Here is a 120,550-nt window from a genome sequence, read left to right as displayed (position 1 = left end):
GATCTAGTCTTTTAGGTCTGATTGAGGTTTTAAACAATCATCCTCGAAGAAACAGTGATATTATTACAAATTAAAATTGAAATTAATCACACCCAACTAGAAATCAAGGAGACAGTGAAAAATTTGGTTGTTATATTTGACTCGTCATTAAGATTTGGCAGACATGTATCATACTGTACCGAACGAGCCTATATCAGATTGAAGTTACTGTATTCTCATAGACATTAACTAGCATTACAAATTAAAAAAATGTTCTGCGACTCCCTTGTGCTTTCGACGTTCAGCCATGGAGATGTCGTTTGTAACAAACTGCATCTGCAAAGAACCGAATCCAAAAAATCCAAATCTTGTCTTCTTTTCTTCTATGGGATAAAAAAATATCAACAAATTTCCCATAAGTTATCTGAGGCGCAGTGGTCGAATATGGAAGCAGGAAGGGGATGTATTCAGCATGTCTTTACCACCGAATAATTACCCATAAAGCTCCTTCCTATCTATTCAAAAAAATGTCCACAACTTAAACATCAGGCATAAATCTACCATAACTATACATAGTATAGCCCTGTACATAGTAAAGCCAGCTTTCAAAGAAGTCTTAGTTTCAACATAGCGAACGTTTATAATTCGCTGCCCCCAAGAATTTAATCTATGAAACCCAGCATTTAAAAAAAAAACATAATCTGAAATCGTTTTGAAAGGTAAGTTGCTTGCTGCTTTTAGCTTACTAAGCAAAACCCCATGACTTACTTACCCCATTGACCATTGTTCATCAATTACTGCTATACTTGATACACCAGTACCTATACATAAACAGCTTTGGTGGCCATACACACGAATAGTATGTATTCTTTAATAACATGAACTTTTCGAAGTCTTGAGGTTTTGAGGAAAAAGGAACCACCAAAGTCTACACTAACTTTTTGAAAGGGTCTTAAAATTGTAATTCTTTCGTTTGGGAGACAAGCCATAATTTGCTAATTTGTCTGGGCATTAAAGCGAAATCTGAGTCTGAAATTGGAGAGTACGTTTTGCCCAGACACTTTGGATACTTGATAAATCTTAAATATGAGGCGACAATATATTCAAATAATTTTGGGATAGAGCTGATTACTGATTGACAGATTTAAAAATTGGGGTAAGGTAGCTTAGTTTCCAAGATTTTGGAAAAAAACGAAAGGAGAGTAATAAGGAGAGTGACATAATTTGAAGACAGAAGGTGGCACACCGTCTGGACCAGAACTCTTGTTTATATCCATATCTATGATTTCTTTATAAATTGTGGATATCAGAATAGAGAACTCAGAAACACAAATATGGTTCAATGAAAATTATTTTGGGGTATAACATATTAATTTGAATAAACTGTCCGAAAATATTTAGCAAAGAGTTCAAGCAGATCGGATATTAAAAAATATTAAAGGAGGCAAGTAATTTTTTCTTACTTTTGACCAAATTCCAGAATTTTTTTATGTAATTATATTTAGTTAAAAAAACTTGTGAACTTTCAACTAACTTCTGATAGCATATTTTTGTTAAGATTTTCCACTGTGAGCTACAATTATTTAATTTTGAAGTCATTTTTGCAGGACATTTCTTCAAAGTAGTTATGGAGGAGGGTAGATTTTTGAAAAAATATTACAACTACTGGAGTGACATAACGAATGCAATTTTCTTAAAAAGAGCTTCCTTAGTAACATTAGTGCGTTAATGATCTCTTTTTCGTTTGACATGTGGTTGACTACATGTATATTATGTTACTATTGTATTTTGTTATACACAACTGGCAAATTTCTATCTTGGGTACGAAATACATATGGAACAGAAATTTATAGACAAAATCTTAAGTCGAAAAGACAAATACAATGATTCATTGATTCTCTTTGCACTCTAGTTCAAACTAGGGGAAACAATATCGTTTATTTTTTCACTTGTAACAAATTGATTTCCGCACCCAAGACCTTAATGGGCCTGACGTGTATATATAGTTACTTAAAAAAAACAATAATTTATTACTTCCAATAATTTGTAAGCCCTCCCTTTAGATATTAAGGGTTCCTATGGGTTCTTGACTTTTTATTTCAAGTTGAAAGTTGTTATTCCATTTTCTCATCGACCTGCCTGGAAGAAAGAAAATCATGATTTCTTAAAAGCAGTTGAGGTCATTGTAACAAGACATTTTTGGACTTTTTATGGCTTCCAGGGAAATTCATCATTTATTCGAGTCAGATTTAATAAACACAATTCCAGATGTGTGATATCACAAAATGTCCTGTCCTTACTCTTCATAATTTATGTCAAGGTGGCAATATATTCCGTGATGTAACTGCCTGAAAGAATGGAACTCTTTAGAATGGAATAAAAACCAAATTTTTTTAGGTCTTCCGTGTCATCCTGTCATCAAGATGATATGTTACCACTATATATAATGTCATGTTCAAAGTAAATTTTTCTGCCTCAAATTATGACCGATAACTTAAACACTCTCATTATTCAAAACTATACAGGGCTGAAAAATTTCCTGCTGCTTCATCGCTTTCCCATTTGGCCTTATCGACTTGGCCTACCTTCAATTTAGGTCAGACTGTAATTAGTAGGGACTAGGAGAATACTATTGTTCTCTTTTCAACTTATGACTTGGTCCATTGAAAGAAGAATTATGTCCATGTCAGGATTCGAACCTGAGACCACACGCTCACATCGAGAAAATTTTCCCACGGGACCACCAGGGTCGGCATGACTTATTTTGCAAGTTAATACAATGATTTCCGCACTAAAGACCTTCGTCTTCCAGGGGTGTATATAAATATGTAATTTAAATAATAATACAAGCAAAAAATTAAAACCTTAAACACAATGGAATTATCGAGTGTGAAATAACATATCGAGAGAAAAAAATTATAATAAATCGCAGTTTTGTTCTACCACTCTGACGACATTCCTTTTTTTTCTTAATTCAAACAAGCGGCGCCTCTGTTGATAGACATCCAAAAATCGGTGCCCAATGACCCCCCACTAAATTCAAATCGCTCCATACAATCCAGAGATGGCCCGTGTAAATTGGGACTTTCAGCTTAACCTTTTACCTGTCCAGGCCACATTTATTTTTTTTTTTAGGATGCCATATGGTTTATTTAAAAATTATTTCACCACCGTGTTTAAAATGCCGAAAGTACAAATTTTGCGGTTTTTTTTTTCATTCGGAAAAATTTAATTTACTATACGGCCGCGGGCGGAATCGCGTCAATAAGTATTTTCGGCAACAATTACAAATATTTATTTTCGGCATTTTTTTCATTTGGTAACCCGGTCGGGATTTGGCGAGTGGTGATTTGATCTTATGAATTAATTTTGTTATATTCGCCAACATTTTTTTTTATACTTTAATAGATTTTCCGTTAATAAATAAAAATAAAATATTTTTCCAAAAATATATTATACAAGTAGTATACTATAAAAAAATAGTATTAATGGCTCGGAAAAAAATTTTTTTTTGTTTAAAAATTTAAGAAGTGTTAGCTTTTCTGGCCTGAAAGATTTTTATTATTTATTTTCAAGAAAGAATAAAACTGAGTTAGTATCTTGTTTGATCCAGAGAAATATTTTTTAGAATATGCTTTTACGGATTTATAAATCAAAATTTGGCAAAAAAAATCTCCTTTTTATGTGTTACTATATCACTTTGCTGATAATAAAATGCTTAATATGGTAAATAGTTAAATAACTAAAATTTTCAATAGAGGTTTGGTTTATATAATATTGGTAATTGCTAGTGCAGTAATTTTTTAAAAAATCAAGGAAGTATAAAAATTAGTCATTGCAGTAAAATACAGAATTACTTAAAAATATGAAAGAATTATAAATTTACATGTCTTTAACTCCTCACTCTGAATATTCTGTTCTGAGTTAAAATTAAACTTATTTTATTGACGATGAGTATAGCGACTTGGTTACGCTTTCTCCCTATTGTCGAAGTGACAGCTCCATTTTTGGGCAGTTTTCACATTTTTGTCTAATTTTTTTTTTGTATATTTATTTTGTTAATTATTTTTCGTCAGTAACTAATTTACTTGTTTTTAGACGTCGCAAAGACGTAATAAAAATGTTTAAACAGTTGTATTTTAATGACTTACTGATGTTTATTTCTCATCATAATTGACTTATTAAAAAATTACTCACGTGATCCACTGATTACTTTTAGTCATCAAGACTAACATTTTAGAAACATTAATTTGGAAGTCCTCTTTTTTATTATCATTTAATAACGTTATTTTATCGTTACAGAAAGGGCATTTTGCTGGCTACCTCATTAAATGGCCATATTTTGACGTCATACGTCATTCTGTGGTTGCCTGGGATACCATCAGAAGCTTACTATTATTATAATAGAGATTCCATTCCAAAACTTGCCTTGTCCACATTGAGTAAAATTTCACAATTGCGAAAAAAAGTTTTATAAGAGCTACAAGCAATTTTTGTATCTATAGAATTGCTATAATAATGCAACGATATTGTAAACAGCGAGAAACCAGCTGATTCTCCGTCATTACGGAATGACACAAGTGGTACACCGCACGACGTCTCGAAGGTTAGCGAGAGTCTTCCGGAAGAGCGTTTTGCCGAGTATATAAGCATCGCCGATAGTTGTCAGTTCAGTGAAATAAAGTTCGGAATATTGGCGCGAAACTTAAATAGTTGTAAATAAATACAATTAAAATAAATATCTCTAGTAGTCGTGAGTAATTGTGTTTTCGTTTTAATTCACGGACCGGAAAAAGGCTACAATAACTACGGTGGTAATTTTAACATTAACTTAAATTTCAAAATTGAATAAAATAAAGTAGACAAGACAAGTTTGGCATGAAAAAATACAGCAGTTAAAGCTTTTTCAGCATTTCGAAAAAAATACTATATCCCTTAGAGATTAAGAAACTTGATATATCTCCATTGATTCCTTCTTCACAAAACTCATTGATTTCACTCTCTTCATCCATTCTCCCAATACTTTCCAAGTCAATAAAAAAAATTATAAAATCCCAAGTGGTTTCTCTCTTCCCAGGTGTCGCCGAAATGAGAGATTAATAATTTTCTGACGTCCTGGATTGTTTTTCGTAAACAGCCAGTCCACTTTTATTTAATTAAATTGTTTTCCACATTGACAATTGACTTTGATTATCCTATATCACTGTTGTATTATTTGATCAGGATTATCTTTCAGAAAGAATTGGCTTGACTTGCTCTGGGTCTTGATGGAACCCCAACAGACGTGAATTTTAAGAGAAAATCGTCTCGTTTGGTCTTTGTTTTTAAGAAATAAAATAGTCATGAAACTTCTTAATGCCTCACATTATAAGCAACGAAGAGATGTTAAATTTTAATGTAACATTTAGCACCCACTGTTTCAAATGGCATAACAATATTAAATCACGCTGCAACGAGCATGTCTATAAAATTCTGCGTTCCTAGAGATTTTTGAAATGATACAGGCGATAGATTAGGCAAGTGAAATAATATTTGATTTTTCCCATGCTTTTAGCATAGGCTAAGGCAAGCTTTGGCATGTTTCAATTCGTTTAACGTATAGATGGCTATTAACAAATGCTATAGAAATCATAAACTAAAATATCATTTATTTTACAAACGTTTATTAATCAAATTTAACAATCACATATAAAATTATAAAAAAAATGCCTGAGCTTCGCGTGGACTAGCAAACCTTAAATTGAAGCTAAAAAACTATAGTAATATACAAAATAACAAAAAATAAAAGGTAACCCGTAAGAAAAATACATTTAGTAAGCACAACCTGCAGCCTTAATTAGGTTCAAACATAAGTACATAGTTTATTATAAAATAAATCATATTTTTAAAAACATATCAACAAAATATAATATTTATTTAAGCTAAAGCCAAAATTACTTGAATGGTAATAAGTAAGTTGTTTCTAAAATACTATTTACTTATTGACTTAACAGTAAGTTTTTGAAAAATCTAAATTACTTGAGCAATTTTCTCACATTCTGATGTATGTATCCACAAATTGTTAAACTTTTTTAGACTTTTTAAAGACACTATGTAGAGTGGCAAAAAAGTATCGAATAATGCCTGTAATTTTTTAATTATTTGGTATACGAAAAAGTGGCGACCAAACCAGAAATCCATTTAGATAGAAATGTGGGGAATCATTTACTGAACGGCTTTTATTGAGGTCACTTTTTCAGGTACCTAATTAAAAAGTTAGAGATGTGATTAGCGTTGTTTTGCCACACTCTATAGTCCCTAATTGTAAATTCTTAAGTGTGATGTTTTAAGAAGTTTTCAATATACATTTATAATCTTAATCATAAAAATAAAAATTAGTAAAAAATCTCTTTAAAAAGCACAACCAAATGTTAACTAATACCGCAAGCTTATTGAGTATTACAAATTTTAAAGGCGTTTTAAGAGCCCTAGGCCAAGAAATGGCGGGTCATTTTTAGTCTTAATCATAAAAACAAAAGTTAGTAAAAAATCCCTTTAAAAAAACACAACCAAAATGTTAACGAATACCTCAAGCTTAATGAGTATTAAATGTTGCAAAAGCGTAATAAACCCTAATTCTAAAAAAAGAATAAAAACTAATGACGACTTTATTCCTGTTCTGTTCCAGGCTTTTAGCGTATTTTTTAATATTTTTCTATTTAAAAGTTGTTTTTTAGGGGCATTTTTATAAGAAAAATAAATTAAATTCGGATAGGAATCAAAATAGGTCCCGTCTTTTGGAATTTAAGAAAAAAATCTTAAAACGTATAAATTAGCCCTGCAAATTGAAAGACTTCAACATCTCTAAGCCCAAGAAAGCTAAATTATTGAAAATTGAAATACATATTCTCCCTGGTACCTACTTTTTTTAATTCTTTAAAATGAAGAGATTCACCTTGCATTTGACCTATAAGCCCCTCATAGGCCATCAAAAAAAGCGACAAATTATTAAGACTGATCTTAATAACCATTTTTAGAGCATACAATATGCTTTAACTAAAAATACCTTAAATCAGACACTGTTAGACTCCCCCACTCCCTTGATCACTGACTAAAATCCATATTTAAAAAATCCCATTAGGTTTATATATATAGCTTTCAAAAACCACATTATTCTTACTAGGTAAACTCGTTAATACCCCTATTGGAATATTGATCAAAAGTAACATTATGATCCAACATATATTGAGCAACATCTCGGTCGAATTCTCTATATTGTGGGTTGAAAGTAAACCAAATTGCCAAAGCACATCTTTTGCCTTTTGTGACTGCTTTAACTCCATGCAGATTCTCGATTCCAGATGAAAACGCAATCATTCTACCACATTTTGGTGATATAGTACTCTACAAACCAACTATTTGTAACTAATTCGTTCATTGTAATAGCACCTTACCTGTATGGTATCGCCCTTAGCGTCCTGAGAAAATATAAATTCACCGCCCTCAAAATCCTCATTCAGATAAAGTATGGCACTATAATCCCTCCAATAAAAAGCTGGATCCTCTTTGTCACATACTGTGTCACTACGCAGTAAACAATTGTCTGCGTGGACTTTGTGACTTAAGTCTTTGCGCAGCTCTATACCTAAGTAAAAGAATCGATTTTTATTCCTAGGCAATTTCAAATATTTTCTTGTATCTTCTGACCTGTTAGGGCTGACCTGCACACCAAATGGGTATAAGAAAAATGTAAGTACTTCTCAATTTTAAATTCCTCTGATACTCGTCTTTTTATCTCGTAAGTCAAGTCCAGCACAAGTGTGAGATAGTCAGGTCTTAACATTCCTATATAAGTCAAAAATGTCATTCTGCTTAAAGAAATCCCTTCAAATAGCTCATGTTTGGTATGGGGTGACATGGTGGTGATATTTCCGTCTGTATAACCATCATTCATTGATAAAAAGGCATTTGCAATGTACAAAAGTTTTTTGCAGTCTTCTGTTGTTGCTATGCCATCAGAAGAAAATCTTTCAGTGCCTCCTAGTTCTGATGCGTTTTGTAATTTGTGGAAGTGTCTTTTTGGGTTCTGCTAAGAAAGGAAAGAATAGATGTGATGATGTAAAGTAAAACAATGAGCAGAGTAACGAATCAGTCATTTATTTTTATCTGTAAACATTAAAAAAAGTACATGGCACGTAACTATAAACAAGTAGTCTTAGGAGGTTTCGAAGTCTATAAATATTTAAAATGTTAACGAAGATAAATTATTCCGGGGTGATAGTTCAAGGTCGATTATAAAATACCCCAGGATATATAAACATCATTTAGGCTGAACATGAAGATCAATTTCAAACTGGGCGGAATCGTTACCAGAAGCAGTATCACCCTAAAAGTTAAGGAAAATTGTTAATGTTATGTTGCGCATGCTTTCATGCTTTGTAGTTTGTTAGATGGTCATGTTAGTATTAGAGTAGCTTAAAATAGCATATTGTAACGATCTTAACCTCCGCGTATACACCAGCTGATTTCCGTCATTTGGGAATCATATTGATCGATGCGCCCATCGATCGCGCGACATCTATGGAAGCACGTGGAAGGTTAGCGAATCTTCCGGAACAATGGTCTAGCCCTCGCCGCTAGGAGGCCAATTTAAGTCGGAATATTGGCGCGACTTTTAAATCGACATAAATATAGTTATAAATTAATACAGTGTAAAAAAATTTTTCTATGTTATAGTAGTCTGTTCGTGTTTTAATAATTTTGATGCATCGAGTGTTTTAATTTACACCTTAGCGAACGGTAAAAACGCTACAACAATAATATAGAATTATTATAAAACATGTTTTTTTTTTAATCTACTAGAACGGTAGAAAAAAACATGAAATGCCTTTGAGACTTAAAAATGAATCTGAACGCTTGAGAAATACGAATAATTATTTAAAAGCCTTAGAAAACATAAAACAAATTATTTTAATAGGATTTTATTTCAAATAGGACAGAAATTTTAATTCCTGGATAAACAGCAAAAATTATGTTAAATTCCTGAAAGATATGAAAAATTTTCTACTGTCAACAACATCAATAAACTACAAATTACTTAGAATGCCTAAAAGATTTCTAAAACTACCCCACAACCTGAAATGAAACAAAAAATTAATTCAATTGCCTGGGAGAATAAAAAAACACTCCAAAAGTCTAGAATAAAATCAAATCATTTCTTAAAAGACATTTCAGAAGTTGTTGAATTTTTTTCAGAAGTTGTTTCCAATGCCTGGAATAGAATTACAACTTATTTAGAATGTCTAAAAAATTTTAAAAAATTACCCCAAAAACCCAGTACGAAATAAAAAAATATTTCAAATGTTTGGGAAATTAGAAAGCCTGGAATAAGATCAATTTTTTTTTTCAAATACTTTAATTTCCTAAAAGACAAAAAGTTGATTCCAAATGCCAGAACAGAATTACAAATCACTTAAAATGTCTGAAAGATTTTAAAAAATCACCGTAAAATCCTGGAATAAATTAAAAAAATTTTTTTAATGCCGGCAAGGTTAGAAAAAATACTCCAAAGGCCTAAAGTAAAATAAAAAATAATTTCAAATACTTTAGTTCTCTAAAAGACATAAAAAGTGGCTTCCGATGCCTGGAATAGAATTACGAATTATTCCAAGTGTCTGAAAGATTTTAAAAAAAATAGCTCAAAAAGCTGGAATGAATTAAAAAAAAAATATTTCAAATGGCTAGAAGATTACAAAAAATACTTTAAAAGCCTGAAATAAAATTAAAAATGACTTCTAATATTTTAATTTCCTAAAAGACACGAAAAGTGATATGCAACCCCAAAAACCTGGAATGAAATAAAACAAATATTTTAAATGCCTGGAAGATTAGGAAAAATACTGCGAAAGCCGGAATAGAATTACAAATTACTTAGCAAACCTGAAAGATTTTTAAAAAATTACCCCAAAAACCTGAAATGAAATAAAAATATTTTAAATGCTTGAAATAAAATAAAAAATTATTTGAAATACTTTAATTTCTTAAAGGACATTAAATATTATTTTCAATAGTGGGAATAGATTAACAGAAAAATCGAAATTTCTTGAACGGCATTAAAAACTAGTTTAAATGCTAAGAGACATACAAAATGACTATAAAAGCCTAAAAATAATTTCAAAAATTTTCTAAAAGACATGAACAGTTGCTTTCAATATCTAGAATAAAATTACAAATTACTTAAAAGGCTGAAAGACTTTAAAAAATTACCCAAAATATCTGGAATAAAATGAAAAAAAATTTCAAATGTTTGGGAGATAAATCTCAAAAAAAATTAAATAAATGCAAGGAAATTGAAATGCTTGGAATAAAATAGAAAATTATTAGTCCAAATTTCTGAAGTAAAAGAATTAAATGCCTGAAGGATATAAAAAACATTTTTAAAATATTTCACGCATTTATAGCATCTAGAAATAAATTTATTAAAAAGCTTGAAATTGAAATTAAGGCGAATTTGAAGGTAGTCATCCATATTTCTACAAGTTTGCTCAAAAGTCTTAAAGTTATATTTAGATTGAAAACAGGTTTCACGTGTTTATCCCCTAAAGGCATCATCAGACCTGATCCACAGCTTTTAAGAATCACATTTTTAAAAACCAGCAACTTAAGACGTGCATATTATGAATAGATTACGGATACTCCGGAAAGCAAATTGCCTGAATGAAGTAAGAAGAAGAGGACTTCTTCTAATAAAATTACTGGACACCTAATTAAAGTTAAAAGACAACAAATTTATAATAAAGAATTTAACCTAAAAATAGATTTAAAGAAATAGTGTTCCTAGAAAGATTGAAATCAATATAGCTATAGATTTGAAATACAAGTTCTTATAACGAAATCATATTAGACGTACACGAAGTTAAGGTTTTCTTAAAAAAACCTTAAATTCGTGTACTAAGAAGCTCTTCTGATAAAAATCACATTTGAAAGAATCTCAGTATATGGTGGACCGTCACTTTGGGCATAATTAGTGTGTTAGTAAAGGCAAAAAATCACCAAATAGTTTCGTCTTAAGAAGAGTATTCAACTAAGATTCATCCATTACCTTAATTTTGACTTCAGGCCTCTCGGGTAGCTTAAACTCGTCTTTGATAAATTCAAGAATTTTTCTTTCATAGGTGTCTCTTTGCGTATAATGGACCGCTTCCTTAAAATTAATAAAAATTACTTTTTACGTATAAGTAATTAGAACGCGTGCACTGACTTCTCTGGGTTGGAAGTATTCATCTAAAACTTTTGGAAGTTTAGCATAGTATTTCATGTTTTCCAACATAGTGATGTCATCAGGAATTAAGAGAAGGTAACTGGAAACCGCTTGGCAAGCTGCTGGCATATTTCCCTCTGAAATTAATGGAATAATAATCACATGTCATAATCAAATGTCATTATTTGGCCTACTCTTAAAATAAGCATACTGCAAGTAATGATAATGACTGGCCAATAGATCATCGTATTTTTCTCCATTAAGAGTACCAAGTAGACTGGCACATTTCCTCTTGCATTTCAACACAAAAGAGAAATGATCTGCAAAGTAATTCACCATAACAAATTAAATAATTCGATTCATCAAAACTGACTTGCAATGGCAGGGATAAAATCTGGATGCCATCCAGGGTTAAATGGACCTTCACAATGGGCCCTACATTCATCTTCGGCTTGTAGATAGGACACCAAACTTTCTTCCATATGATTTATAACAGAGTTCCAGTCTTTCTTTTCATATGCATCAGCACCATATGCATACAGGTATACGTAATCCTAAGAATTCATAAATCGCGTTGAATAAATATTGCAACAAAAAGTTTTAACAGTTTTTACCTCAGCTTCGAAGTTGATAATATCTTTCATATCGACCTCGGGCATCTGCGAATATTGGTCCAAATTTTTCGACATAACTGGGTGGTTCGGATGGGCCACCAAGAAGGTGAAAGCTGCCGATGCAGCTTTTTGTTTGTCATTTATCTTTAATATTGAAAATACGTACTTTTACAAATGTTGAATATCGTAAAGTTTTCAACGACATTAAAGTGCTAAAATTAGAAGCTATATATATTTTATGACCCTATTAAAGCTATACATTGTTGCTCTGTACGAAACTGATATTGTATGTGTACAAATTAACATACAATTTTTGTGTTTATCTCAGAATACTTAGGGTCAACGCATTACATATTTGTTAGTCTTATCTTTATTTAGGCTAAAATTATAAACAAGACTTCCTTAAAGATGTTGCTAAATTTTGATGCAAACATTAAAACAAACTTTGCAAAGTAGGTCAGCCTTAACTATATTTAGGAGAAATCTGGTATAATGTTAATTGATTTTTTTTTTTGCTTTTTTGTGATAACACCGTTAATCTGGCATCCAAAATGATTTGTCGTATTTTTTAATTTGATATTATGGCTACAGAAAAATTTATGTATAGAGGTAATTACATTATCTACAATTTATCTTTTGAGAGTAATACTGTATAACCAAAGGGAATAAAATTAAACGGCGTCAAAGTCACCAAAATGATTTTGGTTATTCCTTTGTAGGTTTAAAAGTTACTCGATGGCGGTTTAAACCATTATATAGCGTATGAGTCGAGTCGCCATTGAAGTGAGAAGTTTTAATCCTCCCTTTAAGAACCTTTATTCCCTTTACTCTTTAAACCCTTGATGACCAATTACTCGTCCAAGAGTTGCATTACACAGTCAAGATTGTCGGAGAAAGCGTTAAGTCGAGTAGCGGTCACAGTTTACACAAAGTTTACACGTGGCATTAATGCGAATTAGCGGCTAATACGAATTAGAGCAAAAACGCTTTGGCAGGTATTTACACATGGGTTTTAAGAAGAGGTTTTCATTGCCAACCTAAATAATTTATTGATAAGACACTTAGGTTGAGAGATTGAGTAAGAATATTTCTAATAAATGAATATATTACTCTAAATTTTGTGAAAACATTATAAAGCACAACACAACAAAATCAATGTGCAAATTTTTTCTCGCTGTCCGGTTTGTTAGTTGGCAGCACTAAAAATTAATGTGAATTTGGATCTTTTTCCGTATACACGGAACCTTAATAAGCATTACAGTGAATTCATCCACATATTTAAAACGTGTTAAGATAATGCGAATTAGGAACGCAAAAACGGTTTAAGGGTGTCTACACATACGTTTTATCTTAATTCGCATTTCGATAATGAGCATTAGCGGTTGCGTGTAAACATGGTAAGTGAGAAGTTGCTCACGGAGTTTTCCCTACTTCCCGTATAACCACTAATGCCCAAGACGAGTTTCTCTCTCTTTTTCCAACTAAATTTAGATCAATAATCCCTAATAACTCAAAAAAGAGTGTCTCTGATCGAGATCCGTAAATATTTTTTTTACTCTGAACCTAGTTAAAACCTACAACTAAGAAAGCAAAAATATTTAAACAAAGCAAATTTTTTCAATATTGGCCAATCCACAGTTAAATATATCACATTGATCCTGTATAGAACTGTACGTATTTCAAGCTCCTCATAAAGGCGAAAATTGTAGATCTCCTGAATCCCTTCTGTCTTGTAAAGATCTTAACTGCAATCTTCTCAGCAAACGATCATATGAAAAGCCGACTTCCGGGTTAAAGAAATTTACGGTGTATATTTTTAAGGGTTTGAATATGTCTCTGATAGTATTCCGACCATACTTGACAAAATTATTCTAAAATTGAATGAACATATGAAAAATATAAAAGTTTAATTCCACAGATATTGTCAAAGATTTGAGAGTTCCTAAAATTGAAGCCTACCATTTTATAACTGCTTTTTAAGTGATCTTCGATATGCAAATTAAACGTAAAAATCCAAATAACTTCCCTTAAGGTGAGCTGATCTAGGTAGGATCTCATCTTCAATTTTATACTGATAATATAGTTCTTTTTAAAGCATAGAAAACTACCCTTCATTTAAAAGTAAATTGTTTTTCTTGCACCAATTGTTAATTTAATTAATAGCCGCCTGGAGTTTAAAGCAGTCTTCAATAGTGCCAATTCTGTAGTATAACTTTTTGTCATTGCAGTATAACAAGCTCTTTACTTTTAGCTCGTTAGAAATACTATTTATAAACGTGTTGAAGAGTAGAGGTCCCAATACACGGCCCTGTGGGCTGTGGTTCACCTGAAGGAGCTAATATTTCACGTAAGCTGTATCCAAAGTATTTAACGTATTGAGAACGATTTGTAAGCTAGAAAGAGATAAGAGCAGTTAAGCAAAATGAAACCCCAAACTAAGAATACAATGGTCAAGGCGGTCGTAAGCTTTCGAAAAGTCTGTATAGACTACATCAACTTAAGAATTATGATTTATAGATTTGAGAATAAATCCTGTAATCGTTATCAGATTAGAAGTAATGGAGCTGCCCTTTATAAATTCATGCTCTCGACAAGATCTTTCATATGAAAGTACACTGATAAATGAAGGATCTGCTCAAATTTTTTTTTATGAATAGGAGTAATTTAAGCATATACAAAATATGAGAGATCCTACTCAGAATATCAGCGTAAAATTATTGAGTGTTAATTTGGAAGGTTAAGGTTCTACGATGGGACATACTTATTTAGGAAATGGCTGGAAGGTTAATCCCTGCCTTGTTTGCCTTACGATCCTTATCAACATGCTCAAGGTCTATCTTAAAAACAACATAGTATGGACTTATATGGAAAGCCCATTAACACAGCATTGGTATAAACAAAAAATAATCTATCCCGTGATGACTCACTTATCAGTTTTCCATCAGGACTATCTTGAACTCTCTTATATTCCCTCTTCAGTTAGGCCAAGTATCTCCTATAATATAATGTATATGCATGTTCTTCTGGTTCTGATAAAGCCATGGCACGTTCTTCAGGGAATTTCAAAAAAACTTTCCGGTTCATATTTTTTCCGAGGTTACGGCCAATCACCTTCACTATGACAACACTGCATACTATAACACTAAATTTTGGTCTAAGATAGACATTTAGAGTCTTAATTTATTGAATATGAAGATTTGAGTCAGTTGTCAAAGATCTTTGCCATTACCACGATATCATCCTACTTAAAGCAATAAAATGCAAATTTGCCACGTCTATCCATACCAAACGACAAACTTCCTCTTAATTGCCTTCTATATGGCAATTTGCCAATGTTTCCGAAATTTTCGATAATATACCGAAACGTACTTCTAGAGACATGTAGCAAAAGACTATTCAATAACTCGGGTCATTTAAAGATTTTGAATTATCTCAGCTCTAGTTCCCTGAATCTTAATCAACAGCATCTTCAAAGACATAATCCAACTCTCCTCCAGGATTAATTGTGATGGGAATAGTTCTTTGGTTTTAATTATATTTGTTCTTGTATAAGAATTCTCAATATCTCCCTTTTTTCTTACTCTTCTTTTTATGATCGCTCTTCCTCATTTATTATTTAACATTTTATTTATGCCTTTGATGTCTTCCTTCTTATGTTTGTTTCTCTTTTCTTAGGCGTTCTTCTAATTTCTGTCACTATTCTTCATCCTGTCATATGCCATATTAACCTGGAGGCCTGAGACCTCAAGAAATCAAAAGGGCCATCTAGTGTCTTAAGAGCTTTTAAATAGGGACTGTATGTAGGAAAGCTTACAGAGCTCTTGGTATACTGACTATCCCTTCTCTGTACTGTAATGGGATTTTTAGTCCCGGGGGTTCGTAGGTCAAAGAAACCACTAATGTCGGGAAATCTCAGTTTATTCACCTCAGTTTCAGGTTTAGTTTTAACACCTTTTAATAATAAAATAGATAATATAAACTGCTAGCCAAGAAACAGGACAGTTGTAACCTTACCTTTTAATAATAAAAGCGCTGACCCGGATTAAAACCTTTTAACGGAATCACGGAGTCAAAGGCGCCACACTTCTTTATTAAATGGTGACAAACGAAGTAATAATCATAAGAATACTACGAGCAGAAATGTAGGGTTTAAAGAATGTCATACATTTCCACAAATAAAGAAAATATTTAAGACGCCCGATATTCTAATAGAACAAGCTATAGCAAAGGTAGAGGTTCCGCTACAGTACATTTTTAAAAATTTATTTTAAGTGAAAAAAATAGACGTGACTACGAAATTCATCCTACATATTCCCACCTACCAACGCTTAGCGAGGTGTTAAAATGAGGAACAATTATCAAGAGGTCTTCGAGAATTCGAAGGTTTTGTCGAATTAGAAGCGACGGATGCACACACAATCGCCTTTGCACTTGATAGCTTTATAATAGAAGCAGAACTGGACCCAATGAAACTCAATGGACAAGGATATGATAGATGTTCGACCATGTCAGGGAAACACAACAGCATACAGGCCATTCATTATAAGAATTTAGTTGTTAACGATTTAAATGAAGTACCGCAAAATCGCATTACTGTAGCGACAATCAAAGACGTCATCAGTTTTTATCGACATTCAAGACAAATATGTCTCTTCCAGATGTATTCAGCAGTAAGTCAAATAACCTTTATCATCGGTCTAATATCAAAATATTTCTTTTCTATTATTAAAGAGGTTCTTGGTTGCACATTATAAAATTATTAGATTGGCAAAAGATCATCGAGAAAATGTAGACATTGGAATTGAAAGAACTTTTGACCGATTACAAGTTAATTACAAATAAGCTAGGATTGGAACTGCGAATACCCCGAACTGTCAATCGTCAAAAACATCACTCGAATCATCCCGCATCTAATGTCACGTTCAATTTTGGAAAAGGTCGCTTCTGATTCCTTACTTAGATTCACTCATATCTTCACTAGAGAGAAGATTTTCCGAAGAGATCTTGCCAGCATATTCCTTATTTCACTGACATCCAGCGAATGTAAATGAAGATTCAAGACTTATTAAAAATTTCAAGTTCTACGGTCTTGAAAGCTTCACAGGAGAGGCTGAATTGTGGTATTATCATCATTGGAAAGACAAAAATGGAAAACTGAAGATTTTCAGAAGTTGTGCCATATTGTCTGGAAAGCAACAGTATTTTTTCTAGCTACGAGGTTAGCTCTACACATTGCCATCACATTACGTTGTACAACGAGTTCGAGGGAAAGAACATTCACTATAATTGAGAATGGTAGAGACTTGTCGATCAACGATGGTGGAAAGTTGAATGGTAATGAATTATGGATCATTTTCATCGACTATATGCTTTATTGATTCATATCATATTCTTTTTTGCAGAATTATGCTTATTGAGTGTACACAGAGGAATGGTTAAAGAAAATGATAAAGATTTAGTGAGAAGAGTATTAAACAGATTTGCTGAAAACCCATGTCATTTGGCATTTGCATAAATACACTGTGTGTTTGGTACAATAAGGTTGATTAAAAAAAATCATAATCGATTTAAAACGAATTCCTTCCTACGCCCCTTTTTGTGCAAGAACATTAATAAAAATTCTCGAATTTTTTGGGGGCGTTTTTTCTCTTAAAACTATTGTTTTTAAAATGGTCTTGATCTTGATCTTCAGGCAAAATAAGGATAACAATCAACGTAATAAGTATTACATTTATAATTTCAATTTTGAAATTAAAAACATCCAACCATAATTTTTGGAAATTGATCTTAAGGTAAAAGAGTTGATGGGGGATGAGTGGCAAGATGTATTTTTAATTATGTTAATATGTTACCCATTATATTTTTCAAGGACGATTTTTTCATCGGTTTGAATGCAATATAGAGATTTTAGTTTGGTGATAGACAATTCGCCTTTCGATTCCCGTTCATCTAAATTTGGAAAAAAAATAATTTTCTTATAAATAATAAAAATAATCACAATATCAATATATTTATATATACTTCCTTTAAAACGCCAAATTTACATGGACCAATATTGACGCCTCCAAGACCTTCTTTTACAGCCTAAGTACTTTATCACACAAGATTCAATTTAACATTTGTTACCTACCTACATACATAGTTATTATTCCTATTATAAACGGAAAACATATTTTCTAGTCTTTGTGTAGGATGAAAGAAGGAAGAATCTGCTATATAGTAAATATTTTTCAAAGATAACATGTTTTGTAATATATGTTGTAAGAGATAATTGCTAAAGGATTTTGAAACTAGTGGTTCAATGAACGCATAATTTACAATATACAAGTGAATTTTTCTCTCCTGTTGAAGGGCACCTACCTTGTAATAACATAAATTCAGGTACTCATATGGTTTTCTCTCCTCAAAAATTTTCTCCAGCTCTCCTCCGAGGTACTCCGAGTTATCACTATTTCTCGCCTTACATCGTAATATACAAAGAGTTATTTTTAAATTTTTTTCGAAAAATTGTAAATCATCAATATTTTCCGGATAGAAGGGCGCTTCATTTTCATGATCGTGTTTACACTTCAACCTGCAATGTTGAGTGGACTTGGTTAAGTACCGGTATCTTTTAAGGGCTGCCTCAAGTTTTTCCACGCACTGAGGGTACCTCTCTTCTAAATAAGCTTCTACACCCTTTTCATAAAAATACGCAACTGTTTCCGGCTCATTAGCACTAATTAAACCAACGTATAAAACTAAACTTATCAAAAGTGCAAGCGTGGTATAATACATGATAGAGTAACACTGAACTTTATAACACAGCTTTCGGTTTCTTTCCCGGCACTTTACTAAGTCACCAGGCTACCACGATAAACATTTAGTACAAGTGCATATGGTAAAACAAGTTTTATGACCTCAACAAGTATCACGTGCCATTATAATTATCGAAGTTCACTTGATAACACATGTTATTCATTAGAAATCCCATCAAAGCATATATTCCAAACCTTGAGAGAATGTTCTTGTAGTGTTTAAAACGAAAAAATGGAAACATATTGGCCTTATCGGATTGTTCATTGGATTCTTTCGTGGCAGTTGTTAGTTTTTGGGTGGTTAGTTTTTAATATTCTTACAAGAATATTCATCCTTATTTTGAATATTACTTCTGGCCTGCGTAACTGTACCCTAGATTAACCCACTCGACAACATGCCTCACTTTAGCGGGAGAGATTCAGCCAGTGAGCTTCACAGGTTAGGTACTATTAAAGGATCCATTTGATCTAACTGTCAGCCTAACTAAAGGAATAAAAATATCTGATATTATATCCCTTAATCAAGCTTATTAATAATGTTAGTTTAGTCAAATGTTTTCCTTATATAATATATTAAAAACTGCCATTCTTGCTCCTATAAATAAGATAGAAGGATTTGCGCAATGCCTGTCACTGCATATACCATAAAATTCTTATTGCTAAGTATAACTTTACAGAGTACTCAAATAACTCCTTGATAAAGACCACTACCAAATAATGAGACCTGCAGGTGTTGATTCAGAACAAGGGTGTTTGCGCATTAGACTTTCTCAAGGTTCTGGCTTGGGATCCGTACTATTCTTGATTTACATCAATGATTTACCACTTTCATGCTAATCAGCACAATTTACTTTATTTGCTGCTGATACAACAATCTCATCTGTAAGATCTAATGACAGCTATGGGAGGTACATCGTGCTTTTCCTGTTCTTTAATACAACCAAAGCCGTACTGACTCTTTTCCACCAGAAATATTCCTGGAGAACTCGACAATCCGCCCTGTGCCACTTTTCTTGGCATGCTTGATTCTCATCTGGGATTCATATACTGTCTCATTGAAGGAAAAGCTTTTCTTGAATACCGTCTAGCTCCGTGGACTAGCTTCACGTGCCTCCCTTTCAATATTAAGAAGTATATATTTTTCACTCTGTCACATGGTACAACCTGGTAAACAAAAGTCAATTAGATTTTCAACTTTATAAGAAATCCAACTATTTCTCTGGATCAACGACAAGAGAGATCTCAAAAAAATTCTCTGAAGCACTATTCTAGGATCTATGAAAAGCATCAGATTGTGTTACAGTTTGGCTTTCAGAAAGTTTTTATATTTTGCTAGAAGTAATATTTAAAATTAATTTTTTAAAATATATTATTTTGGCTTAGTACAATTGGAGGCATTGTCAAATTTGTTACATATATCCAGGATGGTTATGAGCAGGGTATAATTATGTGTCATCTAAGATTTGATCAAAGCCTTTGCGTATCCCATGATATTCTTATTACTAAGTATAACTTTACAGACTTAAGTATATTCTTGATAAGGACCGCTACCAAAGGGTGAGACTTGCAAATGCTAATTTAGGGAGATAGTGTTTGCACATTGGAGCTCCTCAAGGCTCTAGCTTTAGGACCCTTATTATTCTTGATTTACATAAATGATTTACCACTTTTATACTAATCAGTACATTTTACTCTATTTCCTGCCGACACAACAATCTCAAGAGGTTTACAACATCAGATGCTGTCTTCACTTTATAAAAAATCTAATTAGTTTTCTAGATCGACGAGAAGAATGATCTCCTGCAGTAGTATTCTGGGATCTGTCAAAAGCATAAAATTGTCTCACGGAATATTGTTGTTGATATCTAATAAGTATGGCTTCTATTCGGAGAATTGCTGCCTGGTTTCTTCCCCAAATAGAGAGGTGCACAATTGTTTAATTGTGGCACTGGAGAGTACTAGTGAATTGTATTTATTTACTTTTTATCTTTATCGAAGGACCACAGCTTATATGGCGCTGAACTAATTTTAATAAATGAAACAAGTTTGTGCAAAATAAAATGTGCTCATTTATTAGATCGAAAGATAGGAAAATGGAACAGTTGTTTAGTAGGGCAGGTGTAAACTATGGATTATTTTTTCTGTCTTTACATATACTTAATTTAACCTTATTTACCTATATCACTTTTGCTTCTTAGCAGTTAACTTCACTCACTTCTTACTAACTAGGAACAATGGTGCTTATACTCTAATCACAATGAGTCATTTCACCTATTGCATCAACACACGACGAACTAGAGAAATTAATATGCATAAAGTTAGGTTTTATCTGGGTTTAGAGGATAAAGGTATTTAAGATCCTAAACTGGGTCACTAAAGCTATAAAGAGAGAGAGAGAGTTGGGTATTAGGGGAAATAAGGGAAACTCAGTGACTCAGTGGCGACTCACGACTCGACTTACACACATTCTCTGAAAATGACTCAACTCGACTGTGTACTGCAACTCTTGGACTAGTAATTGGCCATCAAGAGAAAGACCCATATTAGGGTTTAAAGAGAATAGGGGTGGCTCGTAAGCAACTTCTCAATTAGATCGTGACCTCGATTCAGGACAGTGTCTCAATCTGGCTGTAAGCCACTGAGAGCGACTGTAACAACTAAACTTTGGCCGTGTGGCTTTTTACCAGCTTGTTTTACTTAGTGGGTATAAAAGTGCATTTTTCATCAAAATGAGATGTGAGAAAGGGCCTAAGGCCTAAGTTCCTGATAGTTTTATGAGAATTTATGGGTTATACTTATAGTCTTAACATTTAAAAGTGACCACTTAAAATTCATTGTCTTATGACCTGTGGGAACCTTCTAGGGATCGATGATGTCCTTAAAATATGGACATAAACCAAATAAGAATAAATACATCTTAACGACAGAAAAGGGTAGTGTTGTTGGGCTATTTCCAAACAGCTTTCTTTGGTGCCGAGCTTGAATGAATTGAGTCACATTTATCTGGAAGCAGTCAGTATATCAATAGATATCAAATCATATTTAATGGCGTGCCTCAACACTTTTCATCATTGACCACTTGATCTGTACTCTGGACTTTCTCTCGCTTTCGTGCGACGTGACCCTGACTATCTCTGTCGTGCGTGTCTCTGTAAATCTTAATTTTTCAGAAGAGATTGGAAAGTTTGGTGACGCCTGCACAGCTTCAATGGTCACATTAGAATAGCATTTGTAACCACTATTGCAAGAACTACTTGTCTGCTTTGCATCGAGTTACGCTTATCTTAAGCGTATTTTATTCGAGATTTTCTGTTCTTAAAATCGTTTTCAATCGCTTTTAGGATCTTTTGAGCTCCATATTGGATATCCCTGGTGTTTACTTTACGTCCCATCAAATTTGTAAAGGATATATATTTGTGCTACCTGCAATCCTGGAAAAGACTATTGAATGAAAAGTTTTAAAAGAAAACCTTTTAATATCATATTGATTCAGAATCAATAAAAATCTCTCTCTGAGAAATTCTGCAGATACGCAGATTCTGCAAATGGCCGAAGTTAAAAGCGAGATAGATTCAATTCTTATTTGAAGAGTAATATTTTCTAGTATCGACCCACGGACTACAAAACTTAAGTATCTTCGGCGTAAATTGAAAAAGCAGACAACAGAGACCCCCAGATGTAAAAAAAGCTCGTGGCCGGCTGTGTTATAATATTACTTTACGTCTCTCATTGGTGGGCTTCTGACCTGTTAGCCGCGATGCCTCAATATATCTTACTCTCTTTCTCTCTCTTGATTGGTCTTTTTCTATGATGTTTTTAAGTCTTAGTAACGCTTGGATTAGGAATTACCAACGTTTAACCAGAAGTTTTTCAAATAAAACTTAAAATTAGCGTTGCGCTAACGAGTAATAATAAAGAAAATTATAGTTGTCGCCGCCGTTTAGTATCTATAAATAATGTTTATAGTCAAATGTTTCAAGACATAAATGATTTTATACACTCAGCGAGGAAGTTTGACTTTTAGGATTCTTTAGGGATTACTTATAAGCTTAATATTGATGTTGCACCAAATAAGAGAAATCATGAACGTAAAGACTCTTAAAAAATTACTTCGGAATTCTGAAAATATAAAATAATATTTTCACCTCTTGAAAGATATAAAAATTATGTCAAACTGGAGTATGATAAACATTAAAAAACCAAGGTTTAAAAAATACAACATATGTAGTAATAAAACTACTCCTAATAATTTATTTGACCTCTCTATAAAAAAAACACGAGCTGTATAACCTTTTCATCCTTATTCCAAGGATGGAAAGGGAGATGAATTAGAGGGTCCTCTTTAATGCGTGAAAGTGGTGAACGTGCAAGGAAAGCATTATGGACTAAATGGGAAATAAATACTACAACCGGGTGGGGGCTAATTTATACCGGGACTAATTTATACCGGGTGTTATTTTAATATTGCGTCAAAATTCAGGAGCAGATTCCTTGGGCGAAATCAAGCAGAAAAGTTCCCATGAACATATGTCCTAAACCTTTTAGATTTTACACTATAGGGTGGTAAACTATTAACAAAAAAAAATCCGTTTTTACTGCAGATCAGATATATCAACAGTAATTATTAATCTTGTGATAATCAGTTTTAGGCGTTATGGTTATCCACAATAATGTACCTTTTCCTTTTCAGTAGCGTACCTTTTCCTTTAAGAAAAATATTTAGTTCAAAGCCAGCATGAAAGCCAAATATAAAAATTTAAATTGTGTATAGAAAAAACACTATGGATGCTTACAAACTGCGTACCAATTTTCAGAGAAATATCTACAGGTATCAAATTTATCGAAAGAAGTAAGTTTTTTTTCTTTCAACTTTACCACCCTGTAGTGTAAAATTTAAGACGTTTAGGACATAGGTTCATAGAAACCTTTCTTGCTTGAAGCTTGATTTCGTCCAAGCAACACGCGCCTGGATATTGTCGCAATATTTATATATATTGTTTTATCTCGAGGAAACATGATTCTACATTTGGATTATAAAAAACAAATGTATGCAGGCCTGCATCGATCCCATAATAAAATGCGGTGTTTTTTCTCGAATGAATTTCTCCACTCCTTTCTTTCTCTACTTTACTGCTTATATTACGTAGAAATGTTTATATCTTTGTTGATAACCAATGAATTATAACATTTTATCGTGCAATAACGAAAAAGTATAAGTTCTGCTCTATTTTCAAAGTAACTTTTGTTCCCTTTCATTAATATTCTTCAAGGGTCAGATAATTCATTGGTAATGATCATGATAATACCGATGTACAGTCATTCAAAGCCGAAAACGCTTGTTTTCTTAATCACACAAACAATTTATTTCTTACTTCCTACCTTAACATTCAAGAAGTAATAAATACAGTATGACTAAGCATTCTTAGGACCCGAGACAGTCTTCCGCTCTATTCTCGTTCCCTTCCATCTCTTTTTAACTCGTTCCTTCTTTTGTGGGTTAATGACTTCTCGCAGGCGGGGTAAAATACCTTTAAATTTAACTAGGAGCGCCAATCCAGTCGAACGGCATGATAATGTATTAAAAATACTATGCAGATATTTTGGTGGCGGAGCAAGAACAAATCTGAATCTATTTTATTTTAAATTTTAGTGCTACAAATGAGGGGAGTTACTTACATTGTTTTGTAAGTCATTTACAGGTTTTTTTCGTAGATTAGGCCGGTTCAGTTCGTGACCTTTATATGAATTAATATTAAATTATGAAACTGGTTTCATAACAATTTATTTGTAAATAAATAATGGTTTTTTAAGCAGAAAAATTCCACTAAATTGATTATAGGTAACCTGTTATAAATTACGTAATAAGTTCAGGAGATTTCCAGAAAAGTTCTTCAACGTTATATTAGTTATGCTTAAGCTGATTAAACAAGGCCGGAACCTACAAAAACATCGTAATAAACATTCTATTAACACTTTTTGAGGACGTTAATAGCAGCCGAGCACTTAATTGAGTAAATCTAATTTAGGCACTAAGTGCTTTTTTAAGCGCTCCATTTCCACTGAAAACAGTTAATAATTTATTCAAAAAGTATCGCCAATGCAAATATTGCTGTTTGGTTTCAACTAAACCGTTAAGTGGGGCTTACTAATTGTTTATTTATTAAATAATTTGCCTTTTAAAGGATAGATGGTAGAAAATAAAACTAAATATCAAATACCCATAATATTAAAATATATTTTTTAGGGTCTACAATAAAAATCTTGAAAGCTAACGTGATGAAATATTCATGTAAGGACTTCAAATAATTATTATATATAACCAAATATACATATTGATTAAAATCAATCCTGGGTGATAGGGTAACGAATGAATGCAGAGGGATCCTGTAAATAATATTACATGTTCAAAAATGTCACTGGATGCAGTCAAACAATATAACTAAGAATTCTATCAGAGGGATAATAATTATAAATAGTTATTACATAAGTCAGAAGTCCCTTAATAGTAAAGAAAAAGAACTAGTATGTACTCGTCAAAAAAAAATCACTGAATAAAAAAAAATACAAAATAATCGTTAACATTTACATTCATTAAAATATAACGTGAGTTTTGTATATCTTTAATATAAAAGCAGTATTAAAGATAAAAACCGAAATAATAATTATAATAGAACTTAAAATTTACTGCTGAGTTTTACGCACATTTACATCACTACCGTTTTAAAATTTAAGAACATATCTTTTACAGCCGAAACCAATCAACAAGTATACATATTTATCCTAATGTCATTAATCTCTTTAATTCTAAGACATGTTCCACATCAATTGAAAATAATTTTTGATTTTTTTTTAACCAAATAGAGAAAGCGGTTTTAATTTTTACGTATATTTCACACATATTTTTAAGACATATCTATAGGAGTGTCCTGTATATTTTTTTAAAGAGATGAACACATATATTAAGTATATCATAAATTCTATGTGGAGATTTTTTACTTATTGAACGCAGCAGGAATTGTGTCGTCCGTTTTTGGGTTTTAGGCGTGATTTCGGACGGTACTTTTCCAGGAACGCCAATTGCTTTGCATTTATTGCACCTCGCCTTTTCCTGAAAACAAAAACAAAAACACATTAAAATTGTTACATAAATTAATAAAACAGGAAATTTTAGATGTACATATGTATATACAAATTAGTAGGTAAATTTTTTTAAAGGAAAATTTTAGATTCTATAATAAAAAAATCTGTAAATCCTTTATTTTGTGACAAAGTTAAGTGGTTTAGGACCTCAGAAATTTAATGAAATATTTTCCTTTTTTTCGCAGAAATAACGAAAATTAATAAGAAATGAAACATGATATATTATTTTGACATGGGCACCTAAACGGTAATACGTATGTAAAGCTTCTCAATTTCTCGTGTTAGGAGAGAGCAGATGAGACACTTATTCGTAACTACTTTTTGAAGGCGTAAGTATTTTCTTATCAGCGCACGTGGCTTTACACATCGTGTGGTGGTTATAACACTACTGAACTAAAACGTGGTTTAATGCGATTAGGCGTATGATTCAATTGTATAAGATTTTTTTTAAATGGCATTTGTATAAATCCTACTCATTATTTTATTATTGGTTTTTCTTTTTACTTCTTCGATGCAATAAGGAATGTGGGCTGAGGAACATAAAGTAATTATATAACAGGAATTTCAATGCGTACGAGGTTGATAAAATTAATCCTAAAATGTATGAAATGCACGCAAGAACATAAGCTTAATTAATTAAATGTTACAATTTAAATAAAATTATTCCTGAAAATCATTCTGGCTTTAATAGAAACTTCAACACTAGCATTGCATTAGTTACAGTCACTGATGACATAATAACTTTAATTGATAAAAAACTATCCATAGCATTGGCCTTTAGAAATTGCTCTAAGACATTCGGCAATCTATTAGCGAAACTTAAATATATATTTTTACTTTTAAATTTAATACAATCACTTTTTGGGCTAAACTTCTTCATATTAATAAAATAATAATTTCTTGCAAATCCACCGTCTAATAAAGCAGAAAAACATTTTTGCATAAAGTAGAAAATGTGACATTAAAACGTTTCATTATTTTTTTAATTGAGAAATAAAAGTCAATATCAAAAATTCTAAATCCGGACCTACTAAACACCTTTATAACAAATAAGCGGAGAAAGTTTAAATATTAGTCCAGTAAGGATTTTTACAAGTGTATTATGTATTTGCGAACTGCTTATTTTCCAGAAATGAAAAAAACTCTGTTATACTTCCTGTCCCAAAAAAAAAAAACAGTAAGCCAACCAATTTAACTGACCTTCGTCCCATCATCGTCCCAACTCATCAATCAGGCTTCAGATCCGGACATACTACTACAGCTCTACTAAACCTGACAGATAATATAATTAGAGCATTAGATAAAGGCATGGCGATCGTGTCTGTATCTTTGGACTACTCTAAGGCTTGTTACATGATTGACCATGACTTACTTTGTGCGAAGCTGATGCATCTTGGTTTCTCTGGGCTCCTTTTTTAAAAGCTATGTGTCAGTTAAACAGCAGTGTGTTCGAATTGACAACTATTTTTCTGCTAGAACTATAATATCTGGAGTTCTACAGGAATCCATAATTGGACCATTGCTATTTCATATTTACCACTTTGACATTTGTGAAGTTATTGCAAATTTATACATTTAATCTAATGCTGACTCAGCTGCTGCATTGCTTTGATCCTAATGAGCTGACAGAAACTAAATAATTTCTTAATAAAGATCTTGTCATCTTAATAAAGTCAGTGTCTTGATTATTCGAATTTCGCCGAAAGAAGCTTTGAGAACTTTAATTTTGTCAACGCTTAATTATTGTAATATAGTTTTTATCTGTGTTTAGAGGTATTTATTAAGAATCGCTTGCAGATTGTACAGAATAAGTATTGTGGCTTTATATTTGGTCTACGGAGGTAGACCATTTTTCAGCCAAAATTAAGCAGCTGAAATGTCTTAACATTTTAAATTTAGTAAAGCAGCACAAGTAATATTTTTGGTCAAACTCTTATCTTCTAATAAAGCCTCACATATCTAAAAATTGGTATTTCGTCCGATCATTCAGTACTGTAAGCTAAGATGTCGAGATCATCTCACCATGCCTCAACATTATACAGCATTAATTCAATGATGTTTTACTTATAATTCTGTTATATTGTATAATTACTGCTTTTTCTTGATGTTCGACATTCTTAATGTTTCTTTCTCTTTTTTGTTTATTTTCTTTCTTTCTTGTATTAAAAGTTCTGTTTTTATTTACATACTAGCTGGTAGAATTTAACGATTAAGCGTAAGAGTAGCCTAAGCTAAACTTCGACACTTTCTTCTGCATTATTATTATTATTATTATTTGTTATAGTTTATTGAATTATGTTATTAAATTATTAATAAAAAATCTTAAACGTTCGGACTATGCCGCTCAGATCAATGAAAATAGATTATTGTTGGCGGCAACTATATGCTCTTAAATGAGTAATGAAATAATGAATTAAGATGATGCTATAAGCCATTTAAAGACCTTAGTTTATGCTTTTTCAGAGGAATATTCAGGAAATCGAATAACTCCAATAACCCTGGAAGTGAATAACAAAAAGGATTTTGGCATGAATATATTCATGTTACATGCGTTTTTGTAGAGAATATTGTGTTTTTTTAAGAAATTTACACAAAACATGAGGTTTTTGATATGAAAGTCATTAAATACGACCTTTGTTCATACAACACAAAGATACAATATTAAAGAGATGAAAAACTATTTAATTATTCTAAATATGCAGGGCTGACAAAGTCTAGCGAATGAATGCTATTCTTTTTAACCAGCCATACATATGCCTATAATGTAAAATAAAATAAAACAAAATAGTATAATATAATGGTGCAAATGTAATTATAATAATTGCCTAAAGAAAGTTATTAGTTTTTATAGTTGGAGCAGCAAGCAGCAATAGTCAAGTATATTGAGTTTAAAATAACTGCAGATCACACATACCAGCATTACCAGCTTAGTCTTATGTCTAATGTTGACAGAATGTATGGAATAATGGGCTTTAAAGATATTAAAAATGCATTCATGATTAGCTAAAAGATTATGGATAAAATTGTATGAATAATGATATTTCCATTTATTTTCTATAGGAAGCTATTTCAGATCAATAATCCTTTGAGATATATTATCATGTTTTTAGGTCAAAAAGTAAAAGAGCACAAGCAGTCTGCATGATCTGTATTATATTTTTATGAAGCATATCAAGGCAAGAATGGTAAACTGATAAAATTACGGTAGCTAAAAGACTTAAAGTCTTTAAAATTGGAAAAATGCCTATTTGAAACGATTTTTAACCTAGAAAATGCCCTCCACCTTAACTGCTCTACATGCTCACTAAATTGTAGTAATGAATCAACACAAACATCCACATTGCAAGTGATATTGACAAATTGCAGCTTTGTATTATGTAATGGATATATATGGATGTTCATGCTTGATTTAACCAGCTCAACTCCATTTTTATTTTCAAAAGCCATTAGGTTCGATTTTTTTTTAATTTCAGTTTAAATTATGTTCATTAACTCGTATAATAGTTTAAGCTCGTCAACTAATGAGTCAGAGGCCCCATCAAGTAAATTAAGTTTAAAAAATATGTACAGTTGAGTGTCACCAGCATAAGACATGATATGGCATTTTTTAAAGGACGTTAGAATATTGGAAGTGTAAATTATAAAAAGCAATGCCCAAGAGCGCCATTCTCTGTGGTACACCGGATAGAATATCGAGTTTTTCAGATAATTTATCTTTATAGCAAATCTTTTGATATCTCAAATATAATCAAAGAAGCTGACTCCTCCAGAAGCCCAAGATATCTAAGCTTGATTAATCGTATCAAAGGCCTTTGAGTAATCACACAGCGCAAGTACTGTAATGTTGCCTTGACCTGAGCTTTCAAAAATATCACTGGTTACTTCAGCAAGCGCTGTAGCTGTACTTAGACCAGCCTTAAATCCACAATAAGTATTGGGTAATAGATTTTAGACGCTGCTGGCAAAATACTTATGACATGCATGTTAGAAAAATCTTTAGGATCAACAACTTTAGCAAGTGGAGTTCCAATAGCGCTCTTCAAGAACGAAACAACTCAAGTTTTCAAAACCATTTATTAAATGGACTAAAAAAAATAGCAATCAACTAACTATAGAATTTAAGCATTTTAAATGTCATGATCACTTCCTGAAATCCTTTTTTCAGCTTGTGCAAAATTGTATGAACTTTCTCAGGGTCACGAGACCTAACAATGCGTTAGTGTTTATTGATTAAGCGCACTTTTCCATTAATAGCACGTACTATTTTGCTTCAGTGATTGGATATGAATCCTTGAAAGTGGTGTATTTTATATACAATTAAATAAAAAAAAACCATAATCAAAATAATGAAAAACTTACTCTCTAATAAGCTCGACAGCCTCCTCATACTTAAGGCCAAGTTCGATAAGCGCAAGCGCGACCATTACCGGCGCACGACCGAGGCCAGCGACGCAATGGACTGCAACACAACCATCTGGATGTGCCTTGAACTGTTTCTTCAGGACCTTGAACCATTGCTCGACTATATCGTTGGGCGGGAATGTGCCGTCGTCGTACATCAAGTCAAATACCTCAATGTTCACTTGGTTTAACTCGTCGGTCTTGTAGGATGGCTCGCACACCCGCACCACCGCTGTAACCTTGTGTTTTTGTAATTCCTAAGAAACAAATACTATGTTAGAGTTAAATATTCATCGATTTGACTAAGTGTCTAGTTATAAATCATTTTTTTCTCGGGTACCGAAATACCTATACATAATAACATGACACAAGTATTTTTACATAATTCTTTCCTATTTAGTACATTTTTTCATTGCTTGGTACATTATAAGAATAGTCTGCTTGCGATCACATCCCAACAGTCCTCTGCCGCTATCGTTCTTTTTCTAACACATAACAACAAGTTAATACAATAATTTCTGCACTCAAGAGCTGAGTTGGCCAAACCTGTATAGTGTATCACGATTTATTAATTATATTTTGGTGATTAAAGAGTAATTGCATTTGTAAAAGTATAATATGAACTACATAAAAAAAACACAGATTTTATAATTAACAAATAAATTGTATTGTATCAGTATAACTAAAACACACTCAAAAAAAAACAATTTCCATTATTTAAGCAATTATTAAAAAATAAACATAAAGGAAGGTTTATGTATTTATTTAAATGTGAGGTGATATGATTATATTCCAGGGAATACATAAATACAAGTTATTTTATAACCTGATGCGGTTTTAGTTTATTTATACGCTATTACTCAGAAGGTCAATGTATAATGATAAATATTCTTAAAAGAAAAAATATATATTATATTTTCAAGCATGCGTGTGAAATTCAACACTAGAGAATTACCACATGAATTGTTTTAATAATAATATTTACTTTTATTAAATAAACACATTATTATTAACAAATTTGTTACTAACGGCATTTTATTAACCTTCTAGGACACTAAGCTGTATTTTAATATTATCTCAATATCTAACAAATATTCCTAAGAGAGCGAATTTGTAACCGCTCCCTTTTCTAGGCCTGGCATAATGCCATGCCATTTCAGATAAGTTTATTATAGTCGAGTCAATATCTTTCAGACCCTAATATTAAAAAACAACCATTGACCTATTTTAACAGATGCAAAGAAAATTAAGGTTGTCAGGATTTTTTTTTCTTGAAAGGGTGGCATATTCAAAGTAGTAACCAGGCCAAAGGGGTGGAAAATTATCATTTACAACACTAAAACTGAACATTTTGATAGGCATTTAAATAAACACTAAAAATAGCCATTTAACTTATTAAGAGATATGAGTCTCACCATTTTTCTCACTCAAAAAGTTTTTTCAGTGAAAAAATACTTGAGGTCACATGCATTTCAAAACAATTAATATTATCCATCAATCTCCGCCTCAAGAGTCAATGACTACTGTAATGAAATGATATGAAAATATAAATAGAGGATAGGTTTGTTGGTTGGAACGACATACAAACTTAGGTTTTTCACCGATATATTCAAAACAACTGCATTTCCAAATCCATTAATACTGTTGGAAATCCATTAATACTGTTTTTTGTTGTTTTGTGATGTTGCAATCCGATAGAAACACACTACGAATTTTTATCATTTATACGTGAATAAATAAATAAAGCTGTAATTAACGCCAAGATCGTTAGTGACAGCTTCAAATGCAGAACAGATTACGTTCCAACCTACACATTACCAAACTACTTGCATATAGATAAAAAAACATTCATATCGAAACATTGTAACAATTCAGTAAAGGCACAAAACAAAAAATAAAAACCAACATTATAAGCTAAAAATCATTGACACGTGAAATATATGACTTCAGACGTATAGGGGGGGAGAGGTCTGGCCTCACCTTACAAAATCTTACGCACGAAATTATAAAAGTCGAACAAATTTATATTTTTATTTTACCAAATATTAAAAATTTAATTATTTGATTACATAGATAAATTATTGTTCGTTTAACAAACAGAAATAAGCTCGGTTAAAAATCTTTCAATCTCCGATTAAGGGTTTTTAATGTTCTTGTGTGACTAAACATTTATAAATGTCTAGTCTGATTATTCGAGACGGATATACGACACATAGGTAATATCAAAAAAGTCCGTGTATTTAATAAAGTCTAATAGGCATAACAGAATAATTGAGCACAAAAAGATATTACACGTAGATACTTAATACATCAACAGTACACACATTCCAGTATCCATATATCCAATATTTTTTTTAAATAACAATTATTTCATTCGTATTCAAAATCAATTGATACAAGTCATGATTATGATACTATCGAATAGTTTACACGTGTTTCGCCTTTAAAGGCATCATCAGACCTGATCAATAGGTTCTAAAAATTACATTCTTAAAAAAGGTAACTTTCAGATGTGCATACTATGGATACAGACTATTCTAATCTACCTAGTTGATGACGAAGGTTTGGAAAATGACGATGAGGCGAAAAAAAATCAATTTAAAAAATTATAATTTTTGCAAAATCTTAATCAGAAACAGAACCTCGATGAAACACTCCATTTAATGAAACAAAACTCAAAAAGATGGCATTAGCGGTTTTGATGGTGATAAATAAAATTAAGGAAGTTGATAAAAATGAAAGAAAATCTATATAGTTATTTGAAATTCAAACAATTTTCCAGGCACTGACATTTTTTCCCAGTAAATCAATTTTCTTGCTTTCACTCAATGAAACTAAATCTAAAGGAGATGATGTTGATTGTCTTGTTCTTGTGACTCTCAGGATCCCTAAGAATGTCACCTTGTAAGACTTTTTATAAGTTGTAAGGGAGAAACAAAAGAGTTAGAAACAATGATGCATCAGAAGATGATGAAGGTTTGGAAAATGATGACGAGTCGAACAAATTTAAGAATTAAGGGTAGTTTTTGCTTGCGAAGATGTTTGATTCAAATCGGCCGGAGAAATTTAAGATCTTTTTGTTGCCAGTGATGAATCAGAAGATGAAGGAGTTGATAATACTGGAACAAAATTAAAAGATCAAAGGGTAGACTTTTTAATTACTGGTAGCGCGTAGTACTGTAAAGCGAGCCAAGTCGCGGCAAGCTATATAAAGCTTAGGCTCAAGCGTTTGATAAGGTTGTTTTATGACTATAGGATGATAAATCACCAATTTCTATCGGAAAACAGTGATGCACTTAGTACCGAGTACATGTATCGAGTGCGATTGCCTAATGAAAGACACAAATTGATTCCCTCTGTGTACGCAGGTGTTCAAACAAATTACAGATGAAAAAATAAGCAATCTCGAAGCGGTGACATATAGTGCAACCAACCCAACCCAACTCATATCGGAATTCGTTCTGGAAAGAATTCATCTCCTTCTGCAGGTTCCCATGGTAATGATTTCAAGAGATTACTAGAATTTAAAACCCTAGCGAAAACTATAGAAGGCTTGTTAAAACCTATTGTAATTACGACTGTCGAAGGAGGGCCAGATGAAAACCCACGATTCTCTCCAGTCATTGAGCAAGCTATTTCTCATTTCAAATCCTATGAGCTTGACGTCATCTTTATCGTTACAAATGCTCCTGGTCGAAGCTGTTTCAACCGAGTTGAACGATGCATCGCCCCACTTAACTACCAGCTGTCCAGGCTGGCTTTTTCCACATGATTCTTTTGGAAATCATCTCGATAATAGTCGCAAAACTATTAACGAAGAACTCGAGTTGCAGAATTTCACCCAAGCCAGAAATATTCTTGCTGACATTTGGAATTCTCTTATTTGAGACGGTAATCCAGATATTGCCGAATACATTGATCCACATCGATAGTGAAGAAAATAACGACCTTCCAAAATGGACTCCGGCATGGTATTGTATTCACGTGCGGGATTTACAATACCAGTGAGTGTGTAAATATAATACCACAGTAGTCATTTACGAATGGCTCTACCAAACGGCTTTTTTTTTTAAATCCTTCCTCCAAAAAACATCGTACAATCAGAATTTTGTCCACTCTTTATAAAATTATCACTAGATATTTACAAACTTAGAAACGATGTAATTATAAATTGATGCAATATGATATTTACTGCCCAAGGGTTCGATACAGCATCGAAGAACGTACTAGCGATATATGCGGTGTCTATTTTGCGTCAAAGAAAAATCGATTAAATCACAAGAGCCATTTATAGCACTAAAAATTCAACCTTTGACAATATGGCAGTGTAAATATGGTATAAATCATCCACGTGACTATGCAAAGTGGCTTGATGATGAAGTTACAAATGTTGAATCTGTTAAGGAATATGAAAAATCAGAAAGATTTTCTAAATCAGAAGTACCTATTATTTCATCCATTACTCAATGGATGTGTTTGGACCAAAGATGTTTGGTTGTCAGTGATGAACGCTTTACAGTTTTTAGTAATATGCTAATATGTATAGCTACACATCGGATTATATCACGTTAAAACGACATTTAAGATATTAGCCTAAACGTTGGTGCAATAATATTTTTAAATGTACACAGCTTTCTCTCTGCATTGTATCAATAATCAGGATGGAATTTTATCTCCATCACATGAACAGCAAGGAATCGAGCGTGTTAATCTTATGAGAGTAAAAGTGAAATGTCCTTCTTAAAAACACATATAAAACACCAGAAAATTTAGGATTTTTTTAATGGCAGTGGTAATGACACGTCAAAGCAATATGAAAAGAATGAAAAATTTCACTGTTCCAACCTACAAACCTTTCATTGATTAAAAAAGGAAATGATTCTGTGGATAAACAGAAAATTACTTTATTGTACTGCTTGCAAAATCGGGCATGACGTAAATAAAGTTCATGGTCCCCATTTTTGCTGCCATAACAACATCTATGCCCGGCCTTCTAAAATATGTTTAGTGTTTTAATGCCGTGTCAATAAATTTTATTTAAGTTGCATCTGGGTGTTCATCATCATCATCGGGTTTCTATTGTTATTATTATAAGCGCAAGTGAAATCGCTTGTGTAGACGCAAATTCTTTTATGTGTAAAACTTGACTTAATTTTTTTTTAAAGTTGACGACAAAAGGTTGTTTAACAAGCGCAAACAATTAACAACTGTCACTTTAAAAACATATTGACTTCACCGGAAGGATATGACGTCTATAGCAACTCATTCAATGAACAATTTAATTAAAACCAGACGTATTATTTGGTTCGTTTGTAATGCATCCGCCTTAGATTGGATCTAAACCATGATAAAAAATTAGTTGATTTAATTTTGGGACAAGTAAAGTGGAAAATGTGCATATTGAAAAAGTGTATCATAAAATTAATCTGACATGAAACTAAATTTCCTTGGATCACTAGATAGTTTGATATTTAATGCATAATTCCCAACAAGATCCTCGGATAAGGTGTAGAAATTGACGCAGAATCCACTACTGAACTTTTATAAATTTTACTTTTAATGATATGTTTACTGCATCGAAGCCGTGTAACGTAAGTGTTCATATATAAGAGATAACAATTTCACAAAACACATACAAAAAGCCCTTATTATTATCAGTTTTAATAGCAGCCACGCCTTTTGCAAAATAAATCATGTTATAAAAGGAGCGCTGAGCTAAACATACAACAAACAACTAAAGCAAACAAAACAAAGAATAAAAGAGCATACAGCCGCGTTTCGGGATTTGCAGCTCTTAATTGAATTTAAAGTTTATTATGAAAGCTGATCAGATTTACATGCTTCTGGCGCTCACGATATTAGAAAGCTAAGCGCCTTCTAGTCATATAATTATTAATAAATTGGCGACTCCTTTATCAACATTGCAATAATTAAAATCCCGAGATAATTGATAAAAATTACGTTTTACTTTTGCTTATGTTACGTGCCCTTTATTACGCTTTGAAAGTAGGTTAGTAGGCTCCCAGGCAAGGCGACGTCTATACCCGTTTTTAAGATATCGTTAGATATGCAGTAACAGGCGATATCAGGTGTATTTTTGGATCTAGGACGAGAAAGTAAAAATGCCTAAAATAGGCATCTTTTTTGCGCATTAACCATTGATTCAACAGTTAGCTAATCTTATGATATATGGCTTGTTTTATTTTTAGTTTATGGCTAGATTCTGAGATATTTTATAAAAATTTAATCATAAATCAATTTAAAAATGTGTAACATTTTTCATATTGGTGAAAAATGGCATATTTATCACGGAATATATGAAAATTGGGATAATGTTCCAAAGGTAAAATTTCACAAGGCCAAAAGTAAGATGGCAGTGTGTACTCAACTCTTTGGAGATACATAATCTAAAGAGTTTCATTACAAAAACCCACGTAAACTTTCTTAATTCCATTTAAGGGAGATACGACCGTCTGTAATTTTAAGTACGATCCTGTTGCATTATAATTCATATAAAAAACCAGTCGCTTTATAAGGGTAAGGCGCGCGCAGCATAATATAATATGTAAGACGGAACGACAGGACCGTAGTTACATTCTTGTTTAATGCATTTTTTTTTCGAAAATAAACGTCGCTTTTAATTAAATTTTTTATACATTTATTTTTATTGCAAATTTGTTCGTGGACTTCGGAACCTACGAAAAGAATTCTCGGAGGAATGACTATATAGGATTTTTGTGTCTCTAATGAAGGATTCAAGTTTTGATTTCACCGGAGAAGGATAGTATAATAATCTTACGCCCATAGAATTTTTGAATGAATGAATGAGTAATGAAAACATCTTACATTCCTCTTTAAAAGTTAATTATCCCGAATCTATTTAAATTTAAAGCAATGTCAGTATCAAACACCCTACAGTCAGAAACCATATTATCATCTAAATAAATAACTTTCACATGAAGATATTCCTACTGATAAAGTTATTTGTTATTAATGTTGGTTTAATGACAACCATTAATCTAAAACCCCATTTACAACAGATAAATTAAATAAACTTATTAAAGGTTGCGTGCAACAAAACGATTGAATAATTTCTTTGTTTGTAAGTAATGTAGTAATCATAAAATATGTCGATAAATTGAGTCCCATCCTGTGTCGTCTGTGCCAAAATTCAGCCTTTACAACAGGTAAAAATAACCGGCCATTAAAGACATACCCTTATTAGAAAATACCATTTACGAATTTTGACCTTAATGGGCGCAATAACCTCTTGGTATACCTGCATGGGTGATGGTCTGTTTCCGTTTTTAAGACTGGTCGTTTTTTTTTGAGGAAGGTTATGGTTTAGTTTTTTTTGTAAAATACATTTTATTTATAAACAAGCGGTTTGTATAAGACTCGAATGACCAAAAAAAACCAACAGCTATTAACTATAATAACAAACTAGGATGGTAAATTAACTTTCGATTGCCTGCAGATTAAATGGAAGCTTTTAATATATAAACCAATTACAAAATAATGCACATTTAGTATTCAGAATTTAGTGAAAATATTAATTTTGGATGTTGATCGTTTGATTGATCTTCCTTACAAGCTACAGTCTTCCAAACACCTGATGATGGAAGAGTGATATTTTTTTGGTGAAAATATTGCACATAGGTAAAATCCCGCCAAAAATACATTGTTTATAAAACTGGTGTTTTTTATCTAATACGCGAGAATATGGCTAAAGCTCGGATCATTGGTATATTGTGAATAAAGTTGTTGACGCAATAAGGGTGGTTTTGTGCCATTCAACGATTTTGTTGCTTTTATGAAGCTATAAATGGCAACCGCTTAAGATTTATGCCTTTCGAAAAGTGGAATCAAGAGAAGTTATATTTGTGTTTGAGGTGTTGAGGTTTATATTGTATTAGAGGGGCCAAAAAAAAATGACCGGAGAAAAAATGCGAGAATATTGACAACTAATAACCTACAACAGACCAATAATACTCGGGAGCAGCACAGAAAAATAACGCCTGAAAATGCAAAGACCATAGACTAATAACCCTGATTAGCCACTTCTTAAACATATTTCTCAAAATAATACATAGAAGAATAAAACAGAAGTGTGAGAGAAATATCCCAATCAGTTTGGCTTCAACTCGAGTATATATGGCATATCCCTTTATTACGTAGTTATACGTAGATTGCGAGAAAGCGTTCGACCGCGTTTAATACTCAAAACTCATCCAGATTCAAACTGACATAGATGACAGTTTGATAAGATGCATCGAAAACTGATACTGGTGGCCATCATACAGTATTGAAAGATTGAAGATATTAATATTCGTAGAGGAGTCGTACAAGGATGCGTTTTCTCTGCACTGCTTTTTAATCTATACTCCCAAGTCATATTTATGGAAACTTTTGAAGATCAAGAAATGGCAGTGAATGTAAATGGGTCAACGAATCAAACATACGCTTTGCAAATGATTCGGCCCTTATTGCTAATGATACCGTAAAACTCCAACAGCGAATTGTTATGTCTGATCGGTACTTCTATACGGAGTGGAATCTTGGACTATGAAGAAAAACATGATCAATACAATAGAGGCCTTCGAGATCTCCAATGTCGAGACGTCCGATGTGTGTGACCGACATAGTAAGAAATAAAGAAATATTGAAAAGAGTTCATAAGAACAGAGAATTACTTACAAGAATTAAATACAGAAAAACGGCTTACCTTAGTCACATCTTCAGATATGACAGATACCAGTTGCTTCAACTGATTCTGGAGGAAAAGATAGAAGGGAGAAAACAGTTATCGTGGTCATCATTAGACAGAGGACCGGACTAAGGACGATAGAAAACAGAAATCAATTCCAACAAGTAGTTGCTCACATCCATTAAGGATGATTGATTCGTCATATCCTCATTTCAAGAGTTTATAAAATTTATATTTAGGTATTAAAATATTTCTAAGTTTTTAAAATTTGGATTCTGCCCAGGTTTCTTATGATGCCATAGATCTTTTAAACATTGCAGATTATATGACTCGAGTTTCTTTTAAAAACATTTAATGAGTGCCTAGAAAGACTTACCTGAATGTAAAGAAGGATGTTTTGGTCAGATGGTCTATCAGTGATTAAAAAGTTGAGCCCTTTGTATTCGATTTCAGAGGGTGCTGGTCGGATATCCTTTTGCCTCATGATCCCGGTAGACATTCCAAAATGTTTCAAAATGAATTCAGTCACTAATTTTAAATTTATTGGCTTATATATAGGCTGCTACACCCTCGATTAGAAAATCAGTCTCTCGAAAGGAAACGGAAATTAATTGAATAACTTAAGTAACTTGCTTCAGGTAGTTATTTACACTAGTTGATATGCTTCAGCAATGTAAAAAAACTCGACAATTAGAATAAGCTCATTAGAATATTGTTACGACGCACAGCTTATTTGGCTTTTTGAGGTAAATCCAATAAACTATGGCAACGTTGCAAAATGACTAAGTTCAGTGATTTAGTTATTTGCTCTCGTGACTAGTTTATTTGTGTTGAGCCTGGCAATATTCCGCACTGTCCAACTGGAACTCCATGTATGCGAAAACAGGTTCACCAAAATACTGAAAAAGAAAAAGAAAATTATTAGAAAATGAAAAGCCAAACGTTGTTTGTAGTATTTCTTATATTTGTGTAGATCTGTCAAAAGCTTTTGATACAGTCAATCATAGTAGTCAGAAAACTTGAAGCTGAGTTGCTTCTCACTACTACTGCCTGATATTAGACTATAAACGTAGATGCCATGTAAAACTCTTGTTTGTGATATCTATACATATAAATAAATTTAGCTTGAGAAATAATTAGTTACTTAATGCACAAAAGATTAAATATACGATGAGTTTCGAAACGAATTGATTTGCTCCAGAAAACAAATGGACAGACCTGGCACAATATAATAAATAATAACTAAAACGAAAAATGAATTTAAAAAAAAAAAACTATATTTTCCAAGATACTAGATGTGATTCCTCAATATTGAAATGTACTCAAGTTAGATATTACTATATACTATATACTTATAATAAGCTCTACCTATTTTTAGTATACATGTGGGATTAGAGAAATCTTAGAATTTTTAATACTACAAAGGTTCGATCAAATAATATTGCATGTTATACAAAAAAAATCTCGAGAAAACGGATAATAAAGCATAGAGCGTAATATTTCGTCATTAAGTGGGTGTCACCATGGGGATGCCCTTATTGAATCCTTAAACAAACCTGTTGACATAAATTTACGAGAAATACCTAGATGCTTTTACGTATATACGACGTTTGGAAATACGAGATTCAATTTTCTCCTATAAATCGACCTCCCACGGCGCCGTGCAATGATCCATATATTAGTAAATGTTATTGCACTAATTCTATGATTTGGGTTAAGTCAGCGTAAAACAATAAAAGAAAGAAAGCTTGATAAGGAGCATGACGCATAACCTGGTTTTTAAGTCAAGTTAATAACAACTTTGTTTACCTAAATTTTAATAATAAAACCAAAATACACATTTAACGTTGCAACTAATGGGATTTTATTATAAAACCTGTAGAGGAGCATGAATCTTTGTATGAATATTTATTACGCTTGAATCATCATTAACTGGTTCAGTAATGGTAATAATGCGAGTGAGTATATAAACTATTTATCTAGTTAATAAGAAGAATGTAGGCTTACTGAACGTAACTATTTTTAATTATTCTGCGCAATAATTACTTGTATTTCCATGGCTTAATGTACAAATTTGGAACCATAGCTGAAGCTCCTGGATAATATCAATTAAAATTTAGTTGATATTTTTTCATTACCATTAAACGTCGTTTGCTTAATAAACTAAAACTTTGTTTTTATTTTACGAATAGAATAAAAAAGCCACTGTCAAATTATATTTAACATTTTTACCGGTTTTGCACCGTATGGCTGCTTCATCAGGCAAGGATAAATTAAATAATATGTAAATGTTTTTTTTTTCAGCAAGAAATTTTTTACCCGCTGTTTGGAATAGCCGTATTTCTCTATTTCAGGTATTTGAAGCCATTTTTGTTTCAGGCCTATAGAGTTTTTTTTACGCATCTGAACTAATGTCAATTCTATTGCCGGCCTATGACGTCATTTTTATTCCAGAATTTTTTTATTTTATTCCAGGCATTTGAAAAGATTTTTGTTCCAGGATTTTACGACCATTTTATTTTTCAGGTAATGAGCTAATTTTTTATTTTATTCCGAGTAACTGAAGGCATTTTTTGTTGCAAGCAATTTAAGTAATTTTAAACTATTTTACACATTTGAAGTCAATTTTGTTGTATTTTTTTTCAGTGATTTAAAAAAAATCAATTCTAAATCACAAATCTTAGGTCATTTTAGGCTTTTTTTTACAGGTATTTAAAGTAATTTTTATTCCAGGTTTTAGAACTTTTTATTTTTGCAGGCATACTTTGAACCAACTTTTAAGTCTAATCCAGGCATTTTAAATTATTTTAGGCTTTTTCGAGGTTTTCGTTTTTTCAGGCATACTTTAATCTAACTCTCAATTATATTCCAGGCATTTGAAGTGATTTTTAATTTTATTCCAGGTATTTTTGTTCTAGGCTTATAGTAATTTTTTCTGAAGTATATAATTTTTAATTTTATTTCAGATATTTGTATAAATTATAAAGATAAGTTCTTTCTGCTTCAGACATAAAGTTTCTTTTGCGCATTGAACTAATTATCAATTCTATTCTAGGCATTTTAATATTCTTACACATTTGAAGTGAATTTTGTTCCAGGCCATTTTATTTTTCGGGTAATAATTAATAATTTTTAATTTTATTCTAGGCAACGAAACTAATTTTTGTTCAATCTATTCTAGGCATTTTTTAATCAATTTAGGCTCTTTCAGGTATTTGTACTAATTTTTAATTATATTCCAGGCATTTGAAGTCATTTTTCTCTAATGTTTATAGTCATTTTTTTCAGGTATTTTAAATAATTTTCTATTTTATCCCAGATATTTAAAATCATTTTTATTTCAGGCTTTTAGGGCCAGACTATTGTTTGGTTATTTATACTAACTTTAAATTTCGTCCTGGACATTTAAAATTATTTTTGATCTAGGCTTTTGCAGTCTTTTACGGTCATTTTACCTAATTCTCAATCTTATTCCAGGCATTTTCAATCAATTCAGGCTTTTTCCAGTTATTTAAAGTAATTCTTCATCCAGGGTTTCAGAACATTTTTTTCAGCTATTTGTATTAATTTTCAATTTTATTCCAGATATTTGAAGTTATTTCTGTTTTAGGCATATAGTTTTTTTGACTCAATTAGTTCCAATGATTATGTTAAGTCATTTTAATTTTTTTACACATCTGAAGTCAATTTATTTACAGGCTTTTAAAGTAATTTTTTTAATCAATTAACTTTCAATTCTATTTTAGCCTTTTTAAATCATTTAGGTCTTTTCCACGTTTTTTTCAAGTCATTTTTCTTCAAGGCTTATAGTCATTTTGTTCCAGATATTTGAAGTTATTTGTGTCTTAAGCATATAGTTTTTTTTTACACATTTGAAGTCAATTTTCTTTCAGGGTTTTAAAGACATTTTTTCAGCTAATTGAACTAATTTTCAATTCTATTTGAGGAATTTTAAATTATGTTAGGCTTTTTCCAGATAGTTTAAATAATTTTTATTCCAAGTCTTCTTCAGCTATTTGAACTAATTCTCAATTGTATTACAGGTATTTTATATCATTTTAGGATTTTTCCAGGTATTTAAAGCCATTTTTATTATAAGCTTTTAGAGTCAATTTTTATCTTTTCAGACATACTTTGAAATTACTTTCAATTCTATTCCAGGTATTTAAAGTCCTTTTTATTTCAGGCAATTGAATTAAATAATTTTATGCTTTAAATACCTGGAAGTCACTTCTATCGCAGGCTTTTAAAGCCACTTTTTATCCCAGGCATTTTAAGTTGCTTTTAGTTATTTAGAGAAATTTTTTTTCAATGTTTATCTTTCAGGGATTTGTAATCATTTTCCAAAAAGTCATCTCAAGTTAAAAAAAGACAGAATGATCAATATAAAAAATGATCTAAGAACCAATTTTCATGAGACTATAATAAGCATTTTCACCAAAACTCGAATCGCATTGGCTAAATATTGCGCAATAATGCAACGAAAATTAAAACTTATAATCAATCAATCAAACGGTCAATATTGCGCAACTCTTTGCAATAATAATGATCCAGGGCCGACCTAAGGCTTCATCAACGTAACCGATATATAAAAATAAAAACTATTGACTTAGCCTAGCCGATGATGTTAAAACGTCGTATCGCTACAACCATCTAAAAAATTGCATATATTACATACCGGCTTATTTTGCATCTGTGATATGCTAAAATTTAATTAATGATTTTTATATTATGATGTTGTTCTTATGAATCACAACTGTTGCATATTATTTCATCCAAATACGCAAAAAAAAACATTTTAGACTCATTAACAATAACAATGAAAGCAAATGTTTTTGAATATCGCTTGTGTTAAATTGAATTTCGTTTATTTTTAGAGGATAACTTTCTGTTGACCTGAGTGTGAGTCATATGCCTATGATGAAACCATTTAGTCAAAAAAAAATTGAAAATTGCTATTTTAAGACAAGTAAAATAAATATTGATTCGGCATTTTATATAACGTTTTTAGCCCTTAAATCAGCAAAGTGATGGGCATGTTTTAATTAAGATTTCTATTCTCCTCAATCTTTTACCGCATTTTTATTACGTCTTTTGATCAGATCTAATGTCCCATCAAATTCATATAAAATGACAATAACGACATTACAGGGGATCAGTAAGATTGACTAAATTTAATCGATATTTTAATTTTAATTGATCTGAAATGGATGAAAAAGGTCTAATAATACAAATAATAATAATATAATTAAATTGGTAAAAACAGTACAGCTTTAACTTCAAACGACTGCGGTTTAATTTTTTTCTGAAGTATTATTTCGCACAATCATAATATATCCTTCTAGATTGATATCGTTCAATGCCAGTCATGAGAATATTAAATTTATCCTTAATAAAATGCTCGTGGATCATTTCATTTTGCCTTCAACCGTTATATTTGTGTAAAAAATTACAACAAATCTTAGTGTCAATAAAATCGTTATCTGCTTAATTTTTAAAGTGATCAGTAATCTTATTTACGTCAGTTAGTCTTGAGTGCCGTAATCTTTTCCCACCTTATCTCTGCATATTTGCAGGTTGGCTGTTTCTAGAAAAAAAAAAATGTTTTCAAGGATGATATCATTGTATGTTAGGGCGTTCACTTAAAACTTCCACAGTACTTTAAGCAGTTTTCTTTGAACCGAAGGAAATTTAATAAACTTTGCAACCTTTTTAGAAAATTGCCCTGGAAAGCGGAAGTTCACTTCCTTTTATAACGCTCTTACTGATTACATGTATAAGTTGAAACATGTGGCTCCAGTTACATAAATAATAACTTAAAATTGATATGGTGAGAAAACCTAATCAAACCGTTATTATAGTAATAAATATCTTCAGATTTATAGTGTTATTTAACATCTTAACAACTAACCCAAACAAAGATAGGGCGGCGATAAAGAAACACTGAATATGAATTACATATCCTGGGAGTTTTAATTTTAAATCAATAAAGAGGTTGATAACATTACAAGCAGTTGTGAAATCAGCCATATTACAGCTATTTGCCAAAATTCGCTGTAAAATATACGACATGAGTATTGGCGCCATTTTAAATTAGAACTTCGCTCGGCACAATTTTATTTGGCGAACAACAATAAACGCATTTATTTAGTTTTTTACTCCTATATACAAATGATGGTCTATTTCCACGTAGTTTTAATAAATTATTCAATTTTTAATGAAAGGGTTAAGCTTTCGCGTTATGTAACAGCAATACCCAGTGTATCATAATCGATAAAAGCAAAATAGGGCTATTAAATACAAAATTAATTAAACAAGAGTAATTACATTGTTGGGTTTCCCCACACCTTTACTTTATGTGACCTTCGTTCTTGACCGGAGTAAATGATAGAGTGGGTGCAGCATTTTAAGCATGATGCTTTTATCGGTTATTTATTAATTTTTATAGGAAAATTTAAGGACCTGAATATTTTATTAATAAAGTTAATTAAATAAAGTAGCGTCATTATTCAGTATAGTCAGACTGCATCCACACGAGTACGTGATGATGAATTAAGGACATGGCTGTCAAACGTGAATTTTATTGCATCCAAATCGGAAACTTTGTGTTACGGATACGTGGTTTTGTATTGCCACACTATAGTCTATTTCGAATATGTAGAGAGTAACAAAATCTTATTAAGTGTGCAAAAGGGATACAGGGTGATCCTCAAATAATGTATGCTACTTCCATAGTTTCCATTGAGACATTAATTCTTTTACAAAGTATAGGTAGTACCACACGGGTTTTCCCCAGTTTATGGGCTTTTTCTATTGTAATCCATTGAATAAACACTGAGAATGGTAAGACAAAGGGGTGCAGGCAAGGTACCATAATAGAAATTAAACCAATTATTATTTTATTGAAAGTTTTGAAAAAATATAAATAATAATACATATTATGTTTTTAGTCATAAAAAAATTCATTTGTCGTAATTTGATTTAAATAAACATTAATGTCATGTCACTCTCACTTTTATTACATTTTAAACAGTAATTTGATTAACCGTTCTGTCTCTGTATATATAGTCTTTTAACTGATGGTTATTGTTTTCTATGTTTGAACTCTTAAATTATATAAGCTTTGCTAATTTTAAATTGTGACGTACGTTTGTTTAAATAGTGTGTTTTGTCATGATATTTTACATTTTGACCCCTTTAGGGAGAGGGGTTTCTCGCATTTTATTACGATTAAAGTTGTCTGTATTTAGCTACTAATCTAAACAATGTTGTTTCCTAACAACGATTTATTTATTTATTTATATCCGAAAAATAGTTTACATCAATTTATATAAAAGTACAAAATAAGCATCTAAGTAACTTAATACTTTTATATGCCTATCTATAAATGTATTATTAAAAAAATCCGTCAATATTAGCATAATAATAATAAAAGGACAAGACATAAAAAATTCAATATAATGTAGAACAGAGAAACAATTCAGAAATCAGTAGGTAATTTGCACTATAACTTAATGTTTTTTGAACAATAAAATTAACGTAATAATGAGCTAAATCTGTTAAAATTTTCATGAATATAATTCTTGAACTTCCCATTGAACGTTTTTTGATTTTTTACATTCTTAATATCAGAGGAAATTAAGTTATAAAATTTCGTTCCTAAATAAACTATAAAATGAAGGTTAATTTGCGTATGATTATGTGGCAAAGTAAGATTGTTATGCATATTACTCCTGATACCTTGCGAATGCGTGATTTGCTTTTTTGAAATATCAGTTATTATTGTACAAAAGAACATTTTGTATATACAGATGATTTATATCGCTAATATTAGAGTTGTATTGTAACTCAGTTGAGTAAAGTCTATTTTGTATGAATTACTTTAAGAATGTAATTTTGGACAACTTTTAACGGTTGAAGTACCATCCCATACTATTATGCAATAAGAGATTTAAAACTCCACAAAAGAGAAAAAACCCATAATATGTATTTTTGCTGCGGATGTTGTGATGGAAATATGGAACCAGCAGTTCGTGAATATCGTAGACGTTCCTAGAAGAACTCCAGATGCTCGCGTTTTTATTAAAACTCATCAAATTTTTCGGAACTTTGGCCTGCGTGGTAATAATGAACAAAATAGAAACCATTAAAATAATAACCTAAATAACTGTATACTTCGTACTTTTAATAATATTGCAAGGCTTAGCTCTTGCAAAGCAGCTCAGCATCTTTAGATATTTAGGTCTAAAATACTACAAAAATTATGATAATATCGATATTTGGGCATATCAAAATCCCAGATTTCCAGAAGAGAAATTTGGCCAAGAACATTTCAAAATTAATATTCGATAAATGTGTAGTTGGGCGCTATTAATGTTTGTGGTCCACATTTCCTGCCTCCAAGATTGAACTCGGCAGTATTTGTGGAATTTCTTTAATAACTATCTGCAGGATTACCTAGACGATTTACCGATTAATTAATGGCATGGAAGTCGGATTCAGTTGGATGAAGTTACTCCGCATTTTGGATTAGGAGTAAGAGGAGGAGTTTAGGAGTAAGTTGCTTAAATAATGAACTTGTTAATGGTATTTGACCAGTGGTATGGCCACCCAGGTCACCGGATCTTAATCCGCTAGACTATTAAGTATGAGGTACTATTAAATATAAAAACGCAAATTCTGTATTTACAAAGGAAGATTCAATTCTAAGGATTCGGCAATTAAATGTCAACAATATATGGAGCCATTTTTGTAATTTTACGTTTAATTTTCTTTCATTTTATTATTGTTGTTGAAAGTCCTTTTTTTATTTTCATATTTGTTCAATATTTTTGTTTTTGAGTCAGTATGTGTTTTAATTTTTTTGTGGCAAACGATAAGTCAAACAAAAAAAACTTAAAGGCGATTTTTTGTTAGAAGAAATTTTTTTACTAGAAAAACCAGCGGCGCACCATTTTTCTCATTAAAATTGTATGAAGATGTGCCTGTCCGTACGCTACTGGTTGAAGTTAAATAATAATTTTTTTCATAAAAGGATGTATCTTTGCTACTTACAAACGTATTTCAATTAAATATCTGAAGTGGTTTTGAAAGTATAATCAAATGTTAATATTGTAACTAAAAGTTTGACACCCTGTATCTTTGTTCTTTTCAATTTCTTCAAATGCGTCGTTTGTCGAATGTAGTTATTTATTTATTTACATCCATCATATTACCTGGCGAAAGCACTATGAAGTTTATATTACTTGCCAAATTAGTATAGGAAATAATATGCTAATTTGTATCACATTTAAAAATCGCACTTACCTGTACCCTTCTTTAAGCGTTTGAATCTTTCGTTTCTACCTTATTTTCTTGCTTTATTCATTAACTAGGTACTAAATTTACCTACGCCCATGGATAACCAGAAAACTCTCGGAAATTTACATTTTATTACTCTCTACCTATTTGAAATGCAGTATAACTTTTAATTAGAAAACCACAATGACCCTATTTCTATGGAGTTAAGGCTAATTTTAAAAACACAATAAGTGAATTTTTCATTCGATATTTTTTTAGGTAGTCCAGGGAAGATACCCACAATGTTCTGCCAATGTCCGAACCAAAAAAAATACGATTTTAAAGATTCAAATTTTATATAATAGAACCTATACATAAATCCACTTGAAACAAATAAGGACTTCATTTAATAATTTTTTTTTTATTTTATTTGATTCATTATAATTTAAATACATGAAATATTTTTTTCCAATTAAAAAAAATCACAATTTTACTACAATCCCATTATGATTTTTCATTTGTCGGGTACATGGATTTTTTTTACCAATTTTTTTTTTCGAAATCAGGAAATTACGGAATCATCGGGTTTTAATGGCATCTGAGAAGACGACAGCTCTTCTCTAACTTTGAAAATTGCTGAACCTGCCATTTTTGACGATTTTTTTAACCCAAAATTTAAATATTATGATTCTTAACGAATACTTTTTTTGTTTATTTTATTATTTTTCTTTAATAGATGAAATGCGAATGAGTTAAATGGACCATGCATTTTATTATTATAAGGAGAGGATTATGCCTAAAAAGGAAAGTTATTCAAAAACCTAGAACGTTATATAATTTGATGCAAAACTAAACCCTTAATATTCCTTGGAGTGTGAATGCCGCAAGAATTAATGAGAAATCTGGTCGCCCTTACTATGCAAATTTCCTTATTTAAATTAGAATTGTTTCTTGGATCAGTAAAACAATCCCTCAATTCCTGAATAAGTTATTAATTTAATCGGCACAATATTTTATAAAATATTCATAATTTTTCGGCAATAAAAACTAAACTTACTATGACTATAAATCAGTGGAATCCAAATAACCTTCCGAGAGAACGATAATTCACATTAAGCTAATCCAGATGCTCGAATAAAACTAATTAAGAAAACCGAACTGTAAACAAACACATTAGACGGTTAATAATCACTTTATAGCACAGATCGTGAAATGGCACTAATAATAATAGAAACAATTTGCGACGGGCAAAAACTAAAAAAATCACGTGAATTTTTTCTTAACACGCATATAGTATAATGAGCTGTTGTTGCCAAATGACAGTCTATTTCGGTTTACTCAAACAGCTCAAAAATTTTTCGTTCCTATATGCGTGGGAGTTTGTTTAGCTTGTGCTGTCGTTCATGGCATGACGTGAAAAACGGCTTAATTCAATGCGTATTTTTTTTGTTTTCTTAAACAATAAGGTTTCTTATCAATGTGTTAATTAAATATTATGGGATAGATTTAACATTGTTTATTGTGGACTCAGTAAAGGAAATTGAAAGTTTAAAAACAATAAATGTCTAAAATTAGTTATTTAGTTGTAATAATTGTCAGTTATATACTATAAAAGATAAAACAAGTGCGCCCTTAGATATTTCCTAGTAAATGAAAACAATAATTTTCCACTTAATAACTTAATACGTACTTGTTTACTGAGACGTTTTATAATCCAGAAAGTTCTAACAGTTTCAGGGAATATCAGGAAAAATCAAAAATGGCTTTTAATTTGTTTTTCAAGCTAATAAAGATATTTTTGGTGGCCTAGTTGTATTACTTTCGTTTTCGGGCCAACATTATCAAATTATATATTCAAATTCCGACCTGATTTTAAGTACAATATGATCTAAATTAATGAACCTAATAGAGCTTAAATTAACTTAATGGCGAATGCCAGGGCCTGTCTGAGGAAATAAATAATGAAAATTGATTAAAAATGTTTCAAAAAAATCAGCACGACTTGGAACTTGGAAAAATGATAAACGGTTTTACCAACAATATAATTTTCTACGTGGATGATATTTGCATCATGTGGGATGGAGGGGAAAACAAATTGAATAATTTCATGACTTATGTTAACGAGCTACAGCCCCAAATAGAGCTTACGTTAAAAAAGAAAATCAGAAGAAACTAGCCTTCCTAGACTCCTAGAAAAAAGTTCTTTCGAAATTTACACAAAACCTTTATGCACAGATAATGTTATACAATTCTCCTCAAAAACTTTTCAAAATTTCACTTTTAAAAACAGCATATCAGAAGGAACTATACTGTATTTCAAATAGGTAGAGAGTAATAAAATGTAAATTTCCGAAATGTTTGTGGTCATCCATGGGCGTAGGTAAACTTAGTGCCTAGTTAATGAATAAAGCGAGAAAAAAAGGTAGGGTTCGAACGCGATACGAAGGATACAGAGTAAATAAAACACAGATTAGCATAATATTCATAATGTAAATAAATAAATAGAGCTGATAATAAAAACACCGAGTATAAATATTACTTAAACAGGATAGTATTTGCTGTTACCCCGTACTGTTATACATAACATACAGATATATAGTGTATAAAAATATAAAAAATAATAAATTTTATACTCTTACTACTGTATTGTCAGTCAATCAAAAAGTTAATGTTTAAAATGTGCGGGATTCTTTAAAATACGACCATCCCAGTTTTGCTGTAAGTGAAGTTGTATAGGAATGTTCCCGAATGACTGGAATAGGAAAATCTGTGATTTATAGACTATTGCGGAAAAAAAGGCAAGACAAGTAGAACCTCCAAAACAAAGTACCGGAAGACCAGCCAGATTCCTTGAGAAAGACATTAAACGTCCAGTTATAATCAACGTTCCATTTTTTTTATTTCAAAAAAGAAACAACTATGGACAAAATTTTAATGGAGCTTGGCCGATACGATAGCATTGGTTTTATGAGTAAAAAACTCTTATGGATCACTTTAAAAGATATGGATTTTTGCATGGGAAGAGCATAATCGCAAATCAGTTCTACTGGAAAGCGATGAAATTGTTTGCTGGCGAAGGATATTCCTAAGAACCACCAAGCAGTACCACGGAGAGCAAAATATTTTTTTTTCTTGATGAAACCTGGCTTAACGAAGGCCTATCAACGGGTATTCAAGTGCCATCGGGAAAAGACTCATAATTATACTATACTACACTACATAATACTTGGTTCAATTTATATTATAATGTCCTGCCTGCACGCCTTTGTCGTACCATTTTCAATTTTTATCCGATGGGTAACAATAAAAAAGCTCATAAATAGACCCAAAACGCGGGTGGTTTTCCCTGCACTCTGGTAGTAGGTCATCCTATACCCTTTTTGCATACTTATTAAGGTTTTATTACTCTCTACTTATTTGAAATAGACTATAGTTATACTCTATTTCAGAAGTGTATAGAGCAATAAACTGGGGAATTCCGTTCTGTTTGGCTACATTTCGTGGTGGTTCATAGGCGCAGGTACTTATAATATTTATGAATTTAATTTTCACGGATTAAATGCCTTTATTTTGAAAGAGATTAAATACTAAATAAATACTTTTAATCCTTTTGTATAGGTACCTATCTTTTAACGCTTTGTAACATGCAAAAATGGGGTCAGGTAATATATACAGACTATAAATACTTTTAAATCATATTTTAAACGTTAGTAGTCACTGCTACGCTGTAGTGTAATCACAATATTATTATCCCAATATTTAAAAAATGGAGGTATTCAGTCCAACGAAAAGATGTACTAAAAATTCTCCACTATCGCTGAGTGAAAAAGTTATTATTTTAAATGTACATGATTGCATAAAACACGATTACCCTAGTTTTACTGTGCAAGAAATTGTTGAAAAATGTTCTCGAATGAGTGGAATTGGAAAGTCCACCATTTTCAAATTGTTGCGGGAAAGAAAAGTAGCAGGTCAAGTGGAATCTCCCAAGCAAAAGCCAGGACGACCTACAAAAGTCCTTGATGAAAATGCTAAATGTATAATTCGAAGAAAAGTTCACTCTTTTTATTTTAAAAAGGAAATACCCACCCTAGACAAAATTTTAATGGAGCTTGGCCGAGATGACAGTATTCCGTTGATAAGTAGAAAACTTTTATGGAAAACTTTAAAAAATATGGATTTTGCCTGGGAAAAGCATAACCGCAAAGCACTTTTACTGGAGAGCGACGAAATTGTTTGTTGGAGACGACAATACTTGAGAAATATCAAGCAGTACCGCAGGGAGCAAAAGAAAGTTTTTTATCTTGATGAGACGTGGATTAACGAAGGTTATATAGTCCAAAAAATGTGGCAAGACAAAAATATAACCAGTGCTCGCCAAGTTTTCATAGAAGGCCTGTCTACGGGTATTAAAGTACCTTCGGGAAAAGGAAAAAGACTTATAATCACACATATTGGAAGCGAAGAGGGATTTTTAAAAGAAGGTCTGCTAACCTTTGAGTCGACTCGCACAGGAGATTACCATGAAGACATGAACTCAGACGTTTTCGAGGACTATTTTGGTGAAATGATAAAATTTCTTCCGGCTAATTCGGTGGTGGTTATGGATAACGCAAGCTATCATTCACGGCGAATAGAGAAGACGCCAACTTCAAGTTGGAGAAAGCAAGAAATTATCGATTGGCTGACTGCAAAAGGTATTGCGTTTGAAGCAAATTTCATTAAAAAAGTACTGCTGGCAATAGCAAACTTACACAAAACTCGTTTCATGAAATACGCCGTGGAAGATATAGCCGAAAAATATAATATAACTGTACTGCGCTTACCGCCATATCATTGCGAACTAAATCCTATAGAACTGATATGGGCGCAGGTAAAAGGATTTGTAGCAAGACAAAACACGACTTTTAAAATGAAAGATGTTAAGCTACTGTTTGATCAAGCCATTACGGAAGCGACACCAGAGAATTGGCGAAAAGCAGTCCAGCATGTAATTAAGCAAGAGGACAAAATGTGGGATCTTGACAACCTCATCGATCAGACAGTCGATCCTTTAATTATAATGTCAAGAGGTGATGACAGTTCGTCAGATGACGAAGAAGACTACAATCTATTATAATCTAAAATTGTTATACACTGTTCAAAAAGTGCCAGATCCAAAAGTGACATTTTCAACTGTTTTACTCTACATATTATGTTCAATAAATTTGTGAAAAAAATATATTATTCCATTTAAACAAAAGTAACTTTCTAAAATAAAATAGCATTTAAGTACATTAATTATAAGTTAAAAAACAAGTCCCAGTTGCACGCCTTTGGCGAACCGTTTTCAATGTTTATCAGTGGGTAACAATGGGCAAAACTCATAAATTGACCCAAAACCGGGTGGCACTACCTGCAATCAACGAAAAGAAAGAATTTTACATTGAAACTAATACCCAACTAAGGTAGTGGCATAAAATATTGGTGGATCACCAGGTACCACTTTTGCATACCTAATGAGGTTTTATTGCTCTACACACTTCTGAAATAGAGTATAGTCATTATATAGAAAGTGAAAATTTTACATTATCAAATTCGTTTATAAATTCGACAAACAAACAGAAAAAAATTTGATGATTTTGAGATTTAGCGCCAGACTTAATCAATGCATTTTACTGCTCTATAGCACAAGACCTTACAAAAGATATCATTGAAAATTCATTTCCTATTGAACATTTAAAAAGCATTTCAAGGGTTGATAATTGTTTTTTCTTTGCATTTACAAGTCTGACTGAATTAAAAGAGGTCATGTCATTTATTAAAAATAAAAACAGTTCTGAGGATGACGGTTTAGCATTAAAAGTTAGTTTAAAAATTAACTAATATAGTTCTTAAAATTTTGGTATTTGTCATAAATTACTCTTGAAAATCAAAAAATTTTCCTGATTATCTAAAGCTGGCGACCTAAAGGATGCATCGAATTTTAGGCCAATTTCACTATTATCCAGTCTCTAAAATTATTGAGAAATTAGTAAAAGAAACATGTATTCTTTCATGGTTCTTTCATAAACACAAGGTGTTATGTACCCAATATCAATGACAATTTTGGGTTTTTGGGGGAGCTTATATTTAGATATTAATAATGGTGAGGCTGCTGCAGCAGCTTTCCGTGACCTTTCAAAGGCATTTGATTGTGTAAATCAGAGAATCCTGCTCCAGAAACTTTCTCATTGTATGGTTTGGAGAGTAGCCTTAGAATGGTTGGAGTCGTATTTATCAAATCAGTCATATTTATTAATTCCACTGAATCTTAAGTCTTGGTAAATTCCTGGAGTGTCCCTGAGGGCTCTGTTCTGGGCCCATCACAGGTGATTTTTGTTTGCTGATGATTGCAGCAGATAATTATCTTTCGTAACCTTCTTTGTAACCTTTAGGTCAGACTGGCCTTTTAATATTTCTTTTAACAATATTATTATTATGTAATCTATAAGATGAGATATGCCATTAGTAACTATTTATTAGTACGTAAAGATTTATGTGCAATGAATTACATATTTAATATGTTCCTATTGATTATTTTGCTTTATCGACGAGTTTTATATCTTTTGATAATAAAGCCATTCTTGATCTTGACTTTTCTTTTTCTTTTCTATTATTGGATACACAAAATATGAAATTTTAATAACTGTTCATAAAGCTTATTATTTCTGTTTCTTTCTTCCAGAAGATCTGATGATATCGATTACAGGAGAAACACGTGTTCCAACTTGACTCAATATATTTGAAACCTGTGACTTGGAGTTTAATTTATTACAAATTAAAAAAAAATATAATATTGCTCAGAGGACAAAGTCGTGAATTAAAAATTGCTCAGCAGCAGCAAATCAGTATAAACTTTGAAAGAAAATGAAAATGATTGAATCTCATCCCCTCATCCATTGGCCTTGATAGTTTTTGCCGATTTTTATTGATAAAAAGTGGACACATCTACGAGCTTACACCTTCCTAATGTTTAAATATAACATATAATACACATCTGGCATTAACCACATTATCAAAAAACGGCTTTTATTACTCCATGATTTGGTTTATCTGATAATTTTTAGAGAGTACCGCGAATTTTATTGATTTGTTTAATCATGACTCATTTATTGCACGTAAAAGGGGCGTTTAAAAAAATAATGCACTGCTTTGGTGTAACTCTTAGACTTTCTGTTAATTATATAAAGGGTAGAAGACGAAGCAAGTGCAAAACTTTTTAATATTTCTATCGAATCAATCTATTTCACGAATTCAGTATCTAATCACGATGTTTGTTCATGCCAATGCGATTTATTACACTTCGACCCTCAACGGGTTAAAGGATAACTAAAGTAGGTAGGAAAATATAAATACAGTTAATTAATACAGGGGCCTATCATATTTTTCCTTCAGAGACATCATTTTAAAATTTAAATTCACCAAATATAATTTCATTGCTAACCAAAAAGACACAAATATAGCGATTTGCCATCAACTTGTACGTTAAACGACTATTTTTAACCTCGTCACCAACACCAAAACGCAAATTAAGATTATAAAGCTCTATAAAAAAAATTCCTGACCCTGTACAGATTAAGATGTTTATTCAAACGATAACCGACGATTCTAAATGTTATACGTATATATGCGCTCGGAATTACAAATTCCACTTGGCTTGGGAACTATGAGGGTAACTTTTCTCAATTTTCACCCCATGAGATATATACTACTTTTTCATGCGGGGTATAAAAATAGATTTGAAATTTAACCTAACTAGAAAGGTCAAAAATCAGCTGATATTTGTTTGGCTCGTTATATCCTAGCCTGGTTATTATTATTTAAATCTGCATGTTTCAGCATTTTTGCTTCAAGCTCTATTCTCACATTTTGCTTTCACCCAGCCTATAAATGAAGGTGTTCTTATACCCTTTTTCCATCCAGCGATTAATGTATGTTGTCCTCCATTTTTGCCATGTAAATAATATATGCAATTTATTATTCACCCTGCAAATGATTAATATTACCAAGAACTCAATCAATATATAGGTATTCATTCCAATTTCGGTCTCCAAAAAGATCCGAATCAACCAAATCGATTTCCATACCCGTTTTCGTGGTGGAAAATAGGAAATACCATATTTTTATTCTAAATGTCACTGGGAATTTTTAGAATACTGACATGTTACACTTTATCAAATGAGTGTGACGGATCCGTGGTTTTGTTTAAAATTTTTGCACTAGCTACTAATTAAAAAATCATCATAGCCACATTTATATAGTACTACATAAATCTATAAATGCTACACATTGCAACAAACCCACTTTCTTCTGTGATGACCTAAGTAAATACCATTTAGCTGCAACGTGCCTAAAACTACATCACGTTTTTATGCAAGTTTGTTTATTTCAACTTCAACCCTCTGCTGTTACTAGAAAATATCAACGGGCACAACATATTATTTTTCATGTAAGTATCCCTATTTCTGGGGTATTATTAACAGGAAATCAAAAAATGGATTGTGGAGACGAATATTTGAAGCAAACAAAAGTGCAATCATGTATCACATAAATGTTTCGGAAATATTTAGCAGGCGATTTAAAAATAGCGTAAAAATAAACATTCCGAAACTGTTTCGAGGATGATGAATAAATATTAAATATAAATGAACCCTATTAAATGTATATAAAAGGCCAATTTAATATTATTGAAAAAATTTAGTATTTTGCAATGGTATCACTGACAATACTTGAAATTATATAAAATTTTCAGTGCAAATATCTCTGAAATTAAAAAGTTAGATAAACCAAATTTGGTACGAATGTTTTATAGGTCGGGGGAAGAAAAACTAGCATATTTAAGTAGTATTCATCTGCACTTTTTTCTTAATTTAAGATTAAAAAAAAAATTCATTTCATTTTGGACTAAACAACAAAAGTACAATCTATGTTGAAACTCATTTCTAACATTTTGAAATACAGTTCTTGAAATAGATACACAATTCGTCGGTAAAACAAATATTATTAAGCAACTCAGGAGTAATCCTCAACTTTTATGACATTTCTTCGCAAAATTGAATTCTTCAGTATTGCATTTTGTACGAATGAAAATGATTTAATTTAAGTTACATAAATTCATAAGAAATTTCTGATGACTTACATTTTTTTCAGGATTTTACTCTTTAAATACAGCAGCAGTGCTAAAGATGCAACGATTTTCAGACCCATAAATAACAACGAATTCAATTCTTTTATCTAAACTGTACACCATGTCTGATAACGGATTAATAAAAGAAATAAAACGATAAACTTCGTTTGACATTATGTTAAATTAACCATTTATAGTATCTTTGAACTAGAATTCAACAAACTGAAATAGGTAATGTTTATTTAAGGTAATGCAATTTGAGCATCAAATAGCGAATAGCGTTTTAGATAAAAATGTTTCATTTATTTAATATAGCGTATTTGATTTAAATTGTACTTTTTTTTACTTTGTATTAAATTTAAAAAAATTACTACTCAAAAAGACCTTAACTTAGGGCATCACAAAAAGGGGTGTTGCCATTTAGGGGTTGAGGTGCATAGAGCCCAAGTGGTTTCTCACTCCATGACTTAAATATGCTAGTTCTTCTTCCCAAAAAATTAAAAATTTAGTTTTTCTAACTTCTTTGCTTTTAAAGATATTCGCATGAAAGTTTTTAAATTGACACCCTGTATAATTAATTACCTGTCCCTTGATGCAGAAATCTCAAACCTTATAATTCACTTATCAAAAAAACATTTTCTAAAAATGCTCTTGAATTACTTAAGATGAACTTGAACTTGTTGATGTCGCAAATACGGGCACTGAATGAATCTAAGGATAAAATTTGACGTGGGTATTGCACCGAAGTCCCTCCCTCCCTCTGCATTTCTTTAAAAATGTGGGCAAGGCTTATTAAAAGTAAATAATATTTTGAGGTAAAAATCCCTTCCAATTATTATAATTTGCACGAAGGCAAAGGAAATTCGGATAAGGAAAAAAACCGGATAAGGTAAAATTTAAAGAAGTCTTGAAGATTTGACCAAAAAAAATGTATATTGACATGTTTTCCAAAATACAGTGAAACCTCTCTTGAGCGGACACTCATGGACACACACCTTCAAAAAGTGTCCGCTCAACGGAGGTGTCCGTCCAAGGGAAAAAAGCCACACAGAAGCAAAATTAAACAGCAAGTTATTTTTTTAAACAAGTTTAATATTAATTATTTAATGACAATAAGTATATAATTAGGGTTACAAAATAATTATAATTATGCAAAAAAAATAAACTTAAAAAACAGACCAAAACAAAAACTTATGAAATAACAAACCGAAAATAAACTAAACTAGTACATACATACATATAAAGATTTTTGTAAGAAATAATATGTAAATATTTTGGAACACATGTACAAATTAAGATCATTGTTTATGTTTAAAATATTCTAATAAAGACGTTTGTCGATTTTTTTGTTGAGCAAAGTATCTTGGAAATGAAGATCAAGCTTAGATAGTAAATCTAGAGCAGATAGGTCACCCCTAGCCTGAGTGAAGCGTTTTAAGTGTTGCGTCATATTAAAAGCCGGTTGATAGGTAGTCAATTCCTCTTCTGACTCATCGGATGGTACCACTACTTCCTCTTGATTCGAAACCTCCAGAGGAAGGTCATCAATTTTCTCCAATATTAAATCATTGTCTACATTAAAAAATTCGTTGATATCATTATTGTTTATCATTCCAAAATTATCCTTATTCCTCAACATTTGAGCTGAAAGTGACAATGGAATGTCGTCTTCATTTTCCCAGATTTTCTGGTTTTCTGCTCTATTTTCTGAACTATTAGAGTGTGTAATGCCAGACTTAATAAAGCAATTTTGAACCGTTTTCTTCACTTGGTCCCATGCAATGTTTATAAAGTAAATTGCACCTAGGACGTGTATTTTTCTGGCTAATTCTTGGACTGATTCAGCAGTATTCATGGCTAATAAAAGTTTTTTAATAATGATTGTCCTATAAAATGTTTTAAAACTCTTAATAATGCCCTGATCTAAAGGCTGTACAATAGAATTGCAGTTTGGAGGCAAAAAAATCAATTTAATATTTTTCAATGTTATATCCTTTGGGCGACAACATGCATTGTCGAGAAATAATAAAATTTCTTGTTTTTCACGCATCATTTTTTTATCAAATTGATTTAACCATTCGGCCATTAGTTCACCGGTCATCCAAGTTTTTTTATTCCACCTATAAGTAACTGGCAATTCTTTCACAATAATATTTTTAAATGCTCTTGGTTTGGCCGTTTTTCCGATCACTAGAGGTTTTTCTTTTTGTCCCTTTATATTTACACAAAAAAGTACAGGCAGTCTCTCTTTTGAAAATTTACCTCCAATACATCTTTCTCGCTTCAAATGTAGAGTCCTGTTTGGCACTGCTCGGAAAAATAGCCCAGTGTCATCAGCATTATAGATCTTTTTGGGAGCATAGTTCTTAATTACAGATGGTACTTTCTCCCAAAATGTCGTGACATCGGCAGAGTTCACACTTGCGGCCTCCCTACTGATAGTTCTAAAAGCAATGTTGTGCCGGGTACGAAACTTTTACAGCCAACCTTCTAATGCACTGAAAGTTCTATACCCAATTCTATACCCAAACCATCAGCGATTTCTTTGGATTTCGTTTTAACAATTGTACCTAAAAAGATAATAGGCACATGTAAAATATACAGTAATATGTGTAATAATTGAAGTATGTTACCTGATAATGGAATATTTTTGCTTCGAGCTCTAATGAACCACTCATAGCACTGTCTGTCAATATTTCTGCCCTCTTCTCTTAGGAAGCTTCTTTTTTCATTCACATTTATATTTGAATGGAACTTACTTAATAAAACATCCTTATTTTTAATAATCTTAGCTGCCTGTGTTTTTCCTATTCCAAACCGTTTTGCTAAGTCGCGTACGCTTAGTTTGTCTTTATTAAAAATCTCAATTACGTCAACTTTTTCTTTAAGAGTTAGCACTTTACGTTTCGACGACATATCGGTTGTTACGCTAATAACCTCCCGATTGCGTGTTTAAATTTTTTCTGTGTCCGCTCGAGAGAAGGTTTAGCGGTTTGGTTTAGAGCTTCGGACCACTGTTAGGAGTCCGCGTCCGCCCGAGAGAGTGTCCGTTAAATCATTTGGGAATTTAGTGTATTTTCAATGGGACCAAAAAAAATGTCCGCTCAAGGGAGCTGTCCGTCTATTGGAGGTGTCCGTATCGGGAGGTTTCACTGTACCAGCTTACATATAATAACCAAAAAAATTTTATCCTTGGGCTTAGCTTCATCAGACTCCAGATACCGTGTTATAAAAAATAATGATTTTTTTATAAAGAAACTAATCACACAAATAGAATACAAATTAAAATAATGATAAGCAATAAACATAAAATTTAACGCGTTCACGCGTCACCTTATACGTTTGTTTACAATTGTTTAAATGCCTTCTATGATAAAGTCGGCTAGTAGTTCATTTGATCTACTTGTGGAATGACTATTGTAAAAATTAATGAAAGTCTTTTAAGTCTCAATATAAGCCGATAAATCTGGAAAGAAATGTCTTAGTAGATTAAGACTTTACTTAATTGAGTTTTGGCTAAGCCTTCAAATGATTGTTATAATGTAGCATAAAAAGGATTTGAGAATTTCAGGTATCAAGTTAGCAAGTTAGACACAAAGGGTCCCATTAATAATATAGTGCAGCCCTTGGAATTAGATTTAAACTAGATAGAAGTAATTTTTAAGAATATTATTTGTATAACTGCAAAGGGCCAGGAATTAAGTGAGTATAGCACTAAAGTTATAGTTCTCTTGTATAGTTTGATAATACTATTTAGAAAAAGGTGATATAGAAAAAAGGCGGAAAAGTTGAATTCCAATTTTTATATTCTCATCTCGGTCTGACAAATAGAAGAGTTTGGGGATAAAGTGACATTTTTCCTTTTTTTTTTTAACTATTATAGCCTGCCGTAAAGGAGATGACAAGCGGAGGGCCTTTACACCGATTTTTTTAATTATAGACAAATATACGTCCATAAATTGGTGTAAGATAAAGACTGATTTGGTTCTATAAAAATTGTCCACATTTTTTTAAAAATAAAATTCTGCACGAGAATTCGCGAATTAGGTATTTATTTTAAATAATAAACTAAATGTAGCAGCACTACATACAGTTAATAATAATGATAATAACAATGACCAAGAGAAGAATAAATAAAAATAATAATCATTTATTTTTATATACTTATTTAATATTAGAAGAAAAAATTTGCTTACTATAGAATTATTAAAAAAGTCATTTTCATACTTGATTGCACACTATATAAATTTCTTCCCATGCTCCCGTTAGGTATGTTCTTTCTTTTTTCAGTAGAATAGTTATTATAAAATTTTTAAATTATTGTTTTTTATTTATTTTTTTTGGCTTCAACAGAATTCAGGGAGCCTTTTGTATAGGGGATATCTGTAAATCTGCATATTATGGCCTGTTGGTCACCTTGCATTATTAGCTTTTTTATTTAGCTACAAATTCTTCGATTTTTTTTTTGTTACTGGTAAATGATGAAATACTCAATATTTAGTGGAATTTTGTAATATTTGAAATTTTGTAAAAGTTAATACACCTACCTATTAGTATTCTTTGTGCTTAATTGCTGTAATTTCTTGGTGACTAATAAACGTCTTATTATTATTATTTGTAAATAATGAATATGACAGGGGTGATTGACAGACCTTCTGTGCATGCGCGTCGTGTAATAATACAAGAACAGCTTAAGTCTTAAGGATTTAGTAAGATAATAATTAATTTTATAAAATTATATTGTAATCGGCAAAGTATTTGTCATGCTCAAACATCAATAAATGATAACTCTTGCTCCTTCTTGAAAAAATATATATTTTTTCTTAGAGGACACTCAAAATAAGAATGGTACCTTATATTACAGTATTCACTGTTTAACAATCCAACTACTGTATTTTACATGTTCTTCACTTCAATAAACCTTTGTCCTATAAAGGCTAGACCATCAGTTGTGATGACCTTTCGTCAATTTCGAAATTTTCGTCAGCTGTTACTATAAACATCAATCGGTACAACATATTATTTTTCTTATAAACATCCCCATTTCTGAGGTATTATTAAAAGAGGAAATAAAAAAATTGATGGTGAATATTTCATGCAAACAATAGTGCAATCATATATCACATAAATGTTGCAGAGATTTAGGAAGCGATTTAAAAATAGTGCAAAATAAACATTCAGTTCAAAACTGTTTCGAGTATGATGAATAAATATCAAACATAAATAAGCCCTATTAAATAAACATAAGGCCAATCTAATATTATTTAAAAAATTTAGTATTTTTGCCAGGGTATCACTTGAAATTGTATAAAATCACCACATAAAATTAATTACTTAGAACATTGAAAGGCCTTTCAATGTTCTAAGATTAATTACCTAATCTTGATGATGCAAAAAATCTCAAACCTTATAATTCACTTATCATATCTAAAACCATTCACGCAAATAACACTTCTGAAAATGCTGTTGAATTTCTGTTATTAGTCAAGAGGAACTTGAATTTGTTGATGGCGCAAATACGGGCACTGAATGAAATGAAATCTTAAAACGATAAAATTTGAGCCGAAACTGGGTATTGCACCCGAGTCCCTCCCCCCACCACATTTCTTTTTAAATGTGGATGTGGCTTATGGTAAATAATATTTTGAAGTAAAAATCCCTTTAAATTACCATAATTTGCATAAAGCCAAGGAATATCCTATTAAAAGAATTGTAAACCATCTTTTATAGTAAAAATCCTTTCAAACTACTATAATTTATGTGACATTCATGCAACATACATGCAAAATTGTTTGATATTGGAACGTTATAATGACATAGCTATATAGAGTAATTTAAAATAGCAAAATACCATATTGCTTTGCTTTGAAAAGCAGATAAGGTAAAACCCAAGGAAGTCTTGAAGATTTAACAAAAGAAACGTATATTGACATTTTTTCCAAAATACCGCAATATTTTCACAAAAACGGGACAAAGTAGCTTACATATAATAACCAAAAATACTTAATCCTTGGACTCAGCGTCATCACTCCAGATACAAATTAAAGGAAAATCAAGGCTGCATTTGACTACATTGTGCAACATTGTGATATTGTATAAAATAATGATTTTTTTATAAAAAAAACTAATTACACGAATGTAATACAAATTAAAATAATGATAAGCAATAAACATAAAATTTAACGCGACGTCACCTTATACGTTTGTTTATAATACTTTAAATGCCTTCTATGATAAAGTCGGTTAGTAGTTCATTTGATCTACTTCCGAAATGACCATTGTAAAAATTAATGATATTGATTGAATTAAGTCTTTTAATTGTCAATATAAGCTGATAAATCTGGAAAGAAATGTCTTGGTTGATTAAGACCTAAATTAGCAGTAGCAGTACCGAGAAATTCATGTAAGGATTTGAGATTTCAAGTATAAAGTTTGAAATTTAGATACAAAGGGTCTCACGGATATTATAGTGTAGATCCTTGGTACCAGGTTTAAAGGACCAGGAATTAAATTATCAGTCTTATCTCAATCTGACCATAGAAGAGCATAATTAAAGTTATATTTTTCTTCTATAGTTTGACAAAACTATGCTAAAGAAAACACTATTTCCAGGCAATCCTAGGTGATGGAAAAGTTGAATTCTAATTTTTATATTCTCATCTCAGTCTGACAAATAGAAGAGCTTAGTAATAAAGTGATATTTTTCCTGTTTTTCTAACTGTTATTTTTTAGGCCTTCTGTAAAAAGGATAAACAGAGGGAGGCCTTTACATCGAGTCCAGCATTTTTGATTATAGACAAATGAGTATGAGACAAAGATTGATTTTGTTGCACACTTTTATCAAGACACAATATTGCCAGAGAATAGGCAAATTATGTATATATTTAACAAAAAAACTAAACTAAATGTAATAACACTACATTGTATTTAATAATAAAAATGACCTATAATTTATAATCTATAATCCACTGTCTAACAATCCAACTACTGTATTTTACATGTTAAAAAAATTAAAAATAAAAACATTATTTTATTAAGTACAATATGAAAGACAACCCCTCAATACACTCTTAAAGGCATTTTGAAAATGAAAAAAATATTGAGTCATTACTGTATTACCCTACCTTAGCATTTTGCAAATTGGTGAACTGTTCATTTGCCAGAATGGTATAATATGGAAAATGATTATTATTAAATTGTCATATTCCTTATCTGTAATTTGTCAGGTTTGTCTCAACGGATACACTCAGGGTTGCTTATTTCAGCTATTTTTCTTCATGACATGTTGTCTTATTAGTTCGGGACACTCGGTGCACATGTCTAAGATATTTGCATTGCAAAGAAGATGTCTGAGGCTGAATGCTTGTTTGGCCTACAGATAGTGTTGTAAATCCCACTTTAGGGAACTGAAAATTCTCACTCTACCCTGTGCCTTTATTATAGTGTTCCTATTATCCATTGGGGAAAATGTGGGTAAGTATGTAACATATGCTGATACCCACCAAAAAAATAATAACTCCTTAATTCCAGCTTTTTATTGACTATCCAGATTAAGACCTGTGGTTTCTCACTATGGAGTGATATTTGTTCATTTGAGAAATTTCTTCATTCTCTTCCACTATGGCTTTTTAGGATTTTTTGTGGTTCATGTATGTATTGTATTCCCATTAAAGTTTGCTTTGTGTTTTGACTTGTGTAAGTTTGTACTTTTTGGCATGAATAAATAAATTAAATGATATCTGTGCCTACTCTGCCCAAGTGAAACATTGAACAATATATGTTGCATTTTGGAATAATCGACCCTATTATTTCATATTTTCTGTAAAAATACACCTCCTGTTTGTGAAATGTAATCTCTCTCTGATTATTGTTTATTTTATGTATATAATTCTAATAGTATTTTTTAGGAAAGTTATCAATAGGAAAATAAATAAACTTTATTTAATTTATTTTTATATAATTGATTCACATGGCATTAAGCTCCTTCAAGAGGATCTTCACTCATTTCTTAATTGGTGTGATTTAAACAGGATGTCACTAAATATTAATAAATGCCATAAAATTACATTTTCAAGGCAGAGAAAACCTATAAATTTTATTTACTCAATAAAAAATCTTCAAATTGGCTCTAGAACAGAAATTTTGGGCTTAGTCAAGAGTCAAGAAGAATTCTACTAGAATTATGCTTTTTACATACATTGAAAAATGCTGTTATAGACTGTCCTCAGTTGTTATTGTCATTTTTTAGAGTCAGAATTCTGTTTCAAAATATCAGAGTCTCAAAGTCTGAAACTTTGTAATAACATTTCACCACACTAACTATGCCAAGAATGAACCAACTGCAGGACTGGTTTGCAGCACTAAAAGCCTGCTAGGATAAATAAGTTTGTTTGACTCTAAATTTGGTACTATTAAAACAAATTTTGTGAATTGTTTATTCTTCAATCTGTGTTAAATGATTTACTTTGCTTACTGTGATTTTAAGTTATATGGAGTGACACTTTTTACTGAACTTTATTAGGTATATTTTGATAATTACAATGTAAGTGGATTCCTTTGATAAATAAATAAATAAGTTAGAGTTAAATAGAACGCAGAATATTTTTACAACAAATGTGGTGCTTTTAAGAATCTTTTTTAATGTTATTTTATTATTTGAGTATGTGTACCTACTTATGTAAATGGTTGCCATATTTTTATAAGTGATGAAACTGCAGAACATAAACCATATTACACTGCAAGTGATAATTTACACTAATTTATATAAAAATATAATATTCAGCCTTATATCAAAAAAATTTAATGACAATAAGACTTTTATAAAAAGTTGCATATGTGATCAAAACAATATCTCTCTTTTAAGGTATACTGATGATATTGATCATTGATCATGTACAAATACTTTGTTATATTTTTACATTTGAAGTTGTACTGAGGTTAAATCAGCACCATACCATTCCAAGTCTATAAACCTTTGTCCTTTAAGGGCTAGACCATATATTTTTATGCCTAAAACACTTGTAGGTAACATAAATTATAATCTATAGTGGTATTATTATTTAATAAAAAGTTATTATTCAAATTTTTGCCACATTAAAGTACCTGCTAAAAATAACTTGCGTGAAAATAATCTGAGTGAGTTCTATGCCTAACAATCAAATTTAAAATACTCCATAATTAAGCAGTCTAGAGAGAAGCTAATAAATTGAAGTGGCAACTGGGGTGGTCCAATTTTGAAAATTAATAAAACTTTCCAAAATAGAAACTTTGAAATGAAACGTTAAATGAGAACACATGCAATAGCTAAACGACTTACCGCTATAGCCATACACATTGAAAATAGGGTTTCCTAGTACCACGAAACGTGGATAAAATATCACAAAACACGAACACTGGCAACGTCAAGCCCTGTACAGGACGTTTTCAGTTTTGCACACAGGATGGGCAGTCAAGATGGTTCTTAGACAAAATCATGGACTGACGTCAGGATCAAGCTCCTCCCCCTCATTCCCATTACAATGACGAACCCTGACTACTGACGTCACTGTTTCGCGTATTTCACTCGCTCGTTGACTTATTCTATCGTCGTCTTCGTCTGGTGAATCCATTTATCGATTATTTAGTTTTCAAGGCACGCCCACCTATAGGCAACCCACAATACTGACGCAGTTTTAAGATATTGGGAGACACATTGTATAAGGGATGATAATTATTATTAGCTCGAGAAAAATACCTTGATTGATATTTATAGAACAGTTTGTCTCCATAAAGGGGATTTAGAAACGACAGGCACTGTCAGATAGGGCTGAAACAAGTTAACTAGCATCCACCAAAGTCCATATATTATCTACACCCACTTATAACAATGTTTTTTTCATTTTTAATTTTTTTACGTTAAACTTATTTCATTTTTATATGTTAAACTTGTAATAAATAGTTTTCTAACGAAATATTACTCTATAAGTTGCCATAAGCGTAACTTTATTATTAGTTGGCGTTTTAAGAAGTTCTCCATTTAATCAAGAAAACGAAATTGATTCTTTTTGGCGCCCAACAGTGGGATAAATAATGAAATGTCTAAAATTTATTGGGATACTATTCTTACTAGTGTTAATATTGATATAAATCTAAGTAAATTTTATAATATTTTAAGGGATATAATCAAAGAAAAGGTCCCACTTATCCATCAGAGTAGTGGTTACCCTTATTATTTTTCAAAAGCTACTATTAAAGTAATTAAGGAAAAAAATAAATTTCACAAAAAATGGAAAATATATAAAAACCCATCTGATCTAAACATATTTAAACTCTTAAGAAGTCGATCTAAGGGGCTAATAAAACGTGATTTTAATAATTATATATCCTTTTTAGAGGACGAAATATCAACAAATAATAAAATTTTCTGGAAACTTGTATCTGTTAAGAGGGGAAATTCTGGCTTACCTTCAGTTATGAAATATAATAATACTGAAGCCTCCACCTCAAAAGAAATTAGCGATTTATTCTCAGAGTATTTTAAATCAGTTTTTGTAGCGCCAAGTGTATCAAATAATCACCATAACAGTAACATGACACATGATAATCTAGGTTTAATTCAATTTCAACTGGATGAGGTTGTAGCAGGAATTAATGATCTGCATCCTAAAAAGGGTGCAGGCCCTGATGGCATACCTTCGTTATTTGTCAAAAATTGTTCTAGAGGACTCTCATATCCTTTATATAAATTATATAATCAATCGCTTTTACAAGGTCAATTTCCGGATGCGTGGAAGGTTTCCAATGTAATTCCTATATATAAGAACGGGCAAAAAAATATTATCTCCAACTACCGTCCAATAAGTAAGCTCAGTATATTTGCAAAATTATTTGAAAAACTTTTATATACATATTTTTTTAAGTTAGTGAAAAGACAATTAATTTTTGAACAACATGGGTTTTTGCAAACCGTTCTATAGACAGCAATCTTCTCACCTATCTTGAATTTTTAAAGAAAAATATGGACAAACGTATTCAGGTTGACAGCGTCTACACGGACTTCAGCAAGGCCTTCGATAAAATTAACATTTCAATTTTGCTAAAAAAACTAGCTCTGGTAGGGGTGGGTGGTTTTCTTTTAAAATGGGCTGAATCTTACCTCTCGAATCGAAGGTTCACAGTCTGCATAAACGGCGTAAACTCCGAAATAGTTAATGTAACGTCGGGGGTGCCACAAGGATCTCATTTGGGCCCCCTTTTTTTCATAATATTTATAAATGATATATTTAAATGTTTTAAACACTCGGAGTTTTTGCTTTATGCAGATGATCTTAAATTCTTTAGACCTATAAAATCACACGAAGACTGCCAGCTCCTGCAGGAGGATATAGAAAGCCTTGTTGAATACTGTCGGATCAATTGCCTTTTTTTAAATATTGAAAAATGTCAGTTTATTTCATTTACTAAAAATAAATTAAAAATTCAATTTAATTATAATATAAATAATGTTGATCTTAAAAGGACCCAAGAGGTGAAGGATTTGGGAATCATTTTTGACGAGAAGTTACTTTTTGATAAACATATTAATACCTTAGTGTTAAGTGCGTATAAAATGTTAGGGTTTATTAATAGGCAGGCTAAAATTTTGAAATCCTCTAGATCCTATATTTTTTTGTATTATGCATTTGTTTATAGCAAGCTTAATTATGGGTGTGTTGTTTGGAATCCGATTTACTCAATTTATAAAAATAGATTGGAATCTGTGCAGAACAAATTTTTAAAGTGTCTTTATTATAGGGATAATTTAAATATTGTTACTAATGACTTAGGTGATATAAGAAAACATTTTGGTATACTTACTCTTGACAACAGAAGAAAAATTTCAGACCTTTTATTTTTGCATAAACTGTTGAATAATAGAGTGGATTGTCCATGTTTGATGCAGGGGTTGAGATTTAATACTCCATCACGGCAATTAAGACTTAGTGATCTTTTTAATTTACCTTTCAGAAATACTAACAGTTGTCAGTCATCTCCACTGTGCAGAATGATGAGATTATCAAATTTTTATAATAACATAGATCTCCTTTTTGAAACCCAAAAAAACCTGAGAGGTATATTGAAGAGAGAGCTACTATAATTCGTATCCCAGACTTTGTGTTTTTTGTGTAAGAATTAGTATTTAAAAATTAGTATTTAAAATTTAATAGTCCTTTTCCGGTTTCGCAATTGTTAAGGGTATTTAACTTTAGTGTCTGCAAGTTTATATTGTTTCTATATTTATAAGTGGATACTGTAGTGGGTTTACCTGTTTGTATCCTTAAGAAAATAAATAAATAAATAAATAAATAAATAAATAAATAACGAACGTAAAACATTAAATTTTTACACACTTTTTTGGAAGAATATGCTTCAACCGGGGACATTTTCAATAAACAGAATTATAATTCTGGCTTCATGAAAGTTTGTCCACTTTTGATCAATCAAAGTACAGATATATCTGTGTGTACTCAGTCAAAAATTAAGCATTTCTTATTGACTAATCATTTATTTGCTGTGTATTATTATAGTGTTTTAGTGAATCATTCTTCCGATATAAGCTGGGATTTCGGTGGAAATTTCCATTTTAATGACATGAGGATTCTTCCTGAGATATCCCAGATGTATTCTAGAACTAGGTATAAGTGTCACAAAATCATATCTTAGTATCTATATTGATATGAAATCATTGTTCACTAAGTAAATGTACTTATTAAAGTAATGGCGGTACATTTGATCGTATACACCTTGTTTGAGATATATCAGCAAAGTTACATAACAAAATACCTTTTACCTTTAAATATTATATGTTGACGATACTTTTCTTATAATTTCTAAGGATGAAAATTATCTGACATTCTCCACCACTTTAACAACTATCATAATAAAATATCTCCCATCCTTGAGCTTCATCGCTTTTCTCGACGCTATGGTGACTAGAAATACGGATGGTACTTTAAGCACTAAATGGTGCGTTCAATCAACAAGTAGTGGAAGAATTATACAATTTTATGAATTATAATTATTCATCTCATGGGTAATAAGGTGGGAACGGTGATGGGACCACTCCATAAGTAAGATCAAAGAAGATCAAGTTACTTAAAAGTTTGTATATCAAAATTTAAAAGTAAATACCTAATGCTGAACATATTCTTAAATGGTAAATCCTATATTTAAAGTTTTTCTTTTCCTTTTATTAAAGATTTGTCAAATAAAATTAATAGCTGTTCTAAGAATATTGGTACTATGGCTGGCCTTTTATAACGAAGAATCCAGCGGCTCATTATTTACTAGGCCTACAGACAAAGTTCCATTAAGTAAGATATCGTGGGTGTTCCATGTATTAGTATTTTAGTATATTTAATTGGTATTTACGGGAAATCGTATGTCAGGCAATCTAGACAGTATTTAGGTTTAAAGATTAACCAATACACCAAATATTGTTGTGTTAAACATGCAACAAAAAGCAATAAAACAGCCCTGCATCATTTTGACACTGGACATGATTTTGGTAAAGTCGGTATTTTGAATCGGGAAACTAACAACAAGGATTCTCCGTAGATGAGATGCATGTTAGCATATTCCCAGTATAACGATCTGGCATGGTTGCGTTTATTAACTATTTACTAACTACAATCACACGGTTATGGATAGTCCAGAAAAGAGCCAAAATCCAAATCAAGTCCAATAACCCAAGCCAAATTAACGCAAAAATTCAAAAAAGCCAAAATAAATAAAACACGAATACAGAATGCATAGTGAATGGAGGATAGCAAAGTATTGCAGTAGAAAAGGTCTTAATTAATGACTTAAGTTGCGTCACTACCTGTCTTACTGTTCCTGTAGGGGTAAATTTTTAAAAAAAATTTCTGAAAAAGGAATACCACCAAGTACAGGTAGATAGGGCGGGATAGAAGAATAGCCTGGCTTTACCCACTTTACGGGGAACAAATACAATTATTAACTTAGCTTAGAGTAGCGTCGTACTGATTTATTTGACTATGTACTAAACAAAAAAATACAGCCCTATTAAACCAATAATCTAGCAAGTATCTTACCAGAGAAAAAAACTCGAAGTCTCGGTCTCAAAACATCTTTTTATATGTCGCGAAGGTTACATGGTTCGCTAATAAAGCTTCATCAGAGTGTAAGTAAGTACTTTTAGAGTACTCTAGCAGGTCATCTAGCTATAAGATATGATGATGCTTTATTAGCGAAACATGTAACCTTCGTGACATATAAAAAGATGTTTTGAGACTGAGACTTGGAGTTTTTTATTTTTTCTCTAGTTACGTAGGTCTCGTTGAGATAATGGACGAGTTCTTTCAAAGTATCTTACCATTTTAAAATCTAGATTAGATACGTCAACTTTTGAAATCACTTGCCAAACAGTGAAGTAATTTTCTTTCCCAGGACAGTCAGTTAAAGTTGAGAAATGATAGTCAAAAGACACAATTTTCAACAAGTTAAGCGAAAATCTGATAATTTCTTAATAATGTAAACAGTTTTGTTTGAATTTACTATTGTAATTTATCGAAGGGTTATTCAGGGTTACATTAAAAAAAATTGTAAAGAAATTCAAAAATTTGTGACCCCAGAACTAAAAAGATCAACAGCGGGTGTCAATTTTTGTCGGTTTTCTATGAATGCCTAAAATTTTATAAGTTCTAAAGATGGATTATTTAAATATTTGTTTTGAATCCATGAGCACCTGGTCTATTGGCAGTTTTCGGCTTATCGTTCGTTTTTGGGACACCCTGTATATAAGGTATTCTCTTTCATCAGCTTGCGTTTAAGGCCAAATGATCGATTTTTCGCAATGCTTATTGGCTATTTAAATAAGAAAATCAGTGATGTCGATGATCTCTTGGGTTGTATTTCCATGTATTGTTGAATTACCACTGATTCTTAAGCTAATTATTTAATGTTTTTTTCTTTTAAAATGTTATCGTCTATTAAAATTTAATTTACTAATAGTTTTTTAAGAACTCCGTATTTTGTTATGTAAATCCATGTTTTTATTTCAGTGTCTTAGGTCATTATGATAGCCATGAAAAAAGCATGCATCATCATTTCCATTATTTTCAGGAGAAAATTATAGCCCGATGACTTTTCTCTTTGGGTGTTAAAATAAAACAAAATTTCAATTGTTCAAAGGTGTAATATTAAAAACCACATTACAAACTTAAGCACATTAAAAATTAACAAAAAAATAAAATAAACACGTTGGTATTAAAATATAAGCTACAAATTAAATATTTTTGTGGACCTCTACTTCATTTCATACACATTCTCTTTTTACTTCATCTATCTTAAACATTCTAATCACACTGTATATTGCCGTAATATTTTCGAAGTCGAATCATGTACCTATTTACAGTTATAAGTTCACTTCTGGTGTTTTGCCATTGAAGGGTCAAAATTAATATAATTTTAGCAAGTCTTATAAAAACTATTATCTTTGGTTTAATTATATTTTATAAACTTGGCCAAAATCGGCAAATTATTGTTTGTCTCAGATCAATACCAAAAATGAAGTCAAACTTTCCGAAAGAAATACAACTATTGTATACTGTGGCACAGAAATTAACCCGCGATTTATTTAATCTATAAGTACAAGCTTAGCTGAAGATTTATTAATATACTTGGAATGTTAAGTTTAGTAAAATCGATTAGGGTTTAAAAGTCTTAAAAATACTCATAAGTACCTCATAATCAGGGAGAGATCAGATTCGAGGAAAATATCAGTGGTACCAAAAAATAAAATATAACCGAATAATTTCACCTTTAATTGTATGTATACAAAGCCTTCAAAAATGTATTCTATGTTATGGGTACTTAAATGATCTTTTACACTGACACAAACGTAATTTATTGTTTTCCAATATGGAATTGCTTGAAGATTTGCCAGGACGAATTGATTGTAAAAAATTTAGGCTTTTATAAGTAACTTCAATACTTCGCCTTGTATACAAACATTTAAATCCCTAATCCAGACTGCTAACTTTTCCTTAAACCCAAAGTAACGAAATTAATTGAAAGCTAAGGCATTTCAAGGAGAATAGTTTATTCAAATTTTAACTTAAAAATAAATTTGTGATTGTTTGACAATATCATTGATATGCAAGTAACAGTCTTTTTTTTTAATAATTGACACGCGCGTTAAACCACGACAAATGACGAAGTTCGGCATACTTAAATAATAGTCAGCAGTCTGGATTGACTAAAACAGAAAATAATAATATTCAAACGAGATTCTGGGTGGCCGGTTAGCTACACTACATTTGATGCAATCAACTTACTTAAATGGCAAAGAACTAAAAGCTCTGTTAATCTTTATGATCTAAATTAAAAATAAATAAAGTTTAATCGGACGCTCTTTTGCGAACTCTCGTTAAAGCTAAGTTTTGTGAAAATTGGAAAGCGTGAAAATTATGCAAGTAGAATTTATAACCATTTTGGAGGATATGTGTTTAATAAAAGTATTGCCATTAGCAAGTAATTCGAAGATTTGAAACCATGTAGGAGGGTTGTAAGTAACTTCGCTTATTAAACTTTGCCATGAAACTGTTTACCTAACTTACCGAGTATTTTAGTAAAAATATATTGTTCCAATTATTGTACAAACTTTAGATTCCGTAAGTTAGCAATAATATTATTTCTTGTATATTTTATTATTTAGTTATTGAGCGACCGAACTGTATATTATAATCGGCAACACTGCTTTTGTTATTTTAACTTATAAATCGAAATAATTCGACTTTATACAAGGACAGATCCCTGAGTGTGCAGACATTATAATCTGTTTCTTAGCTGTTAGGGTATAGAGTTTATTTTATTAACTTTCACTAATATTAGTAATTATCATTATATTATGTCATTAGACAACATTAGAAAAAATATCACGTTTGTACACCAAGAGGAACCTGTCACTTAATAACACTTTAAGATACTAATAATGCTAAATCTTTAAAACTAACCAGTTTAAGAGCTAACCTAAACGTTTAAGTAACCTAAAAAGGCAGGAATAAATCATAAATTAACTAAAAATAAGACCATTGCACTAAATGTGACGCCTCTTAAGTCCCACATCGGTTTCATCCACCTGGGGCTCGATTTTCTCTTCGGTTGCAGCTGCTTTACTCGCAGCTAAATGGGCTTCCAATGCTTCCTTTACTAGCTTCATTGTTTTTGGGGAATTCGGAGGTGGAAAATCATGTGCTGTCACTGAACTTAAATTTCTCGAGTGACAACGGGAATGAGACCTTGAATGTCCTCTGCTTAGACCTTCAGCAAATACTAAAAAGAATATTAAAAAAATTATTCATGGTAATATAAAAATCCTGCAGTCTCCCTCTACTTATGTATTAAACATCATTCAGTTTTTTAAAATTTTCGACATGTTTCGGACACAGCGGTGTCCATCATCAGGGGATAAATAAGTATGGACTATTTCTTTACTTTCAAAATTATTCACGTTTAATTGTTTTTTTTTGAAATTTAAGGTAGCCAGATTATTAAGCTAGGAAAATCGAGTTTTAAATCTTTGTTAGTACAGATCTTTTAGGGAACATAGTACCAATGTTTTCTTATAGTATATTGAAGTATTATACGAATACAATACGAATACAAATAATAAACTAAAAAAAGTTCAATAAACAATTAAGCATCGAAAATAGGCATGAAGAGGAACGTTGCAGCGACAAATGTGTCAATAATTTAGTAAAAGTTTACTACAACTAACCTTTATCAAAAATTTCTAAGCAAATAAAGTAATGAATACAAAATCAAACCATGAATTACTAATGAAATACAATGCTGGATTCGAATAAAAAATAAACTTAAAAAGATACTTAATTAAAATAAGGCTAATACTGTACTTAATAACCATTGGAACAAATTAAGTCAACTTATAAAATTAACCAAAAATAATTATTATTCAGATTTGCTAGATAAAAATAAATTTAATATAAAGAAAATCGGGAAAATTATTAATGAAGTAACAAAATCGAATCAAAGTAACTCCAATGATAAATGTAATCTAATTGGTGAGTAATAACCCAATAACTAACAATATTGACATAGCTAAGGCTTTAAATAAATGTTTCTCTACTGAGAATCCAACAAATACTGATATAGATATGTCCTAACACCTGTTATGGAACCTGAGATCTTAAAATAAAAATAAATTCTTTAAAAAATTACATATCATCAGGAGAACATCATAAAGCGCAAAAGATCTGTGATTGATATCTAAGAACGCCGCTTACTCATATTATATTTAGAACTCGTTCTGTTCCTTTAAGCTTCAAGACATCTAATGTAGCACCTATTTACCAAGAGGGTTCGAAATCAGAATTATCCGACTACAGGTTTGTAGTATAAATAAATAATTTTGCAAACATTTTTGAGATATTTAATTTAAAAACAAGACTCTAAACTGAACATGCAATTATATCTCAAAATAAATATGGATTTCGTCCAGGCTTGTCTACTACTGACGCAGTACGCAAATTAACCTATTTAATAAACAATTCAATGAACAAAAATAAAAAAAAGTTTGGCCATCTTCTTGGATCTAGCTAAGGCCTTCGATACAGTACCATATGAGAGACTTATTAAAAAACTGGAAGATAGTGTAGTGAGAGGTTTGGTATCCCGTCTTTTTGCTGATTTTCTCACGGACAGAGATCAAATGGAAAAAATTGGTGAAAGTACTAGTATGAAATAGCGAATCTCAGGAGTCCCTCAGGGCATTATTATTTAATATATACATTAATAATATATCCTCATTGAATCGCGTTGGAACTTTTATATCATACGCAGACGATACTGCAATTTTGTGACGAAGAAAATATATGGATTGAAGTTAGAGGTATGGCGAAGCGTAGTTTAACTCTCATAAAAAACTGGTTAAATATTAACTATCTTTCTCTTAATATTTCTAAAACAAAATTGATGTCATTTTCCATTTATAAATCAAATCTAACTAATTTCGACTCTATACCGCTAACACTTGATCAAGTTACTTACTTTGGTATAAAATAATATAAAATATCTTGTTATAACTGACGAAAATTTAAAATGGAAAGATCATTGCTTTGACGTCTCAGCCAAGATTTGCAAATTAATATATAAATTCTATTCACTTAGAGATATACTATATTTTCAGATATTAAAATAAGTCTACTTAGTTCTGGAATTGAATCAATTTTAAAGTACGCTTTAATTAGATTAAACAAAATGTAGTTTAACTACTTTATAATCAATAGCTCTAAGCGCGAAACAAGCTTAGGCGCTAACATAAATTTTTGTATTTAATATTAAATTTCAAAAAGGTTTAATTGTATATCATATAATTTTGTAATACACAATTTGACTTACATTTATCTAGGCTTATAATTGATCCAACGATCTCGTTAGCAGAGATGACTTTATCTTCATCCAAAAGTTTTCTTCTGCGAACTAACCACCAATCGGTCAAAAAAATGCCCAAGGCCAAAATCTTGATCCCTGCACATAAACCTACATATCTGTAGCGGAATTGTTCGATGTCATACAACAGACATCGGCCTACGAGCGAAAAAATGCATACAATTAATAAATACAGTTTCATTTAATACAATTAAGTTTTACCTCCTTTTGATCCACATGTACTTTTCCACAGTAAACAAGTAGAATCAATAAGATTTCCAAAAAGGATTGGTGCTGGGATGTATCCGAACAAGCGAAATATAACAAACTGCATGCCCAATGCAAAAGATCGTTCTTCTTCGCTGACAGACCTAAAATGCATATGTCATAAAAAATATACATTGTGTAACTACTCAAACGTACCTTAATACTATCATCAATAAAGGCATCTGTGTGATTGCCACAATAAACGTCATAAAAAATAGTAATATCAAAAATGGATATATTGTATGACATTGTGAATTGCATGGTCCTGCCGTCGCTACAGGCACAATGGTCACCTCAGAGTAGTCACTCTCGAGTGGGGAAGCGTAATTTATGGAAGAACCATTTCTTAAGCTCATGTTTTGATGTATACCTAAAAGCCAAATATTTAATCATTAAATTAGTCTCTCAATTTTTAATGATTCTTACAGGCACAGTTGGTGTAATTAGAGCTTAAAATGGCAGTACAGCCCGCATGACAGGGGCTGAAATATGTCAATCCATTGTTTCCACAAACAGGTTCAACGTCATCCATACTGCACTCGCAACCAAAGTTACAAGCAGATGTGAGATTTACTTGGAAAGGCTGATTGCTGCTGAAGTAAGGAATGGTAGTTCCCGCCATTTTAAGATTGTCACATCCCAAGAAGAACAATAGGCCATAGCACAATAGACATATTGTGTTTGATATTAAGACAAACTGTACAGCTCCTTTTGGCCTCAGTTCCATCTTCTTAAGTACCAAGCCTCCCAAAAAGATTCCTATGCAGGCTCCGGGTATTGCAATGGATCCTAAAATTATTTAACTTATGAAGAAGGCATTTATGAAAAAATATTGTTTTGTAGCTTACCAGTAAAAACACTGGCTTGGCTTTTTCCCAAATTAAACTGTGTTTCCAAATATTTGGGAAGAAACACCACAAAACCAGATACTATTATAAGTTCCATGCAGGCTCCTAAACATGTGACCATATAAACTGGATTTGAAGCTAACCTCCACATGGATCTTGGTATATCTGGAAAGGATTTATTACCAGATTAGAGAAGTTATAACCTCACCTTAACCTTTATACACCTTTAATATCTTTTCCATATGCATCCGTGTCATCACTAATATTTGTATTCGCATTGACCTGTTTCTCTTTATTGCCGCTACTCGTACCGGCAGCATTTGCTGCAGCCTGTTTCTCCATTAAACGTATTTTTTCTTTTTCGTGTGTAAGTACTTTTGGAAATGAGAAAAACGGTATGGCTACGATTATAAGCAACAATCCACACAGTAAAAAGCCTCCCCACCACATGCCAACCCATTTGCTATCGCCTGCACTGATTGAGATGATTTTTGATAGTGAGTCCATGTGGAAGGAAAGAAGATAGGCGCCTAGGAGAAATCCAAGAACTGGACCAAATGCTGCCATACTATACATACATCCTTAAAATAAATAAAAAATGCTTAAAATCGTCGTGGAGCGATGAAAACAAAAGAGTTACCAATATAAATAGAAGAACTTTCTGATCGTACATGGTCATCAATATAAGTAGTGCCTAGTGTCAGAAGAGGAGACCCTCCACAGCCTAAAAGTAATTGGGCTAACACAAACAATAGCACAGGCCCGGTAGTAGATGGTGAGCCCTCTATGCAATTATCTTCTCTAATATTATTAGGTGCTAATGGCGGAGATGGCAGTCCAGAAGATAACCTTCCTAGTCCCCCCATATCCTCATGCACAGGTACAGTTCGACACATATTTTCTTCGCTATTGTTTACCTTTGTTACCCCAAGGTTCTCATCCGCAATAAAATGCGGCACCATGAAGATGAGAGAGCCCAACCCCATTATTATCGCCCCTACCCCAATCCATACTGGAATATGCCGCCGACTACCCAAGTAACTAACGAATATCACTGTTATCACATTTCCGATTTCATAAGATGATGCTACTAATCCAGAGAGACTCGACGGTATCTCGAATCGTTTCTCAATTGTGGTTATCACAGAATTGATATATCCAGAGCTTAATGCTTGCTGTAGGGTCACCAAGAAGGAGAGTAATAATACGAAGAACTAAAACAAAAATTTTAATATAATTTAAACATAAACCTATTGCATCATATAGAATTCGTTGTTGATCATCTCATGGAGTATAATGTTATTATTATTTTATTATTAAATAATATAAAAAATGAAGCCAAGTCAACAAGTCACAAGATATACTGTTCCGCTGATCGATAAGATTCAAGAATAGAAGTGTAAGCATAAACGATTATGCACTTGAGTTAAAGTAATGAATGAATACCATTGTAAATTATTAAAATGCAAATAACTAAAGTTATTGGCACCCACCGGCATTTACATTTCATGTCACTGTCTCCGGATGTTAATCTATGCAAAATTCTTGTTTAAACCCAATTGTGATGGCCGGTCGTTTTAGCCATGAGAGTCGAATTAAAATTATTACAGTTATTTTTAAGATTTGATTCATGTTTGTTTAGATGACTAACTGTGTATGGTTCTTATTTGGACTGGTTGTTAAGGAGAATTAAATATTTAGTTAGCTTGTAACGTTTATACAAAAGATTTTTGTTTTATGTTTAAATCGTTTTAAATATGTATTTAAATATACCATATATTTAAAACATGTCATTGAATAGTATTCTAAACAGTTTAATTAAATGACACTTATTGGGTCATTTCCTGGTTTAAAAACTGGACTTCATAAGTGCAGATACTGTAAAATAATTTGGCAACTGGTGTTAGAATATGCATGTAGTGTTATATTTTATTTTATTTTCCTGATTGTTGCAAGCGTCACATATTCTGTATAGTTGAGGACTTTCATAAATAACAAAAGACAAATGATAAAATATTTCTGAACAATTAATTTTGTTATTGAAAAGTTTATGAAGTATGAACTAAGATAACATGTTTCTTCTAGATTCTAGGGAACATAGTTTAAGTATATTGAAAAGTTCAGTAGAAAAATAACCTTGCGTAGGATAAATGGAGATCTTTATATGCTTGATGTGTCGGAAACCAGATTACTGCCGCATATTTTAATTGTAGTGGAATAATTGCAAAGAAAAGTGTGTTGATAACATAAAAAAATCATGAGTACACCTTACTAGGAAACCATACATTCTCGACGATTTAGTAACCATTGACTCAATGTGATTCACAAATGTCAATTTACTGTCAAATAAAACACTGACGTCTCTAAAGTTTGTCGCCCTGTCTAAAATAATATTGTCAATGTGATAGTCATAATGAATATTGTTTTTGCTGTATAAGTCATTATTTGACATTTTTTAATATTTAGATCCAGTCGATTCTTTATACATCATTGGTGCAATTCCTGTAAACTCCTTTAAATTTTCTCAGTCTTGAAAAATCAGTATTTATGTTTTGACCAATATCATTAAACAATATATCGAAGAGCAAAGGTCCCAGCGGTAAATAAACTGTGAACATGAGCTGACTAAGGATGTCTGACCTATGACCATGCAACTCCACGTATTGTTTTCGTCCACAAAGGTAAGACCGAAATAATTCTAAATAAAAGCTGTCACAGCCAAATCAGTCAAGTTTATTAAGTAGAATTGCATGTCAAAGCAATCGAACGCCTTCGAAAAGTCCGTATATCGACCTGTTCTTGGTTATCCATAGCCTCTGTAATGTACTGTGTAAATATTAGCAACTTAGAAACAGTAGAACGCAGCAATAAACCCATGTTGATTAGGTATAAGTTGCCCAAATACTATAGTATATGTCTCATTATAAATCACAATTTCAAAAACTTTAGCAAAGTTATTTATTGATACCGGCCTATAGTTTGTAACATCCGATTTTTTTCTCTTTTTTAAAAAAATGAAACAGAGCCAAGAACCGGATAGCAATCACAAACAAACAATGCGAGGATTTGATCAGGACCAGAAGTCAGTTTTATCCTCCTAATTGCTATTTCAATATTATGTTATGTAAACTCATTTTAATGTTCTGAGCAAAGGTGCTTGAGCCCCACTTCTCAGAATATTTGTTGAATTATGTATTGTGAAAGACTGCTGAAAGAACTCAGAATAGGCATTAATTCATTCATTTCCATTAAAAAGCAGATTGTTTGGCATTCCGTTTGATTCGTTTTTATTATTTACAAATGACCAGAAATGCTTTGGATTTCAACCTATTTGATTTTCCGTTTTTTGTACACATTCTTTATATGACGTACTGATATCTGTTTGTATTTTGGCACGAAGCGATTTAAATTGTTCAAAACATTCAATATTGTTAGTATTTTCTATTATACCTATATGTCCTTTTTTTAATGTCACGCGTAAACCATTGTGGAGTATGTAGAATGTAGACGGGACTTATGATGTGGAGCACATAAGTCAAAAAGTTCGTACAGTTTACTATAAAACAAAGTGCAGGCAGTAACAATTGAGCATTCACTCAATAAAAAAGACCAATCAGTGCCAAACATTAGACTATAATAAATTAATATCTGCTTTTTTAAAGTTAAATTTATTTTCTAGATTCTCGAGTTTTTAAAGTGTAATGGATAAAGTTGGGTGATATGGATCCTCATGTGTTAAAACATCAATAGCTTTTTAGAAATCTTGAGGATATCTTATTTTTGCAAAGAGCTAGTTTTTCAGAATATATATTTTTACTGTTATAGTAAAACCCATATTTATGAAGTAATTGTTAAAATGATCTACCATTTCTTTAAGATAATATATCTGGTTTAATAAATCTTGTTTTGTATGAATTATTTTTGGCTTGGTTGATAATTTTGTTCAATTTATTTCCTTAATTTTCGGTAATTTTTGTTCGAACTTTGTTATGGAATGAAAATGGCAATATCCTATATATATAATGAAAACAAAAACCTTATGTATTAATAAATGAATAATACTAATTTACCATATGGTCTCGATTAAATTAATATAAGAAAATATTAATTTAATTGTAAAACTCAAGCCCAGCACTAGTAGTCGGGTGAAGTATTTCGATATTGTTGCCAGTTTAAGTCGGTGTAAGTGACCCAATTCTTAATGCGCCACAAATACTGCCTAATGCCTCTCGTAGAGGCAAGCGTGGATTTGTTTTTTCCGTTATTATTTTAATTAAGCGATTATAAAATATAAATAAAAGCGTTTGTTTATTGTTTAAAACTCTTATAAAGTATTTTGGGAACTTTTCCTTATAAAAAAATTACTTATTGTATTCATTATACTACAATCAAATGTCTGACTTGCCCTTGTATGCTTTCTGAATTATTTTTTTTCATAACCTACCTTGATGCTAGCAAGGGTTTGTACACAAGAAGGCCTAAAACCCAGAATGCCACAGTCCTTTGAATCCCTAAGTATCACAGGTGGAGGTTCACTGGTTCTCCCCATAGTTCCGACTGCGGCTACAGCCCTATGAGGGTCAAAACCTGACGAGGGGTTTCGACTGTGACATTTTATCACCACAGTGTCTGTACCATGACAGAATGCAGTGTTGCATTTGGCTGTAGACCCCACCTCCTCTGTACATGATTCTGCTTGCTCCTCTGGTATGCTTTCGGAATATAAGCCAGTCATGGCATACATGGACTCCTGGCGCCTAAAATTAAAAAAAAAATTAGTATGTAAGCCCTGTATAAATATTATTAGAGTACTATTTGGGTATACCTTGAGCTTAAACTCCTTCAAGGACAAAATAAATCGATGTAACATCATTTTTAATGGGGCTTTTGAAAGCAGAAATGTAACTTAAATCGAATTCGAATTTGGGCAGGGCGAATCCATTATAGTAGTGGAAAATTTTAACCTTGTTGGGAATGAAAGTAATTTTCCATAGGCTATAAACAATTTTCTCTTAGGAAATTATTTGGATTAAAAATTAATTAAAACTGTTATGTATATGGACTTTTTCAAGGCAATGGAAGTTAAGAAAATTACTTAAGGGACCATACATGAAAAGAGGAAAATATCGTGGGTAGTCTTCTTTGAGAAATTACATTACTATATCAAGTAGTATATCTTTTAAGTCGTATATTTCCGTAATAAGCTTATAACAATTTTCCTTTAATAAATCGTTTTATCAGACGTACTAAGGTTTGTTTTTATTAGAGACGACTAGAAAAGTCAATTAAATTTAATGTGTATATGGACGTTTGAGGGCAAAGAAAGTAAGGAAAATTACTAGCGAATGGAAAACAGGGTATATAGGGTATATCGTCGGTGGAACTGAATCTTATTTGAATCTAAAAAGAAAAATATTTTTGGTTTATTCTTCTTGGGGTGTGGTTCAATCACACTGACTATATTTACTGAAGACTAGACAATTAGAAATTGCTTTTCGGTCAATAAATGTAACTTCTATTACAATTTTTGTTGTTAGTACTGAACCAACTGATTAAAGGTAATATCGGATTTTCAAGCAAGTTAATTTGTTTCATAAACAATACCGGATCATGTGGTTAACCTAATAAACAATTTATTATTATTGTGGGAAAGTCAGATATAATTTTAATAGAATTATCGATGGTGGAACTTCTTAAATTTTAACACAAAAAATTGAAGATTGTTTGTGTAAAAACAGTTTTATAAAAAAAGTTTTTCGGTTACCCACTGTTCGTTAAAATATGCTTTATTAACTATGAGCAGGGGTTTCAAAATTTTTCAAGTTAAGCGCGAGAATGTTCCTAACTTCGGAAAGTTCTCGTTTTAATTAGGTACGAAAATGTGACATGGCAACGAACCAAGAAAATAAACCAAAAAAACAAATATGGAATATCCCATAAAGTTTGTTGGCCGTGCCAGAAAGTTCCACCTTTAAATGGCTTTGACCCATTAGCAGAGGTTAAATTAATAATGACAATTATTTAAGCAGGTTACTGCCATTTGTAATTACATCCCACGACCGTTTTGATTAATATATCACCCTTTGTTTATACATTTTATTGGATTCAAATAATGACAACCGTAAATTTCCAGAAAAAAAAATTAGAGGAGTTAAATCTGGAGAGCCTGCGGGCCAATCCCTTGTTCCTCGTGCATCCATTTGCCTAGAATCGTTCAAGCAAATTCGGAAGGAGAGTTCCATCTTGCTGGAAATACAATTTATCTTTAATAAGTTTCATAGCTTCATGTTGTATTTTAAGCAACTGTATCTAAATGTTTTGGAAAATTTCTTATATCCAAATTAATTTAACTTAAGAAAATTAATTTAAGTTAGAAGAAATTATATCTAGAACAGAGTTGTCTGCCACCAATATAATTTTGTTATTTTTAAGTTATCGTTCTTTAGTAGAAAAGTATTTTCCGCTATTACACAGACAAACTTGTAACTGTTCTGCTTGTCAAAAGCTCTAGCATCCTTGAAAAGAAATTTTATATATAACACTATGATGGTTCTTATCCACTTAAACAAGAACACATTAACAAACTGCATGCTTCGAAATGTGGTGTAATAGAAGGATGCTCAGGATATCATGGACATAAAGAAAAACACACGTGGAAATACTTTGAGAAATGGGTAACAATAGTTACAATATTTAGGACATATAATGAGAGGACAGCGGTATGAGATACTTAGACTAATTATGCAAGGAAAGATGAAGCATTGGTAGGAGAATATCATGGTTGAGAAATTTAAGGGATTGGTTTAACTTTAGCTCAATAGAACTTGGATAGCAATGGTGGTATTCAACCTGCGATAGAAGATGCCTAAGGAAGAAGATAAATTATACACCAATAAAAAAAAGAGACAAAATAGAGATATTGAAGGGTATCCCTAATTTTTCCAACTAGTTTTAATTTGAATCAATTTTTGCAATTTCGATATGTTCCCACTTTGAAACACAATATGCCTCTACTTTGCATTAAAAAGGCTGACCAACGTCAAGTCGTCCTACGCAATATTAAAGTAGTCAAAAGTGCGCTTATATTTCAAGATTTAACGGCCGATTGCAACGAAGTTATCCTCGCTGTTAAATTTAAGTATTAAGTGATGAGAGCAAATATTTCTGGTTTTATTCACGAGTGGCAATTGAATGCTGCATGTAAGTTAATTTAGACCCACTTGCATACAAAGTAAGTAAAATATTCTCAATTCACCCTTTAATATGGCTCTCTCTTGTTGCCCTGGACTGGTTTAGTAAATTATTTTTACATATTACCTGTGCCCTTTGCATTGTCCAGACGTTCCAGTGCTTTGGCCTCCGCCGTCGCTACTCGCATTAGGGGCTGCGCCCCCTTTTTCTGTTGTCATCGTGAGATTTCGGTGTGTTTTTCGGTTTTACATAACCAACATGCGATCTGAAATTAAACAAACTCTTAGGCATTCTAGAAGATATAAATTACGTTATTTTAATTTCTTATACTAAGATCCTAATAGTGGTAAAATTGTAACATTTTTTACCCACGACTAGCACCATAAGAAAGAGTATTCCCTCTAAGTGGACAAATACATCAAAAATTGCAGGATGCGTGACGTGAACCAACATAACGTGATAAATTGAATGTTTTTCCTAAACCAATCCATCATCTAACTCATTCCAATTTCTTGGAAATAATTTTTCAGATTAAATAACATTTTACACAGAATAAACTAAATAAATTCATCAGACTCCCCCAAAGCCCATTTTCCAGTACGTCAAATATCTCAAAACGTACTGTATAATTTGAAGGGTTTGCCAACCCTACTATTTAAACTAAGAGTGCCTCACTAATAAAATAATTCAAAATGAATGGGTTCGCTACTTACATAACGGTTAAGCGATATGGAAAGGCAAAAATGAACTCTGCTGTTTCAAAATAATTTTGCGTCAATTAAACCGGTTGGTCATTACTCAGGCATTGAATCTGTAATAAAACCACGACAGACAATGGCATTCGTAAGGTGTTGGTCGTAAAACAAAGGCAATAATGGCAGTAACTTCAAAAGGACATAAAAACTTCTATGGAAATAATTGCCACACAGAGTGGTAGAATGCAAGACATGTGTTCTTTGATTTTATAGTTTGCGGTATTAAGAATCGATGGGTTATCGATAAATAAATTTAACAATCCTAAATGACTATCAAATTATTAGGATTCATATTTTTATACAAGGTGTTCCAGTGGCGCAAAGGTACTGCGTAAGATTGAAAAATTACATTTCCCAGGACTCCTTACATCTCGTAAATAATGGGGAAAATACAGAAATTATAATTTTTTTGACTACATAATAAAAAATGAGTTAATTTTCTACACAAAAAATGTGCCTTTACTGCTGAAAAATTCGTATATCGTATTATTCGTATTCTAGATTTATTACTGGTTTAATTTGTTGCGCATTGGATTAAATGCGTCCTTTGCAATGAAAATGTTGATTACAAGGTGTCTCAAGTAGACCTTATTATTTTCGAACAGTTTTCAATTTTAGAACCTATAATTGCCATATTAATTAGTTATCATTTCACGCATAATTTTTTAATAAAATGCATTTATTTGAGAAAGAACCAATTGAAATACTCATGATGATTGGTTTTGGAGACCGGGTGGCACTTTCTCACTTTGCCATCGCAGTTCGACAATTTCTTGATGAAACTTTTCCTAACAGATGGATTGGACGAAGAAGATCGGTTGAGTGGCCACCAAGGTCGCCGGATATAACCCCATTAGATTTTTTCTTATGGGGCTATTTGAAGTTGGCCAAATAATGTTGATGATTTAAAGCAAAAAATTCGACAAGAAATTAGACTAATCGATCCGCAAGTGATGGAAAATGTGCAATTGGAAGTTATTTACCGACTCCGAAAATGCACAAAAAACAAATGGACAACAAATTGAACATCAGTTGCAATAAATATTGTATATTTTTTTATTTTTTAATGTGGTAAGTTTTATTAGTCTATTACGTCAAGTTTGACAAACCGCTGACTTTAGGTATGTATATGGTGTGTTACACAGAAAGTATTCAGAATATATCGTAGTATTGTAGAACGTCATAATATACAGGATCTTCCATTTAAAAAAATTAATGTTGACGCCATAGTTTCTATTTGAGGTGTAGAAAAAGTGTCAATGCTAATCGACGTGTCCAAAAAATAAAAGAAGAAAAAACACCTGAATTTTAAATGAATTTGTTCTTTTCACCGTGAATGCACTGTATATCTTTATCCATATTTTACTTTTCATTTTTTGATGTTTGGATAGACACAATAGACAGTCGAGGGGACGGGTTTTGCCATAAATAATTTTTCCATTTTTAGGACTCATGATGTATTCAAACCTTTTTGCATCCATTCCTTATTTTGTGCTATAAATATGGTTTGTGTTCACTTTACAGCCATACATCTCTTCTTAAATTAAAATAACGATGCCTTATGTTTCTTATTTTGCTTTTGGCATTTTTTGCATAAAATATACATCAATGTTTCTTTAACTTCATTTTTTTATGGCCAAACTAATATAATGAACCTATAAAATGAACTCCGAAGTTCTTCGCCACTATAGGTCTATTATAAGCAGATTTTAAATGGAATTCACCTAAGTGTAGTAGGAGCGAGATTCCAATAAATATTGAGATAATTCGAAATTTATTTAATAGATTATGACGGGGTGTTAAAATATCTATTTTTTAAGCTGTTTATTTGATCATTAGCATTAACAATAAAAACATTTGAGGAGGGGCAACTGTTTCTTTTAAAAACAGTGAAAATCTTGTACAAATTTTGCCAACAATTAATTGCACGCTTCGTAACAGAATCTTCTTTGAAGTTGCAAAAAATTTATTTTCATAATAAAATAATTAATATCGTCAATTTATTTAAACTGAATTTGTGGATATTAAATAAAAAATACACGTACTTTTACCAAATTCTTCTATCCCGATTTTAGTCAACTCACCATTTTCAAAAAAAACGCTACTTTCATTAACATTTTTTACATTAAAACTTTTGATAAGTGCGCATGGGATTTTAGACGTTGTCATGGTGACCAAGTGTTTTTATATACTTGAAAGCCTACCTGTGATAATTATGTATGTATGTATTTTTGTATTTTTTTGCAAAGCAATTAAACGTTCACTATTGGATAAATTCTTGAAGTCTATTCTCTAATTTTCCCTTTCGTATATATACTGTAGACTTAAGAAAAAAAAGGAAAAAATGTAAAGGAGTAAAGCCAAGGCAGTTACCAGCCCTAGCAATAATCCTTTAATGTGGATCAATTTGGCTTAATGAATCTCAGAAGATTACAGCATAATATATATAGTACGTCAGACATAAACCAACACCAAAATCTTCTTTAAAATGTTAGAAATGGTCCTAAACTTATGCTGAAACTAATTAAGTTTTCATATGCAAACCTGTTACATATTATAAAAATTCTGTTGAAAACGTCAATAATATCAATAAACAAAAAGCAACCTTATCGGACACCAAACAGAGTAACCATGTCAAGGAAATTAAAAGCGATTTAAATTCTGCTACAGATATGAAACTAATCATTGAATTCCAAAAGCTATCAATGAGGTAACCTCGCGAAGCTTGCGTACTTGTATATTGCCTATATTATTAATCTGCAAAAAAATCCTCTACTCTCGTTCGACTGAAATCAATCAATTTATCATACGAGGACGAAAAAAGGTTGGTCTAGGTATTGTTAAGAGGTATTTGAATCATAATGCAACATTTTTTTTATGGTTTGCTTCTTTAACTGACCTACTTTCTCGGGTAGTTGTAACCGTAAAAACGCCTACGAAACCAGATTCGTGAATTAGCAAATTCAGTTTTCGGACACAAGATATTTAATTTTCACACTTTGTGCTGCAGAACTTATTACCCTCATAGGTGACACATCAGAGTGAAATAGAATATTAAATAAAAATTTTCTTACCATTTCAAAACCTTAAACTCGTACGACGATATTAAGATTGAACTTAATAAAAGCAAAATTAAACTTTACAGGTAAGCTATGCCAGTGCACTTATTGCATTAAAATACGTGTTTAAAAATAAACAAGCAGAGAACATAAACAAATACATACATAAATGACCTTAAACTTAACATGTAATTTTTAAACAAAAAATATATATATTATTATATTCTCGCTCTACTAGGCAAATATTGCATGTGAACAACTTTTCGGTATTGTATATTAGGCTTGTTGCTCGGGTATTACAGAAGTACATTTAAATTACTTGGTTTTATGCTTTAATGTCATGTTAAAATATATAGATTTTTTTTAACAAACTTAAATTATTTAAAATATAAATGAATTATGCTATTTGGACATGTTTTTTTTGTAGGTCAACGTGTAGCTTAATTATAGTTCAGTTGGCAGTCACACAAGCGAATGTCTATTTGAACTTCTCTATCTAAAAGTCAAATATCTCAAAATTTAGTAAAGATAAAATTATGCAATAAATGGCAGTAAATAAAGAAACGAGTAACCTATAAATATTGTTCAGGGTTAAAAGTAATTCAGCCACAATTTTTTGAGCTATCTATCTCTAAGTTCAGTTATGAATTTAACAACATATTTGGTTAAATTCATATAGATAAAAATCGGTACGTCAATGCAGAAGCTTTCCTATATATCATATAGACAATCATTAACACTTCGACAAATAGACAATCACATTGCTTTTAATATTTAACATAGATCGAAATCAAATGCTTACTACGTCAATGGACAAGAGTTTCTATGGAGTATATTGAAGACCATCAATGTTCTGATAAATAGCAGCATATCTTGGTTTTTGGTTAATTTCATATAGACAAAAATCGATGGAAAAGCTTTCCTATTCATCAACCTGATAAATAGGCCCATTTTTTTTTAAATATTTAAAGACAGGACTCAAAGGCTTAGTACATCAATGGAGAAAATCCATTAAACTTCTGACAATAGACAACAAACTTTTTTTTAAAAAAATATTTTACACAGACATGAATCAAATGCTTAGTACGTTAATAGCGGAGATTTTCTTTGAAACATATTGAAGACCATCAGTGTTCTGACAAATAGGAGTTTCTTTTTTTTTTAAATTTCATATGGACAAAAATCGATGGTTAGTACGTCAATGGAGAAGGTTTTCTATCCATCAAACTTCTGACAAATAGACAACCACATTTTAAAAAAATATTTTACACAGACATGAATCAAATGCTTAGTACGTCAATGGCGAAGAATTTCTGGGGAACATACTGAACACCATCAGTGTTCTGACAAATAGGAGTTTATTTTTGTTTAATTTCATATGGACAAAAATCGATGGTTAGTACGTCAATGGAGAAGGGTTTCTATCCATCAAACTTTTACAAATAGACAACCACATGTTTATAAAAATATTTTACATAGACATGAATCAAAGGCTTAGTACGTCAATGGCGAAGATTTTTTGTGGAACATATTGAACACCATCAGTGTTCTGACAAATAGGAGTTTATTTTTGTTTAATTTCATATGGACAAAAATCGATGGTTAGTACGTCAATGGAGAAGGTTTTCTATCCATCAAATTTCTGACAAATAGACAACCATATTTTTTTTAAAATATTTTACATAGACATGAATCAAATGCTTAATACGTCGATGGCGGAGATTTTCTGGGGAACATATTGAACACCATCAGTGTTCTGACAAATAGGAGTTTATTTTTGTTTAATTTCATATGGACAAAAATCGATGGTTAGTACGTCAATGGAGGTTTTCTATCCATCAAACTTCTGACAAATAGACAACCACATTTTTAAAAAATATTTTACACAGACATGAATCAAAGGCTTAGTACGTCAATGTCGAAGATTTTCTGTGGAGCATATTGAACACCATCAGTGTTCTGACAAATAGGAGTTTATTTTTGTTTAATTTTATATGGACAAAAATCGATGGTTAGTACGTCAATGGAGAAGGCTTTCTATCCATCAAATTTCTGACAAATAGACAACCATATTTTTTTTAAAATATTTTACATAGACATGAATCAAATGCTTAATACGTCGATGGCGGAGATTTTCTGTGGAACATATTGAACACCATCAGTGTTCTGACAAATAGGAGTTTATTTTTGTTTAATTTCATATGGACAAAAATCGATGGTTAGTACGTCAATGGAGAAGGTTTTCTATCCATCAAATTTCTGACAAATAGACAACCATATTTTTTTTTTAAATATTTTACATAGACATGAATCAAATGCTTAATACGTCGATGGCGGAGATTTTCTGTGGAACATATTGAACACCATCAGTGTTCTGACAAATAGAAGTTTCTTATTGTTTAATTTCATATGGACAAAAATCGATGGTTAGTACGTCAATTGAGAAACTTTCTTATCCATCAACCTTCTGGCAAATAGACAACCACCTTTTTTTTTAATATTTCATATAAGCAAGAATAAAATGCTTAGAACGTCAATTTGACCTCTCTCCTAAAAATGCTAATTGTGTAAATTTGAAAAAAATGCGTTTTTTTAAGTGGTTTCTGAATTTTTTTCAGGTTTTTTGACAAAAACCTAGACAATTAGAATTATTAAAAAATTATAAAAAAAACTTTCTGATCCTCTGTCCAAATGATTAAAAACTTGTTGAAAAAAGCAATGCAGATAATTCACTTTTTCGAAAAGCTCGTTTTCAAAAAAAATAAATAATGCCTGGAAAAGTAGAAAATAGTTTAAGTGCCTGGAATACAAAATTGAAGAGAAAAATGCTTTTTTTGTTTCATCAAACTTCAGGGGTTCTATATATTAATTTTTATTCTATATACTAATATATTAATTTTTCTTTCATACTAATTCTATATACTAATATATTAATTTTTCTTTCATCCAGGCAGTCGTGGTTTAAAAATGTAAATTTTTTTAATTTAAAAAAATTTTTATAATATATTTTAAGCTATTCAACTCCAAGTCACTCGTTCTCTCTCTGTCAAAGCCAAATATCTCAAAACCCAATAAAGATAAAATTGTGAAATAAACGGCGATGGTTTAAAAGAGAGTGAGCTGTAAATGTCGCTAAGGGCGCAAAGGCAGTCAGACATAACATTTTGAGTTATCCAACTACAAGTTCAGTAGACAGTTAAAAAAGAACAGACAATAACAATCACTAAACCCGCTTTTTACATACTTGACATCAACATTCCTATTTCTGCTCTATGGAGCCGTCCTGTCTGAAAGCAGAGAGACAAAGAAGCAGCTGCTTTTATATTTTTACCCTGATACTTGTTTGTCTGCGCTACATTTTCCACTATATTTTTAGAGTATGTAAGAACTACTTATACGTTCCCGAATAGCCACGAGTTTTTGTGACATTACTAGGGTGCATATTCGCATTGTTCTTGGAAAAGTAAACTTCCAGTTTAAGGAATTACTACAATTAAAATGGGACTTTTGCGCAACAGAAATAAAATCCGCATGTTAACGAAAAACCCGTATCAGCATTTCCTCGAAAACACTTCAGAAGTGTTGCCGTAAAACACTATAAGCCCTTATCACTTCACTTTCGCAAGGCAAGCACCTTCTAAGACTCATGATAAGGCTCGAATATGGTTAAAAGGTTAAGATTTATCATTTTCTTCCGTTAGTTGCTTAATGAATGGTTTATATTTTCTAGCAATTATTATCAGTTGGGTGACGTCAGTGAAACAATGAGCCCGGGTATTTTTAACAAAACATATATTCTGTTTAATGAGCATTTTATTTACGGAAATGTACTATTAAGGATTTTGAAAGTCTCGGATCAGAATGACAGTGATGGAAGCATGTAATAATGTCATTGGCAAATTGATTTAAGAGAGGTGCCAAATGACCTTTCTGAACAACAGATTGTCAAATTTAACGTTCACCGCTAACCCAGCGTAGTATTTTATGGACCAATAATTCATATATCAACTTTGTCAAAAGCATTGGAGAAGTCTCCAAAGATCCCACCAATCAATTTGACCTCTTAAACCAAGAGGTTTGTTGATAATTTATTGGTCTTCCCAGCTGAATAATAATATTCTTAGAGGCATTAGAGATCTGTCAACAATTAATCAACAATTATTGTCCCATTTTTCAACAATTAGTAGGGAGAGTAATGATATTGGTTTTTAAACTTAATGTTTGTAGAGTTTTAGTGAGTCATAAAGGTATTTTAAAGAAAAAAAGAGGAATGCCATTGGGACATCATTTTTCCACTACATGTCAAAAATTAAATAGTTGGATAGGATATACTAATTTACTTATAACTTATACTGAAAAATATGATACAAAACAGTTCAACATGGCGTTCCACAAGGTACCGTGCTTGGACCTATCCTTTTCAATGTCTATGTAAATTATCTCTGTAAACTTGAATTTGATGGAAAACACATTGCATTTGCTGATGACGCTGTGGTGATCTTTCATGCGAGAAGCTGGGTCTAAAACTAAAGACCGGTTTTACTATGGTTAAGGACTTTTTAGATACTTTTAAATTAACCTTAAATATTAAAAAATCCCAATATATATCTTTTTTTATAACAATGGCAAACAGACCTATATTTGATCAAATTAAGCTTGAAAATATAAATGAAGCTTTGCAAGAGGTATCCCATATTAAATACTTAGGCACTGTTATCGACAGGCATCTGAAGTAGGATCACCATGTGCTTTATCTTAAAAAAATTAAATTAATTCTTATGATTTATATGGCAATAGTGGATCCTCTTCTAAGATATGGCATTATTGTGTGAGGTAAAATGTATGACTCCCACCTAAATCAATTAAAAGTAACTCAGAATTATATCTTAAGAATAATTTTAAACAAATACGCCCCAAATCAATTATATTCTAATGAAATAAATGACGTAAAAATGTTATATTATATCCTTGCAGTGTGCAATTTTGTGCAAGGTAATAAAGAATAAAAATCAAATAATGTTTGTCATATATAAACTGCTCAACAATCGAACTGGATATTTTATAAATTACCGAAATTTGCCTAAAAAAATAAAATTCATCAAGTTGCGTTTTATGCTTTGAGTAAATCCTGTTGATAGCAAATATTTTTTGTCGTTTTTTCCTTTTTTTCATACATTCTTATCTCTTTTAAAGAATTCGGTTTCAAAATCCTAACAATTTAGTCACATAAAAGTGCTTGTAGAGACTTTATTATTCTCATTGTTACCAATAAATCTCTTTACTTTCTTAAAAATAATGGTTCTACGACGGTTAGAAACAGTGCAACTCGAGCAATTAGTACGTTGGCTACAGGAGGGCCTAACTCAAGAAAAAGTTGCTAACCGGCTAAATGTGTCCCAAATATGTAGAGACTGGGTCTGCAGCTTACAGGCATGGTGGAGGCCGAGAACGTGCTACAACTCATGCTCAAGACCGCTATATAACAGTAACCGCAAGAAGAAACGGAACATTTACGGCTTCGAGAATTAACAGCTACTTAAGGCATGCTACTGAGAGGGTAAGTTCTAATCAGACTATTAAGCCGGGCGTCCACCGAAAGCGGTGCTGTGCTGTGCTGGGTGGAGCGGCGTTGAGCGGTGCTGGGTTGCCAATGCATTCTTATGAAGTACCGTCCACTAAAGCTGGGGCGCTGTGCGGCGAGACAAGCTATGTCGTGCGGGGCCGCATGACTTCGCTTTGTGTTCGATTGACGCTGTGCGGAGACGGGCAAACTCGTTTTGTTTTTTTTTTATTAATTACGATAAAAATGAAACAATTCATTGAAACTGTGAGATTAAATCCTTGCCTATGGAAAGTAGATGAAAAGAACTATAAAAGTCAAGACGCACGTGATATTGTCTGGGAAGAAGTCTCAAAAAAGTGCAATATAACAGACGGTAAGTTTAAATAAATAAAATTAAAATCACACAAATTCACACATAATTAAAAATTAAAAACAAAATTAAACACAAAATTAAAAAATCACACAGATTGGTCCGAAAAAGTTAAGATAGAAAAATGAACTTTATTTCACTCCATCTTTTAACAGAATTAGCTCTAGAGTCCCATAAAGTCGTAAAAGTCACTATATTATTTATTTGGCATCCTGTATTTTAAAAACAGTTGGATAAAGATAAAAGTGTGATACATTAAAGTTTTTAGAATCTAGTGTGAAATGTGAAATCCAAAAAAGTAACAATATTAGGCTGTTTCATTCAAAATAAGCAATAAATCACTATATTATTTATTTGGCATCCTGTATTTTAAAAACAGTTGGATAAAGATAAAAGTGTGATACATTAAAGTTTTTAGAATCTAGTGTGAAATGTGAAATCCAAAAAAGTAACAATATTAGGCTGTTTCATTCAAAATAAGCGAGTAGGGGTGTAGTTTACAGTAGTGTGGTTACGTAAAACACCCTGTATACCTATATTATTTATCTATATTCCATACTTACCTAAAGTAAATGGTTACTAAGGTATAGGGTGTTAAATTTTAATATTTATTTTTATTTATTCTTTATTTTAACTCGAAAAGAACCATTTATTCAAGAAATTTGGTACAGGATACTTAAAATAAATACAAAACGTACGACAATTTGTTTTATTACTCCTGGTTATTTACATAATTTTATCTTGCCACGGAATCCTTCCTGTGTCAGAGTTAAAGTAGTTACAAAAGTTCTGCCTTATGGCAAAAGATTCAGCTGTTGCTCTTACACCTCTATGTGCTAATGGCAACCACTGATTTTCAGGCAAACTTTTTCCTAATTGTTCTTCATTTATATTAGGCGATCTACCTTCCCTAGTGCCTAAATAATTATGGCCATCAATACTACAGAAAAAGTTTTCTTGTAGTTAAAAAACGATGAACCTGAATTCGGTGGGGCTTTTATAACCACATGCTTGCCGTCTATAGCACCGACACATTTTGGAAACTGCCATCGTTCTCTAAATTCCAATTCATAGGCTTTCCAAGACTCTTGGTCGGGCATTTTCATGAATGTCGGTTGCAACTGGGACCAAAGGGATGAACAAACTTCATTAACTATCTTTGAGACAGTTCTTTCTCCTAAACGGAAACTATATCCAATTGTTTTGTAGGAATCGCCCGTCGCTAGAAATCTAAAAAAAAAAGTTTTTTTTTAATTTTATTAATATTTAAATTAGTTTTTTTTTTTTAGGAAAAGAGGCTAAACGGGTATGGAAAAAGTTAAGGGATTCTTTCAGGGACGCTTTAAAAAGGCAAAATGAATGTAAAAGTGGGGACGCAGCACCTGCGGTAAAACGGTTGTGGGTATACCAAAAACAAATGGAATTTTTGATTCCATATATGACCAACCGAAAAAGATGTTCCAACGTAGCTGACACGCAATCATCAAACGAAAATACAATGGAAACATGGCCACATGAAGAAATACAAACTCAAAACGAACAATCACACAGTGACTTTGAACACACGGTAGTGACTGACGAAGAAACTCAAATAAGTAGTAGAGAAACCCAAGAGAAAAATCCTGAGTTTATAGAGCCTGTTAAGAAGAAAAAAAGTCAATGGCAAGAAAACGTTGTATCGATAATGAAACAACAAGCTGAAAAAAGGGAGGCTAGGGCTGCTGAGCGAGACGCTCAAAGAAAAGAATTTGAACAAAAATTGCGGTCGAATGATCCTCTTAAGGAATTTTTCAACAGTATGTATTTAACAACAGCTGCTATGCCTCCACATTTACAAGTTTCCATTAAGCGAAAAATATTTGATGCTGTTACTGAGGCGGAACTGAGTAATTTTACGAGCCACGCCAGCAGCAGCACTGGTACTCACGGTTCCCAACATTACTTTCACACACTACAGCCACCCCAATATTCGAACTCAATTTATAATAATCATAATCATCATCATCATACTTCTACTCCGCTACCGTCACCACAATCAACATCCAACCAGTCATCAAGCGACGAAACTGCAGGAAGCTACTTTGGAAATTGGAATTTAGATAATCCATAATTATTATATTAATATTACTATTAGCTATTATAGCAGAAATATTAATTATTTATTTAATACCTATTAGATTATTTTTTTATGATGGAATAAATTTGTGTCAGGAAAAACTAAAAATATTACTTTTAAATAATCAAAAAAATAACTTACCTTAAACATACACCCAAACGCTCCTCTGTTGTGACACTTTCTCGGTAGTTCGTATTAAGCTTTATAATTTCAAATCTTATTAATTCATGAATTTCCACAAACTGAGCTCTAGAAAGCCTAAAGTAATTTTTAAACTGCTCATCACTTAACACTGGAATTAATTTATGAAATTCGCCAAATTGTTTTCGCTCTACTAAATGATTTGATATCCAAAATCTGTGTTTTCTTTTATCCGCCATAAGCAAACAACTTAATAAATTATTTGTATGCTCATCTTCGGAATCATCCTCTTCTGAACTTAAATCAAAAAGATTCTTTTCAATTTCTATATTATTAAACATAATTAAAAGATTAATAATTTATAAGATCATATTATGCTTGCTAACGCACGACAAACTTTTGGTGGACTGTCCAACTACAGCTTTGCCCAGCACAGCACAGCATAGCCCAACGCAGCACAGCACAGCACCGCTTTCGGTGGACGCCCGGCTTTAGAAGAAGATTACATGCGTCCAATTTAAGAGCCAGAAGACGTGCCACACATCCACGGTTGACGGAGGAACATCTGATCGGACATCGGAAAATTTGATGGCGCCCACTACCCTTTTTGGTGGCCGCACCGATTTAGTGGTGTAAGAAATGAAACAATGAACGCTATACGATATAGAGACATTATTATAGAAAACATAATTGTACCATTTTTTGGTGCAATATGCGAAGAATTCGTTTTAATCGATGATAATGCGCGCCCGCACCGTGCGAGAATTGTCAATGATCGCATTGAATTTCATGGCATTACCAGAATGGACATCCACATTCACCCGACATGAATTGCATTGAACATGTATGGGCCGAAATGTCTCGAAGATTAAACCTGCTCGAACAGCCACCTCTAACCTTAGAACAACTACCGGAAATATGGCAAAACATTCCTCAACACTACATTAACAACTTAATAAGAACTATGCCAAACAGGGTGACAGCACTAAGACGAGCCAGGGGTGGACCTACGAGGTATTAATTTTCATGACAGGACTTTGGGGCACGCTTTACAGGGTGTAATTTTATTTTAATTTTTCCTGTTGTGTGTTAAAAATTTAATTTTTTTAGGAGATATCTGTTTATTTAATTTTTTTTGGGGCTATTATTGTGAGTGAACTTAATAGAGATTTATTTATTACATTTAATTTTGTTTTATTGTAAATCAAAGGCAAACTAAAATTGCAGATTTTTATAATATCCACTTCGATTGTTAAGCAGTGTATATGAAACTCGAGCCAATATGGCTAATAATTTAAATATTCCACAACCTAAGTGTGACTTAAATTTACATTTCATGTCATATCTAGGACCTAAATTTTACAATTTAATCCATGAAAATATTAAGAATGTGGTAAAAAACAGAAGCAAATTCTGTTTAAGAGATATTCTTGGGAAAATCGTGATAAGTTTTTACGTCTATTTTAAATTCTTTTAATTTTATATACTATGGGTATAGGTAGTGTGCAATGTTTGTAAATTTAAATTTTTGTTTTTCTATTTTTTGTAGAAATATTTTGGTTTATTTTTTTTTTCTCAGCAGCTATGCAAATATAAATAGGTGTAAGTGTATTTTAATTATAAAATTTGAAAAAGAAATATATGTACATACTAATTATTTATTTATATGTATTGTTCTCTACAAAAAAATAAAAATAGATCCCTTATGAAATCTAATACGTCACATAACTGTTTGTCGAGTTATTATAGTATTAATACATAGTCATCTTGTCTTATTATACCAGAAAAATAAAGTAATAATTTCCGTGGCTTAAGCTAGAAAGGAAATAAGAAAATCTAGACCGTATTCCTTTCAGAAAAAAAACTGATCGTTTTAATATACCTTTTATCGATTTTAGGATAAATAATTTCTAGAAATGTATCAGTTTTATGAATAAAAAGATGCTTTCAGGTCAAATCAACTCACATCCATTAAAATATTCCTGCACGAATATGCTCTGGCCTCGAATTATTATTGCTGGTGCCTCACCTTAGCAAAAAAAATCGATGGCCGCAAAATATCCCGGTTTAATGTCTGAATTAGGCGAATATCTGCCATAACCGCAACCATCCGCGCTTTATATTAAATTTATATAAGTATGATTTTCGAGAGCTTTTTGTGGTTAAGCTTAAGAAAATCAATACGGTACATAAAGCTTAATAACAAGGAAAAAAGTGTATTTTTTTAAGTCTACTTGTTAGCGAACTCTTTCAACTATATCATATTAATTTAACATATTTATAACTGTAAATTGTTACTTTAATCGCCCAAGTATAATGGTACAAGCACTTCCTATGCGTATTTTGTTAAAAGAGTAGGTATATACATGAGTAAATAAATGTAATTAAATCAGCTGAGATCTTATCTGGACGATGGCCAAAATAATTCTCATTTGTGCCAATAAGCATAAATAGTTTCGTTTGACCCTTTCATGTAATTTATTTGCCATGAATGGACACGTATTGTAGCTATTAAACACAATGGCGTAGCAATAGCTATGAAAGAGAAATATCCTTTATATCATCCATTATTTTTAAGTTATTTCATACTGTTCATTTGTACATAATAGGCTATAAATTCGAGAACCCAACGAACTATGAAGTTTGTATGTGTTCACGTTCATCATAGGTATCCTAATATGATCAAGGCCTTACTATAACTTTCTAAACTGAAAAAATTACTCTATACTAATAAGAAAACAAAAATGCTGTTACAATATCATTGAATAATCAAATTACATGATGTTTTAGGAACGCAATTGCTCAAGAGTGTTTTGTACTACTAAGAGTGGAAGAGGCACTTTTAATAAGGAAAATCATTATTTATTTGTGAATTTAGATAAATAATAAATTGCTATAGATCTAGAGCATTATGGGATTAGGGGGAACGCAATGACACTTATGACAAATTATTTACAAAACAGACATTTTGTCAAGGTACCAAGCAAAAACCAAATGAAAAAGATAGGAAGTGGGATTTCCTTGATATTAGACTTGATTAGATTAGATTTCATATGCGGATGACACCGCCTTACTTTTTAATGGTTTGAGTAGGGATCAAACAAAACAGTACAGTATTTAGAAAAGAAAAAAATTAATGGAAAAGAGGGTGTGATTCAGTTGAGAGATCAATGAATACTTTATAAATAACACAAAAATATATGAAGTTTATATTCTAGGCATGTCACTAGTCCTTTGCCAAATCAAGAAAAATGGTCATACTTGCAATTTTGCTTAAATCTATATTATATTTATTAGGGCACTAACTAAATTAAGGGTTGTTGTCAATAAATGAAGTTCTCAAATGCCACAAAAAACATCCTTTTTTTAAGCAAAATATTTGAATCAAGAGAAATCAACATCAAGCAGTGGAGAAGTGTGGAATATTTTAGAGGCTTCGTCATGTAGTCTCGGCGAAATTGCCACTTAAAGTCTTCTCTGTGGGGTATTGTGGCGGAAACCTTTTAAAAGCTCTGCCGTATTAAATTTTCAAATGGCAAAATTGAACATTTTAAACGAGTCACGAAACATATAATCCATATGCCTAAGAATAATTTTTAATTATCACCTTTTAAATTAACGGAAATTGGCATTAAGGTGCGTAAGGTCGAAGATTTTCCGTTTAGATTAGTATAAATTAAAAAAAAAAATTATGCGCATCCTACAAGTTGAGATTGTCTGTGATATTTATTTCAAAAGGTGAAGGTACCCGTGTTAATATTCTACTTATCTACGATATCGTCCGCCTTTAAAAACAATCGCTTTTGCTCTCACAAGGTCAAAGTGCAGGATAACGGGTCTTTAATACATTAGAACCAAAGATGAAGTTAAACAATTATTGACTTATAGCTATTGTTAATCTTAGTTTTTATTACTTGAATAACAAAAAATTGTGAGTATTATCATGTAAGATGTACCTAAGCAAATAAAGCAATGACCTTTTACATCCCGAGCTTCTTTCATTCTACAAGGGACAAAATGCTTCTTCTTAATGCATATTCTTGGCATCAGTAACGTATTAACTAATATTTGTTTCTCAAAACCATATAAGAAGACATGAAAGAAATAAAACAAAAATAAGAAATAACTTACTGACACATATTTCTCCATTAGAATAGAGGAGCAAAATAGAGAAGATTTTAAACTCAAACTATAAAAGACCATTATGAACCGTTATATAATAAATTTTATTAAAATACAACAAAGTTTTAATTACATATATATGCTTCTTCGAAATTATTCTAGCCTTAAGTGGTGAGTGACTTAAAGTAGCTTAAATTGAACAGGAAGCCATAAAACCTTAAAATTGATAAACCATGAATCTATGTATCAATTCACAAAATAAGACCTTATCTCTCATATGCTATCAAAATATAAGGCCTATTCTTTAATCTAAAACCACTTGGGTTTTATAGCATATTAATAGTCTAATTTTCAACTATATTGCACGAAAAATAGAAAGAGGATAGCACAAATAATATTAAATATCTTTGGATTTTGTAGGATTACAGGCACCCTTAAAAAAATGGAATAAGTATTCCAAGTTACAAATTATCACTTGCAAATACATTTTAGGATGGACCTGTCAATCCTGTTCAAAATATTAACATAATGACAGCCCCTAAATTTGGGTGTAATTTATCCAATTTCTAGGCAAGTTTGTCATTATTCTTCAACAATTCCAAAAAAATTAAATTAGTCATTAATTTGGTATGTAACTAGCATCACTCCTGCTTTAAAATTTAACTTAAACCCAATGAAAACCGAAATAGCATCATTGTGGTGATTACCTAAAAAATTTATTTTTAAACTACCTCTGCAAAGAGCAGACAGAACAACTTCGGGCCCATCTGTGGGGTTTAGTAGGAGGCAGCTACCATCACAGCAGTCTCATTTAACTGTTTATTTATTTTTCCTTTGGTAAACATGTTGGCTAGAAGTGTTGTAAAGAAAATGGTTAACAAAACACACAATAGAAAGTCGAGGTAAAAAAATCCTTCAAGCCTAAAATTATTGGTTCCTAATTAATTATGAATGGTCTTGAAGATTGAATATAAGGAAATAAAACACATTATGACACCAGTGTAACAGTTTCATAATTATATTTAATGAACCTAAAGTAGAAAGTATCTTATGTTATTGTGTTTTGTAGTTGGAAAAAATTTTATGTGGTAAAGGTCTGTGCCAAATGTTGTTCAGGAACATGTTGTTTTAATTTGCGCGTTTCAGTTTTATTAATATTTAAGTGCAACTGAATAACTGTATTCATTTATAAATTAATAACGTTTGGGTTGGTTGGCTTATTTTAGAAGAGAGAAATGATGTAATTATTAACTACAGAAATTTATACTATTTAAGTAGTGTAAGGGCTATGTACAATAATCAAGAAATTAGGACTATAAAGATAAATATGAATACAATTCCTCAAGACTATATTGGCAGACATCCAGGATAAGCCTTTTTAAATTATTTTTAAATATTGATGCCTAGTGGGAGACTCTATACAACAGGTGACAAGGAGTTGTATAGCTTTTTTGAAACTGTTCGAACGTTGTTTTGAGTTAAGGTTAGTTGAGTCAATGTAGTGGAAGCAACAACAACAAGAAACTGCTGTATTGAGCATTATGTGTATGTCTATCTCTAACTGTACCAAATTCAGAAAGATGTGTTTTTTTTATGCAACAGGTATTGGTAAATATAGAAGCCTGTTAAAATTTGTAATTGTTTAATACACAATATTCTAATTGCAGTTTTTACCATAGGATAGCCTTGAATAAAAAGACAGATATATGAAGTCTGGCTGACTTTAAGGGAAGCCATTCTGGAGACCTGGTATAGTAGGTACAGGATAGAAGCAAGTTTTTTCAAAAGCTGATTGACATGTGGCTTCCAAGTTAGTCTGGTATCAATACATATGCCAATAAACCTCACAGGGCATGCCTTTATTTTTTTAAGGCAAAAAAGACATATTTAGTCTTTTCTATGTTGATACATAAATTATTACCTGCAAATGACATTTGGATCATCAGTTATTAAAGCCGCAGCTACTTGAAGTTTGTTTATTTATTACTCATACAAATACCAGAAAGGTAATTAAATATAGGAGTGCTTACTGGATCAATACAATCAAAGTTAGGAAACTAAATAAAATGCGTAAAAAAAAAATAAAAACACTATGCAATAAAAAATACACATATCAAGACAGCCATCACACTAAACATAAAACAACAGAATTGACTTGTTTATACTTCTGATACTACTTGCAAATAAATCTAAATCACATTTTTGTATCACATTGCTACAGTTTGAAACATTCTATTTATAGCAGAACAGTTTGAGGTTGAGTTTAAGAAGAGCTTTGGAGTTGTAATTCTTAAATTGATTGAAGAAACCTAATTTGGCCCATGAAAGAACATATTTGTACTTAGTGTTATTAACAATATAATTGAATAAAGGGTGCTATTTAGAATATATTTTATTCAAACTTGTTAAACCAAACTCTAGCAACATACTGGAATATGATATTATAGAGAGATATTAAGTTTTCTAAAATGCAAGATATTTATCTCAAGAATCTCTTTTGTACCTTTTCTATCATATTACTGTAAACCTCCGCCTAAGGCCCCCAAACAATGGAGATACCCCACCCAAATGACATAGATTTTAAGTTTTTAAAGTATTTGATGATTCTTATTATTAAACCCAGAAGTTTGTAAGCTTTATTATTGATATTTTTACAATGCTGATTATACTTTTAGTTTAACTGCAGTTGTACCGCAAGATCTTTACATTTTAATTTGGCTATCGGTCGAATATTCATATCCTAAGCCATTGATTTTATGTGTAAAAGTAATTGTTAGACACTTATTTACATCTAAGACCATTATTTTTTCAGACCACAGCATTTAAATTTAATTGAAGATGACAGTCTTTAGGAAATATTTCCAAATAATTTGAAATCATCTGCAAAAAGGACTTTTAGAATATTTAATGCAGCTGGGCAAATCATTTACAAAGATGGCAAACATTTGAGGCTCCACATTATTACCCTGTCGAACTCCAGATATTGAGAGAAAACTTGTTGACATAATACTCCCAACCTTGACACACTGATCTCTATTAGTCAGATAGGATTTCATCAACTCACAAGCATTCAGAGAAAACCCAAACTCATGTAGTTGATACAAATCTGATGATCCACCTTATTATCAAAAGCTTTCTCATAGTCTATCATAATAACATCAAGCTGCTGTTTATTATAAATGGAGTTGACATTGGTATTAAAACATCCCTCTCGTATCATAGTGTACTAGCTTGCTCAGCAGGACCTGGTGTGACACACAGTCAAAGGCCTTTGAAAGATCAGAGAAAAACCCTTCAAAAAGTGTATTCTTCTCTGCAAGAGCATCACTGGTAGACCTATCTATCATAGAATATGTAATTATCTTTCCATGAATAGTGTATTTGTCAGCCATATAAAAAAGAGTTTTTGCCAATGACAAATTTACAAAAAAAGCCTGCTGGACCTAGTAGTAGTTCCTTCCATATATATGTCATAGAAACATTCACTTAACATAATTTAGGTACTATTTGAAAGATTCAAAACTATTATTTTTAACAATCTTAAGATTTGTGGCTGACCTTATCGCTTGAATTAAAAAATGTTATAGCAGAATAAGTTGATAACAGTACATATTGACATTAATATCTAAAGGTGCCTGTACTTTGGAAGTGACTAATATAATAAAAACGACAGACTAAATTTATTTAAAAAAAACCATATAAAAGGTCAAGTAACTTATTGTAAAATTTTTACTGTTTGCTCTCTTTCACTCACCTGAGCGAGGTTTTTAGTATGAGTCATCACCAGTCATTTTGATCATAGTATATTAAATATATCTCTAGGGTCTCCTTAATAATTTGTAATACTACTGTGTTTCATGTTTTAAAGCTTAAAGCAAGTTTGTATGATAATTGAAAGAATAACATGAAATATATTTTAAGAAATAAATTAGGCAATCAATAATTCATTTCAAATTTAATATCATTTACTATGACTCTTGAGAATAGTGATTGAATATTTTATTAAAAGATTGTAAATAAATTAAGTGTTGGAATAAATATATTTGTAAATTTCCTTCCAGATCTTACACTTTTGAAATGTTCTAATTTGGAATTATTACTTAATTTACCTCTACATAATAATTTTCTTAAAGTTGCAGTAACTTGAACTTCACCAATAATTGTAATTTTGTATTGCAATAAGGATATTATTATTTTTGTCATTAAATACACAAACAAAAAAATAATTATAGTAAATGAGTGGCATCTAACATAAATATACAAAAGTAAATGTTTACCAATTTCCAATTCATTGTGATAAACAAGTGGATCCTGGGTATAAATATGATCCTAACACACATGATCTCATTTCAAAAAAGAGAAGGGCAATAACATTATTGTGTAATAACATCAGTAGTATATTTATAAACATAAAACACATACAAGTAGCGCAATATAAAGCTCGTTCACTTTCAGACCAATAAAAAAGAAAAAGTTCTTAAAACAAGTCTCTGAAAAGGAAAAATAAACAAAGAACTCGAGGACCTCTTCAGCCCGTCGTCACTTACCAAGGGTCAACGTTTCCTTTAAACCATCCTAAAACCCTGTATAAAACTAGTTTTTTTTTCTATAATTCCTTATTATCACAACCCTTTCGAAATCACAGTGTTGAATTTTAACATTGTTTTTCTCGGTAGTCAAAAAATAATCACGGACATAAGTCTACACGCGCGGAACGATAAACACACAGCTGTTCCAGTATCACTAGTGAGCCACTAGTCACTAATGTCATCAACATGAACAAACTCATCTTACTGCGCCGCTTTTCTGCGCTGCTGACTGCCGTTTTGTTTGTTTTTGGTTTACAGTCGATGCAATGCGGAAGGCAGAAGGGATTTATTCTTCTATTCGATGGTGTAACGTGGCAACCCTGCTTACTCTAGTGATGTACAGGTTGCCTGTATGTCGTTCATACTTTCCTCCATAGGTATGAAAGTTGTATATGGCGGCAAAAGTTGTATATATATTTGTGTTCTGTGATGGCGGGGCGGAATAGTCTGCCACCCAAGATGGTCGACGGATTTTTAAGCCATATTTTAGCGAGTAAGCGCCTTGCGATATCTTAAGCGTTACGCCATCATATGGTTGCGCTCCAATGACGTCATGTCTAGCAGCTGTCAGGGTCTAAAGCCATATTTTAGCGAGTAAGCGCCTTACTCGGTTGCCTTACGATATCTTAAGCGTTACGTCATCAGAGTCTTAAATATTAACTATACCTTTCATCGATATTAAATTCGTCCAAGAGGAAATACAATAAACAAAAAATGAGTACACTCATTTTTTTCTACAGAAATAAACACAAACTAATCAAAAATCAATTTAAAAACATAGCCGTGCAACCTCACCTTTACGTTCTTCACTGTATTTTTTGCAAATCTATTCGCTCTTTTGATAATTTATTCTTTACTGCCTTTTTATTTGGTTTGGATGTTTTAACTGTCTCATATACATTAATATTAAATAAATTAAAACTAATACTAAGAAATATAATGCTCTAAAAAAAATTGATATCACTATTTGTTGTTTGACATATCGAGTTTATTAGCGGTCTCCGCTAACAAACGCGCTTGTACAGTGACGTCATGACTTGATCGCTCTAATGACATGTCTGAAAGACTCGTTAAAATATGGCTTTATTGTCTAATTTTTGACGTACGTCAAATATGACGTTAATGACATTTGACTATATTTATACTGACGTTTTAACTGTCGTATGGATGGACTGTCTTTTTTTGTTCCCTTCCGGAGACTGGGTGAAAATGTGAAAAACAAACCAAGTCTCATATTTTTGTTCTAATTTAAAGTTTTTAACTAATTTTATAGTTTTTACTAGTGTTTTTGTGATTTTCAGGTATCATGGGTTGATGAATTATTTTACAAGTGTGAAAACATCCAATCAATATCTGAGCAACACAGAGCAGAGGACAGGTTTTTCAACACAAGTGTTTTGTAATAATGTTGAGGTGCATTTAATGTTGAGGTGCATCTATTAGCATTTTCCAAGGTATAAATGTAGATTCAATCCTATTTTGGACTTTTCTATGTGACAGTTCTGAATTCTAATTCTTAGACTTCCATATTCCAGGGATCAACATTTCTGGTATTTCCATTTCCTTGTCTTCACCTAGGTTAAGATATTTGTGCAAATATCCTTTATGAACGTCAGTACTTGCCCAGACAATTACAGAAATCATAAATATTTTAAATTTCCATCGAATCCATCCTTCCCAACACTTTTCTGGTTCTAATTTGAACAACCCTGATAATCCTGTAATACTTACATGGGATGCTGTACCATGGTCATCACATAAAATTAAAATTTAAAGTGAGCATAATTACTTACTTACCCAGTCCCAAAGTGTGTCTCAAGATGTATTCAATGATGTTGCTCAAATTGATAGAGAACATTTTTATTCAGTTAATAAAGAAGCTTTGTTCATTTCAAAAACAAAAATCTTCAAAAATCATGGTTGAAAGTTTTACAAGTTCTAATTTACTAACAATTCACTTGAGACAGTTTTTTTTTCTTAGGATTAAAACAGGCTTGATCTGTTTTATTATGTTTCATGTTCCATACTTACCAAAGACAACCTCACTAGCATGTGACCTCTTTACCCTATTGTGAAAACCACCATGTAGGCATTTAGCAATAATGTAAACTTTTAAAGTTGCATTTAGAAATAATTATTATTTTATCCATTTTTTGTTAGAAATTAATATTTTGCTTTGATTGGTTCCTGTTTAAAAAAAAAACATATTATGGTTTTTAGATCATTGTGTACATTATTATATTATATTATGGCAGGTATTAACCCTTTACTGCATGAATTTTTTGTTTTCTTCGAAAAAATTCCTAGGGATGGAGAGCGATTGGCTCTCACTGTCCCTAAAGGCAATATCCCTTCTTTATGTAAGTAAATCATCAAAGGTATGCTAGTAAACCAATTGTCAAAAAATAGTTTATAGTTGTTATTCCTTGGAACACTCTCAGATAACCTTATTACAACATTAATACTCATTCCTAAATTGGGGCGCCCGTTAGGAACTTAGTTGCTTTGGGATCCTGCAAAAAGGTCGAAATCGTAGCTGAACCCGGAAATTCCGCTAAGAACGAAGTTCTTATAACCCGACTTGTGAGGTTTCTTAGGGTTATATTTCTTTAGTTGACTTCTAGCTTTGGTAGGAATGATTTGCTCGTCTATAGCAAGGTGTTCCTCACGTGGTACCAATAGTATAGTCTTTCTCTTATTTGGGTAAGAAAAGGTCTAATTTTGAATAACTTATCGTGACCTGGTTGACCTCTTTGGATCATTTGACTATTGTCATTGAAATGAATAAAGCGTTTTATCGTCTAGAATCTATTGCAGCACATAACCTCAGAAACAGCAGGATGGCCTAATGACCCATTCCAATAATCTCTTGTAGAAGGCAACTGTATTAGAGAAGTCAAAATGCAGAGTCAGATGAACTGTTCAATCTCATGACTTTTTGTATGGACAGGCTTGTGTGGTTGACACTGGATATTATACAAATTGCTTTGCTCTGTAATGTAACTTATGAGCTCTTTTGGGAAAAGGAATTTGTAGTATTCTACTGGAGTTGCAAGTGTAGGGGCATATCGTCATCAGATGAATAGTCGGATTTTGAATCTGGATCATTTTGGTTGGTTTGTATTTTTGAATTTACACAACTTTTAGCTTCGTCGCCAGATAAATCTGGATCATCACTTTCATCGGAGTCTATATTAGCTACATGTTGTAGAGTACCATAAAATTTCTTGTGTCCATAACTGAAAATAAAAGCAACCAATGTAAACATAATTGAACAATACTATTGATGTGTACATTTTGCTATGTAAGCGGGTACGTTCCAAATATGATACAGTATGCAGTAAAGGAATATAACTTAATTTTAGACAATATTTTTATATTTTTGTAGTTTGGGTCATATATGGCACATGATGCGGTAAAGGGTTAAAGTTTTTATTAGAATTTATTGTTTGTTTTACTTACATTATTTGTTATTACATTATTAGTTTTATTTGCTTCTGTTAAAAAAAAGGAACAAAAATAACATGCATATTGATTTGTATACATAATATGGAGCTTGCCTATTAACCATGAGAAGGTAAATTAAATTTAAGAAAGAGATACAATTTATATTTTGTTTTTCATAATAGGTGGATATAAATTATTTTGTTAATATAATATGAATAATATGCTTTGTATCTGCCACAATTCCATATTCATACATAAAAGGTCTTATTAATACCATGCTTACAGTATTTAATTTAGAACGTATTGTAGCTATTTTTATGTGGTTTGAAGCCCTTTGTTAAGTTTGTTTCAATTCATCTAAAAATAAAATATTTAAAAGACAAATCTTGTTTTTTTTTTATGTAAAATTTGGTTCCATACATATGGTGCTAATTGGTAAGTATCTATATCTCAATATCTTTAAAGTCCAGACTTGAATGTCCTAAATAAGCAATTTCTAAAAAGTAAATTTAAATCAAATAATATTTTAGTTGATGTGTTATTTCTTGAAGAAAGTGATGAAGGATGTCTGAGATATGCAATATTAACATTTATTTTTCTTTCAAAGTTAACAACTTTAATAAAATGTGGGTATTTTTAAAGTGATTAGTATATTGTTAATTTTAAAATAAAATAAAATTCTCTTTAAATATATTTCTCATCAGTTAACGTATCAACTTCTGAAATTCTGCGAATAACTTTAAATATCACCCAATAGATCAGGTTTAAATTTCGCGCCACCCAAGGTGGTCGGCCCCCGTCCTTGTCATCAACGTCAATGGAATTTCTGGCTTATCATTAGGCAACACGTATTTATCTAAATTAATGTTCTGTGTTTTCCTCCTTATTTATAGTGATGTACAGTAGATATTTTTTTAGTATCGATACTGATTTAATAAATATTTTGCAAGTATATAATACTTTTTATCTAATGACTAAACCGCTGTAAAATTTTGGAGAAAGCAATGTATAAACGGATAAAGACGCGTATACATTAAACGGGAGGCGCATGGAACGCGCCTAGTAGAATTTTTAGTTGAGACGCGCCTACCGCGCGCTTCCTAGGCACCATTTTTCTGGTATAATTTGACCAGCTAAACCCGAAAAACACTATATCCAGACAGTATTAATAAAATGAAACCATAATATAGGAAATAGACGCAAAATTGAATTCTCATTTACATATCTCATCTATTTATAAATAATAAAAATATGACAAATTAATAAGACTCCCAACTAGAAAAACAGGAATAAATTCCCCCGATTTCTATGAAAATTATATATACGGAAAGGGTCTATCATTTAGATCAAAAACGTATTTATAAAAATTTTGAAAAACAACAAATTTTCAAAATAAAAATGAAATATGAAAAAATGTGACAAATTAATAAGATTCCTAAGTAGACAAACTGGCATAGATTCTCTAATTTCCCAGAGCTATGGGCGATTCCTTGAAAACAACCCAAATTCTATTCTCAATAATTTCGAAAAATTCAAATTTTTAGAAAATCAAAAAACAAAATTACCACATGATATAGGGTGTAAGTGCCATCAAAAAATTCTTATAACATTTTTTTCTAAGTTTCCTAATAACGGCACAAAAAAAAATTCTAAATTATAATTACTCAAAAAGGCCTCAAAAAAATGCTCTAACTCAAAAATGCTCTAACTGGTTTTTTGACCAAAAAATCAAATTTAACAAAATTGGTATTTAGGCAAAATTTCCTTGGAGGTATCAAGGGAAATTCTTAAAAAATGGTTTTAATTTTTTTTTGAGAAATCTAGAAAAGGCTGAGAGAAAAATTGTTTTGATAAAAGTTGTTGAGCCTAAGGGGGACTATCATTTGCAGAATATTTTACAATTTTATGTCAGGCCATTTTATAAAAAAATTCAAGAAAACCGATTTTTATATTATTCTTATTTTCCTCTAAGCCTGTCAGGAAAATTACTGTTTTTATTTTTGCAAGTTCTATGTAAGAATGCCAATTCTATAATAAGAATATCAAATAAGATATAAATCCTTAATCCCTTAGAAGAGAAAAATTCGTTAAATTTGCTGTAAAATTGTTTTCAGAACTAAAATCAAAATCAAAAAAATCGATTTTTGGCCCAAAATTTACAAGGAATAACGCAGGGAAATTCTCTAAAAAATAGTTTTAATGTTTTTTTTTTTTTGAAAACCTATGATTCTGAGAGAAAAATCGTTTGATTAAAATTTTTTAGACTTGAGGAGCTACAATTTGCAAAATATTTCACAATTTTATCTGTGACCATTTTCGAGAAAATTGACGAATTATTAATATTATTTCCTACTGGTCTAGTCGACGTAGATATTCTTTTGTTAATTTTGCTAGAATTTGACAAATTATTTCCCTTGCCTTTCACCATTCTAGACACCTTCCTGGCGAGCTTTATTTGGTTCTTCACTGTATTGTCGTATTTCTATTATAGATACACGACGTCTTAATCCATATTTTACAGTGGAATTAATATTTGACAAAATATCTCTATTATCACCAACGCTAAGGCCGGACGATGTGTCAAATTACTTTTTAAGGAAGTCTGTACTATCCTTTGTTTACCCTTTTTAAAATATCATTAGATTTAGCAGTATGTATTCCCAACTCATTGGAAGTACAATTTTTTGATGCCAATATTTAAATCTCGGGAAAATAATTTACTCAGTATTTACTTTTTATTTTTTTATTTTTTTTTTTAAAGAGACATGAGAAATTTGACTACTTATATAACATGAATAGTGTTAACTTTAGGTATACTGATATTGTTAGAGATCTAGGTATATATTTTGATGAGCCACTAAATTTTAATTCACATATCAGCAGAATGTAAGTTTTGGGCTTTTTGCTGTGGAATTGTAGGGAACTCTGTTCCAACATATAAAAATTTAAAGCTGTCTTTGGTAGTCTCAGTTTAAGAATATGATTTAGCTCTTGGAAGAGTATAAAATAAATTTATTATGTTTTGTCTTTATAAAGTTATTATAGAAATAACTTAGGATAGGTCTACTTGATGTAAGAAGTTTATTAATGCGATAATAGTTGTTACAGGATAAATACCTAATTTATGGGTAGGATTCTCAATTATATTTGCTATTCATATTTAAACTTTATTAAATATTTAAAGCCAATTAGTATGTGTGGTGCCCAATTAGTAAACTTTGTATTTTCGCCAAGCTGTTTGAAAGGATATTTTTAATCAAGCTAGAGGTCAGATCATTCTGGAACAACATAGATTTTTATCGAATAGATCTATTGAGAGTAACTTGTTAATTTATACTGTGTACCTAAAATATATGATCATCGATCATTCAAATTGATGCCATTTATAGTGATTTTGGTAAGGGGTTTGATAAAGTATATTACCCCCTGATGCCAAAATTAACTATCTAAAATTGGTGTCGGTTGTTTTGAATTAACATGGGTTGCCTCATATTTAACAAGTTGCAAATTTAATGTTTACATAAATGAAACTATTTTCTAACACATTTTCAATAACATTTGGTTTTCTTTATGCAGATGATCTAAACAGCTTCACACCGCATGGATTCATGAATGATTGTTTACTAATAAAAGAAGATTGGATACGCCTTGAAAACTATTGTAATCATAATAGATTTCTAATTAAAGCAGATAAATGCTATTGTATTTCTTTTACAAGAAATAGAAATAAAATTAATTATAATTACTTCATCATTAACTTAATTGTGAAGAGAGTGCAGGAAGTGAGAGACCTCGGCATAATCTTTGACGATAAATTGTCATTTGATAAACATGTTAATTACTTGGTTCCAAAATAGTTAGAAATGCTCGGATTTATTAAGAGACAATCTATTTACATCATATCTTTCTCTCTATATTAGATAAATTTTGCCTCCTATAAGAAGTTCTGTTTACTGCACTTATAAAAATAGAATTAAAAGAGTGCAAATTAAATTTTTCAAAAGTTATCTTATAAGCAAAATTTAAATATAGTTACTAATAAATAATAATAGAAACAATATGAGAATTCATATAGGAATATTAACACTCAAAAAAGGGAGAAAACTAATGGATATTAGGTATATATTTACATAAAATATTAAATAATCTTGAATTGGTGGTACATATAATGTTTAACGCTTCAGAATAACGATAAAAAAAATAATTAATAATTTTTAAATAATATTGATAAGAAATATCGATAACATTTACGCGTGTGCATCGTATAACTTACCTAGAAATACCTTGAAAGATTTATTGCCCGTGTCATGTTTAAATAAAAGATTATTGTTCAATTTATAAAATTATATTTGTCCAAATTTTCATTGTTATACAGGACTGCAGAAAATACGGTATTCAGGGCCGAGCCTAGGGTATTTGCCGCTCGGGTGCAAGAGCTAATTTTGCCGCCCCTTCTGCAGTGATTTTAAAAAAAAGCGTTTTAAAAAATGTTCTTACCAAAGTACAACGTTTAAAAAAAAGGGTGTAAAAAAATCATATTGAATTAAATTCCAAACACACATATATTAATCAATATTATATATACAAAAAATATACATAAAAGCATATATTATTTACTTATATAAGTATTTCTATATTATATTATAATATGTAATTACATCGATATTAACACCTAAAGAAAATATATTTTACTTACATACTAATTTAAAGAAATTAAAAAAAAGTAATTAGAACCCTGGTTTAAATGCTAACATTTACTTTTCTTGCCTTTTTATATGCAAATTCCCTAATTAGGTCGGTAACATCTAAATTAGAAACAATGTCTTCCTCAATACTTATTATTGATCAATTTGATAGTCTTGATTGGCTCATTGTGGATCTTAAGTAGTTTTTTATTAATTTTAGTTTGAAAAATGAGCGTTCCCCATGAGCTACAGTGACTGGCATTGTTCTTAAAGCTACGAATAAATTTGGAAATATGCCTTTCAAATCGTTAGCAACCAGATATATTAATATTTCTTTGGCCGAGAAAATATTTCTATCATTAATGTAAATTGATAATATGTCGATTTCATTATAGAGGTCCAATCCATTTATGTCCATATTTTTTGTTTCAGGGTCAGTTAATTTAGCTTCTAAATTCTTACAATAGATCATTATTTCGGGTTTGGAAAATGCTTTCAAATTGTTTAAAAAACCAAATAATTCAATATGTTTTTGTAAATCGTGAAATTTCTCATCCAATTTTGAGGTTAAAATATCGAGAATATTAAAAAAAAATTACTTTAAAATTTCTTTCTGGAGATTGGATTGGCTCATCCTTGTGTTCATAATCAAAAAACGTTTTTTTGGCTGGAAGGAAATTTCGGCGTCTACTTCTTCCGCAATTTTCTTAGATTCATTTATCATGTCTAAAAACCCGTTTTCGGATCTCATTTGTGTCAAAAATAATTTGATTTCTTTTAACATCTAACATTAGACTTTTGCAGTGTTTTGCTTACTATATTAATTTTTGCCAAAATGTTGTACCAAATAACTAGCGGGTATCCGATAAGGGCTTTAGTGGGCAGCTCTTTTAAGAGAGCATTCGATCTGTAAGTTGAGGCCGAAAAGAAGACATATATTTCCTGAATAATGCTAAAAAAATTAGTTACTTCTAGAGAGCTTTTTGCTGCATCATTAACTACTAAATTTAAACTATGGGCGGCACAGGGTACAAAAAAGGCTCTAGGATTAATATTAAAATTTTTTTTTTGTAGGCCATTGTGCTTGCCTTTCATGTTTGCTCCGTTGTCATAACCCTGACCTCTCATATCGGCAATATCAATATCCAGTTCTTTTAAATAATTTAATAAAAATGTTCTCGAATTTCTATACTTTTAGAACAATCATCAATAAAAACGAATCTAACAATAATGGTAATTTGTTTTTGGTGATTAACGTCATATGTACAGTCAAGAATGATTAAGAAATATTTGCATAATTTTAAACATTCAACAATACACTTTTTTACTTTTTCTCCTATTAAAAAATCAATTCATTTTGTATTTTATCTCCCAAATAATGCGGCATTTTGTTCCCATCTTTTTGGACTCTATCAATATGTTCGGCCATTACAGAGTCAAATTTTGCAGTCGTCTCAATTAATTTCAGAAAATTACCGTTAGTCTTATCAAATAGTTCAAAGCTAAATTTTGTCCAGCTAAAAACTGGATTATTCTCTCTAAAATCGAAGTCCATCTTCTTTTTTCCATTTGAAATAAATTTTGATTGATAGAGTCCACAGTTAAACCTTTTTCTATTGATTTTTTTAATTCAAGCCATTCCCTAACACTTTCAAAATGCCCCTTACTGGTTTCGTGTCTTTCTAAAGTCCGAGATAAATGTCGCCAGTCACTATAGCCATTCCCCTCATTAAAACTATTATCAGAAACTTTAAATAATTTACAAGGAAAACAGTTCACTGAATCTTTAGATTTTGAGTAAATAAGCCAGGTTATAGGAACTTTTTCATTGTTAGTTAATTTTTTTTCAAAGTAAGCAGCGCTAAAACATCTATTTAAATTATTAATGGGATAATTAATATTTTTAAAAATCAATAATCTAATATTATCCGTTAATATTTCGGGCCAATATGCTGGATCTTTAAATCGTTCTTCATTTACCTGAATAGCTTCAATGTTCTCAGTTTGCGTATTTGCTGGCGTATTCGTCGAGTGATCATCTTATTTCAGTTCATCTGATGGTTGTTGATCTCCATTATTTGGTTGTTCTACATCGGCATCGGCTTCAGTTGACGTCAAAGGTTGAACATCCGGCCTTTGGCTTGTTGAAGGTTGAGGTTGTGCCGGTTGTGGGTTCGTTGATGACGCAGAAAACTTGTTTAACGAACCTGCTAACCGCCTGTCATCTTCCTCCTTTTCTAGCTTCCTTTTTCGGTATTGGAAACCAGAAAGCCTCTTTCGACCATCAGCTATCTAAATCAACAAATATTTTTTTTAGAATTGGCACAAAAATCAGACATTACTTTTTTCAATGAAAAATTGCTTAAGGCATGAAGTTCTAAATATTTGGAAGATATTAATAACATATTTTAAACTTACCGTTAACAACACAAACAAAATTTTTATATAAAATGTATTAAAAATAAACACTAATCGACAAGTCGCTTTAAAACGCGCAAATTAAAATAAATTAAAAACAAAAGGGTGGGAATTTCTAAACATTACACCCCCGCTTATTTCTGCAGCTCCAAAATACATATTATTTATTACCCAAAAGTATTGAAATTCCGCAAGAAATAAATTTCGAGGAATTACTATTGGTGGTACCACAGATGTAAATAGCTCCGCACGGCGAGGCCCTGGCTGAACCCACCATTATTGCGGTGCTATTGTTTTTATTACCTGATCCTGGTACCTAAGTTTTATAAATTTTTGGTATTCATAATTTTTTTTTCATTACTTGGCGCTTTTTTATTTTATTTTTCGGATATTTTGCCGCCCCAAATGAGCGCCCCTTGCACCTCCGGCACGGCTCGGCCCTGACAGTATTGCAAAACAAACTCATTGTAATTTTTGACCTTATAAAACGGCTTATATCAAATCCTTTTCACTGTAAAAATATTTAAAAAAATCGATTTAATGATCAAAGCTGGCAACACCGGAAAGTGTTGTAAATTTAGCCACTAGCAAGCAAATCTGGCAATCCCAGTTCACCATGCTCAGCTGAATTTGTTTACATAAGTTGAAGGGATCAAGCATGGTTTTTATAGCTGATTTATATTATGAATTTCTTTTAAGAGTACGGTATTTAGTACCCCCTAAATAGAGAGAACTGTATACGGGTTAAACACAATAAAAAAGCCGCCAGAATATTAATACATATTTTAAAAGTTAATATACATAGGTGAAGTAGTTTTAATAGTACCTACCTAAATTCTTCTTATACTGAATACTTCTTTAATAAGCCATGCCAATCCGTGGTGAGTAAACTATAACATAGCTTAGTAAAGCTGGATTTAAACAGTAAAGATAAATTAAGGGTTCAATGTACATTTATTCACTACAGGCTCCTAGCTAGGATCGCCACTCAGGGGGCAATTAGAACCTTTCTAGGAGCACTCAATATTTTTGGTAAATTATTAAACATAATTTGTATTAAAAGTTTATGGTAGCATATATGTAATATATAAGCCTACAAATCACAAATACCCAAGCATTAGAACTGTCTTGCACAGAGAATTTTCTGTCTGAGCTTGTTGTATTACACTGTCCAAAGGTCTTTATAGGCCCTCTGCTTAGGTCAGCTCACTGGGCTATGGACCTAATACACTAAAAGACACCATAATCAAACAATTTTCTTATGAAAAAAAAGTGTACAAGGTATTTGGGTTATATGTCACTAGTTACCCCTATTTTATGATATTTATTGTCAGGTTAAATCAATCGTATTATTTAAGAACACTGTTACATCCAATGCTATCATCTGAATACCCTCAGTTTCACAAACTATTCTGCCCTTAAAGGTTTTGACTGGAAAACTTGAACAACAATGGTGCTCAGTGGGGAAATATTCATTAAATTTATATGTTTTAATGATTTTATTATGACTATGATTTTTTTTTATTTAATGTATATGTTATAAGATTAATAGTGTTATTACTCTATAATAGTTCAGTGATACATTTGATGATGATGTTTTAATTTTTTCAGATCATATGAGAAACATTGATGAGTCAGTCAAATGTAAAAAAGAAGTCAAGATATTTAGGAAGTGCCAAGAAAAGGTCAGTACATCTAATATAATTTTTAATTAACTAAAATGTGATGAAAAAAGCAAATTCGTTAAAGGATGGCTTGTGTTAATTTAACCATTTTCACTCACTTTTACAGCTTATTTATGCTGTTGTGAAATTAAGATAAAATAACACAAAATGTACAATATCATACCTAATTTTTTTATATTTCTTTTCCTAGAACCTGATAGTGCATTTAAATGTGTATGCTTTTATAAATTAAAACTAGATTATGCTGTCTCTACACTTTTAATAAGAAAATAAATATTTATCCTTACTTACAGTTTTATAATGAAAGTTAATCTTATTATTTTACATTGTTTTATTTAACAAGTTACTAAAAATATTAATGATTAAACTAGAAACTTCCACAACAAATTAAATTGAAGGACAATACTGAGGAAGTAGTTAGGAAATCTGTTTAATATTTCATAATACACACGTCAAATCAATATGTGATATTTTTAGCATCCAGTAAGTAGATTCATTGGAAGATGTGAGAGACAATTTATGAAAGTGTATCACTGTCTAAAGGAAGAAGTTCGAGAACAGGAGATGCTTGCTAAAGAGCAAGAAACCAGCAACAAGAATAGTTAAAGAATGTAGTATTTTTTGTGTAAATAAAATTTTAATAACTTTTTTATCCATTTTTTTATTTTTGTAAGTATAGGACATACACTTAAATTATTATATAAATTCATAATAATTAATACTAACAATAATGTTAATGTAAGTTCTTTTTTCTAAAAAGATATTTTTAAATAATATTTTCTTTTCTTCTGGCAGAATTTAACACATAACTTTTTTTAACAGTAAATAGTTACTTAATATTTCTTTAATCACTCACTTGTGGGTTTCAACCACTTAAGGTGGCAGTCTACACAATCCCTGATGATGAACCCATATAACTTTTTGAATAAATTTAGGAAAAAGTAGCAAAGAATTATGCAATGTTTTAGGCTTAAATTATTGCACAATATAGATGAGATCTGTTTATGTACGTAATAGTAAAAAAGTAACTAATTACACTCAAAAATGTAGTGTTAAAAGTTCTGACTTAGAAATCCTAAACATAACATTTATATAAAGGTGACCCACTGATAAAACACAATTTATTCATTGAATTAAGTTTTTATATCACAGAATAAAAAAAAACTTTTTGGGAGTCACTTACTGAACAATAAAGCTACATCACTTACATATCCATCCCTTTTGCTTAAAATCATATTTGAAATTTGCGAAAAACCTTATCTGTTTAAAAATAAGAATTTTGACAAAAGTCACAAATCTATTAACAATAAGAATAAAAATTAAAGAGAAAAATATACAAAGTTACAATAAAAGAAAACCTGTTACAGTAAAAACAAAGTATTACTTGGTAAAAGCAGCAAAAACGGCCCACAATACCTCACAAGTGTTGGGTTTATTGGCTTCTTCCTCAAAGTTTAAATCAAGCAGTTTCCTTAGTCTTTTAGTTGCTAGTTCATAATCATCATCATTAAGGGGAGCAAAAGCATTTTCAAGCACATCACTAGCATGGGCAAGAAATATTAGGGCCAACATTCTTTTGTCCATGTGATGTGGGTTGTTCACCCATTTAGTAAGAACTGCATCCTGTATCTTCTTTATAAGTCTGGTTTTGGTAATATTATCAGTAAGCGGATGGGTAGTCATGTCAAAGAATAAAAAGTTTTGCTTTTCTGTAGTGAGCACACCTTTCTCAACTAAATTTTTTGCTAGCCTTTCTCTGACATTCTTCAACTGATATCTTAGCTTTAAGGGGTTCCATGTCTCACCACTAAGGTATTCTATCCAACTTTGAACACTTTCCGGGGGATCAGTTTCTTTTAGGTGCTTAAGTGCTTCATCAAGCAAGACATCTCCTACTGGAGTGTCACTCTTTACTATGAGTTTGCGGGCAAGAAGACTCCTTTTTCTCATACCATTTCGTTCAAGTTCCACCCTCCCTCTTAAGCCAAGCTCAATGAGTATACAACCCCTAAGGCCACTTGAGATACAGTCATTCCAAAACGAGGTATAGCCTTCTTTATCTTTTAATCCTAGCAGTAACACCTCTTCCATTAATGTTAATCTTGTTTCCTTGGAGTCTCCATCCTCCACCTCCTCCTCTCTGCTAGGTTTTCGTTCATCGTTGGCTTCTTTTGGTGACCCTTCGATATTCTCACGCGTCACATTGCGCCTTTTTACCATACCTTCACTAGAATTCATTTTTTTCAGAGCACATATCTAAATTATTATCAAATGTTGACGTTTACGGTTTTTAGTGCTGTAGAAACGAAAGGAGCGGATCGTAAACGTCAAAAAGCAAGGAGGAGGTTGACGTTTCATTCTCTGTTTCTTTCTATTACAACGCGTTGCCATATTTCTTACTTTATGACAAATGGGAACTCATGCTCATGGATTGTATTTTAAATACGCTTTAGTGTTTAATTGACGTATACTTACCGGCACAAAAAACGCAACACTTAACATTTTAGTTATTTATTTATTTATACAAGGGCCGAAAAGTCCATTATTACAAAGAATAAATTA

General features: G+C 31.4%; 4 protein-coding genes and 2 long non-coding RNA genes across 7 annotated transcripts; 2 read left to right on the top strand and 4 right to left on the bottom strand.

The window, feature by feature from the left end:
• Nucleotides 1-8,099: 8,099 nt before the first annotated feature.
• LOC126748901 (prolyl 3-hydroxylase 1-like) lies at nt 8,100-18,651 on the bottom strand. The gene is made up of 7 exons (XM_050458437.1): nt 18,193-18,651; nt 11,833-11,976; nt 11,592-11,772; nt 11,413-11,538; nt 11,219-11,355; nt 11,060-11,161; nt 8,100-8,344 (listed from the first exon to the last, which is right to left on the bottom strand). Exons 1-7 carry the CDS (start codon nt 18,607-18,609, stop codon nt 8,279-8,281), a joined length of 1,173 nt encoding a protein of 390 aa, XP_050314394.1. The 5' UTR covers nt 18,610-18,651; the 3' UTR covers nt 8,100-8,278.
• Nucleotides 18,652-24,844: 6,193 nt separating this feature from the next.
• On the bottom strand, nt 24,845-66,786 carry LOC126748311 (PRL-1 phosphatase). Of its 2 annotated transcripts, none has more exons than XM_050457455.1 (4): nt 66,621-66,786; nt 39,254-39,776; nt 30,129-30,427; nt 24,845-25,737 (listed from the first exon to the last, which is right to left on the bottom strand). In XM_050457455.1, exons 2-4 carry the CDS (start codon nt 39,374-39,376, stop codon nt 25,626-25,628), a joined length of 534 nt encoding a protein of 177 aa, XP_050313412.1. In that variant the 5' UTR covers nt 39,377-39,776; nt 66,621-66,786; the 3' UTR covers nt 24,845-25,625. The 2 variants fall into 2 exon arrangements, with proteins under 2 accessions (XP_050313412.1, XP_050313413.1); XM_050457456.1 differs by lacking the exon at nt 66,621-66,786 and adding an exon at nt 49,214-49,381.
• Nucleotides 66,787-72,459: 5,673 nt separating this feature from the next.
• Nucleotides 72,460-105,967, bottom strand: LOC126748494 (solute carrier organic anion transporter family member 5A1-like). Its single transcript, XM_050457760.1, has 11 exons — nt 105,712-105,967; nt 85,165-85,303; nt 82,292-82,604; nt 78,488-79,061; nt 78,072-78,428; nt 77,848-78,012; nt 77,426-77,788; nt 77,156-77,369; nt 76,955-77,103; nt 76,703-76,891; nt 72,460-74,617 (listed from the first exon to the last, which is right to left on the bottom strand). The coding sequence occupies exons 2-11, from the start codon at nt 85,254-85,256 to the stop codon at nt 74,382-74,384; spliced, it is 2,652 nt and encodes an 883-aa protein (XP_050313717.1). The 5' UTR covers nt 85,257-85,303; nt 105,712-105,967; the 3' UTR covers nt 72,460-74,381.
• Nucleotides 102,388-103,134, top strand: LOC126748495 (uncharacterized). Its single transcript, XR_007664716.1, has 2 exons — nt 102,388-102,766; nt 102,832-103,134. It is a non-coding gene; the product is annotated as an uncharacterized LOC126748495 (long non-coding RNA).
• A 10,955-nt stretch (nt 105,968-116,922) lies between the features above and the next one.
• LOC126748957 (uncharacterized) lies at nt 116,923-118,640 on the top strand. The gene is made up of 3 exons (XR_007664842.1): nt 116,923-117,184; nt 117,915-117,988; nt 118,466-118,640. It is a non-coding gene; the product is annotated as an uncharacterized LOC126748957 (long non-coding RNA).
• Nucleotides 118,641-119,090: 450 nt separating this feature from the next.
• LOC126748956 (Golgi phosphoprotein 3 homolog sauron) lies at nt 119,091-120,317 on the bottom strand. Its single transcript, XM_050458510.1, has one exon. The coding sequence runs from the start codon at nt 120,224-120,226 to the stop codon at nt 119,369-119,371; it is 858 nt and encodes a 285-aa protein (XP_050314467.1). The 5' UTR covers nt 120,227-120,317; the 3' UTR covers nt 119,091-119,368.
• Nucleotides 120,318-120,550: the final 233 nt, after the last annotated feature.

The sequence above is a fragment of the Anthonomus grandis genome, chromosome 22, assembly GCF_022605725.1.
Source record: "Anthonomus grandis grandis chromosome 22, icAntGran1.3, whole genome shotgun sequence".
NCBI lineage: Eukaryota > Metazoa > Arthropoda > Insecta > Coleoptera > Curculionidae > Anthonomus > Anthonomus grandis.
The sequence above is the reverse complement of the archived record's forward strand: the minus strand, read 5'-3'. Positions and strand labels throughout refer to the sequence as shown.

Excerpts from the sequence above, each read along its gene's own strand:
- LOC126748901 (XM_050458437.1), bottom strand. The coding sequence starts at position 18,609 with ATGTATTATACCACGCTTGCACTTTTGATAAGTTTAGTTTTATACGTT. Across the intron at positions 11,773-11,832 it reads TTATCAACTTCGAAGCTGAG|GATTACGTATACCTGTATGC; the intron begins GTAAAAACTGTT and ends ATGAATTCTTAG. Across the intron at positions 11,356-11,412 it reads GCAGTATGCTTATTTTAAGA|AGGGAAATATGCCAGCAGCT; the intron begins GTAGGCCAAATA and ends CATTAATTTCAG.
- LOC126748311 (XM_050457455.1), bottom strand. The coding sequence starts at position 39,376 with ATGTCTACCGGGATCATGAGGCAAAAGGATATCCGACCAGCACCCTCT. Across the intron at positions 30,428-39,253 it reads ACATCCTTCTTTACATTCAG|GAATTACAAAAACACAAGGT; the intron begins GTAAGTCTTTCT and ends TTTGTTTCTTAG. Across the intron at positions 25,738-30,128 it reads GCTGTCGAGCTTATTAGAGA|GAAAAGGCGAGGTGCAATAA; the intron begins GTAAGTTTTTCA and ends TTTTGTTTTCAG.
- LOC126748956 (XM_050458510.1), bottom strand. The coding sequence starts at position 120,226 with ATGAATTCTAGTGAAGGTATGGTAAAAAGGCGCAATGTGACGCGTGAG.
- LOC126748494 (XM_050457760.1), bottom strand. The coding sequence starts at position 85,256 with ATGACAACAGAAAAAGGGGGCGCAGCCCCTAATGCGAGTAGCGACGGC. Across the intron at positions 77,104-77,155 it reads TTATTGATGATAGTATTAAG|GTCTGTCAGCGAAGAAGAAC; the intron begins GTACGTTTGAGT and ends TATGCATTTTAG. Across the intron at positions 74,618-76,702 it reads AATTATAAGCCTAGATAAAT|TATTTGCTGAAGGTCTAAGC; the intron begins GTAAGTCAAATT and ends TATTCTTTTTAG.